Raw genomic sequence first — 144,179 nt, 5'->3', positions numbered from 1 at the left:
ACAAGAAGAGAAAGAAAAGATTTGAAACGACAGAACACAAAATTTCTGTAATTACCAGATGATTTTGATGAGGTTTTGGGTGACGGGGGTCCGTGGGATCTGGAGCCAATGGCCAAGAAAGAATTCTTGAAGACATCTTTGGTGCAAAAAGGTGATTTTATTAAAGCATGGGGACAGGACCCAAGGGCAGGAAGAGCTGCCCTGGGGTTGTGAAGAGTGACTGTTTTTATACTATGGAGTTGGGGAGGTAAGGGAAAAAGGAGGCTTCCAGAGGGATTTGGATGTGCTGAAGAGGACTCCTAAGATACCTGAGGCCTGGCTATTGTCAAGCTAAGGTTGTTTTTCCTCCAGGAAACCATTAAGATTAGGATGGTAGGGGGTTCCTGGAGAAATGTTGTACTCTGCATTTGCCTCAAGTATTTTTCAACGGGCTGCAGGTTATAAGGAAATGTAATCTTACCTGCCATTTCCTCCTTGCCTTTGTTCCCCACATCACTTTGGAGGGTGATGTTGGAGTACAAGAAATGGAGTCTATAGGTTTTTGGAGATTAGGCTATTGATAAGATTGCCTTTTTCTTCTAATATACTAAGATACTTGCAAACTGATGGAGACTCCTGTCCTGCATAACTGTGATCTCTTATCAGTTAACCATTTATTTTCTTTCTTTTCCTTTGTCCTCAGGCAGCCAGGAGTGCCTGAGGAATGTCACACATACCCCACCTGGGGGGGGGGGGGCGTGCTAGCTTGCACTTTGTCCTCAGCCCCCCCATGCTCCCTCACCAATTTTGTAACGATAATGTGTGTTTTCATGGGAAAAATTACCTCTTTGAAGACTTCTGGGAGATATTTTCACTGCATGTGGGATCAGAGACAAAGGTTTTATTTTCCAGTGTCAGTCTCAGACAACTGTAACCCCAAACCACCAGGAGCCATGTGCTTACCTCAGAGGGGGTCCTGCCTCCTGGTGCCTTCCCAGCTTCCAAGCAGCCAGTATTCGATGTGTTGAGCACAGTCCGTGAGAACCTCTCATGAAGGCCAGTAAACAGGCACCTTAGAGCTCAGAGGACAGCTCTTTCAGGGTCCCTCCAGAGCAATTGGCAGGTTTCCCAATGGGGTTAGCCGGCAGGAATATCAGATGCCTGGCAAAATGACTTCAAAAATAAGCATGGACCATGAGGGGGGCCTGGGTGGTTCAGTCAGTTAGGCATCTGACTCCTGATATCAGTTCAGGTCATGATCTCATGGTTCGTGAGATCGAGCCCTGCATCTGGCTCTGTGTTGAGTGTGGAGCATACTTGGGATTCTCTCTTTCTTTCTCTCTGCCCTGCTCCGTGTGTTACAGAAACTGGTCAGGATCACAGCAGAAGAACCAGCGGCACTCGGAGATACTGGAAGGCAGGAGGTTTATTTCACACGGGGTTGCGGTGGGGGGGGGGGGGGGGGGGCGGGGGCGCTCAGAGGAGATTTCTCTCCAGAGGTCTGAGTCCTGAGCTTAAAAGCAGAGGGGACAGTTTATAGTCTGTTTGAGCACAGCAAGCGGGGTGGGAAGAAAAACACAGGGAGTCTTCGGGCAGGGACTGGAATCCCCCATCAGTCCCATTGGCCATCTTATAACAGGTTTGTCCCTATTACATGCACTCTCTTTCTCTCTCTCTCTCTCTCTCAAAATAAATAAATAAACTTAAAAAAGAAAAGAAAAGAAAAAGAAGCATGGACTATGAAATTTTTTCTAAGGTTTAAACCCATTGATCTCTATTACTGTTCTGAGGGTTAAATAAAGAATAGGGTATAAAAATCCGTGGACTTTCATGTCCTCATCTGCTCAAAAGACAGATATGTTAGGGATGGGCAGAGGGTCTGTACACAGCGTCCAGGACTCATGCAGCTTGCTTGTCTCCCTGGAAGTTGATGGCCCGGCACAGCTGTTCCAATAGCAATAGCCCAACCCAGCTCAGAGCTCGAGGAACAGCACAGGCCTGCACACCACGAGCTGCACACCTCCCTTCGTTAACAGCTGGATTTAACTAGTCCTCTCTTCCTTACTTTTACAGCCAGCAGACCCTATGCCCAGCTTTCCCAGTTCCCTCCTAACTATCGTTCCATCCATACCGCTATACACGTGGACAAGAAAGTAACCTCAGAAAAGTGATCTGGAGAATGCAGTCTGTCCTTCATCCACAATGACTTCACACTCCTCACTTTCTAACATTTTTTTCACGTTTATTTATTTTCGAGAGACAGAGACAGAGACAGAGTGTGAGCGGGGGAGGAGCAGAGAGGGGGAGACACAGAATCCAAAGTAGGCTCCAGGCTCCAAGCTGCCAGCACAGAGCCCGAAGGGGGCTTAAACTCACAAACCGCAAGATCATGACCTGAGCCAAAGTCAGACACTTAACTGACTAAGCCACCCAGGCGCCCCCACAATCCTCACTTTCAAAGAGCAAATGCCCAGTGCAACATCTGGAGACCCTATACTGTTAAATCTGGGCCTTTGTCTACATGGACATGAAACTCTCTATGGGAAGTATGTTTTACAAAAAATGTACCTCCTTGTTTTTTTTTTTAGAGAGTCACACTTTTTAAAAGAAATCATTAAACTATAGTTAATGTACAATGTTATATTGATTTCAGATGTACAGCATCTTGATTCAACAATTCTGTACATTACCCAGGGCTCACCAGGATAAATATGGTCACCATCTGTCACCATACACCCTTACTAAAGTAGTACTGACTCTATTCCCTATGCTGTACTTTTCGTCTCAGTGACGTAGTTGTTTTATACCTGGAAGTCTGTACCTCTTTATCCCCTTTACCTATTTTGCTCATTCCCCATTCTTCACACCTCCCCTCTGACAACCATCAGTTTGTTCTCTGTGTTCAAGAGTCTGTTTGTTTAGGGTACCTGAGTGGCTCAGTCAGTTGAGTGTCCAACTCCTGATTTTGGCCTAGGTCGTGATCCCAGGGTCATGGGATTGAGCCCCTCATTGGGCTCTGTGCTGAGCATGAACCCTCTTAAGATTCTCTGTCTCTCCCTTTGCCCCTCTCCTCTGCTTTCACTCTAATAAAATTAAAAATTAAAAAAAAAGAGCCTGCTTATTTGTTTATTCATTTGTTTTGTTTTTTAGATTCCACATGTAAGTGAAATCAAATGGTATTTATCTTTCTCTGATTTATTTCACTTAGCATAATACCTTCCAGGTCCATCCTTGTTATTACAAATGGCAAGATCTCATTCTTTTCTGCGGCTGAGTAATATTCCATTTTGTATATGTATATCTTCTTTATCCATTCATCTATAATCGACCCTTGGTTAATTTAAGGGTTGAAATTACCAGCGAAGAGGTCAGCGAATTGCTTTTTGTGAATCTACACTAACTTCAAATTAAGCCTATTCTCAGAAGTACACAGACTTAGTAATTGGAAACACTTTCAAGCTCTTCTGCAATCATTACTGGCATAGGACTATTGAGTTCACAAGGAATCACATCTTTTAAAAGTCTGAAAAAGAGTATTAATTCTTTAATTATCAATAATTATATTCAGCTTCCTTTAAAGCAAAGATACTTAACTGAGAGAAGAGACATATACTGTAAGTTCAAGCCATCTTTACACTTGCTTTCTCTTACCTGGTTCAAGAAAGTGCCTCAAGTCAACGTATTCTTTGGATTGGAAAGAGAGGTTTTAGGACAAAGTATCACTTTATAAGTTGCATATGGAACATCAGCTCCCGCTCGACCTGAGTCCCAAGTGGCACATGCCCTTGAGGGCTATAATCACATCACCAAGTGATACCCACGGGGATACTTGCCTCACACAAACTGATAAAAACTCCATTCTGGGCAATTCTCAATCTACAGGCCATGAATTCACATTCCATGTATACTTGATACTACCAGTACCATATGGCTTTCTCTGGCCATTTTAGCCCACTGGCTCCCACAAGAAAAGAGTTTCCACAAACTTTCCCAAGGCAGGGGTTTCCAGCCCAGGCATCCAACCCTATCATCTGGAGCCACTGATTCTCCTTTCTGAGCCTCTTTTTCTAATCCTTAAAATTAGGGAGGTCTTTCTCACCACTAGGATTTTAGGATTCTTTTTTTGAGGCTCATGTAAGTCCCAACTTCATTATAAGGAAATGGAAAGAAACCAGGGTGGTTACCCAGTTCTCAAGTGCGTGGTAGAGTGAGAGGTACAGGTAGAAGGGAGGCAGCTGGTGCAGTGCCATCCCTACGCTTAAAAACCATTTTTGTTTGTTATTCCTTAGGACTGACACTTGAGAAAAAAGTTTTACTTCCTTTCAATCAATTTTCTATCTCCTCAGAGATCGGATTTTTTGCAAATATATGCCATAAATTTGACCTTCTCCCTAAACTTATTTAAAAAGTAAATTAAAGGGGCACCTGGGAGGCTCAGTCAGTTAAGCATCTGACTCTTGATTTCTGTTCAGGCCATGATCTCACAGTTTGTGAGTTCAAGCCTCTTGTCGGGTTCTGTGCTGACAGTACAGAGCTTGCTTGGGATTCTCTCTCTCTCTCTCTCTCTCTGACCCTCCCCCACTTGCTCTCTTTCTCTCTCAAATAAATAATATTTTATTATAATTTTAATAATTATTTTAATTATTTAAAATTTAATTTTAATTTAATAATTTTAAATAAACTTAAAAAAAGTAAATTAAAAAGAAAATCAAGAATAAGTATTCAGTAAGCATCTATTTTATAGTCATTGTTGCTGTGCCAGGGCTAAGAGGTATATAGCAACTCTCTTCCCAAGAGAGTTTATAAGGCAGTGACCAAAAATTATTTAGCAATGAAATAAAAAAGTAACTGGTTCATAACAATGTGAAGGAGCAACCTCAGGAAGGCACAGGGATGCTGCAGTGGGCTGTAAGCACTGCCCTTGAATCCCCCAGCCAAGCTGCACTCGAAGCCACCTGGCTTCAGGCCCTTTGTCATGTGCCCTCCGTCTGAGTTTCTCTGTATTTGGAAGGGCAGAGGCACCCCCCTTCCAGAGCCCCAGTTCCACCAACACATTGTGCCTGTCCACTGTCCCAAGCTGAGGGATTTATTCCCTCACCCCTCTCCACATTTTACATTTTGCATATGCCTTTATTATATAACTTAGCACTTACACTGTGAAGTAAACTTTCAGTTGTGTACCATTCATCTTTTTTACCACTAAACCACAGCTGCTACCACACACAGTAGATCTTCATAAGTGACGAATCGGGTTGGTTGTTCCAAGAGCTGTGATGAATGGAAGTGTTAGAGTCCCACCTGGGCGTTGAAGATTCAGGGTGAAATGTGGCTATTGACGGCCGTTGCAAAGGCATCGTGGTGCACAGGCCAGTGGGAGCAAAGGGAGGGAAAATAAAGCAGAGAGTCCCCAACGAAAAACAGATGAAAACTTAGAAGGAAGCCCATGGTAAAGGACCTTAACTAGGCAGCAGAGCCTCAGCTTGACTTGGTGGTTGTTGGGGAGCCCATTCCCCAGCAGGAGGAGGGCATGCAGACAAAACAACTTCTTGACACTTGCGTGGCCCAGGGCAGCCGTGATTCCTTCCCATAGGCTGAACGAGACCAGGAGACAGGGTCTGGGAAGGAAGAAGCAGAGGCAGGAATTGTGGGAGGCTCTTGACTATGAAGAAGTGACCGTCCTGCTCCGTTTAGTCTAAAGGCCTTTAACTAATGTTGAAATGTATCTTTCCATGACTAACTTAGTTTAAAAATTGGGAAGAATTTCTGTTGGTTCTGAGAGACCTGAGAATCCTTTACTCAAGGAGACTGTGAACTTTCCCTGTCTGCCTGTGGTTCCCTGGCAACACAGCAGAAACAGCAGCCAAGCTTGAATTGTGTTGGTTGTTACCCAGAGCAGCCAGAATTAGCTGTAGCCCAAGGGTAAGTACACGTTGTAGCCTTGGGGCGTAGCCAATGCTAACTTCAGAAGAGCAGCCACCATCAAGTACAGGGCCAATGGGATTCGGGGAAATGAGTGAGACAAAAGGTCAGGCACAGAAGCAAGAACACAAAGCAGGCCATACAGTCAAGACACATTCTGGGACAGATGATACAAATTAAACTAAAACCAGTTTGCAAAAATTGAATTTTTTTACTCCTGTAGCTGTGAAGTCCAGGAGTGATAAGGGGTTGTGGACAATGATGCAATGGGGACTTGGTCTCTCCTCCTTCCTGCTCTGCTCAGCTCACCGACAGCTCCTTTCCGGGGCCACATGGCTCACGTGCCCTTCCCTGAGTAATGCCAACAGAAAGGAGGCACTTTCCCTTCCCTATAATCCTGTCCCAAGTCAGGAGTTCAGTTTCATTGGCTCAAAGGGCCATGTGCCAGTCCCTGAAGTAATCACAGCAGCCAGGACATGTAATGTTTGGATGGTCAGGGCTAGGTCATGGCAGCTTCTGGAAAATGTGGAGAACAGATGGTTCGCCAAAGAAAATCAGGATGCTGTCATCCTAAGAAGAGTGACTGGCAGAAATAAGGGAAAGCCTACAACAAGAGAAATGGTTCCTACAGCAAATCCCTTTACCACTGGGTGCCAGCTCCTGACTTGAGCTGGGGCCAAAAGCTCACAGTCTGGAAAGGGTATCAGGGATTTCACAGAAGAAGGAGATAATAACTTTTCTTAAATGGTTTCTTCCAGACTCGGAGGTAGAGGAATAAACTATGTGGTCAACCTCCCTGATACTTGTCCCCTTCCTAGTCCCCTGATTTTCCCACCCTTGGCCATCTGTTAGATAGTCAGATTTCAACCAAGCTAATTATCCTTATGCTTGGCCAAATTAATTTACCATTTCTTCTAAGATTAACACCTAGAAATATGCCAAATACTCGAGAAATGGACAGTTAAAATTTCTCTGGTATCTTATACCCTGGTATCTTTGAAAACACAGAGTTAGGAATCAGCTTTTCTATCAGCGATGTTTCGCTATCAGATCCTAATACATAGTATATGCTAATACCATTTACTTTCAGAATTTTACACAAACCCATCACTTGGCCTGATGACACTCAATACTGGTTTATATGGTAGTTGAATGTTTTTTTTTAAATGTTCTTTGTATAATAAGAGATCTTTCTAACGGGTATATTTTCATGAATTGGTGGGTGGGGGAGAGGGGGGTGGAGAATTAGGTAAATAGCCTGGAAAGATTTATTCTTAGTGAACCCAGAGTCACTGAGATCCCATAATACCATTCAACTCCTAGAGCAGAAGCCACATTTTTCTCCCTTTTTTTCTGTTATTTTATAGTGGCCAAATAGCAAACAGGCACTCAGAGTTCACATGTAGAAGCAGAAACAACACACCTCTCAAATTAGTGGAAAGGGATTATTGGTTCCATGGTGGAGGTGCCTGTGAAGTGTAGTGCGGCATTGAGTTCTGGGCACCATGAGTCAAGAGGCCCAGTGAGAGGCACAGAAAAGTTGATGGTAAAGGAATTTAACACATTAAAGAGAAGACACAGGGAAGCATGATATTTGAAGTTCCATAATGTGGAAGAGGGATTATATCTATTCTAAATTCCCAAGGGTTAAATTAGGAGCAAGGGAGGGAACATTCAGGTGGGGATTTGGGCTCAGTCAAAACTGTCCAGAGGTAGCCTGTGTTGCCTTTGGGTGAAGACTTCGGGTCTTTGGGTAAGCGTAAGCACCAAACGATCTTGCTCTAAGATGCAAACATCTCTTCTTCTACTATGTGAAGCTAAGCTCCCTGTGTGGGGGGCCTTGTCCTTCTAAAGGACTTTGATCGGCCAATCAACTTCAACATCTAGTTCTTTATCAGCTCCTTCCCATCATGACTTAAGTGTCTCTGATCTTAAAAACAAGCCCAAACCCTGATATTTATCACATCTCCTTCAACTGCTGATCCTCCCCTTAGAACTTGCAGCCAAGCTTCTCCGATCCTTTGTCCAGATGCACTGTTTGCTTTGCCTTGAACACACTTCACAGACCAACCAGCCTGCCTTGTGTTTGTACCACTCCTCTGAAACCGACCATGCCAACGCCGTTGATGATGACTGTAAATCTGACAGACACACTTCAGTCTTCAAGTTGGGTGATCTCTCAGCAGCACTGAAATGTGACTGCCCTGCCCTCTGGAAACATCCATTTTCTTATTGCTTCCATGCTACACATTCCGGGCGTTCTAACCACCTCCGTGACTGCTACCCCACGGTCTCATTTGTCATCTATTCCTGCTGTGAAGCAGAGGCTCAAGAATCTGCATTTTCATGGGTGTCCCCAGCGATTCTGGCACCGGAGACTGGTGGACCACACTTAGAGAAACAGTGCCTTATGTGATGGTGTCCTGCTGGCCTCTTTCCTGACTCTACTTCCTCTTCCACAAGCTCCCCTGGATTTAACTACCACATAAAGTAATAATTTCCAAAGGACTCTCCCTTGGGCTCCTAAACTGTAGATATAACTTGCTTCTTAACATCTTCACTTAGACCTCAGGTTAGACATATCTGAAACTTACTCCTTATCTTCTCTCCCAGCTTCCTTTTCCTCCAGACTCTATGTCAGGCCATCCCCCAGGGAACAGAGCCAAGCAAAACCGAGTATGAAATGGATCCTGAAAGGAGGGGAATTGAGAATAATCAGTAGAACCTGCTATCTATCCAGTTGTTCATGCCAGAAACTTAGAAATAGCCTTTATAGAAGCTCATTACCAACTTCTGCTGACTCCAGCTCCTAACTGTGACACGAATCTTGCCATTTCTTCCCATCTCCATGCCTCCAGTCCTGTTCAAATCCCCAGCATTTCTCTCCCACGCTACACAGTTTCCTGTCTGGCATGCCTTTTTCAAGCCCTCCTATTGCCCTTTGGACAGAATCCGCATCTTTATCTTATTCCCCAAGCCCTCTTCTGACCCTCTCCCTCTCTACCCTATGGAAGAGGCCTTCCTCAGTTCTCAAATGCACATCCTTCTCCACTACAGGCTTCAGCGCTGGGTGTACTGTTTTTCCATCTGGAACGATCTTGTCTAAGTCCTTATCATCACTTGGGTCTCAGATTAAATGTTGGTTCCACTAGAAGACCTTTCTCAAACTCCAGGGCTCTGGGGATGTAGCCTCTTCATACTGGTTATTATTCACCTTCCTTGGTAAACGCTAAGCTCTTTGAGGCCACAGCTAGTGTTTGTATTCCCACCACACAGGACTTGTAGTGTGTAGATTCAAGTGTCAGAGGCCCTCTCAGGATCAGACACAGAAAAATATAAATGTTTATAATTGCCTAATGTGGCCTTAGGCAGGTGCACTTCTGTCCTGTGCTCCCAGTGTCTCTTTGAGTTGAGCCTGGCAGAGTGTAGGGTCTGTCTGGAGTCCTACTCCCTCACATGCACACACTGAACTCACTTATGGTGTGCTGGCTGGATCTCCCTCCCATCGTGCTTCTTCCCTTCTGCTTGTGGGAATTTTCTGTCACGGATGGTCCGGGTTCCATCTGAGCAACAACCATCTCTAGGCATGGCCAGTCTCTAAGCTGCGATTGGACAGTCTGTGCAATCGCACTGGATGATCTTTAGATGCCTTGACTAGATTCTGTGATGCTTCCTTCTTTGCTTCCTTCAGAACCCACATCTTTTCTGGTAAGGCACACATTTAACCAAGCTTTCCAAGTCACAGGAGTTTGGAAAATTCAGGATTTGTGTGTCCTGCCCACTGCGTCTGAAGTTCTGGAGCTGAACTGTTTCACCTGCTTCTGAACCAGTATATTCCCGTTAAATGTACAATCAAAATTGCATCTAGTTAGCCAGGCTTTAGAGGGAAGGGGTAGGGGGTGGGCAAAAGGGGTGAAGGGAAGTGGGAGGATTAAGCAAGCCACAGTCAATAGGATTGTGCTAGAGCTGTGTGGTGACACTTGTGGTGAGGGCAGTGTAACCCACAGACTTGGTGAGTCACCATGTTGTACATGGGAAATGACTGTGACATCTTGTGTTGACTATACTTCAGTTAAATGAACAAACAATAAATAGCCAGGCTTTAAACCCAGGACTCAGAAGAACATTGAAAAACCTGGGACATGCAAATCTTTCCCTCTAGATTTCCCTGCCAAGTCACCCCATGTCAGGATCCCTGTAACACTTGAAGAAAGAAACAAATGATGAGAAGTGCCTTGGAACAGAACCCAAAGTCCTGAGCTACTTGGAGCCCTCTGAAATGGTTGCTTGACCAGAGGAACCTTAAAGCAAAAAACCTTATCTTAAACCAACAACAAGTGTCAGCCATGTGCCCTCTCCATGAGGCTTTTTACATGATCCCGTGTTTATATCAAACAAAATGCGAATGCTGTCCTGTGGATGTGTCGAAGTAGGTGGCCTTGCCAAGGGCTTCAGAAGGACTGCCCGGTCAGGCTACGCAGAGTAAGTAGCTAGAGGCCTTCATGGTGCAAATGTGGTCCATCTGGCCTTGCTTTTGTTTGGCTTAAGGCCCTGAAAGCTGGGAGCCCCAGCTGCCTCCAGCCATCAGCAGGTATAAACACAGTACCCACAAGGGCTGGCGCTTGGCTCATGGATGATTGAGGATGAATAACGCACGAGTTGCCCCTAGGCTGTTTCTAAGGGCATCCAAGGGAGAAATTTGTTGCTATAAAGATAACCACTTGGAGAAACGCCACTGATAAACTCATTGAAATGGATGTGGGGGAATGCTTTTCAACGATAATTTTTAAAAAGCAGATTTGTTGGGGCGCCAAGGTGGCTCAGTCAGTTAAGCTTCAGCTCGGGTCATGGTCTCACGGTTTGTGTGTTCGAGCCTGGCGTCGGGGTCACTGCTGTCAGCACAGAGCCCCCTTCTGTAACACCTTCTCTCTGCTCCTTCTCCTCTTGCGTACTCTCTCTCTCTCTCAAAAATGAACAAGTCTTTAAAAATCTTGTATCAAATGTGCTTCTTAACATTCCTCTACCTAGTTACCTTAAAACATATAAAAAGTCAAATCTAAATCCTGATATTACTGAAGTTCTAGTTGCATATTCTTTTTTCCAGTTTTGTAGTTCACTGCAAAACAAGCATTTAAGAGGGATGAAATAACCCTTCAAGTAATCACAGCTCCCTCCAGGCTCCCCAGCATTGCTCCCGGGGAGGGGGGGGGCCCATTTGGCAGGAAAAGTTATGTTGAGCAGAAGAGGCTGGCGGGCTGTGCGTGATGAAGTTACAGGGATTCTCTCTCTTCAGCTGGTGGCTGCCTTCATTTGCAGCATAGATGTTACTCTGTTCATCGCTTGCTGTATTTTGATGTGCTTGTTTGCAGGACTAAATTATTGCCAGTCCTGCCAGAGCTCAAATTTATGAATAAAATTAGGTAATGCTTAAAAAATGGGCACAGTGTTGTGAACTTGAAAATTTTGTAGGATTTAGGTCAGTGGCTAAGGAATTTCTCTTCCTTTCAAGTGTCTGTCCATTTCCCTCTATGCCGCATTACCTCAGCCGGCTGCTCTGGTCCCACAGGCTGTCCCTCCGGTCACACTGCGTCTTCCCCTAGCACTGCTTCCCTCTTGGCCCTTCTGCACCCTGAGGCTGCACCATGCCCTCTGACTGCGGCAACCTGGGCCCACACTCCTGACACCTCTTCCCAGACAGGCAGGTGATTACTGAGCTTCCTCCTCCTGATACGGACCCCAGGCTGTGGGGAGGGGGGTATGCGATCCTGGGTGAGCTACCCAGCCTCTGGCCTCAGCGGTCTGTGTAGAAGCATACGTTAAAGGCTTTAATAACGCCCAAGTGGGACGATGCGAGTCAGATGCTTCGGTGCCGATGTCTTCCTCCTCTGTTTCCTCCTGCTGTCTACTCACAACCTCGGTGCTCTGCTGGCAGATGGAGTCACCACTGACCGGGACGCTCTCTTCCTCACTGTCATGCCCGGTGAACCTTGGCGTTGGAGAATTTTAATTCTTTCCTATCCATGGAGTCTGTCCCTTCCTCTCCAATCCCGTGGCTTTTGTTTGGATTTAGCCCCTTGCTGTCTCTTGTGGGAGCTGGATCCTTTAACGGGCCTATCTCCCTACTGACTTTACTTTCACCCCTCTGACTCCACCTCCACCCTGCTCCTGGAGTTATTTTTATTAATGGAATCTGACCCCGACACTCCTTGCCTCAACATGTTTCCACCAGCCCCCATCCCTGGAGGGCGGGGCCCTGAGCACCTGGGCAGGTCGGCCTCCTTCAGAGTCATGACACGTGGGTGCCAGGCTGTCTTCTCAAGCCAGGCTCTGCCCAGGACGCCCACCATTGGCCAAGAAAACACCACCTCTTCCTGACAGACACAGCTCAAAGGTAGTCCCCTCAACCCAGTCCACAAGTGAGTTTGCTTACTTTTTCATTTTTGTCTCCACTAGGGCCATTCTTATGACATATTTCCTTATGGTAGAAGCTGTTTAACCCAAAACCCATAGGAGCAAGTCACTGCATTAATGAAACCGATCGATGCCCAAGGTGAGCAGCGGGTCAGAGGCTCTAGGTGACTCTGACCCTCCCTCACACCAGCAAAGTGGGGCATTCATTCGCTGTCCCTCAGTGTGTGCCACCTATACTCACTAAGAAACAACACTAAGTAATAGCACATAAACTGAAGAAGTATGAATGGAGAAGTGAAAACAGGTTTTTTGTTTTATGGTAATTCCTTTGAATTTATTAAAGAATTAATAAAGCAAATTGCCAAATATTTGCTTAAGTCAGTATCACAAAATTCTGTAAGATTTTTTTAAATCACAAAAATAACAGAATATGCTGTTCTCAGATAGCTTTTCCTCAGAGTCCTTAAATTCTTTTTCATTTTTACTCTCACAAAAAAGTGGACAGCATAAATGATGTATTATGGGTGAGGTTTATTCCAGGAAAAACATGGAGAATTCCAGACAGCAAATGTTGTCCAAGGACAAGCTATGAGTTGAACGGAAAGTGAATGTACTTTAGTCTTTAAGTTAACGTTTTTATGGATTTCTGGTCAAATTAGTGGAACAGAGGGTGCTGATAGAAGTCCCCTACCAGAGTGCATGGACCTTACCTCACCTGTGTCTCATTGCCCAGCAGAGGACCTCGCACCAGGGGGTCACGTCATGTTTGCCAAATGAGGGAAGAACAAACTGAACCAGGCCTCAGGGCAAGAAAGAAAACCGACCTCCCGCTGCCTTGCACTGAAACCCAGCTTCTGTAGAAGAGAGAATTTCAGGAAGCCCACACACAGGGCAAACCCTACAACTGGGAGCTAAAGGTACTTCTGGGATCACCAGAGCACTTTCTGGGTCATCACTTAACACTGAACATTTTCCGAAATGGATTGGTTCACTTTTCTGGCTGAACGCACTTGACCCTCTGCATGATTCAGAAGGCACAGGAGCGTCTCGCTGTGATTTGGGACATGGCTCAGAATATCAGTTCTCATTGTTTGTAGCAAGTGTGGGGAATTACGATGAACCTGCACTGACCCCCAGGGGTCGCCAAGCTTGAAGCTCTTCTTCCTGACGCCTCCAATAACTCTCTGTGAGCAGCTTATTTTCAGGTCCTCTGCTTCTCTCTTAAAAGTCAAGTAAAGTTCTGAGTTGCTAACTTTTGATAAACTAGAATGTCCCTGTATTGTTTCATAGCTAAGTCACTAATTATTGGGCCTGGCTCCACTTACGGCTACCCCAGGGATATTTTCCAGGCTCATCAAGTTTGCATTGAGAGGCCCCAAACTGCCGCGTGAACTTGTTACTTTACAGGGCACTGTCAGCCTAGAGGCATCTCACGCTGCTCAGGGCTCGTGATGGGGAATCCTGAGTGCTTCCCAGACCACCTGTGGAGAAGACTAAATTACATTTCTAATGTCCAACTCATTACAGACTAATACTGCTATAAAACACAGGAAAAATCAATTACCAGAAACATAAAATTTAAAAATGCGTACACTACAGCAACTTCTTACTCAATACTTCTCCAGAGGCAAGGGACACTAAAGCAAGAATGAACTATTGGGACCTCATCAAAATAAAAAGCTTCTGCACAGCAAAGGAAACAATCAACAAAACTAAAAGACAACCAATGGAATGGGAGAAGATATTTGCAAATGACACATCAGAAAAAAGGTTAGTATGCAAAATCCATAAAGAACTTCTCAAACTCAACACCCAAAAAACAAATAATCCAGTGAAGAAATGGGCAAAAGACATGAATAGACACTTCTCCAAAGAAGACATCCAGATGGCCAACCGACACATGAGAAAATGCTCAACATCACTCATCATCAGGGAAATACAAATCAAAACCACAATGAGATATCACCTCACACCTGTCAGAATGGCTAACATTAACAACTCAGGCAACAACAGATGTTGGCGAGGATGCGGAGAAAGAGTATCTCTTTTGCATTATTGATGGGAATGCAAGCTGGTGCAGCCACTCTGGAAAACAGTATGGAGGTTCCTCAAAAAACTAAAAATAGAACTATCCTACAACCCAGAAATTGCACTACTAGGTATTTATCCAAGGGATACAGGTGGGCTGTTTCGAAGGGGCACTTGCACCCCAATGTTTATACTAGTGCTATCAATAGTAGCCAAAGTATGGAAAGAGCCCAAATGGATAAAGAAGATGTGGTATATATATACAATGGTAATATATTACTTGCCAGTCAAAAAGAATGAAATCTTGCCATTTGCAACTACGTGGATGGAACTGGAGGGTATTATGCTAAGTGAAATTAGTCAGTCAGAGAAAGACAAATATATGACTTCACTCATATGAGGACTTTAAGATCCAAAACAGATGAACATAAGGGAAGGGAAGCAAAAATAAGATAAAAACAGGGAGGGGGACAAAACATAAGAGACTCTTAAATATAGAGAACAAACAGAGGGTTGCTGGAGGGTTGTGGGAGGGGGGATGGGCTAAATGGGTAAGCAGCTTAAGGAATCTACTACTGAAATCATTGTTGCACCATGAGCTAACTAACTTGGATGTAAATTATAAAAAATAAATAAATTATAGAAAGTAAAAAAAAATGCTAGAAAAAAGGATTAATTTGTTAAGATAATATCTAAAAAAATGAAATAATAAAATAAAAATAATAAAATACATACAAAAGCAAGTCCTGGATTTTATTAGATTTAGGAGACATAAAATCATACTTTAATAAATATAACCAGAACATAGCATAGTACGGACAAATTACCACAAATGCACGAGTAGTTCACTGAACTGTACATGCTGGGACACATATAACTCTTCATCACTCTGCAGTCATAGCTACATGAAAACTTTTGAAAGCAGTTGCCCACATGCATGCTTTGAAAGCATTTCAAGTCTTGGAGGTAACAAGTGTTGGAGGCTACAAATGAAGCTGCTTCTTGCCTGGTGTATCTAATCTAAGCAGGAGAGATGAGAGACACTGTGTGCAGGGGTGATGTACAACCGACCAGTTTTCGTGCTTGGTCTTTAGAAGCTCAGAGAAACCGGTCTGACCGAGGTTTCTGGGGCATGCAGGTTGTTGATGGGTTGGAAGGAAAGATAAGACATCATTTTAGCAGGCTTAGGGTAACCCTGTTAACTTTCCTGGAGAGAAGCAAGCTGTACCCTCAACCTCTCATCAAGAATCGGTACTGTGTATTCTGTAAAGTCACAGTCACTGTTCTGTCAGACTGACAAATGTGTCCTAAGGTGCCACACCCATGTGGTAGACCTGCTGTGCAGGAGTGGCCGACAGCACCCACGCACATGCAAGCTCCACACCTCCAGGGCTGCCTCTGCCCACCCAGGACGGCAGGGAGCTCACACCTTGGGTTACCGGGAGTGCTACGCTGCTGTAAGGTTTCTGGAAGCTCTCTCGTCTGTCCGTGGGTGACCACCACACTTCGGGTAGTCCCTTGCTCCTGGGGAGTTAAGTCCCCTCCACCCCTGGAACTTATCTGGAGAGGGCTGGTAGGTCCTTCAATCTATGATTTTATTGGGTTTTGGACAGCACTGATGGGCATGCGTGTGTGTAAGTGTGTGCCCACATGAGCATGCGAGGTGTGTGCTTGTGTGTACAAGTGTGCACCCCATGAATGTGCGTGTATGTGTGGGATTGAGGTGGGGCACAGTAAGTTCTGTGTGCTGCCCTGTTTTGTGGTTGCCTTACAGTGAATCCCTGAAAAGATCTATTTGAACAGTAGTTTTCACACACACCCTTTCTTTAAGTTTTCAAGTTAAATCACCCACAGAAGTCACTGTGTAAAGCAGACAAGTCGAGCCTCTCAGTTTATAGGCATGGGGTGGGGAGGAGAGACCTGCCTCTTCCCTTGATCATTCAGCCTTTCACTGGGAAAACACTTCTATTAGAAGATGAATGGGGCACCTAGGTGATTCAGTCGGTTGAGGTTGAGCGTCTGACTTCGGCTCAGGTCATGATCTCGCGGTCCGTGAGTTCTAGCCCCGCGTCGGGCTCTGTGCTGACAGCTCAGAGCCTGGATCCTGCTTTGGATTCTGTGTCTCCCTCTCTCTCTGTCCCTCCCCCGCTCATGCTCCATCTCTCTGTCAAACATAAATAAACATTAAAAAAAAACTAAAAAAAAAAAAAAAAGAAGATGATGAAGACAGAAGGCGAGACCCACCCACACAGGAGGAGAGTGCTGGAGTTCCTTCCATGGAGATCCTGCCTGTCTCTGCCTGGTGCCCTGTTCTCCACTAGGCCCAGTGTCCACAGCCATGTTCAGAGCAGAACTTGAGTTATGCAGACCCACGTCAGGGTTCCTCCTGGAGAGTGATCCTGAAGTTGACCCAAGTGACAAATTCATTAGTATATAGGCCCAATGGCTAATACAAATGACTAAAAGCTCATTGGCACTTCCAAAGGAAGGGGATGAAGGAGCTGTCCATCTGGCATATTCAAGGCCAGGGGACTCTCAGCATCCAGAGAGCAGGGACACTTGTTCTGACTCTCTGGGGACTGTCCCCTTCTCCGGCAAGTGGATGACGGGAGCTCACAAAATTTTATGAAGGAAGGAGGGAAAGAGAAAAATAGGAAGGAGCAAAGGGTAAGAGAAATGTGCATCTGGAATTGTGCATTGTCATCTGCAGGTGGCACATCACCACCGATAGGCTATAAGACTCATCCAAAGACACATACTGACTAGGCTGTAAGACTCATCCAAAGACACATATGAAGGAGCACAGTCCAGCGAGAGTCTCTCACTTGCTTGTCCATTCACATCTCCAGCACGTGTGTACTGAACTTCTGTAACATGCCAGGATGGGGTTCTCTGACAAAACACAGTCCAGATGGGGGAACCACAGGCAAACAGGTAATTCAAAGATGTAAGATAAGCCCATGGGAGGGCCTAATTCCACAGGAGAGGCTTGGGGCAGCTTTCTCTGGGAGGGGGCCTGTGAGCTGATTCCTAAAGGAGTTAGCCAGACACATGAATGAGGGATGATTGGAGAAGTTTCCGAAGCAGAGAGCAGAGCATACAAAGCGCACATAGCTCTGTGTGGCTCACATCTAGACCCAAGGCAGGGCTGGGAGAGGTGGGGCTGACTCCAAGCCACCGTGCCCCCTTATACCACACTGTCTCCCAAGGAGCAAGCAAACCATGCACATTTTATTCTCTTCATAAATACAATAAGTAATGCAGGGTATTGCCTCTTTGATTAGGGTAGTTGGTCAAAGTAATATAATCACATTTGAGAAAATCTTGAAAACAAACTAAAGGGGAAAAATTCTTATCATTAATCTTACTACTAAGTATGGCTAACATAACCAATTGAATAAATTTCCTTATATTCCTTTTTATATGCATATTTTGTGCAAAAAGAAAAGTAATCATAGTATATGTACAATCTTGTAATTTGCTTTTACAGTAATCTTTATACCATAAGTATTTTTTTTTTAATTTTTTTAATGTTTGTTTATTTTTGAGAGAGACAGACAGACAGACCGACAGGCAGAGCATGATCAGGGAAGGGGCAGAGAGAGAGGGAGACCCAGAATCAGAAACAGGCTCCAGGCTCTGAGCTGTCAGCACAGAGCCCGATGCGGGGCCTGAACCCACGAACTGCATGATCATGACCTGAGCCAAAGTCGGACACTCAACCGACCGAGCCACCCAGGCGGCCCTGTAGCATAAGCATTTGTTCATGTTACCATACAGTCCTCACTGGTGCATTTTACATCTGAGAGCCAGCTACGGCTTGGCCTCCCTCATTCCTGGATGCAACATAAGGCCAGACACACAGCATTTAGACTGAACGTCAGGAGGATCTTCAATCCTCAACCAACTGGCTGAACACCTATCTCATGCCAAGCAAGTGCCAAGAAAGTTTCCAACAGTGCTGACATTCTGGCAGGGAGGCATACAATTGAGTTTAAAAACAACAAAACTGAACAAGATGATTACAATGCATGTTGCGTTAGCATCGTGAAGAAAACACCCAGGGTGATGAGACGGAGTGTCTCACTTAAGCCAATGGGCTATACTACTCTAAATTCAATAGTTTTGTCTGTGAACTGGAAATTATTTTTTCAGTTCCTGCTTCATAGGATTTTTCTCAAAAAAGATGATAACTTTTTTTGAATTTAAAAACCAAACAGAAAAATTAATATTGCTATGATTATGATTGGTGACATAGCTCATTTTTCTCTAAAATAATTGATAGTATCATGTTTAGACTAAAAATTCCACTTGAAATATTAATGGAAACTTATATTTATTACAGAAGTTGTGAGAAGGACCAGGCGGTGTGAGCTTTCCTACTGATTTATTACCAATAACAATAACAGCTTGTCTTCTTTTCCATATTAGAAGGAAAACATTCTTTCACTATTAAGCATGGTGGTTTTTCATCCTTTGGCAAGTTGGGAAAATTCTTTTCTATTCCTAGTGTATCTTGAACTTTTATCATGAGTAGATGTTGACTTATCAAATGCATTTTGAGCATCTATTGATATGATCATATAGTTTCTCTTTTTTGTCTGTAATATGATGATTACATTGTTTGGTACATTATTTTGATTATAATGCAGGAAGGTGATTTACATTGTTTGATTTTGGACTGTTGAACAAGCCTTGCATTCCTGAGATACACCTGATTTGGTCACTATGTATTAGCCCTTTTTAAATATGGATCCGATTTACTGAAATTTTGCTGAGGATTTTTCTGTCACTATTCATGAAGAATACTGGTCTGTAGTTTTATTTTCTTGTAATTTTTTTTCTGGTTTTGGCATCAGGATAACTCTGGTCACACAAAATGAGTTGGGAAGTTTTTTTATCCTCTTCTATTTTCAGGAAAAGATTGTATAGAGTTAGGTTTTTTTTTCTTTGAATATTTTCTAGAATTTACCAGTGAAACCATCTATGCCTGAAGTTTTCTCTGTTGGAAGGTTGTTAACTATAAATTTGTTAGTAATATGGAGCTATTCAGATCATCTGTTTCTTCTTGAATGAGAGTTGGTAGTTTGTATCTTTTAAGAAATTGTTCTATTTGATCTAAATTATCAATTTATGGGTGCAAAATTGTCTGTAGTAGTACTTTAAATTCCTTTTAATATTTTCAGGTTCTTTAGTGTTGTCTCTATTTAGTTCTGATAATAATAATAATATGTGTCTTCTCTCATCATGGGGTAGTCTGGCTAGAAGTTTATCAATTTTAGTGAACTTTTCAAAGTACAAGGTTTTGAGTTCATTAATTTTCTTTATTGTTTTCAATATTATCTATTTCTGTTTTTATATTTATTATTTCTTTCCTTTGTCTTCCTTTGTGTTTAATTTTCTCCTCTTTCTTTAGGTAGAGTTCCTTCTTTTTTTCCCCTAAGGAAAACATTTAACGCTAGAGTACTTGCCTCTAGCCATTGCTTTAGCTAAGTCCCACAAATTTTTATATGCCTCATTTTAGTTTTCATTCAATTCAAAATATGTTCTGATTTATCTTGATATTTACTTTTTTCTTTTTTTAAATTTTTTTAATGTTTATTTATTTTTGAGACAGAGGGAAACAGAGCATGAGTGGGGGAAGGGCAGAGATAGAGGGAGACACAGAATCTGAAACAGGCTCCAGGCTCTGAGCTGTCAGCACAGAGCCCGATGCGGGGCTTGAACCCACGAACCGTGAGATCATGACCTGAGCCGAAGTCAGACGCTCAACCAACTGAGCCACCCAGGCACCCCTTGATATTTGCTTATTGACCCATCTATAACCCAGAGATTTTTTTTTTTTTTGATTTCCAAATATTTGGAAAAATTTCAGCTATCTCTCTTTCATTGATTTCTTTTTTTTTTAATTTTTTTTTCAACGTTTATTATTCATTTTTGGGACAGAGAGAGACAGAGCATGAACGGGGGAGGGGCAGAGAGAGAGGGAGACACAGAATCGGAAACAGGCTCCAGGCTCTGGCCATCAGCCCAGAGCCTGACACGGGGCTCGAACTCCCGGACTGCGAGATCGTGACCTGGCTGAAGTCGGACGCTTAACCGACTGCGCCACCCGGGCGCCCCCTCTTTCATTGATTTCTAATTAAATTCCTTTATAATCAGATATCACACATTGTGGTCTCAATTCTTTTAACTTCAGTAAGAACTGCTTTATGATCCAGAGTGTGGTCTATCTTGATTAATGTTCCGTCTGCACTTGAGAAGATGCACTTGAAGTGTATATTCTGTTGTTAGGTCAAGTTGTTTGATAATGTTTGTCAGATGTGTGTATCTTTACTGATATATATCTTTTGTCTACTTGTTCCCTTGATTACTGAGAAAGGAGTATTGACATTTTCAAGTATAATTGTGGATTATATCTTACTTCTATTAATATTTGCTTTATGTATCTTCAAGCTCTATTGCTAGGTTCATGAACATTTAGAATTGTTGTGTCTTCTTGATGAATTGACCTTTTGTGTAATATCATTTTTATGCCTTTTATTTTTCCTAGTCCTGAAGTCTACTTTGTCTCTTGATGATATGGTCACTACTGACCAGCTCACTTCTGACTCGTGCTTGCATGGTATATCATGGGTTTCTTATAGACCGCATGTAGTTGGGTCTTCTTTACTTATCCAAATTGATAGTGTCTTTTAATTGATGTGTTTGGACCATTTACATTTAATATAAGGATTGAGATATTTGGACTTATATTAACCATTTTATTTTTTTTCTTCTTTGTTTTTCTGTTTCACCTTTCTTGATTTCTTTAGGGCAATTTGAGTATTAACAGTATTCCACCTTAATTTATCTAAATTTTTGCTCTTTGTATTATTTTTATCATGTTTTTTATGGTTTGTATTCATTTTTATAGTGTTAACTTAGATTAATTAATGCACCACTTTAAGTAAAACAGAAGCATCACAGTCTAAACGTCCTTTTACTTTCCTGCCTTTATGTTCTACTTTCCAAATATATTACATTTACATGCATTGACACCCCAAAAAGTTTTTTTAATAATTTTTGCTTTCAACAATTGTATGCTTTAAAGACCTTAAGAGGGGTGCCTGGGTGGCTCAGTCAGTTAAATGTCTGACTTCAGCTCAGGTCACAGTCTCATGGTTCGTGGGTCCAAGCCCCACATCAGGCTCTGCGCTGACAACTCAGAGCCTGGAACCTGCCTTGTATTCTGTGTCTCCCTCTCTCTCTGCCCCTCCCCTGCTTATGCTTTCTCTCTCTCTCTCTCTCTCTCTCTTTCTCTCTCTCAAAAATAAATAATAAACATTTAAAAAAGTAAATTAAAAAGACCTTAAGAAAAGAAAGATAGTCTATTATATTTACCCATATATTTACCACTTTTGTTCCTCTTCTTTCATTCTTCAAGTTCCATGTTTTCTTCTGTTACCATTTTCCTGCCACCTGAAGAAAGTCTTTCAGCATTTCTATACAGCATAAAAAAATATTTTCTTCTCCTTCATCTGAGAAATGTTTTCATTGCCCTCAGTCCTGAAGTATATTTTCACTGGATACAGAATTCTAGATTGACAGTGCTTCTTTCCAGCACTTTACAAATGTTTCATTGTCATCACCTCCATGCTTTCTGATGGGAAATTCAGTCACTCAAATTGCCATTCCTGTATATGTAAGATGTCATTTTTCTCAGCTGCTTTCAAGGTTTTTTTTAATCTTTGTTTATTAGCAATTTAATGATGGTACATCTGCATGCAATTTATTTGTCTGTTTATTTGTTTTTAGTTTGTCTTGGTTGAAGTTCACTAAACTTCTTCAGTCTGTAAATATGTCTTTCACCAAATCATCAAGTTTTCAGCCATATTATCCTCAAATGTTTTTTTTTTTCTTCATCAGTCTATTTTATTTTCAGGACACTCCAAGCACATAAAAATCATATTTTTTGGTATTGTCCAATGGATACCTCAGGCTGTCAAAATTTTTTCCTTATTATTCTCTCTGTCCTTCAGACAGATAAATTTCATTGATTCTTCTTCAAGTTCACTGTCTTTTTTGTTATCTCCATTCTGCTATTGAACCTATCCATTAAGGTGCTTTGCTATTATTTTCATTATTATTTTATTATTGTTGTTATTTTACATATTTTTCATTTCCAAAATACCCAATTTTTGTAATAGTTTCTACTTCTCTGCTGAGAATTTCTGTATGTCCATGATTTCAAAAGTGCTTACAGACCATGTTTACAATAGCTGTTTTAAAGTCTTTCCCAGGGGCGCCTGGGTGGCGCAGTCGGTTAAGCGTCCGACTTCAGCCAGGTCACGATCTCGCGGTCCGTGAGTTCAAGCCCCGCGTCGGGCTCTGGGCTGATGGCTCAGAGCCTGGAGCCTGTTTCCGATTCTGTGTCTCCCTCTCTCTCTGCTCCTCCCCCGTTCATGCTCTGTCTCTCTCTGTCCCAAAAATAAGTAAACGTTGAAAAAAAAAAATTAAAGTCTTTCCCATAATTCCAATATCTGAACCATCTCAAGGCTGGCATCTATTATCAATTCCCTTAAGAATTGGACATACTTTTTGGTTTGCAGTATTTTGAGGAATTTTGGATGGTATACTTAGCATTTAGTTTATTAAATTGTGAGGGTGCTGTTAAAATCCTCTAGGGGTCCCTGGGTGGATCAGTCGGTTAAGCGTCCAACTTTGGCCCAGGTCATGATCTCGTGGTTTGTGGGCTCAAGCCCCATGTCGGGCTCTGTGCTGACAGCTCAGAGCCTGGAGCCTGCTTCAGATTCAATGTCTCCCTCTCTCTACCCCTCCCCCACTCGCACTCTGTTTCTCTCTCAAAAATAAATGAACATTAAAAAAAATTTTTTTTAGGGGCGCCTGGGTGGCGCAGTCGGTTAAGCGTCCGACTTCAGCCAGGTCACGATCTCGCAGTCCTCGAGTTCGAGCCCCGCGTCAGGCTCTGGGCTGATGGCTCAGAGCCTGGAGCCTGTTTCCGATTCTGTGTCTCCCTCTCTCTCTGCCCCTCCTCCGTTCATGCTCTGTCTCTCTCTGTCCCAAAAATAAATAAACGTTGAAAAAAAAAAAAAAGAATATATTAAAAAAAAATTTTTTTAAACCCTCTAGAGAACACTGATATTTTGTTCTATCAGGCAATCAACCTGGTTAGGTTCAAACTAAAATTTTGTCCCACCTTATATAGGTAGTAATTACAATAGCAATTCATTTTTCAAAGTTTTTGTTATGCTCATTTGGTTATGCATATAACAATTTTTGATGTATATAGTATTTTCACTTTTTTCAGTTCCAAGTATTTTTTTATTTTTTGCCTTTTTTTGAACAATAGTTATTTAAAATAGATTTATTTTACCTGCTGTAACAGGTATTTTGAGAAATATACAAAAGAAGAGAAAATAGTCTCCATAAAACTATCCCTTATTTCAATAATTATCAGCCAATCTTATATAGGGCCAATTTTGTTTTATCTATCTTCCCATACATTCTATTGGATGATTATGAAACATATTCCAGTCACTAAATAATTTCATTCATAATTATTTAATCATGTTTCTTTTATAAGAAATCTTTTAAAAATTTAGCCACAATTACATATTACACACTAAAAATTAAAATAACTCATTAAAGCCAACAAATATCCAGTTAGTCCAGAAGTGTATTTTTAATTTCTAAACACAAAGAAATTTTATAGTTATGTTTTTTCCTTCTTTTATTCTAACTTAACAGTGCTGTAATCAGAAAGATATTTCATCTGATTTCAATTCTTCAAAATCTACTCAGTACTCTATGGCATGCCAATTTTTGTTCCATGTGTATTTGATAAAAATATGTATTGTGCTGTTTGGGGGATTAGTTTCCCCCCACACATATACTAAGCAGACCGAATTTATCTGACATTTTTAGATTGCTTATTCTATCAGGTACTGAGAGAAGTGCATGAAATTCTCCCATTGTTGTTGCAGGGCTTTTGGGGTTTTGTTGTTGTATTTTAGTTTTGCCTACTTTTTTCTTTATATATTTTAACACTGTTATTTGGAGTATACATAATTAGCATTAGTAGAGCTTCCAGTAAATTGTACTTTTTATCTTAACGTCTGCATTGATATATAGCTTCATAATCTTTTTATTTATGTTTGCATAGTGATTTGTTTCCTATCCTTTTACTTTCAGTTTTATCTTTATATTTTATGTGTATCTCTTAGAAGCAGCATATAAATTTGGGGGTTAATCTTTGTCCTATTATTAAGTATCTGTTTCATTTACATGTAACGTAATTGTTGATATATTTCAGCTGAAATCTGTCACCTCATTAATTGCTTTCTATTTGTCTCATATGTTCTACATTCGTCTTTTTCTCTATTCACATCCCATTTGGTTGACTTTTTGTTCTTTCCTTTTTTTCTTCTATTAGCTTGGTAGTTACATATTCTATTACTATTCTCTTTTTAGTTATACTTGAGACTACTACATGCATGTTTTACTAGAAAATTCAAATTTAAATTAGTGTTTTATCTCTTTCTTAAAATTTCAAGGGACTTAGAACATGCTTTACCTCATTTGCCACCCCAAAAATCATGCTACTTATATTATATATTTTTTATTTTTATTAAATTTTTAATGTTTATTTATTTTTGAGAGAGATAGAGAGAGAGAGAGAGAGAGGCAGAATGGGAGTGGGAGAGGGTCAGAGACAGAGGGAGACAGAATCCAAAGCTCCAGGCTCTGAGCTGTCAGCACAGAGCCCAACACAGGGCTTGAACACACAAATCAGGAGATCATGAACTGAGCCGAAGTCAAATGCTTAACCAACTGAGCCACCCAGGTGCCCCATATTATATATATTTTAAATGTTTTCAGACATTATTGTTGTTATCATTGTTATTATTTTATACAATCCATGTTCACTCAGAATTACCACACATATTCACTGTTTTCATTGTTCTTTATTCCTCCCTGAATTTCTGAGATTCTATCATCCAGTATCACTGTCCTTCTTAAATATTTTAAGCAGACTTTACGTATTTCCTTTAGAGAATTCGTGCTTCGTATGACAAAGTTTCTGTTTTGCTTGTCAAAAATATTTTAATTTTTTTTTAAAGTTTATTTATTTATTTTTGAGAGAGACAGAGTATGAGCGGGGTAGGGACAGAAAGGGACGAAGACAGACTCTGAAGCAGGCTTCAGGCCCCAAGCTGGGGGTTCACTTGGCAATTTCTGCCCCTTCAACTCCTGGAGCCCCTTGTAAAAAATCTCGATCTCAGTTTTAATTAAAGAGTATGCTTATCACCCTTTTGGCAGTTAATAACATTTGGCCGTGTGACATCTCTTACATGATTGCCTTAGACTACTGTTTGACACGTTAGAGTAGTGTACCTGCAGGATACGACAATTGATTCTGTTATCCACACTTAAAACATGCTTTTGGTAACGTATCTGTCCTACGGACTCACGACACCCTGCATGCCCCTATAACACACCCTGTATATGGACTTGCAACACTCTGTACACATGTGTAGCACATCTCTTCTGTGGGCTCACAACACCTCATTATCCTATTGCCATATCCACCATCACCCCAAACTCTAAGCCACTTGAGGACACTCATTAAAAGATACTGATAAATGCTTGTCAAATGAAAGAATATGGGTATTTGATGTCTTCTGCTAAATTTTTTAGCCCTTGAGGAAATTCAATATATTTCCCACACCTCCAGATAGCCCATTACGCACCATAAGCCCCTAATAATTATATGCACATTGAATAAATAAAAAGTGAATGTAGATATGAAAAGATGGGGGAAAATATAGATCAAAACATTACAGAAACAATCCCTGAAAGATAATTTGGAAACTTAATTCTGTTTATGACTACCAAGTTTCCTGCAGTAAAGATTAATTATTTCCGTGATTAGAAAAAAAAGAGAATTTAAAAGCACCACGCTGACGAACTCATCAGGTGGAAGCGGCGTCAGAATATGGAATGACCCCAGGTTGGGGGACGACAGAGCCGTGAACACACCAGACACGTGAACACAGGCTGCCTGGGCAAGCGAGGGCTCCGGGACAGTAGTGCACCCTATGAATGGCAGTGACTACTTGTGTTGGGGCTGATGACTGGTCTTCGGAAATGAAGTCCTTTCGTCTACTAAGAATTCCTGTGTCACCAGGGGAACTGAGATTTTACTGAGACAAAATGATTTCTGCAATTACTAATGAGGCAACATCAACACATACTAGTGGCATTTCACTAACAAGATTCTATCCCATGAAGCTACTCAAACTGCCAGCTGTGAGCTCTTGTCACTGGGTCTCTGGCAGTAGTTTCACACTGCCTTTGTACGTGAGGGACACAGAAATTATTCACACTGCCTTTGTACGTGAGGGACACAGAAATTATTCACACTGCCTTTGTACGTGAGGGACACAGAAATTATTCACACTGCCTTTGTACGTGAGGGACAACAGCCTTTGCATCCAGGGCCCTCAGATGGTTAAGTGCGCACTGGGTCCAAGATGCAAAAGTAGGGAGGAAACACAAGAAGTGGCAGTGACCTGCTTTGAAATCGGGCCCATGACTGATGGGAATAAACGAAGGTTCTTAGATGGAAAATCTGCACATGTTAAGAAACTAGACTTCCTTCTGTCTGGAAAATAAAGTCATAAATCTTGTTTGCGTTTGTCAGTCCAGCCACAGGCAGTTCAGAACCATTTTCTCTGGCTTGCTGTGGAGGAGCTTCTGGCGTAGAGGAGGGTTTGGGGATGATGGTGTTTTCCAGGGACTCCTCAGGAAGAGCGGAAGTGCCAAGGCTCAGACCTCTTGTTGTACTATCAAGGCCCAAAGAGGCAAAAGTGACTTGCTGATGATCCCCCAGGTGTAAGGTGCCAGCGAGGTCCCTCTGTAGAGGTCTGTAGAACGACGCAGGTGGACAGACAGCATTGCACGCAGGCAGCCAGGAACAACATGTGCCCTTTAGCCTTGCAAGATGAGACGTTTGCTGTTCAGTGGAGGCTGTGGTGAACATAAGTGGGCTGGTTAGTAAGAGAGGCCCACCAAGATCAAGGTGAACACTGAAAAACACATTAGCAGGGTTAGCCTCCTCTGTCCCTAAGAACTTTTACCATTAGCTTTATTTATTTGTTTGTCTGTTTGCGTCCTCGTTTCACTCACTCCTTTGGGTTAAACCCTTGGAGGCTGAATTAAAAAGCCTGAAGTAGGAGGTCACTTGCGTGGCCTGACACTTTAAATTGTGACCACCCATTAATAGCTTAATGCTTAATCCTGATTGAAGCTTGCCCTGTGGTGGAATCTGGGGGAACAGGACAGGGCTCCGGGGAGGGGGGGGAGCCAAAGGGGGCGGGGGAGGTCAGTGCAGGGAAGAACAGACTGGCCCACAGGGAAATGCTGAGCAAAGTGGCAAGAAAGCAGGTGGAGACAAAGAGCCTTTAGGGGAACAGAGCAGTGCCAGGAGCAGAAACACCACCACCACCAGGACCAGCTAACCCCTACTGAGTGCTCACACTGCCTGGACCCGTTCTAGATTTTCTGTGTGTTTCGTCTCATTTGATCTTCATAATAGCCTGTGTCGATGAGACTATTATTATCTTCATTTTGCTGCTAAAGACCTCATCTGCCTTCTAAAGGTTACGAAGCCCAAGCAAAGTGTCGCACAGGGACCAATACAGTGTTGGGATAAACTCGGTTTATGCTCTGAGTCAGAAACTATGTTCTGCTCTCAAAGCAATGCAAACTCAGTGATTTTCCCTGTTGCCAATTCTGTACATTATAGTCTCCCAGAGAAAAATCTTTATAAATGACTCAGTGACATCGCATGTGATAGCCAACGCCAAAAGGAGGGCCAGGTGAAGGAGTTTATTTGGCACAGCACAAATCCAGGCTTAGCATCAGATCCTCGGTTTCATTTAGTAGATGTTCCCCCAAAGTTTGTCCCAGGTCGTGACAATAAATCTCCCGGGGCCAATGGCCACATTCCTGCACAGTCTAGCCGCCCAAACATCTTGTGGTTGTTGGCCTGAAAGATGTGAATTCAGAACAGTTGTTTCTACTTCTTGGTCTTTTCCCCTTGGCCCCTCTCCCTGCAGGACAAATCGCAAGGAGAGCTCTGTTCTACATACAGCTTGCGTTTGGAGTCTGAACTGAGTTTGAGCTGCAAGCTCAAATGGAAAAAAAAAATAATTTATATTCAAAATCCCTCTCTCTACTGGAAATACATGAAACTTGAGCTTGGGAGCACGCCTTCACTGAGTCTTAACAGTTTACCTTGTACTAAATAGAAGGGGATCTGAAAGGATGAGGACACCAAAGGGGAGAAAAAAGGCAGACTAATCCCCTCAGTAAAAGAGCCATTCAGGAAAGGATTTCATCTGGACCAAGATCTCTTTTTACACCAGGAGTTAGGAGATATTGTCTGAAATACCAGAGTGATTGCCTCCACTTCATCATGGTTTTAAAACCAGATTTGTGACCAAAGAAAAAGTGCTAAAGGGAAAAAAATTTTTATTTTTATTTTAAAATGTAACTTGGAAACAATTCTGGTGTGCCTGGGTGGCTCAGTCTAAGTGCCGGCTTCAGTATAGGTCATGCTCTCACAGTTCATGAGTTCGAGCTCGCGTCAGGCTCTGTGCTGACAGCTCAGAGCCTGGAGCCTGCTTCGGATTCTGTGTCTCCCTCTCTCTGCTCCTCCCCCACTCACACTCTCTAAAAATTTAGAAAGAAAGAAAGAAGAAAGAAAGAAAGAAAGAAAGAAGAAAGAAGAAAGAAAGAAGAATCCTGACATTCTGAATGCCTGTGGGTGGGAAGCACCATTGTGTCGGGGCTTAAGCCACTCACCTCTCCAGGGCATGCCTGCCTTAAGGGATTCCAAGTCTCTACCTGGAACTCTGGTGGAGCGTTACTGCCCCCGGGGCTCCAAGGGCATGTGGGACCTGGAGGCTGACTGCTTTGGCATCCTATCCCCTGGGCAAAACCCTTCTGAGGCAAGTTCTGTATCACCCCCAGAGACCCTGAGCCTCAGCCTTCCACATGGGCAATCTGCTTGTTAACGACCCTTCCCTTCCCTGTCTCTTGTCTGGGCTGTCCTACCAGCACTTCAGGGCCACCTCCCAGTCAGACCCCTTGCGCAGTGTTAGCTGCATAGGTGTGCGATGTGGAAATTTCCTCCTGATGGAGCCAAGAACAATGCTACTGAGAAATGGTGCCTGCTATTTTCAAGGAGTATTTTGATCAGCTCTCAGTTTTGTAGCATTTTCACTGTCTCTTGAAGTCATGTGAAGTGTCTAAAATATACAAGAAAATCCACCAACTGGCTAAAAAGAATCCAAGAAGTCAAATGTTCGAGATCTTAGTCTTTCCTCAAATGGATTCAGCATATACCTCATCTGCTTCTGCTCATAAAAGGCTGTCAGGAATTGGAAATATTGAAAGAGATATTTTTCATTCAAAAGAAAGTGTGAAGCAGCCAAACTGCAGTAATAAGATCGTAGTGACCTTTGACCTGTGTTTAATAGACTTCCCTAATCCCCTAAATCTATCCTTCATTTATTCCCTTTCCTGAAATTAAGGAGTTTGCTACTACCTGGTCCATCCATTTGGGTGTCTATAAAATCAATGGCTCTTTCTTAAAATAGTCTTTTTCTTCCAGAAAGAAAGAAAAGGAGGAAGGGAGGGAGGGAGGGAGGGTGAGAGAGGAAGGAAGGAAGGAAGGAAGGAAGGAAGGAAGGAAGGAAAAGAAAAGAAAAGAAAGAAAAAGAAAGAAAGAAAAAGGAAGGGAGGGGAAGGGAGGGGAGGGGAGGGGAGAGGAGGAGGAACGAAAACAGGTCTATGATATTTGTAGCAGGTTGGGCCGGGCCTTGTCTCTAGATGAACAAATGACATGTTTTCTCAAGTATAACAATGGTCCCTGGATAACTGAGGTTTTCTTCTCTGATGGCCAGACAAGGACTTGACTGTGGTGTCATGGGATTCTCTCTTCCGGAGGACACACGAGACCAGGGCCTGGCAGGGAGGTGCCCAGGCTTGGCCCTTGCCGGGCAGCTCCCTCCATAGTTAGTCTGCTCCATGTTTATCTCAAAGTGGCTGAATTAACCTTTGGGCGGCCAGGGTCAGCTCCTCTCTGGGCACCCAGCCACACTCCAATCTGTTAGAGGGCAGAGGCTCAACTGGTTCCTGCTAGATTGCCGGCTCCTGCCCTTCTGAATCCCAGAAGAAAGACATCTTTAAAACAAGGAGGGAACATAAGGTAGACATTAAAGTTATGGTCCCTGAAATTAGGTGACTGCGACTCTGTATCAGGCTCTATCACCTAATATCTCAGTTTCTCACTCTCTTCTCAGTTTCCTTGTCGCTGAAACAGAAATACTAATGACATTTGCGCAATAGGGTTTAATGGGGTTTCATAAGGTATCTGTGCACAGTGCCTGACTTTCTGGCTCCCGCCCAGGGCCCGAGGGAGGTGGCCTGGAACAGGCAGCAGGTGGCTGGGGAGGACTCACAGAGGTGCCGCCCTGCTCTGCACTTGCCCAGAGCTGGTGAGCTGGACTCAAAAGTTGCCCTGAACTACAGCTTTGAGCACCCCATGCTGCCCCTCCCTTCTTGCCGGGAGCAGAATTGGTAATTCTGCAGTGTCCTGGGTCGAGTCCTCAAATCCTTTCATCACAGCCTTCTGAGAAGCCGCACCCAGCCAGTCACAGATGGCGACAGCGGCGGGGATGAAATCTTGGAGTCATGACTGTCCTCCAGGCCCTCATGCCCCATGGTCAGGGGAGCAGGGAGCATAGGTCAGGGAACTCTGTCTCGAAGCCACCAGCCCAGGTGTGCCCTGCAGCAAACACCTCACCCACCGGCTAGCCAGTGTCCCCACGGGGTGTCCTCCCTCGGCCCCTGTGGCTGATCACCTGGGGACGCCGCTGAGGAATTCCCCGGGGAACCGTGGACAGGTGGCGGCATTATGGAGTCCACCAATCTCATATAACCCAACTGCAGCCACCCACACTCGGTGCCTCGGAGCAAGAAAACAAATCGGCGTCCCCGAAACTGCCGGCCTCCTATGGGTGGTGTGGGAAAACCAACACAAGGGAAATGTAATATCCTGTCTTCATTTTGCTTTTTCGGTACCTCTTCCAGATTCCGCACATTCTATTTTTAATCCTCTCAACCATACTTGACAAGCTGGAAGGACAGTACACTCCATAAAGAAAATTAAAGCAGGATGTGACCTGTTTGAAGGATGAAACATTTTAAGTAATCAGCTAAAGTGCTCTCAATTATAAGAAGGGACATTTTCAGGAGAAATGTGGGCTGATTTGTGGGCTAACAAATCTTCCTTTTCTGCAGTTGCAATGTGTCCAAGTTGATGCATTTAGCTGTTACATTGACTCATAAAGGCATTTCACTTAAAGCTCAAAACTTTTTTCATTTACTACCCACCTACCTATCTAGTTACTCATTCTGTGTAATGGGCTAGCCGAGCTGCTAGAGCAGAGCATGGTTTTCCTGCAGTCATCGGATCTTTGTCTCCCCTGCAGACCGCAAGCCCTCGAGCCCAGCAGCAAGTCTGGTTCTCAGTGATGTCTTTCATACATACTGGGTGCTAACTAAATACTTGCTGACTAGTGAAGAGTCAGTTGGATAATCAGGTTTTCTGTCTTGTGTGGTCCTCTGAAGACAGGCTGGCAAGTGATGGAATGTTGCAGATTAATTCACAGCAAGTATGGCCATATGGGAGGCCCCAACTGGCACCACTGCCAGGGGGCAACAGAAATGTGAGTCATGGCCTGAACTTGACGAGTTTACAACTCAGCTGAGAGGTGGCACAGCCATAAACAAACAGACAGCTACATATATCAACATGGGATTAAATATCAAAATGAGTGGCACAGCCCTGTCACAGTATCTGTTCTGGACGGCCAGGCCCTGCCACGGTCTCTGTACTGCACGGCCAGGCCCTGCCACGGTCTCTATACTGCATGGCCAGGTGCTGCCATTGTCTCCGTACTGCACGGCCAGGCCCTGCCACTGTCTCTGGGCTGCACAGCCAGGCCCTGCCATTGTCTCTATACTGCACGGCCAGGCCCTGCCACGGTCTCTATACTGCACGGCTAGGCCTTGCCATTGTCTCTATACTGCACGGCCAGGCCCTGCCACGGTCTCTATACTGCACGGCCAGGCCCTGCCATTGTCTCCGTGCTGCACGGCCAGGCCCTGCCAGTGTTCTCCTCATTGCCTCACTGTGGCCTTGACACAACCGTGTTGAGTGGTGAGACGGGACAATGACGGGGAGGAGGCCACGGAGCCCCTGGCTTCTGGAAATGTTCCGGCTCTGGGTCCACTGGTGTGCCCATATGTAAAACACACATCAACCGGAGAAAGGAAAGAGGGAAAGGTGCTTCAGAGAACAGACATGTGCACCATTTAGTTGAATCCAGAAACGTGTGTATGCCTGGCACAGAGACTTGCTGGCACCTGGCAGTACGAGCTGGAGAAGACAGAGAGACAGACGCGGTTCTTGGAAAATGTGCCGCCAGGAAGGCTTGTCTTTGTCTTCTCCTGTCCATTTGTGTAGGAAATTTCTCATCTAAGATCCTTAAACTCAAAACTTGTCACAAATGGAATAGTTAAGTACCTGGAAGATGAGTCTTCTGACACTTTTATTCTTTGCCTCTCTTCCAGCTGGAAGTGGGACATCCCAAAATCTTAAGAGAATCTCAGCACTAAAATGAGGGATAAAATGCACCCATCTTCTCGATGAGGCGTGCTGTGTGTGCAAGCACAAGCACACATGTTTTTCCTTAAAGACTCTGTTAGCCCCCCGAGGTGCCAGCCCCTGAGAGGCAGAGACCCACCTCCGGTGACTCACATTTCCCACACCTGGCTTGGTGCACGGCACAGATGTACTAACAAATGTGTAAGTATTTATAAAGCCTAATATAGCTAGAAACTATGAGAAAAAACAGACCAAGAAAATGTGTTTCTACAGGTATATATTGTTCCATTAAAAACTTCAAAAATAACTTTTGTTTTTGTTTATAAAGTAATTGTTTAGGAACTTTAACAAAAATAAACAGAAATATAAGAAAATGCAAAAGACTCAGATTAGAGCCCTGCATTTTTATTTTATTTTTTTAATTTTTTTTTCAACGTTTATTTATTTTTGGGACAGAGAGAGACAGAGCATGAACAGGGGAGGGGCAGAGAGAGAGGGAGACACAGAATCGGAAGCAGGCTCCAGGCTCTGAGCCGTCAGCCCAGAGCCCGACGCGGGGCTCGAACTCCCGGACTGCGAGATCGTGACCTGGCTGAAGTCGGACGCTTAACCGACTGCGCCACCCAGGCGCCCCGAGCCTTGCATTTTAGTATGCAAAAATGACCATCACAACATTAGCTCAGTCGAGACTAAAACCACAGCAAAGTTTTAAAGTCAGAGTTGACAAATTGATCCTCAGAACCTCTATCTCCCTCTTCCATGGCTCATTCCCCAATTTTTCTGCACGGCCCTCCCCTACTGTCCGATGTAAAGCTCCGGCTCCCCACCCAGTTTCTGTATTTAAATGTTGACCAAAGCCTTGGGCTAGAAGCCGAAACCCTGCCCGAGAAGCTCCAGGCAGCAGCCTTGGAGTCTGAAAGGACTGAGGGATGGTGCGTGAGTAGGGTCCTGGGTGGTTCTTGCTATGTCCTCTTTTAGTTTATGGTTAAGAAATGGCTTATCTGATCATCTTTCTAACTAATGATACAAGAATCAACTAGGTCCAGTTAAGTCATCAAAATAGCCCAAGTAGCTGGATCCACGGTTTGAGGACCATCAATATGCACCCGTCTGACACCCAAAAGATGCTCTTTGGACCCTGGTAGCCTCACACAGGCCCACTCAGGCAGGGCTTGTCTGGGCCTCGAGTCTCTATTATACAGAGTCTACCTGGTAGCAGGACTGGCCCCACCAAACCAAAATGCCCAGTTAAGGACCCCTCTAGGCCGTGTGAGCTGGCTTCTTCCCCCTCTGGAAATTAAGACAATCAGTCCAACCTTCTTTAACCAAGGGCACAACAACGTGCTGACCTGGGCACGCACGCAGCGAGGTAGGCAGGCACAGAATGTCCTGACACAGAGACGGGGGCTCCCAGGCTGCCCGGGCCTGCACACAGCAGTTCAGATAGCACTACAGACGGTTTTTAAAATTTTTGATAGCGAAGCACAAATGTGACAAGCATCTCCATAATGCATCTTGATGCCGACAGAAAAGTAAAACACAAATATATTTTAAACAACTCGAATAGAGATTTAAAACGCCCCTGTCCCTAGACCTTAGCTATGCAGCATCTTTCCAGCCAGCCCCTCCTGAGTCCCTCGGAGTCCAGAAGCAGTTTTCATTCCTCGCTTTCTATGCAGGACTACTGGGCCTCACCTGCCTCGCCTTAGCCATTAGCAGGGTGCTCCACAGGAGCAAATGTCCCACCCCCCTGCTGAAGCCTACTCTTTGAGGCCACCTTAACCACCGTTTGTGAAAAATGTTCTCACTTCTCAGCTTTCTAAAGGTACCAAATGCCTAGCATTGCTTGGTTCTTCAGCCACACCTTCGTGAATACCAGGTAACACCATCTACGTGCAAAGACACCCCACTGGCGTGACTTTTCAGTTCCTGTGTCTTTTGTTTTAATTTAATATCTGCTCTGCTAATTTTTTATGGTTTTCTGTAAACTTGACTCAGAGTTTCTAAACTTCTTGGAACTTGGCCGCCAGAAAGTCAGATAACCAAGCTCCACACCCAGTGAAAATGGAGGTGACCGACCTGAGTGAGGCCCCAGCCCTGAAGAGCAGAGTCATTTGCCAGCTTTCCTGCCAGCGACATAGGCCATGCAGTGATCTCCTAGCAAGGTCATCTTTGGAGAAGTGAATGGTCACGCCGATACTTTTCTCTCTCAGATGAAGAACTCACGCTGGTTTGCAGGTTATAGGTCAAAATTGCACAGTGAGGGTAAGACCAGACACAGTAACAGGCTATTTTCACTGCTTCCAGGTGTGAAAACAGTTCTGAACTTTTGTCTTCTACAGATGCATAATAAAATAAATTATAAGAAAGGAAATTAGGTGCTCCTGGGTGGCTCAGTCAGTTAAGCGTCCGACTCCGGGTCAGGTCATGATCTCACGGTTCATGGGTTCCAGCCCCACGTCGGGTTCTGTGCTGACGGCTCGAAGCCTGGAGCCTGCTTCGGATTCTGTGTCTCCCTCTCTCTCTCTGCCCCTCCCCTGCTCACGTGTCTCTCTCTGTCTCTCTGTCTCTCTCTCTCTCAAAAATAAATAAACACTTACAAAAAAAAAAAGGAAATTATTTCCAGCTTTGACAGCAGAGTAAGTAAAAAGCCTCATTTTGGGGGTGCTTGGGTGCTCAGTCAGTTGAGTGTCAGATTCCTGATTTCAGCTGAGGTTATGATCCCAGGGTCATGGATGGAGCCCCATGTTCAGCTCTGCGCTAAGCATGGAGCCTTCTTAAGATTCTCTCTCTCTCCCTCTTCCCCTCTCCCCTGCTCGCTCTCTCTCTAAAAATAAAAAAAAAAATTAAGATTAAAAAAAAGTTAAAGCCTCATTTTGTTCTTTTAAAGACTACAATAAATATGAAAATGCAGCTAACTCTAATTTTTAAATATCAATTTTGCTTGCTTTGAGAGTGTTAGAAGTAGTCAGAATAGTCTGCTAGCCTGTTCACTATCTCATTTTACAAATGAGAAGACATGTGTCCCGAGAGGCAAAATGAATGCAGGCTCATGCGGCAGGACTTGGGCAAAACCTAGATTCCCAAGTCTCTTCTCCTCAGCTATCACGAGTTAAAAATAATAGCTGGGCACTTAAGTCAGAGAGGGGATTTTTCCTTAGCTGCCATTACGTGATGTCTGGGGCAGCGTCACGCCAGGTAGCGCAGTGGTAAGCAGCACCCTGGAGCACTCTGCTCAGCACAGAACTGCTGCACTGGTTCCTGGCCCTTTCACCCCCCTCCCAAAGTGCCTGTGGTATCACAGAAGGACTAGAAAGTGTGGGGAAGACTAAAGGGCAGAGATTATGCAACAACATTGTAATAAAAGGACAAGGACAAAACCGTTTGATATTTTCATTAATAACTCTGGTTTTGTGTATAAAAGGGTTAGCGAATGGGAACAACTGAGTGTAGAAAAGCCGTCACTTTCATGTGGCGCGTCCACTACTCCTGGGAGGACATTATCAAATATTTTAGGGCCACTTGAGTGATTAATTATCCTTCCCCGTTTATTTTAGAGGCAAACCTTTAAACTAAGTCCCATTTCCGAATTTACTTCTTAATTCTCATTTCTGCTGAATATGTGGTTAAAAAGAGGAGATCTTTATTTTGTTTTCCTTCGAGCTTGTTCACTTTCTTCTCTTCTCTCTACAAAGCAGAAACAAGCCATTTTGAAAGGCAACACAGTCTTCCAGATCCTGACTTTTTCTACCGGTGCACAGCTCTCCGTGCATGTGACTTCTCTCCACATCGTGCTCAGGGCCGCCTTCGTAAAAGACACGTCAGATGGGCCTCAAGACCTCTGAGAACCCTCACTCAGCCCACACCGTCGTCACCTTCACGTACACCACTCACTTTCTTCACAGGACCAGGTCTTGTCCTCCCGAGCTTATTGTTGACAGTTTTGTCAGGGACGTTCTTTGTGGCAAAGAATTGTTCTGTGCCTGGCCTCACGGCACTCAGAGTCCAGGTGCCGGCAACCAGAAGCCCTTCTCCGGGTCCCACACAGCCAGGCAGGGGCAGCACCACCCAGAGACAGCCAGTGGTCTAAGGCACATTTCGCTCCAGCCACTCAGTTCACGACCGTGGGGGCCAGTGGGAAGCAGAGCCTGCCTGGTCTCACAGGGCAGACACCTGAGTGGTGAGGAGGTGAGTGCTGGGGGTAGGGGAGGCATCCAGAGCAAGTTTTCCCTGGAAGGATATCATGCACCCAAAGGGCTTGCCCTGTGCCCTGGACTCACCATCCAGGGTAGAAATAGCATTAAATCCTTGCTGGCGGCTTTGGTCCCCTAGTACAGAAATGCATGCAAGTCAGGCATCTAAAGCACTAAATGCTGTTTGTGAGGTTTTGAAAAAGCCAGGGAAGAGATGAAGCACTGGGAGATTCTGGCGTAAACTGGAGGCAACTGCCTTGTTTGAAAGTGACCTGGGAGAAGTATGAGCAGAAAAGGACGAGACAAGGAGGGGCCGTGCTTGAGTTCTTGGGCTCTGCCCTCTGTGCTCACAGCAGCCAGTAGGAAAGAGGCAGCTGCTTTGGGGCTGTAACTACACCATTACAGGGGTAATTTCTGTCAAGAGGCAAGAGGAACGTAGAACAGGATTGCAGAGCGTGGGTTGTAGAAGCCAAGTAGAGTTAGAAGGTGTGTTGACATGTTTGCTCTGTTTTCCCCCTTCTCTTTTGCTGCAAATAATGTACGGCCTGTACTAGTTCCAAGGATTCTAGACCAAATGGAGTGAGTGAAGCAGGTGTAAAAGGCACCAGTCAGTTGAGGTCGCTCTGCTCTCCAAGCTGTTAATTTTCAGCCTTTTGGTTTGAATTTATCAGCTCTGTAAAGTTAGCCTGCTATGTAAAATATTAAATTATACCTACTGAGGCTTTCTTGATTTTAAAAAGTACAGAAAATCTCATCATTGATTTATCCTTTAATTTGCTCATCAGTTAATCAGTTGACTCATTCTCCCTGAACTCAATCAAATGTTGAGTAAATATTGGAGTCCATCTGATGTGTACTCTGGAAAATACTTTGAAGAGTAATCTGGTACATTTATAAAAATATTCTACATTCCACTCTACCTCTGGCTTGCATTAAAAAAGAAAAAGTAGCTTTGAAAGGGCGGGCCTACGCCTGCCGACTCCATCTTGTTCTGTGTCCTTCACCTTGACCACACCTCCTCCCCTTGAGTAACCCCCCCCTCACCTGCCTAACAGGACTCGGACCCTTCCCCAGCCAATCGGCTGAGACCATAGCCATTACCTCACCAACTGCCCCTAGGCCCCAATAAAACCTTTGTCCTTTTGAAACTCGCTCTCTCTCCCCGGTATCTCACCGCTGTGTCGGTGCAGGTAGGGGATTGAGCTCGAGCTAGCTCGAATAAAGGCTCTTTTGCTTTTGCATCGGACTCGGCTCCCTAGTGGTCTTTGGGGATCACGAATTCTGGGCATAACAGCTTTCCATAGACTTCCAATTTCTTTGTTTTTAATTTATTTTTTAATGTTTATTTTATTTTTGAGACAAAGAGAGACAGAACATGAACAGGGGAGAGGCAGAGAAAGACACAGAATCAGAAGCAGCTCCAGGCTCTGAGCTGTCAGCACACAGCCTGACACGGGGATCGAACTCCTCAAATGCGAGATGGTGACCTGAGTTGAAGTCGGATGCTCAACCCACTGAGCCCCACCCCACCCCCGCGCCCCCTGACTTCTAATTTCTAATCCGGCATGCGAGAGACTTGCAAGGCATCACTCCTGTCTTCTCAAGGAGAAAACGCTGCGGAAACTGAAAATCAAAAACTTACCTTAGATTCGTCACAAAATTGAGGTCAGAGCACGGACCACTGCTCCCAGGACTGGAGAGACAGGCTGATGCAGAGAATCACAGCTTTTGGGAGCAGAATCCCAGCAGCAGAAACCTTTGCAGGAACCAGAGCTGGGGTAGGAGACCCTAGCCTGCAGTTGATTAACAGATATAGTCATTAAGGACAAATTCGTGTGTTAAAACCTGTAGGAGGACCCAGGCCTAAGGGGCCTCACACTTTTGTGACTTTACCTCCAGGAATGGACCAGGTTCTCACAGTGAATATCAGAGAAAAATCCCTTCTTGCTTCCAGCAGGGGAGAAGAAAAGAACCCATTTCCAAATACACAAGAGGACTCTGTTCGTAGTAAGGCTTGCCTCAGGGGAAACTAGTTAACCCCCTCCTAACCTGCTGTGGTTCTACCAGAGCCTAGACCACCCAGAGAAAAGAGAAATACTCAACTGCAGCCCACTCTAACCATTCTGTCACACTTAAGGGGAAGAAAAACTGAGAAGTACTAGTGGAGTTCATGGTCTGGGGGCCCAGGCTCCGCAAAAGACTAAGACCCAATCCTAGGACTACAGAAGCCCTCCCTTCCCCCACCTCACACCGCACATCAGTAGGGTTCATGTATAACAATAGGGAAAGACACTGAATTCAAACTGCACACCTCAGACCTTATTTAAGAAGTCTCTAAGAAGCCCGACAGCAAGGGAGGAAATAACAAGGACACCAGAGGGAATTTTAGCGGTTAATATTCACAGCTACAGCAAACCATAAACACAGCCTAACTCCTAGCCAGATAAACATAAAAAGTAATACTAGAGGCCTGTTTACCTCAGCTCCTTTAACCCGGCACAACATGTTCAACTTTGAACAAAAAATCACAAGGCCTACTAAAAGACAAAAATCACAGTCTGAAGGGGCAAAGCAATCATTAGAAACAGACTCAGATATGGCAGAAATGTTGCAATTATTAGACCTAGAAATTAAAACAAGTATGATTAATACATTAAGAACTCTACGGGGAAGAGTGAACAACATGGAAGAACACATAGATAATGTAAGCAGAGAGGAGAAATTCTAAGAATAAGTCAAAAGGAAATGCTTGTTGGGCGCCTGGGGGGCTCAGTCAGGTAAACCTCCAACTTGCACTCAGGTCATGAGTTCATGGTTCGTGGGTTCGAGACCCACGTCGGGGTCTGTGCTGACAGCTCAGAGCCTGGAGCCTGCTTCTGATTCTGTGTCTCCCTCTCTCTCAGCCCCTCCCCTACTCATACTCTGTCTCTCTCTCTCTCTCTCAAAAATAAATAAGCATTTAAAAAGTTTAAAAAAAGGATATGCTAGAATATTAAACACTATCACCAGAAATGAACACAAGTGATGGGTTCATAGAATGCATGTAGACTGGGCATGACTGAGGACAGAATCAATGAACTGGAAGAAATGTCCATAGAGACTTCCAGAACTGTAATATAATGAGGGGGAAAAATGAAAAAAATGGAACAAAATATCCAATAACTGTGGCACAATTCCAGGAGCTGTAACATACACGTAATGGGGAAAAGAAGAAAAGGAAAAAGAGAAATAAATGGAAGAAATATTTGAAACAATAATGACTGAGAATTTTCCAAAATTAATGGTGGGAACTGAAGATTCAGGAAGTTCAGAGAATATCAAGCAGAATAAGTACCAAAAAATCTACACCTAGACATAACATATTCAAACTGCAGAAAATTAAGAAAAGAGAAAATCTTGAAATAAACCAGAGGAAGGGGAAAAAACACACCTTACATATAGAGGAGTTTAAAAAAATTGAACTCAACTTCTCTTCAGAAAAACTGCAAACAAGAAAAAAAGGAGTGAAATGTTTTGGAGCACTGATGAAAAACCTAACATAAAGTTTTATATCCATGAAAATTAACCTTCACAAGTGAAAGAGAAATAAAGACTTTCTCAGACAAATGTGACTGAGGGAATTTATTGCATGTAGCCTTGCCTTGCTGGAAATATGAAAAGAAATTCTTCAGAAAAAAAGAAAAATGATGTAGGTTAGAAACTTGGATCTCCATAAAGAAGATTGGTAGAGAAGGAATAACTTAAGGTTTTGGGGGGTTTTTTTATTTCTAATTGATCTAACAGATAACAAAGTTTTCAAAATACTGATGGAATAGTGCATTTTGTTATAGCTTATTGACACATAAAATGAATGACAAATTGTAAAGGACAGAAGGATTTACTGGGAATACTCTGTTATAAGGTACTTGTTCTGCCTATAAAGTGGTACAATGTGGGGTTTTTTTCACTTTGTGAAGAAAAATTTACTCAAGAGGACACTTTCATATATTAACAGATTCCCCAAAAGACATATTAAAATCTCGAAGAGCTGGAACAAGAGGAAGGCTTGAGAGATTGTCTTGTCCAACTTCCTTATTTCACAGATGGGGACTCTTAAGCCCTAAGAGGAAGCAACGCCAGTCCCCAGCTGGGACGCAAACCCAGAGCTGCTGACTTCAGTGTTTTTTCTCTTCCTGTTCTTTGACTGTCTTGTCACTACATCTCTACAGGGATGTGTCCTCTTTCATGATATAGTGTTATTTGAAAGTGGACTTGAATCCAATTAATCAAAATTTGTGGGATACAGGAAAAACAGTGCTTAAAGGGAAATTTATAGCATTAAATGCATACATTAGAGAAAAAGAAAGATAAAAAATCAGTAATCTAAGCTTTCACTTTAGGAAATGGGGGGGGGAGACAAATTAAATCCAAAAATAAAAAAAATAAAGAATTACAGCAAAATCAATGAAATGGAAAACAATAAGAAAGTCAAGAAACCAAAACTGGTTCTTTACAAAGATTAGTAAAATAAATAAACTTCTAGGCAAGTTATCTAAGAATAAAAAAGAGAAAACTCAAATTATTAGTATCAGAAATGAAAAAGGGTTCATCACTGTTGATCCTGTGGACATTAAAAGGATAATAAAGGAATATTAGGAACAACTCTATGCCCCAAAGTTTAATACCTTAGGTAAGATGAATTAATTCCTTGAAAGACACAATCTACCAAAGCTCACACAAAGAGAAATAGAAAATCTGAATAAGCCTATATCTATTAAACTGAATTAAAATAAACATTTAATAACCTTTCCAAACAGAAAGTACTGGCCCAGATGGGTTCACTGGTGAATTTTATCTAACATTTAAGGGAGAAAACATAAAAATTTTCTACAATCTCTCCCAGATGATAGAAGTAGAGGGACTACTCTGAAATCACTCTATGAGGCCAGCATTACCCTAACACCCAAACTGGACCAGAGCATTGTGAGTAGAGAAAACTATAGACCAATATCTCTCATGGTCACAGATACAAAAATATTCAACAAAATATTAACAAACTAAATCCAACAATTTATAAAAATAATCACACAGCACAAACTTGTGGGATTTATTCCAGGTATGCAAAACTAGTTCAACATTTGAAAATCAATTAATGTAATGTATTACATCAACAAGCTACAAAAGAAAAATTATATAATTGCATGAAGTAGATATGGAAATAGCATTTGACAAAACCCAACACTTATGCATGATAAAAACTCTCAGTGAAGCAGGAATTGAAGGGACCTTCCTCAATTTAAAAAAGAACATCCACCCAAATAGCCAAAACAATCCTAAAAAAGAAAAGAAAAGCTGGAGGCATCATGATTCCAGACTTCAAGCTATATTACAAAGCTGTTATCATCAAGACAGGATGGTACTATCATGAAAACAAACACATAGATCAATGCAACAGAATGAAAAACCCAGAAATGTATCCACAACTATATGGTCAACTAATCTTCGACAAAGCAGAAAAGAATATCCAATGGAAAAAAGACAGTGTCTTCAACAAGTGGTGCTGGGAAAACTGGACAGCGACATGCAGAATGAAAATGGACCACTTTTTTACACCATACACAAAAATAAATTCTGACTGGATGAAAGGCCTAAATGTGAGACAGGAAACCATCAAAATCTTGGGGGAGAACACAGGCAACAACCCCTTTGACCTGGACCGCAGCAATTTCTTACTAGACACATTGCTAGAGGCAAGGGAAACAAAGGCAAACATGAACTATTAGGATACATCAACATAAAAATATATATCAACCTCATCAACATAAAAAACTTCTGCATGGCAAAGGAAACAACGAAACTAAAAGGTAACATATAGAACAGGAGAAGATACTTGCAAATGACGCATCGAATAAAGGGTTAGTATCCAAAATCTATAAAGAACTTATCAAACTCAACACCCAAAAAACAAATAATCCAATTAAGAAATGGGCAGGAAACATGAATAGACATTTTCCCAAAGAAGACATCCAGACAGGAGCACCTGGGTGGCTCAGTCAGTTAAGTGTCCGACTTTGGCTTGGGTCATGATCTCATGGTTCATGGGTTTGAGCCTTGCGTCGGGCTCTGTGCTGACAGCTCACAGCCTGGAGCCTGCTTTGGATTCTGGGTCTCCTTCTCACTCTGCTCCTCCCCCACTCACACTCTGTCTCTCTCTCTCTCAAAAATAAATAAACATTAAAAATTTATAAAAAAAGAAGACATCCAGACAGCTAACAGACACATGAAGAAATGTTCAGCATCACTCATCATCAGGAAAATACAAATCAAAACCACAATGACATACCCCCTCACACGTGTCAGAATGGCTAAAATTAACAACACAGAAACCAACAGATGTTGGCAAGGATGCAGAGAAAGGGAAATCCTCTTACACTGTTGGTGGGAATGCAAACTGGTGCAGCCACTCTGGAAAACAGTGTGCAGGTTCCTCAAAAAGTTAAAAATAGAATTACCCTACGACCCAGCAATTGTACTACTAGGTACTTGCCAAAAGGCTACAAAAATACAAATTTGAAGGAATATATGCACCTCGATGTTTATAGCAGGATATGGTTCATATCAACCATAGCCAAACTATGAAGAGAGCCCATGCTCATTGACTAATGAATGGATAAGGAAGCTGTAGTGTGTGTGTGTGTGTGTGTGTGTGTGCGTGTATGCCATCAAAAAGAATGAAATCTTGCCATTTGCAACAACATGGATGGAACTAGAGTATATTATGTTAAGTGAAATAAGTCAGTCAGTCAGACTCTTAATGATAGAAAACAAATTAGGGTTGATGGAGGGAGATAAGTGGAGGATCGGCTAAATGGGCGATGAGTATTAAGGAGAGCACTTGTTATGAGGAGCACTGGGTGCTATACGTAAGCAACAAATCACTAAATTCTATCCCTGAAACCAATATTACATTATATGCTAACTGTTAAAATTTAAATAAAAATTTGAAAAAGAAAAAAATGGTAATAAAAAAGGGAAAATAAGGTAAAATCAAAAAGAACATCCAGAGGAGGGGGGGACTCCTACAGTTAATATCATACTTAATGGTGAGAGACTAGATACTTCCCTAAAATCAGGAAGGCATGAATGTCCCATCTCACCATTCCTATTCAACATCATACTGGAAGTTCTAGCTAATGCAATAAGACAAGAAAAAGAAATAAAAGGTACACAGATTGGGATTGAAGAAATAAAACCATTTTTGTTCACAAATGATATCGTTGTCTATGTTGAAAATCCCAAAGAATCAACACAAAAATACTTCTTACAACCAATTAGTGACTACAGCCAAGTTGCAGGATACAAAGTTAATATACAAAGGTCAACTTCTTTCTTACAGAGCAGTAATGAACAATTGGAATATAACTTACCATTTATATTAGCACCAATAAAAACCCTGAAATACTTAGCTATAAATCAAACAAAATGTGTACAAGATCTGTATGAGGAAAAGTACAAAATTCTGATTAATGAAATCAAAGGAGAACTAAGTAAATGGAGAGATAGTCCAGGTTCATGGATAAAAAGACTCCATATTGTCAACAGGTCAGTTCTTCCCCAATTAATCTGTAGATTCAACACAATCTCAGTCAAAATCCCAAAAGTTATTTTGTGGGTATGGACAAATTGATTCTAACATTTATATGGTGGCAAAAGATCCAGAATAGCCAACACAGAATTGAAAAAGAAACAAGTCAGGGGACTAACAATACTAGACTTCAAGGCTTACTATAAAGCTATAGTTATCAAGACAGTGTTAAACTAATATGTTAAAAGACAAAACCAATTAAAAGAGTAGACAAATAGATCAGTTGAATAGAATGGAGGGCCCAGAAACAGACCAAGCAAATACAGTCAACTAGTCTTCGACAAAGGAGGAAACGCAGTTCATAAAGAAAGGATAGTCTTTTCATCAATAGTACTGGAACAACTCATTCACATCCAAAAAAAAAAAAAAAAAAGACTCTAGACACATATTTTACACCTTTCACAAAAATTAAGTCAAAATAAATCACAGACCTAAATGTAAAAGGCAAAAATATAAAACTCCTAAAAGTTAACACAGGAGAAACTACAGATGACCTTGAGTTTAGTGATGACTTTTTATATACAACACCAAAGCATAATCCAAGAAACAAAAAAATTGGTAAGTGGGACTTTATTAAAATTAAAGAATTTTTCTCTGTGAAGGAAATACTAAGAAACTGAGAAGACAAATCACAGACTGGGAGAACATGTTTGCAAACCACCTATCTGATAAAGGACTAGAATAAAAAAGGTACAAAATTTTTTTTTAACTCAACGATAAGAAAACAACACAATTTTTTTAATTGGCAAAAGATCTGAAAACAGACACTTCACCAAGAAGATATACAGATGGCAAATAAGCATATGAAAACATGCTCTTCATTATATGTCATCAGGGAAATACAAAGTAAAACAATAAGATACCATTACGCCCCTCTTAGAGTGGCCAAAATCTGGAACACTGATAATGCCAAATGCTGGCAACAGAAACTCTCCTTCATCGCTGGTGGGAGTGCAAAGTGGTGCAGCCACTTTGGAAGAGTTTGGCAGTTTCTTACAAAGCTAAACACACTCTTACCATATTATCCAACAATTCCACCTGTAGGTATTTACCTGAATGAGTTGAAAACTTATGTCTACACAAAAAAACCCACTCATGAATATGTATAGCAGCTTTATTCATAATTGCTAAAATTGGAAGCAACCAAGATGTCCTTCAGTAGGTGATGGACAAATGTGCAGCCAGACAATCGAATGCTATTCCATGCTAAAAAAAAAAAAAAAATGAGCTACCAAGTCTAAAAGAAAAAAAATGGAGGAACCATAAATGCATGTTGTCATGTGAAAGAAGCCAATCTAAAAAGACTATGCACTGTGTAATTCCACTATGTGACATTCTCCAAAAGGCAAAACTATGGAAACAGTAGACTTCACACCTTAGTTAATAATAACACTGGCTAATCAATTTTAATGGTGTGACACAATAGACAAGATGTTAATAAAGAGAAAACTGGGGCACCCAGCTGGCTCAGTCATGTGACTCAATCTTGGGGTCATGAGTTTGAGCCCCACATTGAGTGTATTATGACAACCTTGGAGGAGGCAATTACAGAGGTGGGAATTCCGATGATTTTGGAAATTGTAACCAGCAACTTTCTAACAAGTCAAATGAAGAGTGGAAACTTTGGTGGCAGCAGGAATATGGGGGGACCATATGGTAGAGAACGCTATGGTCCTGGAGGCAGTGGAGGAAGTGGGAGTTATGAAGGGAGAAGCCAATACTGAGCTTCTCCCTATTTGCATGGGCTTCTCTGTATAAATTGGAGAGAATGAGAGCCCAGAGGTAACAGAACAGCTTCAGGTATTGAAATAACAATGTTAAGGAAACTCTTATGTCAGTCATGCATAAACAATGCAGTGATGTGGAATGTGAAGGGGATGTCAGAATTGTGTCCTTTCTACTCAGTTTTACTGTGAACATGTAACTGCAACCACACCTTTCCAGATGCATCTTACACACCACCACCATGCTTCCTTTATTCTGGGGGGAGGGGGTAGGAGGGCAAGGAACAGGCCCCTCTCCGGTGTTTCTGAAGGCTGCTGGTCCAGGCTCAGCTCAGGGCTGTGTGAAAGAACATCAAAGGCGACTCAGCCAGTTGTGTCAGAATTTAAACTCAAAGGCCAAAAAAGTACGATCAATTACCCCACATTTCGAAGTGAGGTGCTAGACCATCAGCAGAAGAGTTGCCAAGGGAATGACCCCAAAGACTCTGCTCCAAGTTGAGTGGGAGAAGAAGGCCAGGAAGGCAGGACTTTTAGAGGACAGCCCCCACTGACACCGCCCTTCCCCATAAGGGAGCGAGGGGACACCTCCCCTCCCTCAGACCAAGTATAGCACCTCAAGCTCCATCTGGGAGCTTGGCCTGCGTCCTCTGAAGGAAGCAGGAGTCACTCTGACCCCCAGGGAGTCTGAAGGTGAGGCCACATCTGGCAGACTGCCCCATTTGGCAAAACAAAGGGTGTGTTTTTATTCTCCTTAGCCAGCTGTCAACTCCCATGGAATATCTTGAAACTCTTCCTTTCAGGCAGACAGACTGGAGAGGAAAGAAAACCCCAGTAGAAGGGAAGCCTGTGGGAGCTGCAGGCATCCTGAGAGGCATCCTTCACGTAGAAAGGGCTACAGCTGAGGGGTCTCCAGCATTACTGGATCAGGGGAGTCCTGAGGAACTCAAAAAGCAACCCGTGCTGTGCCAGTAAGTAGGGCTGTCTGACTCTTCCCACCCTCCCTCTGGCCTGGAGGATGCCCAGGCTACAGTGGTAAAGTCGTGTGGAGGCTCCTACCCCACCATGCCGTGCACAGGACTGGGCTGGGAGAGAGACCTTTTATTTTTATTTTTATTTTTATTTTTAATCCAAGTTAGTTATTATATAGTGTAATAATGAGTTCAGGAATAGAATTTAGTGATTCATCACTTACATGCAACAACACCCAGTGCTCATCTCAACAAGTGCCCTCCTTAGTGCCCATCGCCCATTTAGCCCATCCCCCCCACCCAACACCCCGCCAGCAACCCTCAGTCTGTGTTCTGTATTTAAGAGTCTCCTATGATGTGTCTCCCTCTCTGTTTTTATCTTGTTTTTTCTTCCCTTCCCCTATGTTCATCTGTTTTGTTTCTTAGATTCCATACATGAGTGAAATCATATGATATTTGTCTTTCTCTGACTTACTTCGCTTAGCATAATACACTCTAGTTCCATCCATGTTGTTGCAAATGGCAGGATTTCATCCTTTCTCATTGCCAAGTAGTATTCCACTGTATATATAAACCACTTCTTATTTATCCATTCATCTGTTGATGGATATTTGGGCTCTTTCCATACTTTGGCTATTGTCAATACTGCTGCTATAAACATTGGGGTGCATGTCCCCCTCCGAATCAACTTTTTTTTATCCTTTGGATAAATACCTAGTAGTGCTATTGCTGGGTCATAGGTAGTTCTATTTTTAACTTTTTGAGGAACCTCCATACTGTTTTCCAGAATGGCTGCACCAGTTTGCATTCCCACCAGCAGGCAAAGGGTTCCTCTTTCTCTGCATCCTCACTAACATCTATTGTTGCCTGAGTTGTTAATTTTAGCCACTCTGACAAGTGTAAAGTGGTACCTCATTGAAGTTTTGATTTGTATTTCCCAGATGATGAGTGATGTTGAGCATCTTTTCATGTGTCTGTTAACCACCTGGATGTCTTCTTTGGAAAAGTGTCTATTCATGTCTTTTACCGATTTCTTCACTGGATTGTTTGGGTTTTTGGGTGTTGAGTTTGATAAGTTCTTCATAGATTTTGGATACTAACCCTTTATCTGATATATCATTTGTAAATCTCTTTTCCCATTCTGTAGGCTGCCTTTTACTTTTGCTGATTGTTTCCTTCACCGTGCAGAAGTTTTTAACTTGATGAGGTCCCAATAGTTCATGTTTACTTTTGTTTCCCTTGCCTCTGGAGACATGTCAAGTAAAAAGTTGTTGCGGCTGAGGTCAAAGAGGTTGTTGCCTGGTTTCTCCTCTAGGATTTTCATGGTTTCCTGTCTCACATTTAGGTCTTTCATCCATTTTGAGTTTATTTTTGTGTATGGTTTAACAAAGTGGTCCAGGTTCATTTTTCTACATGCCACTGTCCAGTTTTACTCAACACCATTTGCTGAAGAGACTGTCTTTATTCCATTGGATATTCTTTCCTGCTTTGTCAAAGATTAGTTGGCCATGCATTTGTAGGTCCATTTCTGGGTTCTCTATTCCGTTCCATTGACCTAAGCGTCTGTTTTTGTGCCAGTAACATACTGTCTTGATGATTACACCTTTGTAATACAGCTTGAGGTCCAGAATTGTGATGCCTCCAGCTTTGGTTTTCTTTATCAGAATTACTTTGGCTATTCAGGGTCTTTTCTGGTTCCATACAAATTTTAGAATTGTTTTTTCTAGCTCTGTGAAGAATGTTGGTGTTATTTTGATAGGGACTGCTGGGAGAGAGACCTTTTAAATTAAGCAGTTGAGAGTTGTTATCCCACAGCACCGGGACTTTACTATCTGGAAAAGAGATCCTCACCAGAAAAGGACCTAGGGCTGCCAGGGTCTCACAAGGCTGCAGGCGTAAAGGGAATTTACTCTAAATGAACCTACCTCACTGGATAGGTCAGCTTTGGCTGAACATAGGAAGGGCCGGAAATGGCACGGGCAGACTTGCAGCCCAGATGCCACTAACCCAGCCTGGGGCTGAAGCCTGGGTTGTATCTGTCCATCCAGGCAGCCAGAGCCAGGAGTGGGGCCAAGGGGGACACACCCCCAAGGCAGCACTTCACATCCATATACGTTTAAAAACGTTTGCATAGGCTCTGCATGGCTCATATTTGATTTTTATCTTTGTCATCATCTTGAGAAATAGGCCACACACGTGTCAGGAATTCTACTCCACAGCTTGGGAAAATAATGCAATCTTATGTGGCACAATGCACTGAGCATCGGCTCTGTGCCCCAGGGTACCCTGAGGTACATAGGGCATAAGGAGCCATGCTGCTCGGTGCCTATAGGACTGGAAAACCACAGGAGACCCATGGGGTGCAAGGCCAGGGTCTAGGCCCAGAAGGGCATGCCTGTGACCGCCTTCTGATCCCCCTAGACACACAGTTGTGAGCGGGCAAATGACTAAAAGTGTTCTCCAACACCCCAGGCTTTTTTTAGGGGGCAAGAGGAAGTACATGTTTTCTTGAAATCTAGCATCCAGGCTTTTAAAAGTCACACAAATTGGGATACAGCAAATGGCGAATTTCCTCATAGGTACAAGTTAACAATGGCCTTGGGGGGTGTGGGAGTGACCTCCACCCAAGCAGATATGGTGCCCAGAATTACTCGTCTCGGCAGAGGAACCAGAAGGACTTCAGAGTCATGTGTATTCAAAGCTTACTTTCCTCTTTTGGTATTTCGTTGTGAGCGATTTCACTCCCTTCTGACCAGGAAGATCTGAGGCTTCCCCTCACTGAATCGATAGGTTTCTGGGCTTCTAATCTGCTCAAGCTTCCACCATGAAAGATTTGGTTCTCTCCACTCAGAGCTGAGCCTGGAAAACCCAGGGGAGCCACAGGCGAAACAGTGCCAGAAAATGTGTGCTGTGTGGGCAAGGGAGTGCTGGCAGAAGAGGTGTCCAGGCAGCAGGTGGGGAGGGCAGCTGAAATGTGTCCTACAGTTCCCACCCCCTCCTGGGTGCCCTCTCCACTGGCAAGTGCAGGTGCCGAGGGCAGGTGTGGTCAGAAGACCTGGGGGAGCAGGAGGCAGAGGTAGGGCCCTTGTGACCAGAGCCCAGGATAGGGACCAACACTTCTGCAAGGCATCAGCACAACACAGTCAGTAAGTCCAGTGCCAGAGGCCCAGAAAACTAGGCCAATGCTGCACCGCATCAGGCCCCCACGTAGTAACTCCTCTCCCAGCTCTGAGAACACATAGGCCCTTCTTCAAGGAAAGTGGGAAAATTCCTGGGAGAGTGCGCATTTATCCAAAAGGGACAGCACCACCCATCCCACCATCAGGGGGAATTCTGAACAAGGTAAGAACAGTCAGAACTAAAGAGCAGTTGGCTGTGCGTGCCATCTGCAGGGTGTATAATTGTGGCTCTCATACAGTATGGATTTTGCTCCCCATCGGGTTGATTATCTGTCAGGTTCTCAAGCCTCCCAAATTGGCCACACTTCATGATTTCTCCGATGCTGGCAGCACCTTCATTGTTCCTTGTGCTTCTGCCCAAGGTCTTTATCTGAGATGCTTTCCACTCTCCAGTCTTGGTCTCCCTCCTGTAACCATTCCTCTGAACGGTCACACTTAAGTGGCCACTCCTCCAAGCCCCTCCCGCAAGAAGCCAACTCCTCCTTCTCCCATTAGCCTGTATCTCATTGTCATCCCACTTCCTTCACGTCAGATGAACTCAGACATGGGAAGACACCTTGTGTCTTGCCCTGAACCCGATGTAGTAATGTTTAGAGTGTAGGCCCTCAACAACAAAACATATATGCATGCATTAATGATCTTGGTTCTTACAGCCACACTCTGAGGTGGAAGGCAGGTACCCTTATTCTCATTTACAAATGGACATATAGCTCAAAGTTCATTGCCTTGCTCAGGGTTGAATAGTGAGTAAAAGAAATGTTTGTCAAACTGGACCCAGGATCAATAAGCTTCTAGACCCCAAACTGCACACGTAGAACATCCAGATCTTGGCCTCTCCTACTGTTCCCAGCAGGACAGATGATAGACAGACAGACAGATAGATAGACGATAGACAGATGGCTGATAGGTATTAATGGACACATGCGGGGAGGGGGAGGAGTGGTCAGAGGACACAAATGATAAAAAGCTAATGAGGTAAAACTTGAATAGCTGAATCTAAATAAATGATGACAGCTCAGGGCCTGGAGCCTGCTTGGGATTCTGTGTCTCCCTCCTTCTCTGCCCCTCCCCTGCTCGCACTCTGTCTCTCCCTCTCTCTCAAAAATAACCATTAAAAATAATTTTTAAAAAAATTTTAACGTTTATTTATTATTGAGAGACACAGAGAGACAGAACATGAGCAGGGGAAGGGCGAGAGACAGGGAGACACAGAATCTGAAGCAGGCTCCAGGCTCCGAGCTGTCAGCACAGAGCCCGACTTGGGGCTCAAACCCACGAACCATCAGATCGTGACCTGAGCCGAAGTCTGATGCTCAACTGACTGAGCACCCAGGTGCCCCCAAAATAATTTTTTAAAGGGTGTTCTTTGAACTTTTCTTATTCTAACCTCTGTGTAAGTTTGAAATTATTTTCAAAGGAAAAGTCAAAACCACAACAAAATTATCTGTTTCATTCTTCATTGCTAGCTACCCAGCAACTAGCTGTAATGCTAAAATAATCCATTGGGAAGTTTAAAGCGGACGCGATGCCTCAGGAAATGCTCATTTCTGTCTCAGGCCTCTGCACCTGCCGGCCCCTCTGGCTTTCACCGCTGGACGCAGGCAGGACCTGCCACCAGGGGGAAATCTGCCCAAACCCAAACGCACTCTGATTTTCCTCTTAATTTCCAGTTGCCCCAACCGACCCCCACCCCTAGCCTCCTCCCCCGGCTTCGAAGGTAGCACACGCACCCTAACTGGGTTTCTGGACACTTTCCTGGGCGTCTTTTCGCTTATTATTTAACAAGGAGGACACAAGTGGGCGCAAACCCATCTCGGTTCACACCTGGAGCCTGTTCCCAAAGGGGGTCACTCCCCAGTGGCTCTTCCCCTGACCTCTCCACTTGGGGTCGGGCGGGCACTGCGAGCGTCCGGCCCCCCGCCGCCATCTCCTCTCCGCTTTCCCAGCGGCTGAAGGCGCGAGCGGGGGCAGGGGGGTGGGGCGGTGAGCGGGAGGAGGGGGCGCGGGGCGGGGCCGCGGGCGCGGGGGGCGGAGCCGCGGGGCGCGGGGAGCAGCCGGGGCCGGCGGGGAAGCAGGCGGCCGCCCCACGGCAGCTGCAGGGCGCGCGGCGCTCGGACCGCGGGAGCCGGGGGTGCGCGCCCGCGGCTCGGCCCATGAGGGCGTCGGGGGCGCGGGGATGAGGGCGCCCGCGCTGCTGCCGCCCGCGTTGCTGACCTGCTGCGGCTGGCTGCTCGCCCCGGTGAGTGAGCCCCGCGACCCGGGTCCGCGCCCTGGCTCCCCGGCTGCGCTGCCCTCCCGCGTCCAGGAGGTGGAGGGTGGGGGGTGGGAGCTGGGCCGGAGACCTCCGCCCGCCCGCCCGCGCGCGCCCCGCCCCGGGTCTGGGGGAGCTGCGGACCCTTCCCCGCGGCTCAGGGAGACGCGTCTGTAGCCCCGGGTTCGCGGGGCGCGGGACCCAGCTTCCTCCAGGGCGCTGGTCCCGGCGGAGCTGCTTCGGCCGCGTCTTCCCGAGGCGCGTGGCGCCCCGAGCGGGGTCAGGGGACCGGGCTGCGGCCACCTGCACGGCCTTCCCCCGCCGGAGGGAAGTGAGGAGTCCCCCACCTCCCGTAGTTGCTCCGGGGTGTCACCGAGGGACACGCTGTGGCTAAAGAAAGTTTCCTCTCGGAAAAATACCCTTTTCGTCGCTACGAGAGCACAGCAGGAAATGATGCCCTGCAGAGCAGTTTGTTAAATGACTGTATTAGTGGGACATTCCTGTCATTTGAAGACCTTTTAAACAAAATTGTCAGCCTTGTGTCTTGCTTCCCCCGTAGAGCGAGGCCGTCGTGGCCGGTTGAGTGCGTATTGCAGCCGGTCCCGGCCCCACCGAGCCCCAGCCCCTCCTGAGGAGGTGAGGCCGAGGGCGGGGCTATGTAGGGAGGTGGTGATCGCACCGCTTAGGGGGGCCAGAGAACCTACTAACTCCCCTGTCTGGTGCTAAGGCTTAGCAGGCCTCTCCTCCCTCAGAGGAAGGCGGTTGGACAAGACCTTTGTTAGTGATTTTAATGCTTTGAAAGAGCCAGCGAGTTAGAAGTACCAGGAGTTATTCTGGCTGATGCAGCTTTCATTTCTAAGATGCCCCAAAGTGAGTCCTTGCTCTGCGTGTTCCAAGAATGTCAGAAACCACAGTGTCTTTTTATACCTTGACAAACATGTTTTAAGTCAACATAACTTTCCTAATTCTGAAATGTAAACCACTGACTTGTTCAGATAGGAAGGTACAATCTGTCTGAAACCAGGAGTTTCTACAGTTTGGTGGTTGTCCGGAAATGGGCTGCAGGGAGGCGCTTGGTGTCTTTCTTAAAATGAGGGTAGATGTGGCGAAAGTATCAACGTTTCCCTCTTAATTCTGTTCAGAAACTGGATTTCTGGTTAGAGTTCTAGCTGACCTCTTTGATAGTAGGATAATTAAGTAGAGATGGCCATTGTATACTACCCAGAGCATGACTCTCTTAGAGTAAAAATAAAATTTTGGTCAGACACGGGAGGGGGTATGCAGCCTGCTGTGTGAGCACTTGGGGTGGGGGAATAAAAACAGAGAACATTGGATTTTCATGAAAGCAAATCAGAGAATATTTTCTTCTAAGGCTGAAATGTGTCGTTTTGTCTTTTCACCGTTAATGGGCAATATTAACTACACCTTTGGTTCCTGCGACCCGTTGGGAGGGGAAGTCAACCACCTCTTGTTTGGTGGCAACCACAGTGACGCAGCCCTTCCCACACTTCGTCTCCCTGCTTACCCCTCTGATCGTCCTGAAAATCTCCTTCGCACCAATTCCAAAGTTTCAGACGCGACCTGCAGTCTCTACAAATAATGTTATCCTATTAGAGCTCTGTTGAGATGCAGAGGCTGTGGTCCTTAGGTGAGGCGTGTAGGCGTCTGGGCTAGCGTGTGGGCATTGAGAATGGTCTGTGAGGAGATATGTACATCCTTTAATTAAATCAAGGACCACGAAATGGAGGGCTCCAATACTGAAAGATGATTAGGATCAAAGAGCTTTATTACTGCCAGATTAGTACCAACATCATACAGTGTATGATGTTAGTAAGCTGTTTTCCTGCTCAGTAAAAAAAATATTTTATTAGATTTTATGTTTGTTTTAGAATTCCTTCACAAAGTGAATTTGTTTTCATAACCATGCCAGAAATATGAAGGTGACTGCTTTTAAATGAGTGTTATTTGGGGAGCACTTTGGAACCGAAGGGTGTTTTATTTTATTTTGTAGAACTGTTGTTTGACTTTCCTCTTCTGGTGGAATTTTTAGTCACTTCCATTTTTTTAAACCTTGACCAGGTGAACAGTGTTCACCCAGAATGTCGATTTCATCTGGAAATACAGGAGGAAGAGACAAAATGTGCAGAGCTTCTAAGAACTCAAACAGAAAAATACAAAGGTAAGGTAGTCACGGGGTGAGTGTGATGGTCCTAGCTAGATAACCTGACGGGCAGATAGCTGATGCCTCACTCTAAACATTGAGGTTTTAAGGTCACCTGCGTCTTCACGAAAAGGTCTGTTTCCACTGTTTTCTAATGAATGCTGGTAAAACTCCTATGAATATTAGGGGCGGCAGAATCCTTCACACAATAAACCTTTTGAAAGAAAGCCATAATCCTTAATAGTAACGGTATCCATCGTTTAACATAATAGCAACAGTTACTGAAATAATTTCATGGGCATTGTTATGCTTTGCAAAAGCAACTCCCATTTCTACGGAATGAGTATCTGATTTCTTTCCTTTAAAAACTGTAGTCACATCACAGATTCTTTTTGTCAAATTAAGAATGGTGGAGGAGCGCATGGGTGGCTCTATCAGTTAAGCATCCGACTCTTGATTTTGGCTCAGGTCATGATGTCATGGTTCATGGAATCAAGTCCTGTGTTGTGCTCCTTGGTGAATGCTGAGTGGGGAGTCTGCTTGGGATTTCTCTGTCTTCCTGTCTCTTTGCCTCTCCCCTACACACACACACACACACACACACACACACACACACACTGACTCTCTCTCTCTCTCTCTCTCTCAAAATAAATAAATAAATAAACAGTAAAAAAAAAAAAAAAAAACCCCACCAAATATATTTAAAAAAAAAGAATTGTGGAAATGTCAGAAATCAAACAAGAAAATGAGACTTGTGTTTTCCCAAAGACGCTATTGTGTCTATCCCCTATTGTGAATACCGTGAATTTGCTCCTTTTATTTTCTCCAGGTCAAAGGACACATGCTGGGACCACATACATTCCAGTTAGACACACTCCAGGTCTATAAACTCAGAAAGGTGCTGTGACAACACCCAAATTATAACAGTAGCAAAAACCTTTTGTCCTTCAACTTTCTTTTTCTCTGTCCATTTTCAAATTAAAATCAAAGTAAGACTATGTCATGTGTTCAAATAGTTTAGTGTCCTGCAGAGGGACTTCAGACCAGAGTTACAGACACGGGCTTTGTTCTAAACCAGCACTGCCCAGAAGAAATAGAATATGAACCACATAGGGAATTTTTAATATTCTAGTTGCCACATTAAAATAAGTTTTAAAAATGTGAGATTAATTTTAATATACTTTATCCTAATACTTGTATCCAAGTCATTATCATTTTAACTAGTAATCAATATAAAATACTGATGAGAAATTTTACATTTTTCGTATACTAAGTCTTAGAAACCCAGCCTGTATATCCAAATACATCCAAATCATTATCATTTCAACTTGTAATCAATAGAAAATATTGATGAGAAATCTACATTTTTTGTATACCAAGTCTTAGAACGCCAGCATTTATTTTGCTCTACAGTTTGGACCCGCCACCTTTCGGGTACTCACCACAGCCAGTGGCTCCCATGCTGGACAGCATGGCACCAGACCTCTACTAACATAGACATCCTGTGCTCTTTCTGGTCCCTTCTGGAGCCTCCGCTTGCTTGGCTGAAAAATGAGGTCTGTGACCCCAGGACTCCTCCAGCCTTAAAGATCTGTGATTTTGGTAATGCACACATGGTCCTGAGGCCACATCTTCCAAATGGTCTGGTAGAGCTCTGACCAGAGAAGGGCGAATGAAGCAGCTCAGCCCCACAGCAAATGTGGACCAGGCGTCACTCCTGTGCAGAACTCTGTGCTGACCACGAGCCAGGTGTGAGGACAGAGGAGACACTGGTTCGGCCAGCCAGAACCTCAAGATGAAACAGTCGTCATGGCCACTGAGGTCTGTTCCCGGTGGTGAAAATTAAGAGATTTAAGACAAATAAATGCTGAGAAGAGACAGACTTAAGAATTGTCTGGTGAGTGGCCAGTGGACCCAGGGCCCTGCAGCTCCGTCCACACTGCCTCCCGCATGAAGGGGGATGGAATGCTGTCTGCTGCATCCTCGGTAGGTGACCCCGGGCTGTCCACAGACTCCTGGAGAGTGGGAACTTTACCCCCCTCACGCCATTATTGCACAGTCAAGTTGTTGACGTGTTCTGAGGCTGCCCACAAATGGCGTTCACTCACTGGCGTTAATTTTTCTCCTGGAGCATGAACAGACCTGCTTCTTCATGTGAGTTCTTCCACTCTTCAAAGGGCATTCATTCACAGGCTCCATGGGGCCGAACACGTCCAATTCCTGCAGACTCCCCAGGCCCTCTGCCATCCGCTGTGGGTATGCACAGACACTCCCGAAATGCGGGAGGGAAGATTGCCTTGACATGGCTGGCACATGCCCACAGGTTGCACTCGATTTCATGACTGTTGATAGATTGTTTGCAGACAACACACCTGTCCCTCGCGTGCATCTGGGGTCTACTTCCCTCCCCTTGCTTCTCTCACAACTGATGTTTTAGGGAAAAGCTCCTAGAATGCTTAGTGTGGCTTGTTTGTCACTCTTGATTTCCCACATTCATCAAGAACATTTTGTTAACAAATAGAAAACTGGCACTGTTTCAGTGGGCAGCAAGGAACACTTAACATTTAAAAACTAGAATATGGCTCATGACTTCCCTTCTGAGGAATCCCATCCCAGTTGGCCAGGGGCTGGCTGGATAACGGACAAAGCAGGACAGAAGGGGCATCTGTAAGTTTGTGCCAGTGACTCACCTCATGGATGCTGTGTGGCGGGAAACGAGACTAGTTCAGGGAAGTTAGGTTTTCTGCCATTATGAAATAGGATGTTACGATCCACAATCAGGGTTTTTTTAATATATGAAAGATTCTTTATCCCTAGTTGTCTCACATAGATGGGGTGTGGAATTCATTAGTTCAAAACAATGTCCTTTTAGTTTTATTCTGTTCCAAAGGCACGGGTCTGACCCCTAGTCCCTGGCCAGCCCTTCATGAGTCTCAAGGGTTGGCCTAAGAGAGAGCTGGTGGCCGTGTGGCAGGGCAGGGGCAACATGGGACGGTGGGGATGTTGGGAACTGTGGATGGCAGGTCCTCCTTACGACCCTCAGTTGTTACCGTAAGGAAATGCAGGTGCCAGCCTGCCCAGTTCCCGTGTTCAGAGAACACGGAAATGCAAACTTATACATAAAATATTCCAATTTCTTAAGAGTTTGCAACTAGTTCTTTTAAAAAGTTTGGCAGGAGACAAGCAAACCCCCTCTGGGGCAGACAGACACTGCCTGAAAGCTGTCAGATTCTTGCATGTGACGGTACGAAGACGGGTCAGGACGTTTCCAACGTTCATTAGGGTCTCCTTCACACGCCCTTCCTGCCTTGGTCTTCAGGGTCTCAGAGGTGATCTGTCTGTGACCCACACCAGATGGCTGGACGGCAGTATCTAAGTAAGGGCAGAGTCTTTGAAAATCACTAAGTTCACCTTGACATCAGCTGGAGCAGAGAGAACATGGTAGTTTTAGATAGAGGCCGTCACACATCTTCCTTGTGTGGAGTGGTGGAGAAAAACGTCCCTCAGTTTTCTTGCAATGACAAAGTGTGAGTCCTTAGACATTTTCTTAAATTGAAAATTTTTATTATTACTGTTAGCTCTATAGCAAAAATATCTGCGTGTGACCCATTTCACCTTTGGGTCTGCAGGAAGAGCCCGCTAACAGGCCAGCTGCCCTTCAGGAGACAGGTGGCATTGTGGCAGTCCTTTAGGCCTGGCCACCCGTCAGCTTTTGTAAAGAGAGACAATTTGTGTTCTAAACTCCTTTTTTTCTTACTTTTTGAAATATGCAGAGCTCAAGTGCCAGGGTTATAGGTAGTAATAAGTCACCAGAATAAAGACACTGTACATGAAGTAAGCCAGGAGCAGAACGAAGGCATTCTGATCGGATGAAAGTGTATGTTTGCTCACTTTCGGCAAAAGTAAAAGTGAGAGGAGACATTAAGGGTCCGTAGTATCTACTTTTAAATTTGTAGGATTCAGAAATTGGTGTGAAAACAGAAACAAAGAAAACCAGCTTTCAGTTATAGTAAGGTGATTCGTATAAATCTGACAAGGAATTCTTTTTATTACATGCTGAATCTAAAACAAACACAAACACATAAATCCAGACAAAATAAACAATTTCATTCTAAACCCCTTTAAAGGGTTCACTTTATAAGGAAGAAAAGCTTAGGAAGTATTTAGAGCTTTGCCACTTAATGTTAATTCATCGACAAGACTAACTTAATGCTCCTGATAGACGTATGAGGCCTTCCGAGGCCACAGGTGCCTAAAAATACAGCTAAAATCCGGCAGTGCTCCCTAGCGGTGGCCCGGGCTGACCTGTGTGGGGAGGGCATGAGTCCACTCCTGCAGGCTTTGCCTGTGCACAGATCGGACAGGAACTTCCGTGGGACTTTGTATTATTCCTGCCTAGACCTGGAGGGGTGTGGACTGTGTCTGAGAGGAGCAGAGGTGGCGCCTGGGTTTTCCTGGCAGCTCCACCCCCTGAGCTGGACCATGAAGGTGCCGGGCTGAAATGGCCGTGATGGCAAATGTTAGCTTAGGACCAGGGCCATGGGAAGCGCTCCACTAGAAGACTTACTTTTCTCTGACTTTTTTAAACAAAGGGTGCTTACTACGTTAATTTTGATCGATGTGTCAAGAGCTGTGAGGGGTTTGGAGTCCCCATACTTGCAAGCTAACCAGTTGGGCCGCCACGGTTTCACAGATGCCTGCGGGCCTGGGACCCTGGGTCAGAGACAGACTTGACTGCTCCCAGCAAACAAGCAGCTGGGGTGTCATGTTCACATACTCCCTTTCCCCAGATCCCACAGGACTGACGCGGTGCCCGCGGGCGGTTTGTGTCACAGCTGAGGAGCCCTCAGTGTCACGGGAGGCTGCTGGCCCTCCCGCCCAGCCTTTGCTCCAGAGAAAGATGCTCTCTCATTTACTGGGGTCAGCCCAGAGGGAGGCACTGTGCCTGTCCGTCAAACCTGTTTCACAGACATTCTCAAAAAGACAGTTGGGACAAAGCTGTCAGCGCTCGTCCCAGGACAGCGGCTTCTCAGTAGGCTTGAATGTCCTTCTTCTTCTCCACAGCATGACTGTTGTGACCACGGCTCGCTGTCCCCCCACACTGTCCTCAAGGGGGAGAGGGCATTTCATCCCCATCACGGCCCAAGGTCTTACACAGTACTTGGCATTTAAAAAGATACTGAATAAGCTTTTGCTGAACAAATTAATGAAAATTTTCACATTAAAAATTAAGTGATATATGCACATGAAAAAATACCATTCAAAAACGTGTCTAATGGCTAATGTTCCCCACTCCAAACCTCCAGCACCCCTCCCTTACCTCCTAAAGACCGTGCGCACACAGTGTGCAATGTGTCCCCGTTTCCCTTTTGTACAGACGTAAGCCAGGCACCACGTACCCATACACTCCGGTCTGTGCTCGGTCTTTCTTTTTGTTTTCAACTTCAGCAATGTATTTGGTCACGGCTGTGTATTTAAATATTCTATTAAGAGATGCATAGTGTTCTAACATACTATTCATCCGTCTGTCCCAGGCTCCTGGGCTTTTAGGGAGCTTACAAGCTGTGCTCTAATGCCTGCATTTGTTCATGTGAATAAAATACTTCACCAGCGTTTGACGGTGGCCTTCAAGCCACTGATCATGAAATTGAAACCTTCTCCTCATGTGACTGAATAACTTGTTAACAGCTTTCTTATTTCTGTGATGGTTTTGTCACAGAAAATGTAAGTGATTACATCCCATTTTATGTCTCATCTCTTCCTTGCACCTTTTTATCACAAAGGGAACTAAACCCTTTCAGAAAATCAAGTGAGGAAGCTGTCTCTTCTGCAGACTCTTCCTGGATCTCCACCTGTCCGAGGCACCTGTTTCTGGCCAGCATGGCCCGTGCACAGAGAGCCCTGCTGTCACATGCTCCATCTGCTTTGTGGTTGTCTTTCTCCCTGCAGAGCACGAGCCCTTGAAGAGCAAGCTCCATATTCGTGGCTTTCTGTCCCTGGTCCTTACAGACACGCGAGCAGATGCGTAAACAGAGTACCCACCATCTTCTATTCATGTGGGTCTGAAGGGAGGCATTCTGGAAGTTCACGGCACGGCCAAGGAGAATGCAGCTGCCCTTCTGATGTCCGTGTGGTGCCAGAGGCCCGCTTCTTCCCCCTCCCCTCCCCACTGACATGGTGGGCTCTTTTTCTAGTCCAAATATCTCTTTGGGCTGATAGATTAAATAGCCTGATCTGTTTTTTCCCATTGAACTGGGTCTTTTTTTTTTTCTTGACTAGATTTCTCGTAATTCTAAACTCCTTAGAATCAGCTAGTAGCCTTGGTTATATAAATAATCAATAATCATTTATTGAATTTTCTGCAAGTAATGATTCTAAGTTTACTTTTTACAGGAAAAAAATCTCACTGAGAAAGATTCTACCTTGAATTAAATTTTTATGTTTAGACTCACAACAGGAATCGTAAACAAGAAATCGGTTTCTCGTAAGTGAGATACCTGCACACCTAGAAGCCACGGTGATCGCTGATCTTATTTGGAAGAAGAAGCCTATAACCTGAGGTTAAATCCCAGGAAGGGACTTCGAAGTGGGCTCACACTGCACTGATTCAGACCAGGGTCACTTCTGTCCTCCCTTCTAAGACCGGCCCAAGTCCCTTGGTGCTGGTGACCCCAAGGCTCAGCTCAGCGGCTCAACAATGGCCTTCACTGCTTCTGCCTCTTTGCTTCGTGTGTTCCCCTCTAAGCCCAAATTTCTTCCTTCCCCCAGATTCTCACAGGACCAGTGGCATGTTCTCCTGCTCTTCTGGTTGGTGGGAATTGGGCTGTAAAGCTGGGTTTCTTCTCCAGATGACCCTGGCAGCACAAGTTCTGATTCGACTGACGTTCTGTTGTTTCCCGTTTGCGCACCCATCACGTGCGGTGTGTACAGGTGGGAGTTTCTGCAGCCTGCTGTCTCTGGGGTCTTTTGCCCTGGCATGAGAGCCCTGTGGAGGCCCCCAGCCCCCCCCGCACCTGTGCTCTGTGCACACACGTCAGACAGAGCCACGGTTTCTGCCTGGCGCTGGCTGTCCTGGCACGGGGCCAGTGCTGCCATTGGAGGATGGAAGGTAACGAGTATCACTATGGCATGACCCCCTCAGATCCTTGGTGGATTTTCTCCTGCACGGTTTTGATTGTTGGGCAGCCCTTCCTGACAAGGACTTGGAGATTTGAAGGTGTTCAGTTGCGAGGCTTTGTAGGGTTTTCTGGGTCAAGCACCAATTCTGGGGAGCTGCTTTGAAATGCCCTGTGGCCAAGCCTCTGGTTTTGAGCGGCTGCCTTGTATCATGGCATGAGTGAAAATGAGGCTGTCTTGTCATTTGCAGACACATTGGCTGAGTCTGTCTTTCATTAATTTTTTCAGCATGTTTTTATTGAGTGTATACCAGGAAGGAAGGCATGAAGCGAAATTGGATGGAACATGATCACCCCCTCTCGGAACCCCAAATCACGTCCCCAGCGGCATGGGGTGAGCAGGGATAACAGGGCTTTGAGTCAAAAGGCAGTAGGATTTCTGAGGGGAAACCAGACAATGTAGGCATACAATAACATCAGTTTACTTGGAACCAGAAACTGACAGTGATAGAAAAATGATTAAGGACTTACATCGTCTTTACTCAGAGATAAGACAGAGTGAGGGTGGGTGGGAACACTTCCAAGAAAAATTGATGCTTTTTGATAATAAGCTAATCAGTGGCCAGTATTTTGTGAAGTTACTACACACACTTTATGCATAGCAGTCCTCCTGTTCAGTGACGTCATGTGTCCTGTGTCAGACCTGGGATGGATTCACTCCCACATGGCGGCTCCCAGACACCCTGCCACCAGGCCAAGCCCTTTTGCATCTCGGTATTGCTTCTGTCATGACAGTGAGCACACGCCCTCTTGTACTGCAGGCGTCCCTTCTCCGGGTTCCTCAGCCTCTTGGCACAAAGGCTTCTGCTGGAGGGACCCTTCCTTTCTGGCATGGATTGATCTGAGAAGCACAGGCTGTGCGAATTCCACCAGTGTGCAGGGCAGAGGGAGGCACCAGGCATGCTGTGTCCCTGAGAGGCTGGGCCCTGTCTCAGGACGAAGGAGGCAGGTGTGCACACGGCAGATGTCAGGGCAGCCCTCCATCCTGATCTGGATCAAGGCACGTCGAAGTATAGAAACGCGAAAGAACATTCAGAGAGTCTCGTCCAAAGTTGGTGGCAGACAGAGCCCAGGTCCCTGGCCTCCTAGTCAAATGCTGTTTTTACAAAGCCATGTTTGGTATCTTAGCGAGAACATGCTTTAGAAAAGGATTTTCCTTCCTCTTTAGTGTCTGCTTCAAAGAGACAGGAGATTCCTTTGACACTACACGATCTATTAGCCGAGACTGTGCCTAAGTCTCTTGAGTGCTCACTTTAACTGTCAGCATGTTCAGCTGAAGCTACCTCTTTGCATAAGGGATTCCATCATTTGTGAAATCAGCATTTCCTTTTCTCTGGCCTACAGTGATGGTTTTTTTGAAGTTTCGGGACAGGACCTTAATTGGTACCTTGTGCCTTTGGCCTTAGTTTCCTCATCACACCCCTGGTGGGGTCCCTCAGTCCTCTGCTCTTCTGTGTGGACATAGGCCTGTCTCCGGCTGCTGTGGTCTTTCTGCAGGTGGAGACCGGGAGGTCCGGGATGACAGATCCATGGCCCAGAGCATTCCCAGACGTCTGCACCCCCCTGGGATGGCATGCTTACTGTGACTCAGTCAGCAGTGCTCTGGCAGCCCAAGAGCTACTTCCGAAGACTCCCTCCCTCCTATCCCAGGGAGATATTAACACAGCTTTTTAAATCTGTGACTTCTTCACAGCTCCCTCCTTTCCTGCGGAGAGAGGACAGAGGCCTGTTTGGGAGGGCAGTGGGGGTGCAGCCAGGATGCCTGGTGGGGCCCTGCCCACGTAGCCCCAATGACAAGGGCAGCACGTCCTTCCTACTGCCCCTTCCCCAGCACTTCGGCTCTGTCCTGTGAGCCCCAGGGCTCAGTACCCTGAGACACTAAAAGATCCACGCAAGCCCGTCTGCCTGCTCCTCAGGAGTTCAGAGGAGGGAGTGTTTCCACTGGGGGGCCGGGTGCTGGCTGTGTTCTCAAGCTCCGAGATGCAGGGCTTGGACCAACAGTGAAGGGGAGAGGCACGTGTTGGGAGTGCAGGGCGTCAGCCCGGGGAAGGGCTAGGAACAGGGAAAGGAAAACGGAGTTGACCCCCAGCCTGGATTGCTGAGAATAAAGAGCCTACCGAGGGATTCTGGAAAGTGAGCTGTGCCTCAGGTAGGCTCTTGGGGCAGACGCTTCTGAGGGGAGTCGTTAGGGTGGCCCTGGGAGCGGAGCAGCCTGCCAAGTGAGTAACATCCCAGGCGGGACATGAAGGTGTCCGCTGTAGGGGAGGAGGGGAAGAGCCGTTGCCACAGATGGTGCAGCCAGCAGCCCAACTGCAGAGAGATGGCGACCGGGGAGGCCCTGGGGGCTGGACGGTGTGAGTCAGCTGCCCTCCAGAAGTGCAAAAGGAGCCGGAGACGGAGCTGAGGGCCGAGGAAGAGGTGCCTTGGGGTGGGGACCACTGAGTCCACATGGGAGCCAAAGAGAGAGGCAGAGGCAGAGGGCCGCTGAGCGGGTGGGACTGTGTTTGGCAGAAGGCCTTGCGTGCAGACGCGAGCTCAAGGGCAGAGCTGAAGGAAGAGGCGGGCAGGGAGGACAGGGTGAGGTATCAGGGGCCCCACACTCCCGGGGGGATGGGGCTGAGGAGGTCACCAGACCTGGACCCGGGGCACTGACTGGCAGACACTCGTGGGGACCCTGGCGGCCGTGTCGTACCGGCCCTCTTAACGGCTGCACTTCCCACAGCGGCCGGTCCCAGAGGGAGCTGGAGGCACCCTTGGCTTGGAGGAGCAGGGCCGGGCGTGTCTGTGCTTGGGCTGGTTCTCACACCCAGGGTCACACTCCGCTGTGCGCCTGCTGTGCTGTGTGTGAGGACGATTTGTCACGCTCCTCATAACACCGTTAGATCTATGTCCTGGAACGATCCTGGGAAGTCACCCAAGTCCCGATCATAAATCTGTGGAGGATTACCCTGGGAATAACATGGCAGGAGGCCCAGCATATTAGCCTCTCAGCAGAGCAGTGCCCTGCCCCGCCTGGAGTTCACATGGTCCCGACTTGTCGAAGACATTGGGAGCAAGGCTTTGGAGAAGTTTTGACATTTAAGGAAACAGAGGCTGCTTGTAAACGGCGATAACAGCAAACACTTCAGTGAGTGAAAGGCACAAGCTGGTTGACACGATTTAGCACACGCATCAGTTTCCCTAAACCGACACCATTTTAGGGCCTTACACAGGCTTCTGAAGGCGGCCTGAGAGGGTGTGGGTGCTGCTCTGGCCTTTGAGGTGTTGGCGGCCCATCCCTGGGCAGCGGTGCTGACCGGAGGGTCCCACCCACAGGCATCAGATTCACTCAGGCTCAACTTGGAGGACATTCTGATGTTTGGGATTTATTGGATTTGGCATATTTTTAAATTAAAAAAAATTTTTTTTTTAATTTATTTTTGAGGGAGGGAGAGAGAGAGACAGAGCATGAGCTGAGGAGGGGCAGAGAGAGAGAGAGAGGGAGACACAGAATCTGAGGCAGGCTCCAGGCTCTGAACTGTCAACACAGAGCCTGATGCGGGGCTTGAACCCATGAACCGTGAGATCATGACCTGAGATAAAGTCGGACACTTAACCACCTGAGCCACCCAGGCGCCCCAAATTTGGCATATTTTTTTTTTTTTTAATTTTTTTTTTCAACGTTTATTTTTATTTTTGGGACAGAGAGAGACAGAGCATGAACGGGGGAGGGTCAGTGAGAGAGGGAGACACAGAATCGGAAGCAGGCTCCAGGCTCTGAGCTGTCAGCACAGAGCCCGACGCGGGGCTCGAACTCACGGACCGCGAGATCGTGACCTGGCTGAAGTCGGGCGCTTAACCGACTGCGCCACCCAGGCGCCCCTGGCATATTTTTAAAACACGTGAGTTCAAACTTGATCTCTTTTTTGAAAAATCCTTTTGTTTGGTTAACAGCCTTGGTTAATTCTGGGTTTTGAGTCTTGGTTTAATGTGAGTTTGAGTCCCAGAATATGACTCTCACTAATGGAATCCACCTGCACCACCAACCCCAAAATAAAACTTTCCTGCTTCCAGATGCAAAGTTTCAAAGCGATCTATTATCAAAGTGCCATCCAGCGGCAACGTCGTAGCAAATGGTATTTCCAGACCTTAGTTGTAGTTCACCTCCAGGCTACTGAGAAGGGCATTACTTCATTCGGCACCCTAATTAGACAGAATATTGGGGTATCCTGGCATTGTCTGTAAAATATTCCTTGTAGCACCTTAAATGTCTCTGGAGTCCAGGTCGGCTGTGGGACCTGGGTTTTCTAATGTGTAAAATCGAGGTGTCTCACAAGTGACCTACGGAAGCAGTATGGCCCCAGGGCCTCATCCAGTCCTGCTTAGCTGTTTCTTTCAGGGACCTAAGGCTTAGGGACCTGCTTTGTGGACTCGTGCACAAGCCCCAGGAATGATGAAGCACCAGTCCCCAGGTGATGTCTCTGTGGTATATTCTCCTGCTGTATCTTGGTCAAGGCCCTCCTGGCAGAGGTAACTCGTGATAGTGCAGCCTTGGGAACATAGTAGCTGCTCACTAAACACGGGTTGAAGAAATGAATACTTGTTACTGCAGATGATAAGAGGGCGTGGCTCATGTCAGCTACAAGCCTGTTACATCACGAAGAAAGTGCAGGCTGTTGGTTGGACAGTGTGTTGTTTCGTTTCTGCCTCCACGGACAACAGACAGCTAGGTTGTCACCATGCCCCAAGCTTGTTCTATCAACTTGTCTTCCAGACCCTTCCGGGAACATGCTTCTGGCGTGTGCTTGTCTTTCACCTACACTGATGGTCTGTGAATGTCCAGAGCACATTCATTAGTCCTGGAGAGTTACTGCATTGGCTACGTCCCCTCAAAAGGCCCCTTTCTGCTGTGCTGCCAGTAAGCATTATTTTCATCATTCCTGATTGCAACATTGTAAAAACATTTTTTAATGTTTATTCACTTTTGAAAGAGACAGAGCATGAGCAGGGGAGGGGCAGAGAGAGAGGAGACACAGAATCCGAAGCAGGCTCCAGGCTCCAAGCCGTCAGCATAGAGCCCAACGCAGGACTTGAACCCGTGAACCGTAAGATCATGACCCGAGCCAAAGTCGGACACCTAACCGACTGAGCCACCCAGGCGCCCCATGATTGCAGCGTTTTTAAAGCAGCATTTAGCACCATACCCAGCTTAGCAAATGCATGGATGTATCTTGCCGTATCTTACTGGTAAATATTTTAAGAACAAATGATGTAAATATGCATCCTTAGAACAACAGAAAGAAGGAATCCTTCATCTAGTAAGATTTGATCATCACTTTTCAGGCTCAGATTAACTAGGGTTCTACAGGATTTAGCATAATAGGATATTTGTTAATTGGCCCCCGAACTGGCAACATGCAAAGATGTATACAAGGAGGAAACCAGAAACCGAGGGAAGGACTGGTGGGAAAATTTAGGAGTAGGAAGTGTGTTTTGGAGCCTCTAGACGCAGTGGCAGGTTTACCGGTGATTCTGTCCACTATCCACAGGGCTGGGAATCTGGACCTGCTGGGCATCTCCAGGCAGCTTCCTTTGGACTTTGTCAGCCACACTGGGGAGCCTTGTTTACAGTAAATGCTGAGACGAGCCCAGCACGAAGTGTTCTCTGCTTCTGGCAGTGCTGGAGGGAGGACTGCCGTGTCTCTACCTCATGCACCCTGAGCTCAGGCCACAGAGACCCTGGGGTCCTTCCTGTGCGTGTGCTCAGCTCAGGCTCCTGGGAAGCCCTGCCTTGAGTGTCGGGGAAGTGGTCTCTGTGTGTATGGGGGTGGTCTCTGAGCAGAGAGTCAAAGCTGGGTAGGGAGGAGAGTGTTAAGTTGTTGCCATTTCTGCCCATTGAAGACTCCAGAAGCAGAATTAGGTCTGAGAGCAGAAATTACAAGTAGCCCAGTTTTGACTGCAGGACATGGGACAAATCTTACAGTGACCTGAGGCCCTGAGGTGGGAGGGTTACTTGATGATGTGCTGACCGCCACTGGGAGAAATTAGAGGGTCCAGAGCTGCCCGTTGGGGCTACATCTGGTCCTTTGAATCCTGGGTGCCCACCAGTATGTGGCGTCTAGAGTGAGGGGAGAATGCTGGTCGCAGAGTCTTCCTGGCTCTGGGGCTCTCGGAGACTTGTGTGTGTGTTCACCTGTTCGTGAGCACCTAGCAGGAAAGGAAAAGCTCGTGTCCCCTCAGTGAGCCTGGTGCAGCACGGCCCTGGGGCCAGCTCTGTGGGGCCAGCAGGCAGGGGCTGGGCAGCAGTCGGCTTGTCCGGGGATTCAGGTCAGAACAAATGGCTGTGTTCACAGACAAAGCACTGTGTACAAAAGGTTTCTTCCAACTAAATTGGTGAGTCATTCCATTGAACTTTCAGTTCTTTAAATTGATAATAGGCATGGAGGGGGGCTGGAAATGGGAAACAGATCAATGACTTTGATGACCAAAAGGAAGAGACCATTACATAAGAATTTTAGGGCTCAGAGGATCTGTGGAAAGCTCCTAGGTGGCTGCCAAGCCATGCCTGTCGGGACTGAGAACACAGTTCACACGGCCCAGGCATTCCTGGTGGCAGGCCGCATGGTGAGGCCGCATGTGCTGTGGGGCTCTCGTCTCAGCTTTTGTCTGGTTCATCCTTGTCCTACAGGAACAGAGTGCAAAGCGGGACTCTGTCTTCAGTCAATAACAATTAGTGAGCCCACTGAAAGCAAAAGGGAGTAGCTGCTTTGGAGATGTTTTCAGGGCCTATGGGATGAGTCCCCATGAGGGCACAGGCCACTGCCTCATCCCTGAATTCGTCCTTGTCCTCTGCCCAGGAGCCAGCCTGCAGGGACCAGGGGCTGTGGCTGAGAGACAGAAGCCCTGTCCGACTGCACAGGGAAGGAGGGGGTGGAGGTTTCCACCAAGAGAGGCTCTCAGCCTTCCAGACACACTGGGCACATCTGCCCCTTGCCCGCCCAGCCCTCGCTGCCCCTGCCACACCACAGGCCACTGGCTGCCCATATCTGATCAGGAAACCAGACTGTGCCTCAGCCCACAGTCATCAGAAACTCGAGGGGCACAGCCTGCATTTCCCACTGGGCAGGCACGAAGGGACGGCACCCTCTCAGATCAGGTCTGGCACAGGCATATCAGCGCACGGTTTAACAAACATGAGAATTGTGAGTTTCCCTGCATGCTGCACGCTAGACTGTTAGGAGAGGAACGTGGGCACAGTGTCTCCCTTCTCCTCTTTCGTGGGCTCATCTGACGTGGAAACATGCTTCCAGTGGGTGTAGAATGCACACCTGGAAAAATATGTAGAATTTTAAAGACATATTTCAATGAGGTGCTTTTACTGTGACCTTAAGTACTGAGAAGTTCTCAGTGGACAGATGCTGGGGCAGTGGGATTTGATGAGGGCTTGGATGTGTTCCCAGTGGGTCTCATGACCTGAGACAGTCTCGCAGCCTCTTGAGGTAGGACCTCCCCACCGCACTGCAGTGTTTCCCAGATGAGCTGTGAGTCTCTTCCCGACAACAAAATTTTGCGTCTTTTAGAATGATTGTCCCACTGACCCTCTGAACAGTCACGTTTCCTACTTTCTTTTTGTCCCTGGCAAAGCATTGGTACTTATTTTGAGGGACCGATGAGGGCAATGACAAATGGAGTGAGAGGTGACATTTGTTTTTAAAGTGCTTTTTCCTATTCAGAGATGTCCAGTGATTAATCTGGCCTGAGTCACCCCAGACCAAAATACAGGCCACAGGGGCTGCAGGGGAGCGGCCCCCCAGGGCAGCCCCTGCAGAGGCCCCACACCCCCGGGCAGAGCCGCCTGCCTGGCACTTCCAGGGACTGCTTCATGGGCTGCTGCCCCCAAGACTGGGCCCCCTGGCTGTCTACACCCCACCCTGCTTAAGTCCCTGACACACAGAGGCTGTGTGGGCCAGGGGTTCAGGCTCTTGTGCCTGCCTCTTCCTCTGTGCCATATACACCAGTGGCCTTTTGGGGTTTTGGTGACACAATGAGTTCACGTGTCCAGAGTGTTGAGGGCAGTGTCTCGCCCACAGGAGGTGTTCTCTCGGTCAGCTCTGCCACCATCACCACTAACACTGTGGCCCCGTCTGTTTCTCTTAGTGGCCACATCTAGGGGCTGGTTGTCGGGCTCAACTCCTAGGTTTGTGGAGGTGCAGAGGAGGGGCGGGCACTTCAGCACCCTTAGGAGCGCGTGAGGCGCTGTCCCTGCCTGGTGAGCACCCTCTTGCCTGTAGCCTCTAAATTTTCTGCCCGGGGCGCTGTCGGGGATCACTTCCACTTTGCAGAGGGGGAAACTGAGGTTTAGAAAAGTTAAGCATGTGCTCGTGGTCAGAACCAGATGTGCTGTTTTTCTAGTCTTTCTTGAGCAAGGTTTAAAAACTAAAAAGTAAGTGAAAACTCAGCATCTGTCATGAAAGCCCTTGGATTTGATGGTGTGTTTCCACTGCGGGCTGAGGATCCCAGACGGAGGCCTTTCCCCTTTGCCCCTCCTGCCTCTGTTATTAAGTACTTTTCAGTGTCTCCCCCCACCCCCATCTTCTCATGCACATGAACTCTCAAGCCACCCGCACGACAGAGACAGGGACCAGGACAGAGGACCCGTCTCTGTCTCACTGCATCAAAACCATTTCTTCTGCGTGTTCACGCAGATGGACTCAGCTGACAGCGTTTCATATACAGCTTCTGGAAGCCAGTAAAATGGTTCCTAGCAGAGTATGCCTCCACAGCCAACCCACTGAAATTCCTCTTCTGGGACTTTGCTCAGGATTGTGGCAGTGGGGACGGCAGAGAAGTCCACCTGCAGAAACTGCCCCTGGAGAGGCGCGGGGCTCCCACCTGGCGAATGCCCAGTTAACAGGGAAGAAGAAAGGCTCCTTGGTCAGCAGCCGTTGTGCCCACCGAGGGAGCTCTGGGCAGGCCTCCCAAGCTTCCCTGCAATGTCTGATTCCGGAAGAAGCTTTGCTGCTCGTGACTTTAAACTTACATTGAGTTTTTGAATGCCGGAAGTTATTGGTAATGTTTACTCTTAAATGTGGAGGGAGGAGGGGCGCCTGGGTGGCGCAGTCGGTTAAGCGTCCGACTTCAGCCAGGTCACGATCTCGCGGTCCGTGAGTTCGAGCCCCGCGTCAGGCTCTGGGCTGATGGCTCGGAGCCTGGAGCCTGTTTCCGATTCTGTGTCTCCCTCTCTCTCTGCCCCTCCCCCGTTCATGCTCTGTCTCTCTCTGTCCCAAAAAAATAAATAAAAGTTGAAAAAAAAAATTTTAAAAAAAATGTGGAGGGAGGCATACTGCCACCCAGTGCCCAGCCAGAAACAGTTTTCTCTTTCTCTCCTCTCCCCACTCACCTGTTCCTGCGGCCCACCCCTCACTCTGTCTAGAGCCCGGAGACTCAGAGGACAAGGCCTCCCGATGCAGGTCTCCCAGCCTCTCCTCCACAGGCAGGGCTGCAGCCACTGAGTACCCCCCCACCCCACCCCCGTCACTACTCACTGCTTCCTGGTGCATGCTGGAAAATGGGCCTCTATCACTCTTTGAATGTGGGACCCTCACAGTCCATCTCTAAGAGCCGGGCCCACCAGGGTTTCCTAAGCTTCTCTCTCTGGGAGTTGGTATTTGTAAGGGACAGGATTCTCTCATGGTCGAAAGGTAGATGGGTCGGGGCATGGCTGCCGCCCACAGTGCCCCAGGAACCTCACACAGAGAGGGAAGTATCCGTGTGTGTGGCCGTGGTCACAGCCTCGTCTGAAACATAAATCCTGATGTTTGCTGCAGGAGCACTGACAGGCATCCCTCTGTGCACATGTGCAGGTGCGAAGGGACTTGTCTGCAGCGGGTGGGTCACAGCTGTGTGGACGAAGCACAGCCTCACAGGCCTCCTTCCTACAGAAAGTGTGACATGACAGGAGTGAGATTCACGTTGTGCTTTCCCCAAAAATCCGTTGGTGTTTATGTCATTGAGATAATGAGAAAAAAAATCCAGAAGTCAAAGCAACACAGGCACTGTCATCTGTGAGAGTTATGACTTGCCTGGAAATATTTTAGAAAATTTGGTAGAAGGATTAGTTTCCTCTTAATCATGGCAGATTCCTCCCCACGTGGTGAGACTCTGCCCTCTGACGAGATGATCTCAAGAAGGTTGAGCTACAGGTGCCTCCTTAGAGTTCGGTTCTCTGTGCCCGTGTTTCCAGCACATCCACGTGAACGTGTTCTAACAGCAGCCTTTCCTGAACGCTGTTCACCAATGTCCTGTGTGTACCCCATTGACAATGCTATGAGGTTTAAGAAAAGTCTGCAGGCCGCACACGTGGAGGGTCAGTTTTTCCAAGCTGCTGAGTCTAGAGTGCAGTTTACGTTGGGCACCTGTACTGGCTCTTCCCTTGAAATTGGCAAGTTCGCCCCAGGCAACTTGGCCAGGCTCCTGGCGAGGGCTCTCCCTGCCCACCTGTTACCCCCCTGCAGCCTCTGGGACACTTTGCAACATACAAGTGCCCCCTAAAGCTGTCACTCACCCTACTGCTCCATGAAATAGCATGCAAGCTGATGGAGAGCCACAGAAGCACTTGTCTCTGAGAAAACTAGCGTGTGCGCTCTGGGAAGACTAGGAAAAGCGAGGTGCCGAAGAGTGGTAGAGTTGGAGGTGAGAATGACAGCTGGGGTCAGCTTTGGAAATCTAGTCTGGAAGGAGTCTGTCGGCCCATGTCCAGACTTTCAAAGTGGGAATCCTAGACAGACTTCAGGGTATGTGTACTCAGGAGAGACTCTGCAAAGCCCAGTAGGCAGGCCCATGCTCAAAGGAAAGGCTTTGGCTATATGTTCCAAGTGTAAGTAATAAACATACACTTTTGTGTTTTATTTTTCCTTTATTAAAGCTTATTTATCTTTGAGGGACAGAGAGAGACAGAGCGCTAGCAGGGAAGGGGCAGAGGGAGAGGGAGACACAGAATCTGAAGCAGGCTCCAGGCTCTGAGCTGTCAGCACAGAGCCCGAAGTGGGGCTCAAACTCCCAAACCTCAAGATCGTGACCTGAACCAAAGTCGGAGGCTTAATCGACTGAGTCACCCAGCACCCCTGTGTTTTAGGTGTTTTTTTCCCTAGCTTTTCAGTTCAGCAAGCTACTAACCATCACTTAAATGAGAGGGCTTCTTCCACATCTCTTTGGTGGGTTTTGAAAGACAGAAAATATCTGTGTGATAAGTGGAAAATACATTTTTTACCAAAAAGTCTCACATATTTCTTCATAGAATATTTCAGATAATGTGCGTGGGCACTCTTGGCTGATAAACCACCACAGGGAGACAGTCTCACCTGTCCGGACTGACTTACCTTCAGCACTAGAGTACGGATACAGCAATGACGGGCTCCATTTTCTCTCTTCGCTTTAAGCTTCTTGATAGTTTGGAAGAGTGGCTTTTAGGGTTTGGTGGCTTCCTTTAACTAGAGCTCCGAGAGAACTTCCTGTGAAGACAGCCGTGTTTTCCACCTGAGCTGTGATGTCACAGCCACAAACCGCGCCTGGCGCTGAGCTCCAGTTTGAAATCAGCTACTGCGACTGAGGAACTGAATTTTTATTGTATTTAGTCTTGACTAATTTAGATTTAAATTTAAATGGTCACACGTGGCAAGGGGTTGCCATACTGGAAAGTGCAGCTCTGGGACTTCTCAGTTTTATAGCAATGTACCCTCTGGGTTCATTTTCTTTTAATTATTGTTTTAGCTAAAACTGCTGGCTTTTGTTAAATAACAATGGTGATAGCAAGTTTCCAGCCAGGTTCCTGACTTTGCTTGCACACTGTGTTTAACCATCTCTAATAATACTTTCTAATTTAAACAAACGGTCTTTGTCCTAGTAAAGTGTCCTATATTATTTTCTTATTTGGAGTTTTTGACCATCAGGAATGGTTGCTAACTTCTGTCGGGTAACCTTTCAGAGTCTATTTGATATGCACAGGCTTTTCCTCCTTTCAGAGGGACTCGACTTTTTCGTCATCATCTTAAATACCAAGGGCTGCTACGAGTGCATGACAACAGTAAGCTCCCCGTACAGGCCTGACTGACTGCCTCCCCTGGCCGCTGTGTCTTAGACAATCCACACTGCTCATCATTGTGCAGACTAGTCTCTGCTCCCAAATGTAATGTCTTCGTTCATACTGTTCTTTTATTGGGAATGGCCCCGCCTGTCACACTTCCGTCCCTCCTCCAATCTGTCCTCCAGTGGTCACGTCGCAATTGTCGGTTTGCATTATTATGATCACAGCTGACCACGTAACAGTCAATATTTCCTTTCTTGTCTAACTTTATGCTTTTCCTGGAGCAATAAGTGCCTGGCTTTTCTATTCCTTCATTTTCTATGTATCTATTGGTAATTAGGCATCAAACTTTGTACCAGAACAACAAAATACTCTCAAGACAATTGGATAACGTGAGGTTATCATAAAGTGCCATTTCTTCCTTAGAGCCCTCTCCTCCTGGGCCCCCCACCTTCCTGCCCCAGTTGGCCTGGCTGGTCTGGGGCCTCCCGTGGGCCTGTTCCAGTTAGGTGGCAAAAGTCAGCCTCCACAAACAACTGATGGGGGAAGGAAGGATGGAAGTCTCAATGCTCAGAAGTCACACTTGACGTGATCCTCTCGAATTCAGTCACCCCGCGCCCGGCGTCCTGCGTCCGGGGCCCCTCCAAGGCGCAAACACCGCCTTCCTCTTGCTTCTCGCCCTGCTGTGGGTGCTGCCTCATTACTTAGCACATGTATGCTTTTGATCTTCAAAGTTTATCGACATCTCTGGGTGCAGCCCTTTCACACTTGTGGGTGTCATTGCTGTGAGATTGGGAAGCAGGAGAGAGAAGCCATGGACGCGTCACTGGCGGTCTCCGGCCCTCAGACTCCCCACAAGTGTGGATGCCTCATCACCAGCCTGCCGTCCTCCTGCGCCCCGGCCCCAGGGCCGGGCAGATGACTCTCCCCGCTCACTGTAGGTGGGAAGGCCACCACAGCCTCTGAGTCCTGCACTGCCCGCTACACGTGGGTCCAGTAAATGCACAAATAAAGGGACGGCTTGCCAGCGATCGAAGGGATTGACCCATCAGACTCTAGGTACTTAACTCAAATCTTACTATAATGGGAAAAGTGACTGAAATGAACCCGTGGATTTATTATGTCTCCATTAAGATTTCATTATTTAAGCAGAAATTTGTCATTTCTGTGGTGAGGACGGTTGAACCTTCACAATGACCAACGGCCAGTGGTCTGACCAATGGTCAGAACACACTGCTTTCCCGACGGTGGAGAGGCTGTGCCACTGCTGTGTTTCCCTGGAGACCTGGACACCTCACTTTCCCCCTCGTTGGAGCTCTGTTGGGAACCCCGGCCCTGACCTGCCTCATCCAAGGCTCAGCAAGCTCCTGCTCTCCTGTGCTGGCGTCCGGAGGTGTCATGTGTGGTGTCACTGCAGGGCCGCTCCCTGCCCTGGTCTGTTCAGCCCGGGCACAACGTGGAGTAGCTAGTGACTCATTTGTACTTGATGACTTATTCTGAATATTTCTTTAAGAACAATATTTTCCTCACATGTGTAAGGACGTTAATATAGTATGAATGTATTACTCATTTAATCATTGGTATCTAATTTTTAGAATGAATATATTTTCATTTTTATTTTATTTTTTAAAATTAAAAAAAAAATTTTTAATGTCTTTACTTATTTTTGAGACAGAGAGAGACAGATCATGAGCAGGGGAGGGGCAGAGAGAGAGGGAGAGACAGAATCCCAAGCAGGCTCCATGCTGTCAGCACAGAGCCCGACGCGGGCCTCAAACTCACAGAGGAGTGAGATCATGACCTGAGCTGAAGTAGGATGCTCAACCGACTGAGCCACCCAGGCGCCCCATTTTTATTTTAAAAACTTCTAGAAAGTATTTTCATCTGCAAAACTTGATTTATACCCAACTTATCAGAGGCATCTGCATTCTTGAGCTAAAACACTCCTGTGTTCGAACCAAGAATGTAAATACTTCATTGGTGTTTTTGTACAGTTCCTGTGCAGGACTGGATGGCATGTCAGAACTGTTGTTTGTTTGTTTTTACCTAGGCTAGCACCTCCAATATTGAAGTTAATACAGTATCAGTACCTGGGACTTGTAGTAAAAAGCCTTGGGTTCAAATGTGGATTGTCATGGTTTGTGTGACGTTGAGAGGTCATTGCCTTTCACCTTGGATGATTGGCATGTTTGTATCCTTGCACAGGGTGTGGTGGTTGCTAAGACCGTGTAAGAGATCTGGAGAATGGCTTAAGCCATAACATTATACAAATTAGGTTATTTGATAACTGCATGAGGGTAACCTAAGATTTCATCACATAGATGTCATCTTGACTATTAAAATCAAGTAAATCTTGGGGCACCTGGGTGGCTCAGTCAGTGAAGCGTCCAACTTCGGCTCAGGTCATGATCTCAAGGTTCATGAGTTCGAGCCCCGTGTCGGGCTCTGTGCTGACAGCTCGGAGCCTGGAGCCTGTTTCAGATTCTGTGTCTCCCTCTCTCTCTGACCCTCCCCCATTCATGCTCTGTCTCCCTCTGTCTCAAAAATAATAAACGTTAAAAAAATTTTTTTAAATCAAGTAAATCTTATCAAATATTTAAATGTGCAAATTATCCTTGAAGTCAGATTCCCTAAAAGCGGAAGTATGCCTTCATCCAGGGGACCCTAAGCCTTCAAGAGTACCCATAGTATACCACTGGGGGAAGCACCTCAGCAGGAGAGAAGTAACGATTCTATTAAAGTTCATCAGTGCACATTGCACATTGGATTACTCAAATACTTTCTACCACACATCTGGTGATTTCTCCAAACCTGATTAAAACGAACACAGACGCTAACTATATTCTCAGCAATTCTGTTGGTGCAAACTTGTTTCACAAAAAGGTAATTTGCAAGATAGTTACCTAAGTAAGGGACTATCTACTTGCAAAGCCTTTGAACAGATGTGCTCCTGCTGACCTAGGCATCCCCCAAGCAGCCTCGCGTATGCTTGCGTTGCACTGGTTAGTCCTTCTTACACTGTCTCTCTCCTCCTAGCCTGCACTGGCGTCTGGGACAACATTACGTGCTGGCGCCCTGCGGACGTAGGCGAGACTGTCACAGTGCCCTGTCCTACAGTGTTCAGCAATTTTTACAGCAAACCAGGTACTGTCTGTCAGCGTTGTGTCTAAACCCCCGCAGAGGCTATGGACTGGCTTCTCCATGGAAGGCAGCAAGAAGCAGGCTCCTTGGTCTCCTTTACTGAGTCAGGGAACGGCTGTGCCGTCATCTACTGAGCTGGTTTGAGGAGCAGGAGGATGAGAAGCTTCTTGCCAGGTCAGCCACCTCAAGGGAAACGGCAGGGGAGAGCAGGCCCGAGACAAGCATGGACGAGTGAGCCTGATACGGGAGCGCCTCAAAGGGGGCGGGCGGCAATGCAGACGAGGAGCCACTGGCTTCAGGCGCCGAGGAAAACATCCGTGCAGTCCTGTGCCTCCCTGCCACTCGTGGGTGTCCGTGAGCCATCAGAGAGCGTCCTCCGGATGCTTTGAGGCGCCCTGATGCTCAGGGACAGTGGCCAGGCTTTCCTCGAGCCCAGAAGCAGTCTCTCGTCCACAGGAAACATCTTGCTCATTGGACCGAGCTCAGCTCCCAGCTCCCACTTTCCGAACCCGCTCCATGCGGTCAGAAGACCCGCTGTCTCTCTGTCTCCAGGGTCCGGAGGGGCTGGCAGGGCTGGGGTGCCACCGTTCCTGCGCCTTTGCTCTCCGCACGCTGCCACAACATCTCTTGGCTTGATCCCAGGAAGGTGGTTGTGCTGTGCTGTGCTGTGGTTTTTGTTTTCTCTTGTAAAGGATCCAGACTTTTATAACATGAAGAAATCTATCCGGAAGAATAGAAAAGAGGAGATACATCTGGAAATCAGAAAGGCAGGATACTTTCAAGCACTGTAGAGAACTTATTTTCATCTTGAGCAAGCGTTACAGGGGAAAAACTCTTGAGAAGTAGAATTGTTGAACCACTTCAAGCAGAAATTTGTGGCACAGGTTGGGATGGAGGAAAAGAAAGGTTTCCTTTTATCCCTGTGACTTGCAAGGTGAGACTCTTCCTGAGTTAGTCAGTGAAGCAGTTTGAGGGGACTTGGGGTCATACCTGCATAAGCAACATTGGTCATCTTCAAGTCAGAAAAACTAAATTATTTTAGAAAATCTAAACTCTAAAAAATATCCTATCTAATCAATACCATTTGTACTGAATGGTTTGGACTATAAATATTCTCCCGGAAATCTCAAATGAATTGGCTTAGACTTAGGCTTCCCCTAGTAGATGGTAGGTTCTAAATGCCTCCAGGGGGCAGCCGGGGGTTGCACACTGGAGAGCACAAGAGCTCTGATTCTGGGCCACCTGTTGTGAGCGCCTCACCTCTGCCAGAGGGGAGCCACCTGGGGCACCCAGCCCAGGTCAGGCTAGAACCTGGCTCTGCTATGAGTCATTGTGCTGCTATGGAGCATGAAGACTCCGTGTCTGCCTTGGGTTAAATGCTTGATGCTCTTTTTTATATCCAAACAGGGAGCGTGACGCTGCCTTGCTGCTGTGGGGAGATCTCTACTACTAGGGAGTTCTCCTGAGTCTGTATAAAACAGCGAGGTGATCTGAAAAGTATATGCATCCCCTTATTTAACTGGTCACAAAACACGTGAACCATGAGGCACTTACACAGACTGTCGACAAATTGTGGTCCACATGGAGTGCAGTCTCTAGGAGTGTTGGACAGAGTGTGGGCCTTAGAGAAACGTGAACATAATCCGGAGCTGGGGGCTGAGTAGGTCTGAGGCTGGGGCCGACAGGCATTGGATGGCAATGGGCGGAGGCCCCAAATAGGAAATTTGGCAGGGATAAAGTGTGGTCTTGAAATACAGTTAAGAACCAGTAGGGCTTGAAACTGTATGTTACTTCCCAGTTAGCAGAAAGCACTTAGAATGTGATAGTTGCTCCCACAGTGACCTGTGGGGACAGCCAGATCATAGAGTGACTTGTGACTGTTTCAGCCCATGGACCCAGATGCTCAAGAGGCAGATCTGTGCTTTCATGAAAATTGTTTTCTCTTCTGAGTTCTCCTACCTCCAGTAGCGGGAAATTGGGTGGGCTCTCTAGATGATGTCATGGCAACCAGCACCTTGCTGTCTGCTGTCCTCATGCTGCATGAGCTCCAGGGTCCGTGGGAGGCCCCTCTGAGCTGTGCTAGGATATGGGGTGCAAATCCACTCCCACAGGCCAGCAGAGTGACAGGAAAGCTGTGGGGACTCAGTTTAGCACCGAGGATGAATCTTTAAAAGGGACAGCGGCAAACCATCAAGTGAAGGAGGGAGGCAGGCTCATAGACTAAGGTTTGTTCTGAAGAGTTGACCCCTTAGGGCATGGTGGTTCCTGCTCACTTAGCGCTTCTCCAGGGCAGGGAGACAGTGGGTGTGACTGCATCGGAGGGAAAGCCCAAACAGATGGACAACAAAATGGTCCAGAGCACAGGCCCTGCAGCCAAGCAGACTGGCTCTGAGTTCTGGCTCTGCCAACTTGTCCCGGGGGCACAAGAGTGAGTCCCGAAATTAGCTAGGCCTTGGGGTTGTGGTCAGACCTTACCCTGAGGGCTGTGGAGCCTAACGCAGTGCCTGCAACACAGAGCTCACAATTGGGAGCTGCTCTCACATCAGACTGGGTCGTCTGGAGGGCAGGGACCCCCACGCCCCAATAGGCACAGTGCTCCCCGTGCAGGCAAACTCACCCTCCCTGCCTCTGCAGACGACCAAGGACCCTCACAGACTTACACCCAATGAGCTCATAATCAGCTTTGGGGAGCACGCGAGAGTGACACTTGTCACTGCTCTGCTCAGGGCGCCAGGCATGGCTGCTAAACTTGGGGCTACAGCAGGAAGAGTTCACAAAGACTGGGAGGTCCTCACAAAGTGGTGGGGGTTCCCACTGAGCAGATGGTCCCCACAGAGTCAGGGTGGGGAAGAGGTCCACTCACAGAGGAGGGAGAAGGAGGTCCAGGCTCCTGAGTCATAAAGCTGTGGCTTCCCCTCTTTTCCTATATGTTCCCACTCTCACCTCCCTGGACTTTCTCTCACCTCCCTGGACTTTCTCTCTTCTCCCCAGGCCCCCTCCCACCTCCAGGCCCCTCGCTCACCTCCCCAGGCCCCTTCCCACCTCCCGGCCCCTCACTCACCCCCCCAGGACCCCCCCACCTCCCAGCCCCTCACTCACCCCCCCAGGCCCCCTCCTACCTCCCGGCCCCTTGCTCACCTCCCCAGGCTCCCTCCCACCTCCGGGCCCCTCTCTCACCTCCCTGGTCTCTCTCTCACCTCCCAGCCCCTCACTCACCCCCCCAGGCCCCCTCCTACCTCCCAGCCCCTTGCTCACCTCCCCAGGCTCCCTCCCACCTCCGGACCCCTCTCTCACCTCCCTGGTCTCTCTCTCACCTCCCAGCCCCTCACTCACCCCCCCCAGGCCCCCTCCTACCTCCTGGCCCCTCGCTCACCTCCCCAGGCTCCCTCCCACCTCTGGACCCCTCTCTCACCTCCCTGGTCTCTCTCTCACCTCCCAGCCCCTCGCTTACCCCCCCAGGCCCCCTCCCACCTCCCGGCCCCTCTCTCACCTCCCTGGTCTCCCTCCCACCTCCCGGTCCCTCGCTTACCCCCCCAGGCCCCCTCCCACCTCCCGGCCCCTCTCTCACCTCCCTGGTCTCCCTCCCACCTCCCGGTCCCTCCCTTCCCCCCCCCCCCCAGGCCTCCTCCCACCTCCCGGCCCCTCTCTCACCTCCCTGGTCTCCCTCCCACCTCCCAGCCCCTCACTCACCCCCCCCAGGCCCCCTCCTACCTCCCGGCCCCTCGCTTACCCCCCCAGGCCCCCTCCCACCTCCCGTCCCCTCTCTCACCTCCCTGGTCTCCCTCCCACCTCCCGGCCCCTCGCTCACCCCCCTCCAGGCCCCCTCCCACCTCCCAGGCCCCTCTCTACACATTGCTGCCTCAAGCATTTCCTGGAAGCATGCCTTCTGCCTCTGCCTCCAGGTGTCTTCCAGGCAAAATGGAGAACCTGTGTGGGATCTTGACATTTCAGTGTCTTCTTTAGTGTTTGCTGTGTATTAATGAGGAATGACTGGCTCAGTGCCCACTCCTGGCCGCATCCGCAGAGCTCAGGCACAGGTCCCAAGAGCTGGGCAATGAGGGCCAGACAGCAGGTGTGCTGTGCAGACGAGGAGACCACTGCCTGGGATTGGAACAGGGCCCCTCACCTGTCGGCTCAGGTCCCCTACCTGTGACGTAGGACCACTAAAGGGCGCCCATGTAGTCTCAGGGTTAAATGGGGGCCTGGGCACCAAGCCTGGCATACAGCAGGAGCTCAGCGAGCCATATGCAGCCACAGCCACTCCCACTGATGTTCTGATTCCTGACTCTGGGCAGATCTTTATCTCCTGTGGGCCCGTCTCCCTATCTATAAAATAGGGCAGTGGGGCCTCATCTCTCAGGACTCTGTCTTGCCTCCACTCCCTACTATGGTCCCTGCCCTCCAGCCGCCCCCTAGACTCCCCTGGGACACCCTCTGGAGCTGGAGCAGGAGGAGGGTTGGGGGCCTGGAGTCAGAAAAATGCACGGGACGGTGGTGTTGGAGAGCGACCGGGCAGCATGAGCCCCGGTGATGCTGCCGGGGGCTTTGCTGAGACCCCCTCCCCGCTTGCCAGCAGGTCAGGGCCTGGGCCCTCCCACCTGCCTCCACACGGCATGCCAGGAATCGCTTACACATATTATCACCTCCATGTGAACGCGCTTTGCTTTCGATTTTGTCTCATTAATAGATCAAAGCGGGTGAACACGTAGGCTGCCCTGGGGTTGACAAAATAAGGAGTTTTTGAGTTTGAAAACCTATCTCTGCGGCTCAGTCGTTACAGAACCTCGGGCGTGTGACGGAACCCTCAGAATCTCATTTTCTCAGGTGAAACGGGAGCAGTTATGCCCACCAAGTCTGCCTTACAGTCTTGGCTCGTGTGAGTGGAAAGATTTGCTGGGGCTGTGAGTCACAGAGGACCCTCTGGGGGGTCAGCTGCTGGTAGGGATCACCGAGGCAGGAAGGGCCTCCCGGGCTCCAGCCTCCCAAAGCCCACCCAGTGAGCCCCAGCCCCGCCTGCCCCCATCACAGGCCACCAGTGCCCAGCCCTGATTTCACTCATCACCACTCAATGACTGCGGTCACCTGCTGAGGACACTTTCATTTCAGTAGCCTGAGGGAACATTGCATCCCTGAGTTTAACATACACGTTTACATTAATTAGGAACAAAAAAATGGTACTATAAGATCAAAACTGCCTTTACCTTATGTGATTTAAATCTTACACCCACAGTCTCTTCCTCCAACATCAGTGGTCAGTGGTGCCTGCCCGTGCTCCCTGGTCACTGTGCCCGGGGCAGCGGAGTGAGGGTGGACTGGGATAGCGGGCTCCGGAATGGTCCGTCACTGGGCAGAACACAAGTTGTCCACTGTGCTCCGTAATGATAACACCAGACATTGCAGCCATCACCGGCATAGCTACGGGCACCACCACTGTGCTTCGCGACACAGAAGCTCTCCCTTGAGCCACCGAGGCCCTGCACAACCCAGGTTTCATGGGTGGGAAGCCCGGGCAGGTGAATGCACATACCTCCAAGCACTGCCTACGCTGTCGCTGCTAAGGCCGCTGTCGTGGACCCACAGACCTGACACCTGAACTTTACCTTCTAGGAAACATAAGCAAAAACTGCACAAGTGATGGGTGGTCAGAGATGTTTCCAGATTTCATAGATGCGTGTGGCTATAATGACCCTGAGGACGAGAGCAAGGTAAGGGCCCCTGCATGGTTCCCTGCACATTTCAGCCCCTTTTCCAGAAGTGCACACGAAACAGCGTCCATTGGCTACCCTGCGAGAATTGTGCAGGTTTCCTTTCCTCTACTTCTTAACGGCCCTATTTCAGTTCTGCGCCAGGCACTTGGAGTCATTTCTTGTTCTGCCGTTGTGGAGGCGGAAAGCCTGGCTCTCTTCGCCTACCTTCAGTGTGTCTGAGCGGCACTGCCCGCCTGAAGTGAGCTTTAACGAGCATCCGTTCCCCCCATTGGTTTGAGGCTTTGCCACAATGTGGGCTGTCAAGCAGCCCCGCGGTAGTTTTGTGACCCCGAGCCAGCAGCAGGGGACGGAACTGGGCATAGAGGGTGTTTGCAAACCGAGAGGGAGCATGTCATGGCCAAGTGCCCAAGTCGCGCTGGGGGCTGCGCTGGGGGCCGGCATGGTGTACGGGGGCCGTGGCGGTGTGCTCAAGATGACCCCTTTCTGAGAATGCGATCACTTAAATGATGTGTCAAATCAAGTCCTCTCAACTCTGCTCGGGGTCCTGTCTGTGGGCTCAGCCCACAGCCCCAGGGCTGGCGTCACCGTTCTTTCCGGAACCCTCACTCTGCAACGTTGTACCACTGTAGTCTTACTCTGTGTACCACCAGGAAACCAGATCGCTGTCCTGCCGCTTGGGCTACATTCACTCACCCCTGACGCCATACGGACAGGTGAACGCCTCCTTACCCTGAAGTCGTGCTGTGTTTCCGCAGACGTCTGCTGTGTAGGAACATACTTGAGGCCCTTTGAAAGAGCCTGAGGGCCTACCTAGCTACTCGTGCACCTCCCGCCAACCCTGGGCCCTGCCATCCGGCCGCTGGTGAGACTGGTACTGATGTCACCGTCAGATACGATTTCCTGCGGGATCATCTTTCACGCCCCTTTTTTATAGAGGGGCTGTCTTTGCTCTACTCACTAAGGTTTATGGTTTAAAGCCAGTCTTCCCCACCAAATCATTAAATTCTAGAAGAGGAAGTAGCTTCCATTTTAGCCGATTTCTCACTAATTGGACACCTGGCCAGTAGTCAGTGAGGGAGGAGTGCTAGAAGAGTGGACACTGTTGAGCCGTACTGGGAGCCGGGTCAGTTACCAGTACTGTCTCACGCGGTCTTTTCCCATTGAGGTGTTAGTGACAAACATCGTACATACTTAAGGTCCGGGCGCACCTCGTTTTGCTGCACGTGGCGGATACTGTGCTTTCACAAGTTGAAGGCTGTGGCAAACCTGTGTCGAGTAAGTCTCTGGGGGCCATTTTTCCAGCACCGTTTGCTTACGTCGTCTCTCTGTGTCACATTTTGCTAATTCTGACAATATTTCAAGCCTTTTCATTATTATTATATTTGTTATGGTGATCTGTGATCAGTGATTATGACTCACTGAAAGCTCAGATGATGATTAACATTTTTTAACAGTAAAGTATTTTTTAACTGAGGTGTGTGCATTATTTCCTTGGACATAATGCCGTTGTACATTTAAGAAACTACACTGTGGTGTAAACATAACTTTTATCAGCACTGGGAGACCGAACAACTCATTTGACTCCCTTTATTGCAGTATTTGCTTTACTGTGGTGGTCTGGAACTAAACCCACTGTATCCCCAAGGCATGTCTGTACATGGTACGTGTGATGTTTTGATGTGTATATGTACATATACATTGTAAAATGAATACCTCAATCGAGCCAATTATCCATCACCTCACATATTTACCTTCTTTTTTGGTGAGACACAGAAGTCATTCATCCTATAACTGAAAGTTTGTGTGCTTTGACTAACCTGCCCAAATTTCCCCCACCTCTTATCTAGTCTTCATGACAGACCGCCTTCCAGAAAAAAACTGAGGCTCAGAGAAAACAGGACACGGTCAGAGGCCCCAGCTCTGTTTCTCTCGTGCACAATCACTGAAATTTGACTTTTTGCGTCAAATGTATTTCACTCCCCCTTGGCACGCAGTCACCTTTGTGGCACCTGTGTTCTCTCTGGCCAGCAGGAGCCGCTTGGCGACCTGTGTGCACCCGGGACACAGGGAACTGCACCAGTGCACTCCGTCCCGCACGTGCCAAGACATGCGAGCAGTGGTGTCCACCCTCAGCCGGGCTTGTGAACAGAGAGGGTGGACACAGAGCATCTCAGGACGTCACTAAAATGTAACGTATTCAGAAAAAATTTAAGTTTATTTATTCTGAGAGAGAGCAAGTTGGGGAGGAGGGGAGAGAGAGAGAGAGACAGAGAGAGACAGAGAGACAGAGAGAGAAGGAATCCCAAACAGGCTCCACGCTGTCAGCACAGAGCCCTATGTGGGGCTCTCACCCACAAACCGTGAGATCATGACCTGAGCCGAAATCAAGTCAGATGCTCAACCACCTGAGCCACCCAGGCGCCCCACGTATTCCGAATTTAACGCCACGGAACACCCTGTCAGTTCTTCCTTCTCGCCTGCTTCCCATCTGTCCTCTGCCTCCAGGTGAGAGCCGCCGTGCGCATCCTGGGGTCTAATCACCTTCGACTTTGCACATTGTGGGGGGCTGTGCTACACGCCAGAGTGATGCTCAACCTTGGACATATTTCATATTGTTCTTTTTATATTTACTGGATTTTGCAAGAAGTCCCAGTGAGATGTCGGCCTCTCATGAGTGAGTTCCCTGTCGGGCAGGAAACGTGAGGTGCTAGAAAGCCCTGAACATGGTGGCCGACAGCTGTGGCAGCCATTTGGCTTAAGCTGCCCCAGCTGGAAGATGGGGGGACCGGTGCCATGTTCCTGGCTGCTGATAGAGCGTAGTCCTAAGTCGCTGACCTGTTCATGTTGGATCTAAATTGAGAACATGCTTTCACAGGCAGATACGTGTGGATTTCCGGTTCCAGACTAGTCCCCAACTGCTGTTTAGCTATTTAATATGACCAACCCGGGAGACGGTCTTGTTGGCTTTCTAAGAATAAAACTTGAACTGGTACAGAATTTACCCCCAGTGTCAGGATGGTTTCTGTAGCAAGAAGAGTTCACAGGGCCTGTTCTGCAGACCCTGAATTCTGACCAGGAACGGAGACTGCCCCACTTCACGATGAGCAGGGCTCCGGGAGCACTGTCACGTGTCACCTGCCTCCCAGGTGACCCTGGTGGACGGCTGTCAGGCCATTTCAGGGGCAAGACAACAGGTCCCAACGACCAGGAAAGTCTTGGATCTCTGTGGCCAGGGGGGTGGGGGCTCTGACACCCAAGTTCGACCACCCACACCTCTCGTGCCACTGTGTGCAGGCGTCCCAGACTCCTGTGTGGGGTGGAAGCAGAATGTCCCAAGACATCCCGAGCAGCATTTATTCCGAGCCAGGTGTAGGTCCCGATAAGAGGATGGGCCTGTCCTCATTCATCCATTCGACAAACAAGCATTTCTTGGGAACCACAAGTTTCTGAGTCTGTCCTCAGTTACCATGAACCCAGCCTGGTTGTACTGGAGCCGCGGGTGGGCAGGAGCTGGGAACTAACCGACATCCGAGGCAATACTAGCAACCTCCCAACTCAAAGCCGGCAGCTCCTCCTTCTCTACATTTCCCTCGGGTCACACTTCCCAGGGAAACTGATGGAAAACTCTTCTGGGTCCGCTTGGTCCTTGGAAAAGCCTGGAACTGAATCCTGCCTGCATGAAGCACAGAGCATCCCTACTTTTCTGATGCTTGTCCATCCAGTTTGAAAAGCTATTTTTCTTCTTAATTAAACATTTTGGAGATTCTACAAATATCACGAACGCATATTCCCTACTAATGGATTAGAAAGTCAAAATATTTTAACGTGTACAAGAGAAGAAAATGATGGCACAAAACCACAGTGAATAATTTTTCTCCCTGATTGCAGTTTCCGCTGTCCAAATACCTTGAATACTTGCTTGTTTAAGGAATCCTGTCAAAGATGGAAAGCATGTGGCGTGGCAGCGGCACAGAGGGCCTGGTGGGTCAGAGCCCAGCTGGGCCTCCTCGGGCACTGGGGGGCCGGGGGACAGCTTTGCCGTGAGCCTAATGAACTCCACTTCTGATGTCACTCCTCGGCTCATCAGTGGCTCAGTCGCCTCCCGGTTTTATGATTCTGATTGGATTTCCTGCTCTCACACAGCAGCTCTGCTCTGGGTGTTGTGTGTGCAATCTTTGTTGACTTCAAAATTAATTAAGTTCAAGAAAAAAGGTAGCCTCCACCAAAGCCACAGACTTGCCTGCAATGGCAAAGGAATCACCAAATAAAATGAAGTCGGGAAGGGGGAGTCCCATGGAGAAAGAGAGTGTCCAAAGACCCCAGAGGGTCCGAAGACATGGAAGAGAAAAGTGTCAAAGACCCTCTCAGACAATGGCAGGAACGATGCTGCTGAAGCTGCTTCTCACTTTGGACCAAGGGGGCCCACGAGTCGCGAGGGGGGTTGGCAATGGTCTGGGCCTCGGTTTTCTGGTCTTCACAGTGAAATCATGAAGCTGGCCAGGCTTGGCTCAGACTCCCTCTGTCACCAGGTCCCTGGTTTCCATATGGCAGTCTTCCTAGTCTATGTCCCCCTCCCACCAGAACCACCTTCGGGTGTGTGCCTTGGCGTAGGAGCATTTTCCTCTTGGGCCTTTTATCTTTGGGTCTTTGCATAAAGGGCTTCATCGCATTACGGGATTTAAGGAGCACCCCCAGGGACCCACAGGGGTCACACCAGCAGCTGCCCTGTGTCCTTCCCCATGCCCCAGCCCATGGAATGTTATGGGGAAAAGTGGGTCAGGTATAGACCACAGGACCCTCTCAGCTGCCCCCCACCCTTTTATGGGGCACATGGGTTCCGCACCCATGGGAGCTGAGGGTCTCCTGTCCTGGCATCACGTTCTCAGCCTCAGGCGGGACTTCCAGTAAGCGTCATTGCACCTGGAGTCATGTGTCTGGTCATCCAACCCTCCGGGCCATCCCCCACCCTGGGGCTCTCCTGACCAGCGCAGCTCCCTGCCACAGCACATTGTCCAGATCCCAATCTCTTGGCTTTTTTCCTGTGATGAAGGCTGTCTTGAGGCCCCAGGTTGGGGACACTCCTTCAGCCAGGCTCCCTGCGTTAGTGTCTTCCTTGCTGCCCATTGTCTGTACCTCTCTGATCTCCCAGGACTGCTGAGAGCTGGTGAAACATGGAAACACCTAGAAATTAGCACCCACAAGTCTCTGTGGGGCCAGGGTACCTCCTTTCCCTGAGTATCAGGAGTCTTCCTGATGAATCTTGAAGGACCCAGGGCTGCAGCTGACCCGGGGCTTTAGTCACCACGCAGGACTCTGCCCTCCAGCTGTGCAGGCCATCCCGCCAAAGGACAGCAGCCCTAGCAACACACTGGCGTCCTTTGAGCAGTGGACACCCAAAGCAGTGTACTCCATGTGTCTCCTGTGTTATATATTTGCTAACATAGTTCTTCAATAAAGAGCACTTCAGCTAAATTTAGCCAAGAGAACTGTCTGGCATCTCAGCCTCCCATGCATCAAGTGGACACATTTCTTCCATATTATGCCATATTCCTAAAAATATTGTTGCACTCTCCTCTCAGCTTTCAGACACACCAGTAACTCTTTCTGCCTAACCGCCAGTGTGGCCTCCCTGAGGTTTCCCACCCAACAACAAGGGTCGCGGCCACTCGGGTGTCTGTGGTGCTCCCAGGTCAGCTGCACTTGGGCCTCTCGCTGGGTCCTCAGAAGGACCTGTAGGAGCACGCTGCTAGCCCACTGCTTGGGAGGAGTCTCCCGGGGGTGTGCTGAGCAGCTGTCCACTGGACAGGGAGCCAGAGCTGGAGCCGACACGGCAAAGTGTGCACCTCCAGGTGGCAGACTTGAGGGTGCCGCCTGACCAAGATCTGGGGCCCCTACACCGGTGTTTGCTTCCCTTACAGTGGGCCGTTTAATGCAGCTTCTGAACCAGCTCCGAGGGCTGTGTCTGCCTCGGTTCACATCGGACGGCAGGAGGGAGCTTCCCACTGTGAGTCCAGCTGAGGTGGACCGCTCGTCAGCAGTGGGTGACACTGGGATCCTGGACAGCGAGGCCGGCGCTGGGAAGACCGGGCTCAGAGATTCAGACAGGACCCAGAGGGGCCGCGGGGCAGGAGGACCGGGTCAGAATGCCATAACCAGAGCACACAACACCCCGCTGCCCACGGGGAGGAGCCTGAGCTCGCGTGAGACCGCTGCCCAGGTCCAGGCAGAAATCTGACCATGAGCAGAAACGTGATTCACAAGATTCATGGGACAGACACAGTTATTAGCTATCTTTATTCTAGTTCTAACTGAACCTGTAACAATAATGTGTAATGCTTGCCCAATAAAGAAATGAGTCTTTCCCAGGCCAAAGGAGAAACAGGATGAGAAGTTAAGAAGGGATATAAAGAAAACCTGTCGTTGGGAAGGAGACCCAGGGAGTCTCACAGGGTTGGGAAGGCTCAGTCACGAGCCCAGGGCCCTGCCCTGATGAGCGGAGGCCTCTGTTTCTCGTAGAACAGTGGCGGGGATGGGGTGTGTCCACGGAGCTGGGCTGAAGAGCTGGTAGAAGGGTGGGCGGCACCAGGCTGGTCTCGGCCCGGAACGGTGCTCCGGGAAGGTCTGACCTCCCTGATGCTCCCTTTTCACTGGGCTTGTCTGTGAGCAGCCTGCCTGGGGGAACAGGCATTTGGGGCTCAGGCATCTGGGAGTCTGCAAGCCTGGGGTGCTGGCTGCCCCTGCCGGGCCCTTAGGTGGGGACCGGAGGGAAGGCCCTGGTCCTCTGGCTGGTTGGGGAACAGCCAGATTACTCACTGGACGGTCCGACTAGTTTCTTCATTTGATGTACACATGTCAGGACCAAGTGGAATAACTGAAGAAAGGATGGAAACCAGTAGTGTTTGTTTTACTGCTTACTACAGAGCTCCGTTAAAGAGCCAGCAAAAGAAAGACGAAGTTTTGACAAAGTTCACCTACTGATGGTCAGTCACTTGGATGTACTTGGAGGAGGTCGTGGCTGGACACTCGGGGAGCCAGAGGCCCAGTTGACAAAGGGCAGAAACTCCTGGCAGCGGGGAGTCGTTGTAATAGCCGTGTTCTTCCTTTCAAAAGTCTTTGTTCCATTTTCTACTTTCTCAGAAGTAAACATATATTACTTTTGTATTCAAATAAATCTAATTTTAGTCCAAAGCCAAAATAAAACACTTACATTTATGCCAAGTTTGTCAGATCATTTCTCAGTTACATTTGCTTTTTAACCCTGGACTTTGTCGGGACAATGAGGATGCCTGACGGTCCCGTTGTCTCTGTCGAGCCTGTGGTATGACCTGGAAGTAGTTTACATGTTCAAATGGTGCGGGGAACCCACACGTCGCCAGCCCGATTCTCCAGGCAGCGTCTTGCCCCATCTGCTCTGCTGTGTCCCGGCGAGCTGTGGGTGCGTGCCCGTTGCCGCGGATAGCGGGTTGCACACACACGCCTTTTACCACTTAAAACGTGAGGGCAAGTTTTTTAAAGTGAGGATGTTCTCTGATAGAACCTCAACACTGTTCTCCAATTTAGGAAATTCAATGTTATCTTATCTGCCATCGAGGCACCATTTCAGTCAGTGCCCAGTACAAGGTCATGTGTTGCACTGGGCTATCATGACTCTTCAGTGTTTTTCAATCTGGAACATTCCTCAGTCTTTCTCTTTCATATAGGCCTATGATGTTGTAAATGCCTGTCTGTTGGGGTTTGTCTGATGTTTCTCATAGTGACTTTCGGGTCTCAGTGGGATAAAATGCCCCCAAAATATCTATGGCTGTTTGCCTCAGAAATGTCCTATTTGGATTTAAAAGAAAATTGTTTTTTCCTCTCAGCCCTCCACACCAACATAGGAATGTTCCATGCAGTTACTTAAAGTAAAGGGCGGAATTGCATGCTGAGTGGTGTGGCAGCCCCTTGGGACACGACCACCTCCCCACCGAGCCTCTCCTCTTTAAAATGTCAACACACAGCCATGCGTGAAGAAGCTGAAAAATCACATTTCCAATATCGCCGCAGGCCCCAAGCTAAATAACAGTGCAGAGTTTCTCTGGAAGATCAGCCTTTATTTCGGAGTAGGAGTCATCGGACAATCTTTGACTTCACCCGCTCCTCCATGAGGCATTTGAGCTCTCCAGAGGCATTTTCCAGATGTGTGCTCCTTCCTCAGAAGAGCCGGTGACCTCACAGAGGAGAGGAAGGCATGAGATGCCAGGACAGACACCTGCTGGTCACACACACGTCTCCTGGGTCATCAGCACTGAGCTCTCGTGTGCCCTCGTATGCCCTCTGACCTTGGAGCCCAACTCCTTCCTGGAGTGAGGACCTGTCCCTGCTGCCCAGATGTCTCTGATGTCTGCAGACAGGATCAGTGCCCACCTCTCCTCGACTCTGAAAGTGGGGCATCAAGGACTGGAGAAGGTCCCAAGTCACAGCTCAGGGCTCTCCCACTCCCTCTGTTCAGCCTCCAGTTGTGCCTCTGACCACCCAGAATCTCCCACAGGGATTCTCTGGCTTGGGGCCCCTGCCTTGCCCCTCCCTTCCACGGCAATGCCAGTCGGGGCTGGATGGGGAAGAGGAGACCACTCTCCAGCGTGTTCTGACCTTTTCTGTGAACACAGAACATGCACAAAGGAAGTTTGAGAACTATTTCTTCAACTGAACAAGGACTTGCGTCATTGCATTAATAACTTTTAACATCTCTTTCATTATAAAAATAGTTCTCATTATAAAATCAAACCACATAACATAAATCACTTACTAAGAGCAGTTACTAAGCTCTACATGGACTATCTCATTTAATCCCCAGACAAGCCAGGACACACAGCACTGCGGTCACTTTCTGATTGGGCGGCGGTGGGGGGGGGAAGCAGAGCAGAAGGGAACGAGCCTGCAGTGTCGTGTGTTTATGGGACGTAAGCCTGAGCCGGAGAACGTGCCTGCCACCCCGTGCACCGTGGGTGTGGGTCTCAGCTCCACGGGGAGCATGGGCGGTGCCCTTGTGTGGAGCGTCTCTCCGTGAGCTTACTTGCCGTCTAGACATGTCCTTGGGTGAGCTGTCTGTCAAGGTGTTTGGCCCGTTTTGTTTAAATGGGGTTGTTTATTTTCTCCCTGTTGAGTTTTGGGAGTTCTTTGTTTGGAGTGACAGTCCTTTGTCAGCCTGTGCCTGCCTTCTTGCTCTCGGACGTGGGCTTTTGTAGAGCAGGAGTTTAGCTTTAATGAAGCCCAGGGTACCAACTCTTTCTCCCGCGGACCATGCCTGTGGTGCTGTGGCTCCGAAGGATCATCACACCCGGGCATCTCCATTCTTTCAGACATCTTCCAGGACTTGCCCAGTCTTACATTTCACATTTCAGTCTGTGATCTATGCGTGTTAATTTTTGAGCAGGTGTGAGATCTGAGTGTCTGTTCCTGTTTTGCGTGCAGACGTCCAGCCGTTCCCGTGGCATGCGGCAAAGAGACTGTCCTTCCTCCACTCAACTCTGCTCCTTTGTCACATTTCAGTGCCCGCTTATGTGGGTCTCTGTCCCAGCTCCCTTTTGTTCCACAGACACATTTGCCTGACCTCCTCTGCACCAGGCCCGCTGGATTACCGCAGCTGAACCGGTGGGTCATAAGTCTCGTGACTGTGCCTGGCAGTGACTCCCTGTGACCGTCTGTCTGTCTAGTCCTGGGGCAGCACTTCGTCCTGTGTCCTCCGCCCCGGCAGATCCATGACGAGTGGTTGATTTGTCACGTCGTTCAGACTTTTACCATTATCAGGGTGAGGTGGCAACATCCAAGCTCCTTCAAGCAGCTAATTCCTCTTGAAGAAAAAAAATCGGGACAGAAGGGTAACTGGTCTCTCCCAGACGGATGACGCCGTGGGGCTCGGGCTCCAGTCTCACCTCTGCAGCTTGAGGGCCCTGTGTCCTTAAACTGGCTTCTCCCCTCCTGGGGTTCAGGTTCCTCATTAGTGTAATGGGAACATGACGATAACAGTCCGCTTCCTTCCCAAGGTTGCTGGGAGAAGTGAATGAACTTTGGGCTACGTTTTGGATTATAGAAGCTGCAGCACTGTCTGAATATTGTTCAGCCTCCCAAGCAGAATGGCTTGTAGTAGAATAGGCGGGTCTTACACGATATTTTGCCGATAACCAGCGGGAAGAAAACTTCAACTTGGTACATTTTACAACACGCGATCCTGGGCTTCATCCTGCATCTTGAGACAAGGTGTAAGTCTCGGGCAGGGGCTTTGGTGTTCTGCCTTTCAGTCAGGAAATAAATGGAACCTTGGACCACACTCCCCCTGAAAATAGGTGGTTTCATGCCCAGAAGCCACCCCAAGGCGAAAGCCCCTGGACCTGCTGGCACATCCGGGGTGTCCTGCAGAGTGAAGCAAGCACCGCCCTCAACCCCTGCCTGCGGCCACCTGGGGGGAATGGAATGTGCGAGTCCTGGAGTCAGGGAGAAGCAGAGTGAGCGTCACCAGTGCTGTCGCTTGGGGACCGGACATCCCTGCTCCTCCTGCCCAGCGTCCCCCCAGCTTGCCCTTCCCTCCAGCCTGGACCTGCACCATTGTCCTTCCCCACCCAAGGTCCCGCCTCCCACCACCTAATTCTTGCTCCTGCTCAAGCCTCGGCCACGCAGCCTGAATTCGGAGTTAGAAAGGCAGGTTAGCAGCGACTCATTCATGTTTCAGGCGTGTGTTGGTCTTGTTTATCAACAGGACTTTGTGTACCTTAAGGACAGGAGCCGTGTGGGCCCCATCCTGAGACACACGCTCTCTATCTGAGAGCTGTTTCTTCTGCCGCTGGTGCAGAGGGGTACTTGCTGATGGGCAGGTTAATCTTCACTAAGAGGGTTCTGGGAGACCATTGCTTTCCAGACAGTGATGCGTGTGATGAAGGCATCAGTAAGTTCAGAAGAAAACACAGCCGAGTGTCCGTCTCTTGAGTTTGCTGAAGGGAGAGGTGAGAGGTGGGTGCAGCTCTTACCAGAAAGCTTCTGAGACGGCTGAGTCACGAGTCTCTGGTCTAGCCAAGGGGCTTCCAATGCCTTTGATTAAAGTGCACAATTGGAAATCCATTTCACACTGCAACCCAGCACAAACATTCACAAAACCACACTTTCTCTGCTACTCTTCGTCAAACGTTGGTCACTGCCCACTAAATGGATCACATAACCTACTAACGGGTTATAAATAGGGTGACTGCATCATATGTCAGCCAAACCTGGCCCTTCGAGAGAGAAAGGAGGAGCTATTAATAATTACTCCAGGATACCAGATGCAAGCCAGGCCTGGCCCCGGGGCAAATCGGAGTGGGTGGTCACCCTCGTGATGACTCACTGTTTGGAAAACACTGGCTGGGCTTCTGCGTTTTGAGAAGGGCCCTGTCTGCCCTTGTAGCACCAGCACACGTGCATTCGTGGAAAATTAGAAGAAGACATAGAAATCACCTTGTCCACCACAGCTGCTGTGGGAGCAGCCCCGGTGACAGGCTGACGGGGAAAGGCCAACCCGGCCCCTGGCTGGGACGTCACTGCCTCCCAGGCAGGACCGCCAGCCGAAAGCTGAGCATAGATCCTGCCTGTGCGACTCGGAAGTGACTCAGAGCGGAGGGTCCCGTCACCACCACTGCCCACCACACGCTCCTCCAGAGCCTCTGGCTTCTCGGAAGTATTGAGACAGGAAAGTATTCCTGGACTGTCTTGTCTCACTTCCCAATGTTGTGATGATGATGCTGATGAAAACCTTTTCCAAGTAAATCAGCCCTAAATATGTGATCATAACACGTGGCTCTACATCCGCAGGGGACCTGGGATTATCCTGGCACTCATGCAGGAGGGCGTGAAACATGGCCGCTGGTCGCTCGGCCTGCAGGGCGTCCCCGTGCCGCGGCACTCAGTGCCCGAAGTATCTGCAGCCCTTTCTGTGTCAGAGAACACTGCGACGTCATTTATGGGCTCCCTCCGCCGGCCAGGCTCTTCCCACCAGGCCCCTTGTGTCCACACCCGGGAGCTGTCTGTGGGGAAACAAGACCATGTTAAAAAGACCAAAGCAAACATGAAAGCGAGTGTTTGTGAAAGTGAAATCACAGGTTCTGAAGCATCGGACGTTGAGGTCTTCAGTCGGGATCTCTTCAGATGGAGATGCTTCCTTGTCGGCCACTGGTGCACAGGGACGGCGAGCCGGGGCCCTGCTCCCTCGCCTCCATCATCATCCTGGCACACCCACCTCAGGTCCCCTGAGCCCCGGCTCTCGGGCTGCCTCAGGGCAGGACGGCACTGGCAGCTAAGAACGGGACATCCGTTACGTCCACTCACTGGAGGGAAAAACAAAGCCAGTTCGCCCACTTGATTGACCCGTGGTGGCTAAATCCACAGTCAGACGGCACGGCCAGAACGTATCACTTCACCTGCATGCGGAAATGGAGGCACATTTCTCTCCCATCAGTGCCCATCGACAGAGGTCTTCAGGGAGCAGAGCTGTGGCCAAACGGCCCTGACCCCTCCTTAGTCTTGGGAAAATCTGAAAGAAGTGCAAGAATCAGAATCTGAGAGATGTGTGAAGTCCCGGAGAGACATAACTTTGATCTGGAAGAAGCGCGTGTCCACTAGGCAAGGAGAGGGCGGCCACATCAGAGGCCCATGCAGCTCCGGTCTCCTGTGGGCACTGAAGCCACTCTGATTTAGTCACTTCACACTTATCTGTTCGCTGTGCTTAATGAGCTCTGTGTTCACCCCGATGTAACCCCCAGATGCTCCTGTGAAAACCCTCAGGGAAGGCCCAGAGGTCAGGCAGTTCCACGGTCAAGCTCCCCACTCCAGTGCTAAGTCACCGAGTCTTTGAGAAAAAGGGCGTGGTGCTGTCCTTCCCACTTCCCATGGAAGGACCAAGACTTGGGGGTCAGCACCAGGCGACCAAACCCACCCCTCCCACGCCACTTATTCACTGCCCTAGAGCTGCAGTTCCCTTTCTGCTCGGCAGAGACAGTCACCCCGGCCTGTTTCCCTGCAGTCTCAAGATCGGATGACATGGTAACGAGAGATTTGAAAACCATAAAGGCTTTGCACCTCGGGTTCCCAGGGGCCCACTGCAGGCTGTGTCGGAAAGGGGACAGGAGTTGTGCCTGTTCTCACGGAGCTCCAGCCACTGCAGCGTAACCTCATGAGGGCAGGAGAGGACCAGGGAGGGTGGCTTCCCAGAGGAGGGGCCCCTCACAAAAACTGCTGAGGGCGGGTAGGAGAATAAAGATGGAAATGCAGGGACACAGCGTGTGGCTGGCACTTGCTCCCAGCTCCTTGTAGGGGGCGCAAGGTTGAGGAGGGCCAGTAGGGACCTCGTTACGGCTTCGCTCACAAGCAGCCTCTGTGTGGGGTTTGGAGCAGAGACAGGGAAGGTCGCACTTACATTTCACCCCTGTCTGCAGTGTAGACCAGAGGTTCCAGAAGCAGAGCTGCATCAGATTCACCTGGAGGACCGCACCTTCCGGGGTTCTGATTCTGGGGCAGGTGGGGACAGGTGGGTCACAGAGTTTGCATCTCAACAAGTTCCTGGGTGCTGCTGTCTCTGCTCGTCTGGGGGTCACACTGGGAGAACCATTGGTATCACAGTTCTCAGACCCAGATGCACACTAAAGTCACCTGGGAGCCTAGGCCCCACCAAGACCAGCAAGGGGGCGCCAGGAAGTTCTCACTTGCATCCAAGCTTGAAAACGGCTGGTGTGGAAGCTTGCTCTGTGGGCCACAGGACCACTGCCACGGGGTAGACAGAATACAGAGGGTGTGTGCCGCATGGATGGGAAGGAAGCAAGCTCAGAGTCAGACTGCCCCTCCCCTGCGTGGTAGGGGTTGCTGACTGCTTGAAAGTGTGTGTGACAGACCGCACACAGAGACAACCCTGAATTGCTGTGCTGACGTCGGGAAATGGGGTGGGCATCAGGAGGGCCAGATTTAAGGCCAAGTGCTGCAGAAGAGGGGTGTGTTCGTGCATTAGTTTTCAAGCATGCTGAATGTGAGACGCCTAGAAATGCATAGGTAGAAAGTTCTAGAAGGCCAGAGGACAGAATGCCTGGAAGTGCCAGAGAAGTCAGGCCTAGACGTTCCGGTTTCTGAGTCAGCACTGCATGTAGCCGCTGAGACCCTGCAGAGAGAGTGTGTGGAGGGGGGAGAGCAGGAGCCACATGGGGACCCATCAACACTTTGGAGAAGGAGGAGAGGGACAAGGAGGGAATGATGCTAGGAGTCCAGCAAGGGCTGGTGGACAGAGGCCCATCCATCCCGAGGGGAGGTAGATGTGCCACAAAGGGCAGGGCGTGAAGCTGAGACACGGAGCGGAGCGCGGGCCGCTCAGGGAGGCGTAGCCGGGGAGAGCACAGTTATGGGAGACTTTTCCCTCTGCAGACATAAGTGAAATTAGTCTGTAAGTTTTGTTTATTTTTATTGTTTGTTTTAGTATATTGTCTGGATTTGACACCAGACTTATGATAGTTTCATAAATAAAATGTTGTGCTTTTCTTTTGTTATTATGCTCTGGAACAATTTTTGCATCCCAGGGACAATTTGGCTTAGACAATATGGAAGGACTCACCTGTTAAAGCCGCTGGGTCCAGTGTCACTTTTACAGATTGTATGTCATCAACTTTTTAAAAAGGTCTTCATTGGTTATTGATATTTTTAGGTTTTCCTTAAACCTGTTGTGATCATTTTTACGCTTCCAGAGTATTATCCATTTTCTTAAAATCTTGACTTTGTTAGCACAGAGTTTAGTACTTTAATTAAAACATGTGAGTGTGTGTATAAAATACAATTTAGATATTTGTTTCTCATTATTTTTCCCCTTTAGATACTTGGCAACTGCATATCTCATCTTGGCCTATACAGAAAAAAAACCACTCTGTGGTGTTATAAGTCTGACCATTTCCTAACTTATGTCAACGATTTATAGAGTCCTCGCTGTTCTAGGCTTTTCATACTTACGTCAGATAAACACTCGAAAACTTGTGTCCTCGTGGGCTTGTTTCCTGGGGAGCCCCGGCCTACTGATTCTGACTTGTGTTTCTATCATTACTGCCTTCTTGTCTTACTTGGCTCATTCCGTTGTTTTTCTGGCTTCTTTCGTTGATGCTTTATCTTCTTATTTATTAACAACGACATTTAAGGCCGTAATTATGCCTCTGATTATAATTTTGACACATTTGTTATGAAATGCTCCCATTCAAAATTTTTCAAATGAATTACTGTTTTTCTAGTTCTAATTTTATTCTTTAAAAGTGTATTTAAGGGGTGCCTGGGTGGCTCAGTCGGTTAAGCGTCCCACTTCAGCTCAGGTCGTGATCTTACCGCTTGTGAGTTCGAACCCTGCATCGGGCTCCCTGCTGTCAGCGCAGATCCTGCTTCGGATCCTCTGTTTCCCTCTCTCTCTGCCCCTTCCCTGCTCATGCTCTCTTTCTCTCTCTCTCTCTCTCTCTCTCAAAAATAAACAAACAAAAAATCAAAAAAGGTGTATTTAAGAAAAAAGTTGGATATTCATTAGTTGCATTGCTCTTTTCAGTTTTACGATCATACATAGCATGTCCCATGGGCTTTAAAAACAAGATTTTATAGATCTGATTATTTGTGTCTGTTCTATTTACCTATGTTCTCTACTCTGACAGTGCAGTCACTCATTCATCCCACAAATACTTAATGATTCTCTGCAATGTGCAGGGCAATATAACTGTGCCTTTTGTTCCTGTTTTTTATACACAGTGAATTCCAACTTATCAAAACACTTGGGGGCTCATATGACTCTTCATTTGTCTTATCTGGATCCAGAGTAAAAGGATAAAGCCTTTCCATCTGTTCTCTTGTGAACGCTCTTTCTAATATTTAAGGTTTCCTTCTTGTTGGCTGAACTCCCTTGGTGGGCAAGGGGGAGTCCAGGGCCCTGGGTCAAAGTTGGGTGTGAGAATGGGTCTGGACATCACTCTAAGAGCAGCTGGGAATCATGCAGAATGTAAGTCAGTATTCATGACGAGATGGACCGAGGATCATGGAGCCTCTCGGAAACAAGCATTTACTCAGAAGGCCCCAAATGGGGATGTGCGGTCTCTCAGGGGCTGAGGCAGAGGGTCTAACTTGGGACCCCCAGGGAAGAAAGCTGGTTTGGGAGGTAGGACCTGGGAAGACCCTGGAACCTGGGGACAAAAGCACCTGTGTAGACCCTCTGTGCGGTTCTTGAAACCACTTAGCTGGTTTTAGCCACTTCTAGTGAAAATAAATTTAAACTTACATCAAAGATGGAAAACTCCACACAGTCCTTCAGGGTTCATGTTCTAAACATTAATTTTTATTCTTCAGTTCTGTCCACATAGGTGGTGTTACAGGAGTTTGGGTGCACCCAGAAGAAACCCCAAAAGTTGTCATCCTGCAGACACCCCCGATTTTCTTGTGATTTGCCTCATTCTCTTAAAAGTCGGCTGTGTGAAAGTTTCCTGTCTGCTAAGCACTGCACGCTGCATGTAATCACGGTTCTCAGTTGTTGCTACATGGCTGTTCTGTGCTTTGTTCTGTGAGACTTCCCCAGTGCTGCCTTCCACTGAGGTCTCTAGCTCGCCCTGGGGTCTGCTCTACTTTGCAAAGGCCTTAGCAGAGGCAATTTGCAAATGACCAAATTAACCCTTCTTAAGTGATTGAAAACATAAGATGGGGAAAATCTAAACCAGCTTTAAGCAAAGTAATATAAATTGAAATGTGTATATTCCTCTTTTTTTTTTCTTATTCCTTTTTTTTTTTTTTTTAGTGAACACATAAAAATGTCTTAATTCATACCTATCTCAATGTCCAGCTCATGCATTGTGTCCTGTTCCTCGTGGGTGGGGCCCTTCTCTCACTCATCCTGTACCCATAGCACCTTGCTCAGTGTCTGGTTCCAATTAAGTGCTCAGTAATGGGTTGAGCAGAATGAATTAAATTAACCAGTAATACCACAAGTTCAGCAAGAAATAAAAATCTTACATAAGAAATTGGGGGTAAAAACTTCCCACTACAAATCACCCAAAAATACTAAGTAAGGTATAACAATGCTGCTTTAAAATGCACAGCTGAGATTTCAAGAAAGTAAAAAAAAAAAAAAAAATCTCAATAAAAGAGCCGAGAACAGGTGCCAGGCAACAGGGGCGGCTGGTTCCCAGGGCAACTGCTGGGTCATCATGAAGAGCTGGGATGAACGGCTTCCCAGTGCAGATGGTGGTGGGCGGCTGGAGTGGAGAGCTAGACCAAAAATCAGACCACGGAGGTGACAAAGAAAATTTTCTTACCCGCATTTGCTTTCCAGGAGGAAAATCTAAAAATCTGTCACCACAGGTGTGTCCCCCCGAAAGCTGGGTTTTCCCATTTGTGTCTTCTGCCTGGTACAGAAACCCTAAGCTGGGACATTCACGTAAAGTGTCCTGAACTGGACGCAGCGGGGGTGCCCGGCTCCGGTACACAGGTGCTTCTGGAAGGAAGCATCTTCACCCAGGCCTCAAGTGCCCACAGATCAAGTCCGAGGACAAGCTTGTCTCCCCAGTGCACAAACTACACAAAGAAGGAGCCACTGTGTGTGCAAGTCTGCAGGTACCAAAGTGAGGCTACATCCTCAAAGCTTCAGATAATGAAGTGAGCAGGCATGAGTGCATCTGAAATGTTTTTGAAAAAGTGGAAATTAAAAATATAAACCTGAAACAAGATGCTGTAGCCAGACCTTATCTGGGAAAAAATCGACCTAAAAATAAAAGTCAGGAAGATATATTACATAGGAGCTCAGAGGCAGGCTCTGCAGTGAGGAGTGTGGGCACCAGGGACGCAGCACCGGATGCGGTAGGGAGAGGGAACCACTCGGGAGGACAGCTGGTCAGTCTGACGGCAGGCCTGGCAGGAGAACATGCCATGGCTAACAGCCCGGGTGATGCACCAGTTCTCCAATGCGGAGAGCAGGATCACCCCAAATACAGAGAGAAGGCCACGGCCAGGCAATGGTGCCGATGCCAGAAAATGCCAGAGACCAAGAACAGACGGCCCCCTGCATGGACAAGAGCAGCAGGACAGACAGCAGGTGCCTTCCAAGGGCCTGGAGAAGATGACCGTCCACTCAGACCGTGCTGAAGCTGAACTTCCACCCAAAAATGAAAGGGAAGGAGACATCTCAGAAAAACAAACCAACAGGATCCACAACCAGCAAACCCTCATTAAAAATGCCCAAGGAATGTGCTTCAGGGGAGACTATGAAGCCAGAAAGAAGAACTGAGAATCAAGAAATAATGTCAGCATAAATAGATAGATGATAGATAGATATAGATAGATAGATAGATAGATAGATAAGGAAGCCTAGCAAAGACTTGACTATTTAAAGCAACAGTAGGGACGTCTGGGGGGCTCAGTTGGTTAAGCGTCTGACTTTGGCTCAGGTCATGATCTCACAGCTCGTGGGTTCGTGTCCTGCATTGGGCTCTGTGCTGACAGCTCAGAGCCTGGAACCTGTTTCAGATTCTGTGTCTCCTCTCTCTCTGCCCCTCCCCTGCTCACGCTCTGTCTCTCTCTCTGTCAAAAATAAAATTAAAAACATAAAAAAAAATTTTAAGCAATGGTAAAATTAGGCAGAAGGCACTAAAAAACAAGGTAAAGTAAATACCGGACAGCAAATAACACAGTTGACGGGGAGACAAAAGTTACATGCAGCACGTGCACAGAATAAAACTAAAACATCAGAGCAATAGCACGAGGTACAGATCACATGCACACACCCTGTGAGGGCATCACGGGGGTCAGCACCCCAGCATAAGCAAAGTGGTTACCTGGGGCATCCCCGGGGTCTGACTCAATTGTCGTCCTGGTTTTGGTGACTGTTGGTAGGTATATTATAGATGTATTATATGTATATAACATATAACGTATATTATAGATATGTAGATGTATTATATTAATATGTCTGTAACATATTACATGTTATGTATATATTAGATATTATATGATATGTATACATTATATTGTTTTCTATGCTTTTGGTAGGTTTAAAATATTGCATTTTCCGTTATTTAATGTGAACTCTGACCACAAAACAAAATCCCCAGTCCTATTTATAATCCCTCACTCAGTACAGAGAATAGAAAATGGACAAAGACTTAAAATTAGAGTTTTCAAACACACTTTCAGAATGCCAGCATGCCCTCGCCTCTCTTCTTGAGCTAAAAAGAATGCCAACAGTGTCATCACAGGTGCAGACTCCTTAAAGTTTAAAACGGGGATCTTGGTTTGCATCTTAAGGTTCAACAAGGAAAAATCCTCCTGATATCAGATAATACATTTGCTTCCAAGGTCGAACTTCAAGCTAACCTTGATTGCCTGAACTATTTGAGAGTCTAGACTAATTTATTTCATTTTCTCGTTAAATCTTAACTAGAAACTCATTTTTCCAAATATTATAGTTTACTTCTGAAATATGTCATTACTCAGTATTGAGACTCCAATAACAAGGGTAACAGAGGGAAAACCCTTGTTGAAGTCATCACCTTGATGTTAAGAACAACACAGGGGATGGGTGGTGGGTGCAGGCCAGCCTACAGGGGTCTGCTGGCCTGCGGTGGTGGCCGAGCCCCGTGAAGCTGCAGGAGCAAAGGCCTCATCGGGCCACCCCTGCTGCCCCAGCCTGCACCCGAGTTAGCTCAATGACCCCAGGGTGAGAGCTCTGCTCAGTGTGTCCCTGGTGGGCACAACCCCTCTCCACAGTTTAGAACTAAGCTGGTGTGAACCAGGCTATGGAGAAATCAGGGCCAGTGCAGAATGTCCCGTGGTCCCCACTCCCAGGGCCCAGGGCAGTGTAAACCCAGTTAGGTCAGAACACATTTGCAAAACCAGCCAGTTCCTGTGGTTGCTGGGGCTCTCTCACAGGAAGCACCCCTCCAAACCCCTCTGGTCTCAGCAGCAGAACAGTGATCAGACAGTGAAGCTGGGAACCCCTTCAGGTCAGTCTTCTCCTTGCTCCATACAAAGTCATCCACGATGAATTTTAAGGAAAAAGGTGGGCATTTAAAGAGGTGAATAAAATGTCTGGGTTCAGAATGGAGATGGGCTTGGGCACCCGAGTGGCTCAGTCGGGTAAGCATATGACTTCGGCTCAGGTCAGGATCTCATGGTTCGTGGATTCAAGCCCCGCGTCAGGCTCTGCTAACAGCTCGGAGCCTGGAACTTGCTTCAGATTCTGTCTCCCTCTCCCTCTGCCCCTCCTCCGCTCGGATTCTATCTCTGTCTCTCAAAAATGAATAAGCGTTAAGAAGAATGGAGGTGGGCTGTGAAGTGACACTGTCTCTCATGTGCCCGGCCATCAGCAGCCAAGAGCCCTGCATGAAAGGAAGCATGTGGCCGGCTGTGGGAACCTATGCCTTGTCCACTGCTGGCCACCAAAAGCTCACATGTGTGTTTTTCTTTCTTTGCAGATTGCGTTTTACGTTCTGGTGAAAGCCATTTACACGCTGGGCTACAGTGTCTCCCTGATTTCCCTGACAACCGGAAGCATAATTCTTTGCCTCTTCAGGTAAGTATCAGAAATGAGCAGTTCTGCAGTCTGAGACCAGAAATTGTCCATTTAAGCCGTCTAGGCCCATCAGAGGAGGACAGAAGGTCACTGCCTCCAAGCCCTCTCTCTGTGTGTTAAATCAATAAAACTCCCTCGGGGAATGCTTGTGTGAAATATGATGCTAATATTTACATTTTTATTTAACTATTCTGCATTTCTTATATAAAGAGATAATACTGCCTTTAGACAAGAATTCAGTTCAACTGCTGTTTACTGAATGTTAGCCATTGTGCAAATCTTTTGAAAATACAGAAGCAATGTGATCTCGCCCTTGCTACTCAGAAAGCAGCTACGTTTGGGGCATCAGTGCTTTATTAAGAGACACTACACTGTGGTCAAGAATATGAAAGCAAGGGTCAGACTGCCTGGGTTCAAATCCTGGGTCAGTCTCTTAGTAGCTGTGTGACCTTGGACAAATTACTTAACCTGTCTATGACCTGTAAAGTGTGGGTGCTAGTGAAGCTCTGTGGCATGCAGTCAGCACTCTAAATTTTGCGTTATTCCCCTGCTGGTTAGAGGGGAGGTTAGAGTTCCCCCCGACCTGAACCGCTGGTAGGTCTTTTCAGTAACTAACAACATACACTGTATACAGCTGGTTGGTCAGAGTTAGAGGCTTTGGTTTCAGAACAGAAGCTTCTGGCTTGAAAAGCTTGAGTATCACTAGCACTAAATAAACTGGATGATATCCCACTTATTTTAACAAGGATTTAATCTTATTTATCTTCACACAGATTAGTTCAAACGTTGGCCAGTATTCAGATAAAATCAAAGATAAAACAAATGGAATATTTTAGAAACTAACAGACAGCCCATTAGGAGATCCATACTTGGAAGTAAACAAGTGAAAACTGATGAAGAACGCAGCTGAGAATCCCTTCAAATGTAATAAAGTTGTTTATTTTTTTCAGGGATCTCAAACATATCTAGAGGGTAGTAATTCTCAGAAAGAGTACGTCAGTACCTTTAATCCAGAACCGTGTGGGGTAGTCACCATCATATTCTAGTTCTGAAAAGAAAAGGAACAACTCTGGTGCAACATTGATATCTGTTCTATCTTTCGTATTTTATTATGTATTTTTAAATCTTCAAATGGTTAAAGATTAAAGAAAAAGAAAGGAAAAATGTAGGGAGGTAAGCTGGTGACTCGATAAGAGTAACTTGAACTAGAAGAATTTCAGCTTATGTTTAAAGAGTTCCCATCTTGAACAATCCGTATCCGTGGCATTGGCGATTTCTCTCAGGTTTGTGATACATGACATACTGAATTAGCCAGCCTAATGGCATTTTGGAAGTTTTGCAAATGTGGATGTGGGTCCTTAAGAGAATCTCAGATGGCATCATGAGTATCAAACAGTCTTTTATACATGGACCTCGTTAGTCACCCACTGGTGACACTTGGTTAGGAAAGGACATGTCTGCTTCGGTGTCATTCTGCTGCTGGTTCGGAGTGTCACGGCCGCCAGGAAAAGTGTCCAGAGCTGATGTGCAAGCCCTCAGGTCCGCCTCCACCTTGGGCCACAGAGGCGCTTACGCTGCTGCCTCCATCTGTCAGCTGCGCTTATGTGTCCCATGCCACAAGTGTCGATTTCAAACTCCTGACTGTAAAACTAACTCCATTTCCAACCCAGTAATGCCACTCAGGAAACAGAATTACTTACAGTCGTGGAACACTTGCTGTTCATAGTGGCCTCATAGCTAAGAAAGCATGAAGTAACCATGTTCTTCTTTTACAAACACAGAAACGGCATGACGTATCTCCTACGCCAAGTCCAAAGTGCAGCATAGACTTGAATAACAAACACACGACCTAGTTTTGCGTGGGATTCGCTGGGTGGTCGTCGCAGCCGCCATCTTTGAGTACGTGTGAGGTCCAGGCACTTGACAAAGCAGCTCCAATCCCACGAGCCCGGGAGTAACCGCGCCGGTTGCTAACACAGACCACACCACACACTCTACGGGTGTTTATTAACTCAGTCCTTACGTTAGCTCAGGCAGGGAAGTGCTGCTGTCCCCGTCCTACCCACGAGAGGAGGGCAGCCCGCAGAGGTGCCGAGCACCCAGCTTGCAGAACTGGACAGATGCGCCACCGCCCGCCCCTCCCTCCACCCTCGGGAGTTGTTGGGGTTCCGTTCTAGCCGCCGAGCCTGAGCGGGCTCCAGCGCGGCTTCTCTGGAGGCCACGGTCTCCGCTCCACCCTTCATCCAGTGCAGATCCCTACTCGGAAGTGAAATGTTACACTGAGCGCTGAGGGATAAAGGACTCAGCTAAGAAACTCAGCAAATGTGATTTATTTGGATTTAGTGTGTGTTCATCTCTGAGTGACAGCGATAAACCCCCCACTGCACTCAGGGGAATGTCATGGGTGAGAGAGAGTGAGAAGGAGAAAAAAAGAAGAGGAGAGGAGAGGGGAAGGGAAGGGGAGGGAAGGAGAGAAGGGGAGGGGAGGGGAAGGGAAGGGGAGGGGAGGGGAAGGGAAGGGGAGGGGAGGGGAGGGGGAGGGAAGGGAAGGGAAGGGAAGGGAGAATGGTGGTTTGAGAGATGAGTGAATGCAGCCAGCCTGAGGGGCAGTGGGCACAGGACAGCGTGGGGCAAAGAGGCCGCTTTCCAGGAGAGCTGTTCCCGCGAGGAACAGACTTTCACACGCATTGCCTATTTCCTTCAATTTGTTGGATATTTTTATTAATTTTCCCCTTTAAGGTTGTTATACATTCTGTTCTTCTTCTAGGCATCACCCCAAAATTGCAACACGCATCCTTGTCTCCTAGGAGTTAACCTCCAATTGCTATTTTTACCACTTCCCCATCAATTCGAGACTTTACAACATTTTAATTCCACTTACCCCCACCCATGCCTTTTGTGTTTTGTGCTGTATTTAATCCGACGTCTATTTTAAGGCCATAGGTCATTATAGTTGCCGTCATTTAGAGTCAGTATCTATTTAGAGACGTCTTCATCTTCCCCGAGTTCCTTCCTGTATTTCGTGTCTCCACCTGGGGTCCTTCCCCTTCTGCCTGACGACCCCCTTCGGTATCTGTCAGCACAGGCCTGCCAGCAATGACTCCTCCTGGTTTTTGATTGCCTGAGATCACCTTAATTTTGCCTTCATTTGAGAATATTTTCAAGAGTGTTGAATTCCTTATCGGCAGCTATTTTCTGTCATCACATTAAACATGAGCCTCGTTTTTCTTTTTAAAGTCAGCTGCCAGTCTCACTGCTGCTGCACTGAAGGGATGCGTCGTTTTCCCCAGACGCCTCGAGGGTTTTGTTTGGTCTCGGGTTTTCAGCAGCTGCACCATCATGGGACTTAATGCGGTTTCCTTGGTATTTCTCCTTCTCGGGGTTAATAACATTCCTTTAATCTGTTACTGGGTTTTACTAGTTTCCCAAAATTCTTACCTAGTATTCTTTAAATATTGCTTCTTCCTTTTTTGTCTCCTGTTTCTTCCCAAACCGTACTGTCATGGGTTCAGGGTTTTCACCATTTTCCCTTATATTTCCACAGAAAAAGCACTTTTTCTGTGATTTCCCTCATTTTGTCTCTGCTTTAATCTATGCTTACTCCACTGATATGTTTTCTAATTCAGAGTATTCTCATGTACTACGTCTGATCTAACATCAGACTCAGCTATTTGTTCATTTCAGGGTTCTTTCTGAGTTTTCAGTGTTCCGTTTGATTGTTATAATCAATTCCGTTCTTTAATACAATTCTCTACCTCTTCATCAGTTTTCTTGACTATGTAAATCTGAGCAAGGCAGTGCATGTCGTAAAATGCCAGTATCTGAATCTCCTTCTATTCCCTGGGGTTTTTGTTGCATTTGATCATTAGCTCCTGTTCCCGGCACGCCTTGTAATTCATTTTTGAAATTACAAATAATTAAATTGTAGAGGCTTTGGGTGATATCTTGCTACAGAGAGGATTTAATTTTTCTAGCAAGATGGGCAGATCACCCTGAGCCACTCGGGGGTTGAGCTGATTTGAGACCATGTCTCAAGCTTTGGGAAGTCTGTTGTTTCTGGTTTGTCATAGTTCCTAGACCATAGCTCTTCCCGGGTTTCTAATTAAAGCCCAGGAGCGCCTCTGTTCCTGCAGACCCTGAATCCCAGTAGCCGTTGCTCAGTGCGTGAGATCGCTAACATTTCTTCCCAGCCTTACTTCCTTAGCCACTGCTTTGGCCTCATCCCTCGGCCTCTCACCCAGCACGGCACACCTTGTGTGGGTAGCTGCCTCACATGAGGAGACCCGAGGCGGAGGGAGGACGTAGGGTGCATCTCGGTGTCTCCCTTCTCGCCTGGGTCTTGGTCCTCTAGGTCCTGGCCACTCTGACCACAATCCTGAGTCCTCAGGTGGCTTTCTGAAATCACACTGACCCCTTGGGGGGAGGTGGTCAGATAAGCTGCTTCTTTCCAGCCTCTCATGCAAGACTTCTGCGGTGTGTTTTCTAATGTCCTTCAAAAATGGCACCTTTACTTAACCCTAAAGACCTAGTAGTGATGTGGGAGTGCGCTTGTGTGAAGCTTGCTTCCTGAGGGCTCTGAATTAAAAGTCCACGTCAAATCAAATGCCCAAATAAGTGTTCTCCAGAGCAGAATTTAAGTGGTACAAGGGAATTAGAAACAAAATGTTCCAAGCACTTTTTAGAGAAGCAAGGTATCATTAAAGTTGAGTTCCAAGGCAGATCACGGCTATGGGCCTCCCAGGAAATTGGCTGTGAGGAGGTGGGGTCTTGGCGGCTGGAAGTGGGCACACGCCATTGCAGGCTCCGGACTCAGCACCGTTTGCTTTACAGTGTTATCGTGAAATCCTATTTCACAACCCCAGCCTGAGGAGCTCATCAGAAATAAAGGAAAAGCTTGATGTAGAAAATAGTTACCATAATGCAAAACTGAAAACATCCCAAATATACAGTAAGGAACAGTAACTTCCATACAAAAAGAAGAAAACCTTAAGATTAAAGCCACATAGGTAATTGTTAATGTGTTCACAACATCTGAGTTGATTATCTAACCCTCCCCCCACCCCATCCCTGCCTCCCACCCCTCATCCCTGCCTCCCCGACCCCTCATCCCTGCCTCCCCCACCCCTCATCCCTGCCTCCCCCACCCCTCATCCCTGCCTCTCCCACCCCTCATCCCTGCCTCTCCCACCCCTCATCCCTGCCTCCCCCACCCCTCATCCCTGCCTCTCCCACCCCTCATCCCTGCCTCCCCGACCCCTCATCCCTGCCTCTCCCACCCCTCATCCCTGCCTCCCCGACCCCTCATCCCTGCCTCCCCCACCCCTCATCCCTGCCTCCCCCACCCCTCATCCCTGCCTCCCCCACCCCTCATCCCTGCCTCCCCCACCACAGGAAGCTGCATTGTACCCGGAACTACATCCACCTGAACCTGTTCCTCTCCTTCATCCTAAGAGCCGTCTCAGTGTTGGTCAAGGACGATATTCTGTACTCCAGCTCAGGCACGCTGCACTGCCCTGACCAGCCATCCTCCTGGGTAAGGCTGTCCCTGTGAGCAGGATCCTGTCACTGAGGGGAGGGTGGCCTTTGTGAACGGCCCCAGAGCCCTTTGCCTCCTTACTGCCCCACCCCTTTGTCTCTGTCCTCAGCTCGCACTGTGATGAAGTCCCATAGCCAGCACACAGGGGTCTCTGAGGCACTGGTGAAGGCAAGGGGCCAGGCCCGAGAAGCGCAGGGGCCTGGCCAAGAGGCTGGGGCTCAGGGCAGGTCCAGGTGGGCAGTGGAGACAAAGGCACACTCATCTTTGTCTCACCTGCAATGACAAAGGCACCTGCAATGTCCCAGGCACCTCCAAGGGCTGGAGGTCACGGACCTTGAGCACTGAAGCCCAGGCAGAGGCAGAACAACACAAGGGCACTGCCTCCAGTGATCAGCAGCCGCTCTGGGCTAGAAAACCTGATGCAGATGCACAACGCCATTATTTTCACCCCAGATCTCCCAGATTATGAGCATAGATGCTTCCATGGGTTGCTGGGAGGAAGTCGCCTGTGTGGTGAATGAACTCCTTCCTGCAGCACTTGCTGGGAGCCCAGTGCGCATCTGTGAGTATGCCTGGGCCCAGCTCTTTGATACAAGGGAGGCCGTGCCAGTGATTTCTAGAGATGCACACCACTGGTGCCGCTCTTCGCCCCTGGCTGTGTTCGTGGTGGGTGTTGGCGGGCCTTTAGTGCTTGGTGCATTTACTGTGCCCTCCGATACGCAAGTCCCTCCACTAAGTTTCCTCTGCGGCCGCACAATGCAGTGTCCTCAGGGCCTTGGGCTCCGGTGCCTCAGTCTGGATTTGACCGCAGGCTCTGAGGCTGGCCCCTGTCTTCCTAAGGAGCCAGCATGCCGGACTCATCTGCGTGGCACTGTGGCTCTGGACTGAACAGACTGGAATTAGTTGTAAGACAGTGAAGCCTTTTGTAACATCACAGAACATCAGCTGTTTCCGAGGCTGCGGGTGAAAGTATTTCTGGGGATAATCAGCTCATAACACACTTGGACTGAGTTAATAAAAGGAGTTTGCTGTAATAATAAAATTAACACAAGATCCTTCACCTAGCAAACTCCCACCCCTGAGGGGACATCAGGGCCCCTGGGGCTCACGCCCCACCATGGAATCTCCCACGTAGGTGACAAGGGGTGAGCCCCAAAGCCAGTCCGGGCTCTCCTCTTGCTGAGAAACCTCCACTCTCTTCTCTGGGGGGGCCTCAAAGCTCTGCTGGAAGAAGCCCTCCTTCCTCTGCTTCTTATTAAAGGACTGGGCCCTGGCGGGGCATCCAGCCCGGGGCCGTGCTCCCAGACACATAGACAAGACCTGGTGGGCTCCTGAGGGGCAGGGGAGTGACGGGGACCGGAGGGAGTGAGTGCCCTGCCATCGCCCGCCGCACCCCGCCTGCCCCTACACTGGGAATCACAGACCCCTCCGCCGTTCCCAACACTGGGGGCCTCGCCCAGCCGTTTCTCGAGAGTCTTAGAGGGCAGGGCTCTTTGCACGGACACTGAGGGTGAGTGCCCAGCGACCTTCCAGAGAGCAATTTGTGAATGAGGACACAGGCTGAGGGAAGCCCAGCAGCTGGGTGGACTCGATGGGGCTGCAGGCAGGGCTCAAGCCACAGGTGCACAGCACGCTCTGGCATTAAAGATCCCCCGAGGATCCAGGTGTGAGGCCTGAAGTGTGAGAAGGAGGGAGCGGGGACGGGGTGCCCCTGCCCAGTCCCCAGCTGCACCCCTCCAGCACGGTGCCACTGAGCTGTGTGCCAACAGAGGAAAGAAGGCAGGAGAGAAGGAGGACCGCGTCTTCCTTCCTATTGTGCCCAGAGAATTGGAGGTTTTGCGTGAGTCAGAGATGCAGTCAGCCCGCAGCATGAGGCACAGAAAAAACATCTTTTCTTACAGTTGCATTTGTGTGGACATTTTTGTTCTCAGCTGGGTTTGATCAAATCAACGTTATGCTCCCAGGACGAACACAGGGCACATCTCCTCCACATAGGTCCAGGAGTCTGTTTCTCAAGACATTGGCAGGACCGGGAACCCGACAGAGTCTGTTTCCTTCCAAGAGAAGGCTTCTCTCTCCACCGGCCCCTCTCTCTACACACCCTGGACGTAACAGTGACCCCTGGGCTCAGTGTGTCTCCTCCTGGCTGCCGAGGGGGCTGGCACAGGCAGTCTATTCGCACTGAGACCAGAACAGATGGCATGTGTAGTTGACAAGGATTCTCAAAAACCCACCCTCGGGCTTTCCAAGGTGCTCCCTGAGAGCCTGAGTGCAGCCTGCCCCAGGGAGGGCTTGGGTCGGGACGTACGTGGCAACTATGAGCTCTGCAATGAAGCCATAACATCTGAACAGGGATGCACCCAGCCCAGAGCTAAGTTCTGACCTGGCCACTGCCTGCTGCCCCAGGGGGGGCTGAGGCTAGGATGGGAGGCACAGACTCAGGCTGGAGGCTGAGCGTCTGCACATCATGGAGGCTCCTGGGCCCCCCGAGTGGCTGTGCCAGTCCACGGCCCAGGTCAGAATGGCAGGGGTCAGGAGAAAGGGAGTGAGTGAGAGTATGCACACGCGCATGCATGCAAACGTATACATGCATGCTCACAGAGGTACACACCTGCATGAACACAGGTACTGGTGCGCAGACACACGTGCACACGCACAGTCACAAGCATGGGTGCACCCACAGGGGGACTCACACACACAGGAACACACATGTACCTTCAGACTTTATTCCGTCCGTGTTCGGATCTATGCTTGAAAGGACTGCTGGTCTGGGCTTTGCGTGGTGCGGTGGGAGCCCCACATCCTCTAGTGTGGCACTGCTGTGACACCGGACATGTGTGAAGCTGCACAAGGGGGCATCACCACAGGCACACAGCTCTGTCGCTTGCCGTGCCAGGCCCACATATGCACCAAGGGCCACGTTCACCCCGTAGCCCTCTGCTTCATGGTGTTTTCACACATTTAAATAGCCTCTTTTTTTGTTGTTTTTAACCGACTACAGATGCCATAAGTCTCCCAGGGACTAGGGACACACCTTACATTTCTGCACGGTGAGGTGTGTTACTCACTCTTACCTTTGACAACCTGGAGGTGGGTTCAGCTTTTCCTGTTCTCTCCAGGGAGTCAGGCCTCGAGGCCAAGTGTCTTGTGTTCTATCATAAAGCCAAACAGGGGGCAGTGCCCCACCTCCAGTTCCCTACCACCGCCCAGCTCCGCACACACGGCCTCCTTCTCTGCACGGCTTTGCCTGGCGATTGTCTGGCCTCTGGAAAGGCAGAGTCTAGTCTAGAGACAGTGAACAACCAGGTGGGTGCCTGGACGCTGACCCTCAGCAGGAGCCCCCGGCTTGCTCCCCTTGACTCCAGCCATGCACACTTGTGGGAGGCTCCGGGACCAGGGGACGGGCCTTGGCCCATGCACCTGTGTGTGTGTGTGTGAGTGTGTGTGTGTGTGTGCCGTCCGGGCTGCAGCGGGTCCCGGAGGCGCTCCTGCCACGCTGTCTGCCCTGAGGGATGCAGTTTGAAACCACCACTCAGGAAGGGGAGGTCAGCAGAGAGCTTGTCACTGCAGACCTCCTGTCCATACACTGTGCTGATGGTCAAGAAACAAATGAGAAGAAAGGCAGAGACGGCGTTTTCGCTGTTTTACCAAGACAATGGAGTCAAGTTAAACAGGCTTTTCCTGCGTCTCTCTTCCTCAAGCGGCAGGACACCATGGCAACCCTCCAAGTCCCCTGGTGTGTCACATCGAATGGTGGCACAATAGTGTAGCATGTGGACGTGACCTTATTTCATCGTCCCACCAGTTACAAGCACCACAAACGTCAGTGCACACGTGTCTTCATGCACCATGTTCTTCCCTCAGAAGGAAGTCACGAGGGACCGCGGACCAGAGGGCACGTGTATTTAAAAACTGTAACAAACATTGCCGCTTGGCTTTCCCAGAGGTCAATGACGTGCAGCTTTTCAGAGCTTTGCCGTCTGGTGGGCGCGGAACACGCACTTCTGTGGCACGAAGTCACAAGTTCACTTCGGTTATTTTCCCTGCTCCCGTACTTGCGTCCCCACATGCGCCTCTCCGCTCACAGCACCCGGGTCATGACATTCTGCGGGTGGTTTCCACGTGCCAGCCCTGCTCCCGGCCCTGTGGGCATCTGGCCCTCAGCCTCAACTAGCCGCAACTACTCTCCGTGCAGCACCTTACAAAGATAAGCTGAGCCTTGCCCTACTTAGGAAAGAGAGACCGGAACAGGGTCAGGGTGGGAATACTGGAGAGAGTGCAGGGGCACCTTCAGTGGGCCACCTGGTTAACGCTCCCATCAGCCCCGGGCACCTGCTGGGAAGGGCTACCGTGAGTTTCCTGTAAGCACATCAACCCCCAAATACACAGGTCAGCATGTCAGTATATCCACATACGCACACGTGTATCTACCTCACATGTGTGTGTCCACCTGCATATATGTATACAGAACATCCGCGTGTCTCGGTATATCCACATGTATGTGAGCATATCCACATCTATAGAGGTATGCTCACGCATATATCAAATATACCCACACATACATATAAGCACGTGTAAGTATGCGTGCATCTCCATCACACCTGGACACATATGTATTCGGGAGGGGAGGCAGCAGAGATATAGAAGAATAGAAATGAAGTCCTGATCATTTTAGTACACTTGAACAAACTTACTGACTAAAAGCCTCAATTTCATATTTGCTCAAGAGGCTAAAACACCCGTACGTTCATGTGAAGGTCTGAGAGGTTAAAATACATTTATTTTATATGCTGTGTGGTTGTTCCCAGTGAAAACTCTTTCAAAATGCCTGGGGACATGAGGGCTTGCTGGATTCCCTTGTTTTGCCCTTTACTTTTCTGTCTCCTCTCAAGTGGGTGGTGAGGCCGAGCGGGGCAGGTAGGTGAGCAGTGGGTGGGGGGGCAGGGGGCACAGGCAGGTGTGCTCACCACCACAGTCCCACAGCTCGCTGCCTTCAGAGGCGTCTGTGGACATCTGCCTCCTGCCCGTGTTTCTCTTCCAGTAAGTTCTGGGTCCCAGGGTTGTGGATGCCAGGGGCCTCACTCTAACACTGCTGTGCTGGTGTCCTCAGCTCGTCACACAAACGTGTGCCTGCTTGTGCCCTGGAGCACCTCTGCCCACCGTGAGCTGTCTTATCATGGCCTGAACATGTTCTCTTGCTCTGTCCGTGACTTTCCAGGTCGGCTGCAAGCTGAGCCTGGTGCTTTTCCAGTACTGCATCATGGCGAACTTCTACTGGCTGCTGGTGGAGGGGCTGTACCTGCACACCCTCCTGGTGGCCATATTTTCCCCCGGCCGACGCTTCGTGGCCTATCTCCTAATCGGATGGGGTAAGGACTGTCCTCCCCGTGTGTGCCCGACACCCTGTCTCCCACCCTGCAACACTCCAGGCCTCTGCTCCTGCCCCTCTCATCTATAAACGCAGACCTCTCAGTTCAGAAAACCCTTTCCTGCCCCTGTACGATGCACTTCAGGTCCTATCAGGAGGGGCTTTTCTCGGGTGACTAGGTTCCTGGAGACAACACCTGCATATTTCTGGGAATCAGGAACCTGGTTTAAAGCTATTCTAAGCTCCCACTCCTGGGGCTCCCCCAGTGGTGGGAAAGTCAGAAAGAAGGGCCTTGGAGGAGAAAGCCCTCTACCAGGAGGTCCCAATGACATGCCAGGTAGCAGGAGCCTCCACTAGTCAGGACTGGAAGGGCTGTGAAGTCACGAGACACCCACGTTCACAACGAGGGTCACCTCTTGCGATCGTTGCCACACTCCAGCCCACAGTAACCACACTCACGACGCACCATGACGCATCCCACCCAGAGAAGCTCCAGCTTTCAAACACATGTGTATCATCACTGCTTTGTATGGCATGAGCATAAACTTCAGTGTGCTTCTGAAGCGTTTCCGCTTGATCTTTCTGTCAGAAAGCCCTTGTCTTGCCGACTCTGGTGAAGGAGGGCGCACAGCTGCTAACTAGCGCGGGGTTGGGGGGAATCCGGTGTCTTTCTGCAGGCATCCCCACCATCTGCACAGGTGCATGGACCGCGGCCAGGCTCTCCTTAGAAGACACAGGGTGAGTGCTGTGTTCATACCTCTGCCCTTAAAATGAGATTGAGCTATGCTGGCTACTTGCTGGCATCGTTACGTCTTTGGAAACTAGAAAGAAGCTTATTATCTGCTTGGAAGGCAGGTTTGCATTTGCAGTGGCAGCCACGCAGAGAGTAACGCGGCCATCATTTGAACATCCCCCGTGGGGAAGACCTTGACCTTCGCAAGGGAGGAATTGTTTGGGGCGGGAGCGTTTGGAGAAGATGCGTGTGAGGGATGGGAACTGAACCAGGTCCTGCGCGAAGCTGGGGTTGGGATAACGCAGGCAGAGAGGGGAGGAGCATCAGGTAGGAGAAGCAGTGTTCACAAAAGGGAACCAAGCAAAACGCAGGCGCTGTTTGCCCGGAGCCAAGTATGGAGAGGTGACCACTTGAAGACCAGGTTGAAATGGCCAGCGGGAGTGCAACTCTCTGAGATAGTTGTTCTCTAAAATGCAGCCTGAGCAGGGCCCAGAGCTCCTCTGTTTCACATACACAGTGAGCTGGAGCATGGCCCCACACTCAGGTGCCACCGGTTCCCCCCATGAATGTTGTGCCTCATAAAGGGCTCTCAGGGTTTACCACTTATCTACTCCTGGTAACAAACCGCCCTGAAACTCAGTGGCTTACATAATCACGGTTTACATGGTGTGTTTCTGTGCACATGGCATTCTTCTGGCCTCCGCCCGGCTTGCTCACACACCACGGGCACCTGCCGGGTTGGCCGAGAGCTGGCGAGTCTGAGGCAGCACCAGCCGGAAGGCTCCTTTCTGTCCTGCAGGTTCCAAGGGCTCCACATCCTACTGCCAAAACCAGCTAAGATTCAGAGGCATGGATTGGTCTCTGCCCTTGCTGGGAGGGGCTGCAGAGCCCCACTGTGGGGGTGTGGGTGACAGATGGACTAATGGAGACACTTGCAAGCACCCCATCCTAGTTCCTACCGGGGACCACCCTTACGCTGAAGACCGAGAATGGAGACACCCTGCTAGACAGACACTCCTAGCTGTGCCTGCCTCAGTTGTTCCAGAGGCATTTTGACCCTTCATTCAAGATACAAATACAGGGGCGCCTGGGGGGCTTGAGTTGAGCATCTGACTTCGGCTCAGGTCATGATCTCGCATTTGGGGAGCTCGAGCCCCACGTTGGGCTCTGTGCCAACAGCTCAGAGCCTGGAACCCGTTTCAGATTCTGTGTCTCCCTCTCTCTGTCACCCCTCCAATCATTATTTCTCTCTCTCTCTCTCTCAAAAATAAACAAACTTAAGAAAGATACAAATACAAAACATTTGGGAGGTGAGAGGAAATTAATTTTCGGGAGAGAAACTTCCCTTTTCTGATGTTGGCTGGCGTGAACACGAGCTACGCGTCAGGGGCGAGGCCACAGGCAGTGCACCGACCCTTGTGTGCTTGGTTTGTGGATGAGTCAGAGGTAACATGATTTTCCTTCTCTCTTTTCAATAGTTGCTGGGATACCAATGAACACAGTGTTCCCTGGTGGGTTATACGAACACCAATTTTAATATCTATTATAGTAAGTAATTCCAGTATCGAAACATGAGTTATCCCTTGGGTTGCACATTTGGGCAGAGAAGGAGCCCCTTTCCCTATACTGAATATAAATAGCCCTGTTCTACTCGGTCTTGGAGAACCGCACACAAGCGTCCCGGCCCCTTCTCGCAGTCGCAGAGGTGGACTCGTCCCCCTTCAGGATGAGATCTCAGTGAGGGCGGGGGCAGCGGAGAGAGCTGCGCGTTCCCCTGTGGGGAAGGAGACCTGTGGGAGTCACAGTCATCAGGTCACAATGTTAGGGCTCACTTGCTTTTCCCTTTAACATCTCACATCTCAAATTCACTTGTGAGACACGAGGCAGTCAAGAGACAAGGCTGCAACTTTGGGGGAGACTCGGGCTGGGCAGGGCTCCTGAGCTTCTGCGACAGGTGCCTGGAGCTCTGTCCCAGGCGAGGAGACGACCCAGGGGAGCTGACACATCCTGGCCACACCCACCTCACATACAACATGTTGTCTCTATTTGTGCAGGTCAATTTTGTCCTTTTTGTTAGTATTATACGGATTTTACTCCAGAAGTTGACGTCCCCAGACGTCGGCGGCAATGACCAGTCACAGTATAGGTGAGTATGTGTGTGGGTCCAAGGGCTGAGCTGCCTGGAAACCGAGAGTGGGGAGGACGGGCATGTATGGAGAGCAGAGACACTAGGGTCCTGGGTCTGTGCACCAAGAAACGGCCCAGGTTCTCCCCCTTCAGGGGCAGGACTGTGCTCGTGGCTAATTCAGCAGTGTCTTCTCTAAGGAGGGGGGGGGGTGGTTGCCATGGTGCCATGGTTATTATTCAGGGCAAGCCTCCGTCTTTCATTTCAGCATGGATATCCTCTAGTGAGCTTGCTTACCGAAGCATTTGCCCACTTTTCTGTTTTGTAATCTGTCTGTTCTCCTTGGCCACACATTATTTGTGTTTTATCTTAATTCTTCCTCCCCATCAGACCACGCGGTTCACGCTGGCAGCTGATGCCAGGCTTGTGCCTCATAGTAACTCACGTTTCTTGGCTGAGTAATTACATGAAGATGGTAATCATCTTGGGGAAGAGAGCAGAGGCTAAGTAACTCACCCACAGTCATCCAGCTAATTAATGAGGACCTGAAGACTATAAAAGAACTTAAAGATTCTATAAATTTCTATCAAGAATTTATAAAGACAAAGTAAAGCCCGCATCTCTGTTATAAAGTGGACACTGGCGTGGAGTGGTTGGTCCAGCCCGTGGGAGCCTCAGGATCAGGTAGACCAGGTTTGGAATCTCAGCCACCCAGAGCTGTGTGACCTGGGCAGGTTATCTGACTAGTGGCCGGGGGTGGCCCCACACAGCTGTCTCCTTCCTCTCCACCCTTTAGGCAACAGGAGTGGACCTAGAAGCCAGGCAGGCAGCATCTCTCATGGTCAGAGGCCCGGTGCTGGGTTTACATACCAGCCAGAGGCCTTGGGGATGTGACTCCACTGCTCTCTGCCTCAGTTTCCTCATCTGTAAAGTGGAAATAATAGTAATTGTCACTAAGGTATGAAGATTAACTGAGTTAATATTTTAAAGACATTTAGTCCCCGGCACTAGTAAGTATTGTGGGGAAGTCTGGTAAACAGATACATCTGCTTGTGCCCCGGGGCACGTGAAATCCAAGGAACCGCTTTCTCTGCCCGGCCTGTCAGAGGAGGCTGCATAAAAGGCCAGACCTAGAGATGGGATCCCACATCGAACCACAAAGGATAAACCTGGAGGTCCTGGAGCCCACCCACACTTGCAGCTCAGGGCTGGGACTGTTCTCGGTTGCCCTGGAAACTGAAATTTTGATTTGGGGACAGTCTGGTCTAGCTCCCATGCTGACCTTTTCTGCGGGTTCTTTGGGAGTGTTCATTAGGTAGGTCATAGAGATACTTGCTTGTATTTTAGAAACAAAAATAAGTAGGGAGATAGAATCTGTTCTTTTTCCAGGATAGCAAAAAAGGCAGAGCATGTCTGTGACGCTGACCTCTGGTTGTATCTTGATGTCTCTTCTCTGTAACTATTGTTATAACAGTAGCAGTAACAGAACAGGACCAGCCTCGCTAGCAGTCCCTCTAGAGACAAGCATCATAGCAAGCTGCCGAGGTGCATGGTACAGGAGGGCGTTCAGACAGGCTCCCGTCTCACAGTGAACTGAAGGACACAGGCCCCCCCACAGCCCCGCCTTCTGTCCACAGGCTAATGCTGAACCGAGGTGTTAAGGGCAGCAACCTTGTAAGGTTAGACGTCTGGGGCTGGGAAGGGGCAATGCTCGCTGATGGGCCGTCCTCTGCGACGAGGCCTAGGTCATACCCCGGGCTTCTGGGGTTTGTGCAGATTGCATGAAATAAGAGACACCCTGCTTTTTGTAAATGCCACAGGATGTGGTATTTTGTTGAGAGGGAAATCAGAAGAGATGGAAACTTCCAGAACTTACATCCCAGGCTCTAGGTGCTAGCTTTGAAGCATGTGCCTCAAAAATAGGTAAAGAAATTCATGACTTTTTCTAAGCATTGGGTAAGGTCAACGAACTAGAGAAGGTCGGGGGAGGGGGGGGCCTCCCCCCTCATCTCCCTCAGCATGAGGCTGCAGGGTGTTCATTAGGGCGTCTTGGCCTGCACGCACATCACCAGGTGGCCTGACTGGCCTGGCGCCAAGGCCCTCATTCTTGACCAGCCCCGACTTGACCCCAATGCTCCTGACACAGACCTTGTTGGAGTTGCAAGGGTCAAATTTGGCCACACACTGGAACCAGCTAGAACTGCCAGGGCCAGTGCTGCCCACAGAGACCTGATTTAACAGGAGTGAGGAGGCTGGACTGAGCTGTTTGAATCCCTGCATGATGGTCACGGGCAGTGGTGAGAGTTCCCGGCTCAGAGCAGCGGCTCTCAAAGCAGGGTTCCCAGTCAGCAGCCGTGGCGCCTCTGGGAATCTGATAGAAATGCAGATTCTCAGATGACACCCCGGACCTCAGAGCCGGCAGCCCGAAGGTGGAGCTGGCCCTCCAGGTGGCTCTGGTGCGGCTGAGGCTCCAGAAGCGCTGGCTTGGAGACAGAGACTGTGTTTGCTCAGGGGACGGGGACGGGGACACAGACAACAGGTGCAGCTGTGGGGAGGGCAGAGGCGAGCCCAGTACATGATGCAGTGAGCAGAAGATCTGCTTTCTGACCTGACCGGGGAGGGCGGGAATGTGACGGACAGAGGGTCTGCACGTGCAACACAGAACGCGTGGGACCCAGAGCGTGGGTCGCCGCCCTGCTGCCACACGTTGCGCTCAGCTGCACCCCTGCTGAGTCTGCTCTTCTGATCCCAGAGTAAAACTCTGCCCTTCAGGTGCTGGTGATGGGCCCCGACCCCGGGGCACTAAGGCCCCTCAGGCCGACGTCGCAGTTGGCCAACTCGTCGGGACATCGTCTCAGAACTTGCCCGGGCATGCTCGTTTTCCTCCCCACGTTGGCACACCCTGACCGTGGCGGGGGCGGGGGTGTCGCTTAAATCCGTGAGATACGAGGCCCAGACGGGGGAGGCCCTGGCCGTGGGCCTGCGTGCACATGACGGCACAGGCCTGAGCTCGGCGCCCTTCTCTTCGGTGCAGGAGGCTGACCAAGTCCACTCTGCTGCTCATCCCCCTGTTTGGAGTGCACTATATGGTGTTTGCCGTGTTTCCTATTGGCATCTCCTCCAAATACCAGATACTGTTTGAACTGTGCATCGGATCGTTTCAGGTACACCTGGGAAGGGACCGTGCCCTCCCCCCAGCTTGGCGAGTGGCCTCTGACGACCCTTTCTCATTTTCAGGGCCTGGTGGTGGCGGTTCTCTACTGTTTTCTCAACAGTGAAGTACGTGCCCTGTCACAGCAGGTGACATTCAGCTTGTGCGGGATTTCCTCATATGCCCCCCCCCACCTGAACGAGGGTCCGGGTCTGCTGTCGGGCAGCCCCAGTGCCCCAGATGGCCACGGCCGCCTCCTTCTCTCCACACCAGCAGTGCCGGTCGCCCTGGCCTCCCCCGGCCCTGCTCGGGAAGGCTGGGTGGTTGGGAGGGACCCTGCCACTCTGCACGGTCACCATCTTGCTCCTTGACCCTGGACATGGGGCCGAGTGGGGAGGGAGGGACACAGATGAGAATCCTGCTCCCTGAGTTCACAGCCCACATCTCATCAGAACGTCCATGCGTGAGCCCCTCTGAGCCCTGCTCTGCCCGCTGAATGCCATTTCCCACGTCCTTCCTGTCCTGCAGCTCTGTGTACCTGCTCACCACATCCCTCTCCCTTCCATCAGTTCAAACACCCTTCACCTCTGTCACTGGGCTCCCGAGTACCGACTCCCCACCCGATGTCAGGAAAACCCCCGGTTCCTTCTGTTTTGTCACCTGTCTTCCTGGAGCTCGTTGTTGGGGTGGCGCCTTCTGTCGGGGCCGACCCGGCCCGGGGGGCCTCTCTCGAGGGCACCCGAGTTTACGTTTCCAAGCTCACACCCCGTGTGACCCCCACTTCCTCATTTGCCTTGCCCCCACCGCAGGTGCAGAGTGAGCTGAAGAGGAAGTGGCGGGGCTGGTGTCCAAGCCAGCCCTGCGGCCGGGACCACAGGTTCCACGGCTCGTCCGTCTCGAGGAACGGCTCGGAGAGTGCCCTGCAGCTCCACCGGGGCTCCTGTGCCCCGTCCTTCCTGCAGACAGAGACCTCGGTCATCTAGCGTGCCACCACGCTGCAGACTCCCCAGAGCCCTCGGGCCTCCCCTGGAGCCAGCACCGTAGAGAAATCCTCCATAACATGATGGGGCTGGCCTCTGCTCACCCATCACGGGACTGGGTTACATTGTAACTGGGTCTTAAATCCAGTTAGTGTTAAACTCCAGCAGGTAGGTCATTTTGCTCGTAATGTCGTCTGGCCAAATAGACCCATTTTCAAAGAGAACAGGGAGACAGAGACGGCCCCTGACCAGAACTCGGGTCCAGCTGTAATGGGAAGAAATCAAGGGGGTTTTCTCACCTCGATGCCAGTTCTGGGCAGGAGGCAGTGGCCTGACCTGGGGGCTGGGCCCTCCCTCTGCATGACCCCCACCACTGGCCGGTCCCCACTTGGCAGCCCTCTTGTCTGCAGGACTCATGCACAGAAGCCCTTTGAGGATTTCCGTGAGACTCCGGCCAGTCCAGGTGGAACCTGCCCCTGCTGGGCGCCCCTGCTGGGCGCCCCTGCTTTTCCCCTCCTGCCCCAAGGCCTCCTCTCCCTGCTTGTCCACCAGGACAGCCGGCCTGGCCCAAGGAAAGTGCAGAGACAGCTGTCAGATGATAGCAGGAGGGGTGGCACATCACCCCTCAAGGGCACCTGCGCCCTGTGAGGGGCCCTCAACCACTGAAACACACTCTTCCTGAGGCCACTTCAGGCCTCTTCCCCCAAGAGCAGTGAGAAGGCTGGGCTTGTGGGATCTGGCCATCGGGGCGACAGAGACACTAGACATTTTATTTAGTGGGAGCAGAAACTTATTCTCCTCTTAATGAAAATCATCTTACAGTCATTTCTGTTTAAATGGAGAATTAGTCTAACAAAATATAAAAATGTGTCGAGCGCTTCTGTCCAGAATTGACAAGCAGCAGTCCTAGCTTCCAGTTCCCTTGATGTCTACAGACTTGGAGAGAGGTCTGGGTGGCTGAGCAACCACAGAGGGAGCAGGAAGGCGCGAGCAGACTGAGGCCACACTGTCCCGGCCCTAACCCTGCACACCCAATAGACGGGCGTTCTGCCCAAACCCCGTCCGGCTGCTGCACTCGGTTCCTCAACCCTCTGTATGATACCGCTGCCCCCCCAAAATGGGGCCACTAAGTCTTCTTCCTGAGGCACCACAGACCGAGGCCACAGGGCCAACGGCCTCGATGGCCGGTGCCAGGGAGTGGGGTGGGGCAGACGGGGGCGGGCCAGAGTGGAAGCCGCTAGTCTTGGGTCCCGCAGCTCAAGTTGGTGTGCGTAAAAGGCCTGGACAGACAGGGACGCAGAGCGGCTGTGTTCAGAGGCCACCTGGAGCCAGGGCCCCCACCTCAGATGATTTACTGTAACCGGGTCCACGTGACCAGCGGAGAGCCAGACCCAGGCTTATGTGGGGCCGCAGACTGTGCTCCTGTGTTAGACATGCACTGGCCATCCAGGGACCTTCTCCTCAGCCGGCATGGCCAAGGCCCAGTGAGGCGTCGACCGGTCTGTCTTGCCTGGGAACGGGAAGGGGGACGGGAAATTGAATATTTACTAACAGCAGGAGCTGGTGGTCTAAGAATCAACATGTGTCATCTTAAATGTTGTCAGTGTGTATGGAACACCCACAAGTCACATGTGGAAACTTCAATAAAACCCCATTTCCTATCTGTAGGCTGGTAGACTCACTCTGCAAGTCCTGTGGTCCTCGGGTCTCACACTGATGAGAGGTTGCACTTTTTAGCTGAGCACCATCACCTTCAGGGGAAATCCACACGTAAAGCGGAGCTCTGATAGAGGAGGGAAAGGAGAAGGCATTGGCACCTCCACGGCCGCTGGAAACAGCCACCCTTCCCCAAAGCACTTAGGCCGCCTTCCAGGACATCCTCCTTAGAGCATCCTGGTCCATGGTCATCATGACTTAGAGTGGCCCCAGCAGCCCTGGGGGTGAGGGCCCCGCACACACACAGGAACCCGAGAACCTGCTGACTGGGGGCAGGGCCGACACACGTGTGCACGCACGTGTGCGCGTGTCTGCACGCTGACCCCAAGCCTCATGTATGTCACAGGCAAATAAAACCTAGCTCTGGCACACTCCCTGCTCACCCAGACACCTCCCTTCAGGAGGACTGCCACACACTGCTAGAACTCAGACCTGCAGGAGGCCAGACTAGAAGCAGGTGAGACGGACCAGCTTGGGCGAGTTTCCTGCGAGCAGAGCAAGAGGACGGGAAGGAGAGGCGGCTCGGTGCCAGGTGCCAGGCCGAGCCCCAGGCCGACGGGTATCTGTCTGTTGTGAGCTATTGGTGGATGGAAGGGTCCAGTCGCTGAGGGGAAGGACACCTGGGGAGAGGGCGGGGCTGAGTGTGCTTGGGGGCCGCCCTGAGGAAGACCCCACCTCTCCAACGAAGGCACCGTGTGCGCGCTCCTTTCTAACCACGAAAGGCAGTTTTCAAGTGGCCTTTTTTCAGGCTACAGAAATTAAACGGAGGAGTGATGGAGGTTCAAATATTATGGGCAAATGTCACCTATAATGTGAAAAATCTCTGAATTCCGTCTCCCATCTGCCCCTCCCGCTTCTGGAGGTAAATATTATGAGTCATTGATATAGTTCCCAGTATTGTCCTCTGTTTATGCAAACCTCTGTCTCCCGCTCTCCTTTTCTTCTTGGTCGTCGTGGAAATAAGGTCATATTCTTGTGTAGAAGCTTCTGCAACTTTCTTCTTTGGTTAGGACACGTTGTGTGGATCTTGCCTGTGAACCTACAGTCGGGCCTTGTTTTTAACAACCGCATGCTGTTCCATGGCACGGGGTGTATTGGTTTGTCCCATCCACGCCCGCCGATGGACGTTTGGAGGTTTGGCGAGTGCTTGGACGTTTGCCCTCGTGTTCCCACCACAAAAGCTCCCGGAAGAGGAAATGCCGGGCGCAGGCGCACAGTCAGCTCCGGGCAGCTGCAGTCCCTCTCGCCAAGGCTGCGGTCCTCACCCACGAACCCCAGCATCACGACATTTCCTCTCTTCCTGGCCCCCAATCTGCCTGCCTTGAGGCACGAGGGTTGTGAGCACTTCTTTGCTCCTGATTTAAGGCAGAGCCTCAGCCTGGCCCATTGACGTTGCGGTCAGATGGCCAGCTCCTTTTCCCTCCTGGTGGCCACCCCACCTCAACACAGGTCTGCTGAAATTTTACAGATTAACTTCTTTAGTCCTGGGAAACGGGGACGAGACACAGCAGAGGCCTTGGGAGATTTGCGTCACAACTGCCAGGTACTTGAAGAGGCACCGCTTGGCTTGTGGACCTTGCAAAAAGATGTAGGGCATCTTTTATACAGAAAAGTGTTCTTTGGAAGATGGGAAGAAAGATGCCTGCTTCCTTCATCCTCTCTAAAGGTTTCACAGGGAAAGTGGAGCGGGCAGAGGTGGTCGGCAGGTGATCTCCTCACTCATGGAAACAGCCCACCTCTGCCTGCCCAGGGGTGTCCCAGACGGAGCCCTGAGTGGCAGGTTGGAGCGTGAACACTGACCCCCAGAGCTAGCACAGGACCTTGTAAGATTCAGGATCATACATATCCTCTCATGTACTGAAGGTTGCAGGTAATGAAGCCAAAGAAACAGTCCACAAACTCAGTACACCTTAGAAACACGGCTTTTATGGCTTAACTAATTGTGAATCTGGAATATGCGAACTTTGTTATTTTCAAATCATAACATAAATAGAGTCCTTTCAGACTTGAAAACACACTACACTAAAGCCCGCTACCAGGGGACTCACGCTTCTGCAGAGTTTTACCTAGTGTGGGTAGATTATGGTCTCCCAAATCGATTCACCTGCAGTGGAAACCCTGATCTGTTATTAGCCCTATGGAAGCTGGACGTGTGGAAGGCACAATCTCCATAAACTTAACTCCAGTTTTGCATGTTTGCACGAAGCACACACACTGTGCGGACGGGATGCATTTCCATGCTGCCTCCCTGTTGCCTCTGGACAGGGTTTTGGCTGGCTTCCCGCATCCTTCTCTTCCCTCCTTCCAAAGAGAGCTGCTCCTTGTCAGACAGCCTCTGGGGCTTTGAGATGGGGAACTGCAGGCAGAGAAGAAGGCCCAGAGAGGCCTCCGTCTGGGCAGGGTTGGCGGACACAGCCCAGGAGCAGCTCCAAGCCGAGAGCAAGAACTGAGGGAAAAGGAGACCAGGAATGGTGTCCACAGCCCAGGAATGGTGTCCGTGCTGTAAGAAAACACGTGAACTACTCAAAATTCCTTTAGATGCATGGACTTTGTGCTTTTTTTTTAAGTATATTTATTTTGAGAGAGAGTGAGAACCAACTGGGGTGGGGCAAGGAGGCAGAGGGAGGGAGAGAGAGAGAAAATCCAGCTCTGTGCTGTCAGCACAGAGCCCAATGTGGGGCTCACAAACCGTGAGATCACGACCTGAGCTGAAATCAAGAGTGGGACACTTAACGGAGCCACCAGGCGCCCCGGACTTTGTGCTTTTGATCCCATAGAACACTTCCCTGCGAGTGAAACCGCGGCTCACGGACCGATGAGCACATCGGGTCTGCGTTGTGCCTAGTTACCCACATGTCCGTTGTCTGTCGGTGCATCTGAGCCTGTGACTGCTCACGGCCTTGCAGAAGACAGCACCTGCAGTTCAGCAAGGGAAAGAAGGGTTTTGAGGAAGAAACAGGCCCTAAATGCGGTGAGAGGGGATATGTGGAACGGACAGAGGAAACGTAGGGCCGACATCGCTAATGCTTGCGGAAGGGCTCTACTCAGCTCTGCGGAGGAAGGCAGGCGGACGGGCAATCACCAGACGCTCACAGTGGGTGAAATGGGCGCTCCTTGGAAGCCCGGGAGATTTCCAAGGCTTTTGAGCTGGGGAATGACATGGCTGAGGCAGTGTTTCGGGAGGTGAATTGGCGGGGGGGGGGGGGGGGGGGGGGGGGGGAGAGAAGGGTCCTGTATGGACATCCGTGCCCTGGCCTGTGCAGGATGGGGAGGAGGGCAGGGGCCAGTGAGGCAAAGAGACGGGGAACCACACCCTTGGCAGGGCGGTTTAGCCAAGAGGTGGCGCCGGGACGGCAGAGGAGTCCCCGGACGCCCATACGGCAGTGACCCACCCTGCTGACAAGAGACCGCGTGTTCATGTCGTTGCTCTGGCACTTTCAGAATAAAATGAATGCGTTTAAAAGATTCGTCTGGGGGCACTCGGGTGGCTCAGTCGGTTAAGTGTCTGACTCTTGATTTCGGCTCAGGTCTGACCTCACGGGTCATGGGTTCAAGCCCCACGTCGGGCTCTGCACTGAAGGCTTGGGGTTCTCTCTCCCTCTGCCCCTCCCCCCTCCCCTCTCGCTTTCTGTCCCCCCCTCTCTCTCGAAAATGGAAAATAAAAATAAAAAGATATTAGTTGGCTTATGGAACTAACAGCCTTTGGTTTTTCCTGCCCTGTGGAAGTTTTTCTTAGGAAGCAGGGTGTCCGGGGCCTGGGTGGTGGGGCGCCTCCTCCTCTGTCTGCCGTGCTCACATAGGTGCATCTCAGACCCACTCACACCAGAAGGGACATGAGGGAAAGACAACCGACACCGGAGCACCTCACATGAGTTCGGACAACCCCAAACCAAACTGATTCTACATGCTCTTTTCACTGACCTGTGAAACCAGAAAGAAATCTATGCATAAAATCTACTCGACTGGGTCCAGGCGAGAGCAAAGAGAGAGCGTCCAGCATGAATCTGAGTCGCACCCGGCGAGCTGCTCTCGGCTACACGTGCCCTCCGCTTTAACAGACGGTCGCTCCACACTGAGACCCCAGCGTGACCACCTGCCCCCCCACACACACTCTGCTGTCAACGGGCTCCCAGGAGCAGTGTGATTTTAAGTGAGTCACACCCCAGAATCCTATTTGGGGATTAGCCAAGAGGTGACACCAGGATGGCAGGGGCCGTGAGGGGAGGGGTCCGTCGTGAGAATTACCCTCCAGGGTCAGCAGACAGGATTGCCGGCCAAGGTCTGGAACGGCGAATCAAGACAGAGGTGGCAAAGCCCCATGGGAGGGAGGAGAGCTTGGGCGGGACAGTCACGCCCCAAACACGAGGCAGGCTGGGTCCCGAACCGCCTCAGAGCACCGTGAGGGTGGCGGTGTGGCACTGTGCCCCCTGTGCCGCAGGCACCGCTGAGAAAACCCGTGAGGCTGGGCCCAGGTGTGCCTCACGGACCCTGTCATCGGGGCCCCCCGGCGACCCCACGAGGAGGGAAGGCGAGTCCTGGGTCCACATCTCTCAGCACATTTGTCCGGCCGGCCTGCTCGCCCACAGTGGCTGCTGTGGGGGCCGAAGCAGGTTACCGGGGATGGCAGGAAACCACCCCACATCGTCGTAGTGCCCCCAGACTCTGGTCAGCACCACACACTGATGACGTCCCTGCCACCGGGGGACGGCGTCCACCCTTCGGTCAGCACAGCCCAGATAGGCGCTTTGCTCGGGCCTCGAGGTGAACGTGCCCCCAGAGCTGGCACCACAGCAGCCCCGCTCTCAGCCCCCACTGCGAGCCTGCTGGCCGTCCGGCTTGTTTGGGGGTGAGAGCCGATAAAGCGATCCATAAAAACACCAGTCCTGTAAAGGGGCCGGGGGAGGGGGAGTGCCTGGCTAAGCATCCGACTCAATTTCAGCTCAGGTCACGATCTCAGGGTTTGTGGGATCGAGCCCCACGTCAGGCTCCGCGCTGACAGCAAGGAGCCTGCTTGGGACTCTCTCTGTCCCTCTATCTCTGCCCCTCCCCCACTTGCACAATTCTCTCTCTCTCTCTCTCTCTCTCTCTCTCCCTCCCTGTCTCAAAAAACCCACCAGTCCTGTGGCCATCCAGCCAGTGTCGCACTGGCCCGTCACACTAAGGTCTCCCTGGGCTCCCCATGCAGTTCCCTCCTGTTTGTGGCCCTGGCCAGGGTGGATTCCCTGCATGCAGGACGGTTCTTTGGATGTGAGCACCCGGCAGAGGAAATTAGAAAGGGGCACGGGCTTCAGCTTCCTGGGGGTCTGTGCTGGGACCTTCAGGCAGAGTTGAAATACACATGATGCTCCTGGCCCACAGCGTCAGCGCTGCCCTGGAGAGGCCGCGGCGTTTGTAGTGGTTTGGGTTAAGCTCCTGACTAATCTGGGCCTCCTGGCCACCCTCCCGCCTATTTTGAGGACCGTCACACTCCCACTCGTGTGGCCCCTCCACCAACCCCTTGCCCACGTGGACAAAACTCATGAGGACACATGACTGGGCTGGCCGGCCAGAGACAGTGGGAGCCTGAGGCCGAGGACGCGTCACGGCAGTGTGTGGGTCTGGGTCAGCGGGGACGCTCAGGAACCCTCGGTGAGCAGCGCAGCAGGCTCCGGGCAGCCCGCCTTCGGGGAGGGTGGTGGGCAGACCGGCTGGAGAGCTCACTGGGGGCGGCTGCAGAAGGGAGCCCCTCAGCTCCAGGAAGCTTTCCACCAGACGCCCGGGGAGGGCTTGTGGAGAGGAGGTAAGAGAGACAATCAACTCCAGAGCCCCCGGGGCCTGGGGGGACGTGGGGAAGCATCTCTGAGAAACTTTTTGAAAATATATGTAACTGCAGGTTGAAGGAATGATTGTTTGCAAAGGCAACGAGAGAAGCGAGATGCTCGACTCTCCTCTGAATAGAGTTCCTGACAGTCCATCCAAGCCCCAGCCCCCTTTCCTTCCCCTTTGGATGTGGGGAGGGTCCGGTCGATGTTTGCCGCCCCAGCCCCTGTTCTGGCGTCAGCGCCCTGGTTGAGAGACGGCTGGTGCCCCATCCGGTGACAAAGCCGAGAGGTGTCCTCCCGTGGGATCGGCCACACCGCCCTGCAGCCCCTCTGTCCTTCCCTACTCTTCCAGAAAGGCCCTGAGGCCTAGTCAGTTTCAGCCAGTGTTTCAGCACTCCTGCAGGGTGCACGCTCCAGAGAACAGGAGTCATTCCGGAGGCAGAAAGGGGACAGTTGGACCAGGAGCCCTGGGACTTTCTCACGTAAATGAGAGGGGAACCTAACAGGCACTGGAGCCCGTTTGCTCTCCAAGGGGCTCCTGCAGCCTTCCTGGCTCTCAGCCCTCCCCCAGGCCCACCTCTGTCCAGGGGCAGCTGATCAGAGAGGGGTTCAGTGAGCGCTTTCCAGCGGACAGGATCCCAGGGGCTCCAGCCGTTCCCGGGACGGGTGAGGCGGCACGTGCCAGCTTGTCGGAGGCCCTACAACTGCATGGACGAGGGGTCCCCGTGAGCAGCACAGCCCGGGGGTTAACAAGCAGACCCTGGGTCCAGAGGACCCACGTGTGAGCCCTGAACTCGCTCCACCTGCTGGACCTGTGGCCGGTTCAGGACTTCTGAGAGGATGCGGTTGTTAACTGGGGAAAGCCCTGGAATCGGTCCTAATCCTAGTAAGAGCTGAGGGTTAGCTGTTGCTACTTCTTAACAGAAGGGAGGTCCAGCTCCCTGTAAAGAGCTTATAAGTAACTAAGAAAAATACCGACACTTAGAAAATGGGACTTATGGAAATGTTCCTTCCAGCTAGTGAGTTCGTCTCTCGGGGTTTTCCTAATCAAATATTCAGAGTTGTGCACAGGGATTCACGTACAAGGACCGTCATCGTGAGGGACCTTGGATGACGTGGTACAGGACTGTCATCGTGATGTTATTTACAGTATCAATGTCAGAGAATTGGAAGCAATAAAAATGTTTGATCGAGAAAGGGTGGTGAAGTCAGTTGTGGTTTAGACTCCGAACGGAGACTCTGACGTGGGAGAGGTCACTGCAAGGAGCACGAGGGCCGCGTGCCAATCCTTCCGAGAAGCGCATGGAGTCAGCCACATACAGGCCGGGCACCCTGAACAAGATCAACATTACGGGAAAGAGCTACGTGTGGGCCGGAGGAACAAGTAAGCACCCTGTGTAATCGGAGGGGCATTTACTGCCTGAGGCAGCTCTCGGGTCCGACCTGAAATGCGCACCCGTGTGCGTGCCTGTAGTAACCACCTGCCGGGCACACCGTGAGCAATGCAACACAAATTAGTGAGCCTACTATGCGCCTAGCAAGGGTATTAAAGGACGAAACGTGGCCACTCGGTGATCAAATGTACTGGAGAAGGAGGAGGCCACCTCACGTAACACGGTCTCGGCCACAGCGCACACGACGGCGCATCTTCAGGTACGCGGCGCGTCTTCCTGAGCTCCAAACCCAGATCTCCACCTGCGTGTCCCACATCCCCTGACACGCCGTCCCACTCTCAGCAGCCTCCCACATCAGAATGACAAGGAGTCAACTCGACAGGAAGACAAAGTCCTAGATGTGCAGGCACCTTATGAGCCTCAAGACACGTGAAGCAAGACGGACAAAATTAAGAGAGGAAATAGATAAACCCACCATCATAGCTGGAGAGTTAAACACACCTCTCTGTCTGGAATTGACAGGAAAAGGTTATAAAAAATCAGTAAAGATGCAGACAAATGTGAATAATATTAACCAAAAATATCAACCAAATTGGCCTAATCAACGCACACAGAGTACTTCACCCAGCAACTGCAGAATGTATATTTTTTCAAATACTCATGGAACCTTGACCAAAATACACCATACGTTAAGCCATAAAGCAAGTCTTAACAAATTTCAAATGAGCGAGACCATACATAGTAGGTCCTCTGATCACAATGGAATTAAACTAGAAATCAGTAACAAAAAGAACAAGGAAATATCCAACAGTAAGTTAAGCAACTCATGTCTGAATAGATCAAAGAAGGAATCATAAAAAAAACGATACGATATTTTGAACCAAATGAAAACAAAAGCATAGTGCATCAAAATCTGTAGCATACAACTAAAACAACCCTTGGAGGAAATTTCAGAACTTAAACTCTAGACATTAGGAAAGAAAATCAGAGAAGTCAATGAACGACCTTGCTTCCACTTTGCGAGAACACAACAGCCTCTTCCGCAGTCACTCCTCTGCCCTGACAAGCCGGAAGCCCTGGCGTCTTCCAGAATTCTTCCTTATCCAGCCCCCCACCGTGGCCGATACACCCAGGCGTCTTCCTGCTACGGCCCGCCTTCTCCCTCTCTCATGCTGCTCCGCGGTCCCCTCTTTGTAGCCTCACTATCCGCGAGGGGCCACAGCAGCAGCCTCCTAACTGGTCTCTCAGCCAGACTGGCCCGCCGCTACCTGTGCCCCAAAGCAGCCACGGAAACCGCTCCCTGGCGTGTCCCGCCGCGGCGTGGGGCCCAGAGCCCCGTCGCCTTCGGTAGCCCTCCACCACCATAAACGTGGGAGTGTCGCAAAAGCCTCACACACGTCCTCTGCTCCCCCCACGCGGACGGGCCGGCGACCCCCGCCACAGCCGCTCTGGCCCCGGCCGGAATGCCCTCCTCCGCCGCACCACCGGCAGACGGCCAGTCTCTCTCCAAGTGGGATCAGCCTCCGGGAAGTCTTGCGTCACGTTTCCCGGTTTGCCGTTACCCCCCCTCTGTGCTGCTCGTCCTCTGACTTCTGCAAACCTCCCGCACCCCTGGTGATAAGGCTCACTGGGGAGGTCCCAGGCTCCCTTTTCCGCTGGACTCTGAGGTCCTGAGACAGGAATGAGGTCTCGGTCACCCTGCCTCCTCATCCCTGAGACAAGTCACTGCAGAAAGCGGGTTCCCATCAACTGGCCCCATAACGATTGGCGGATGATGGCTGAGGAGAGCAAGCTGCCTCCAAAAGTATGTAGGGATCTGGCCCACGTTACAAGGCAGCGCCTCACGGACGTATCCCTTGGGACTTTTAAATCCATGAGGTGGATGTTTCAGAACAAACTGGCCAACAGGCTCCTGCGGGTTTTATTTCCAATCAGGTGCATCGTGCATGGACACTTTCCCCTGCGGGGAGCGAGAAAACAGCTACTTAGTAACAGACTTCCTAAAGACTAGCCTCAAGAGACCTTTCCAGGAAATACAGATCCCAGTAAATTTTAAACCGGCTCTTCACAAATGTTTCAAGGTGCTCGTTCTGCACGTGCACGGAGGAGGCACCTGTACCTGAAGACCAGCCGCCCAGGTGCCCCTGGGGCCTCGGGATGCGGCCTCAGCACCTGGGACTTCACAGGCTGCACAGCTGTGCCTGGTGACAGGACATCTAGGGAAATCGAAGCCGGAGGAGAGGCCAAAGCCCTTGGGGGATTTGTGCAATTACCCGTCCTTCTTCAAATTACCCGTGGAGAAGGGGCACGGTGACCTCCGGTATGCATCGCTTAGGAATGCGGACCGCAGATTTATTAACATTCACATATGTCCTTAAGAAGAAAAATTGGGTTTTTTTCTGAAGGGTTCGAGATTTTTATTAAAAGTTTCCATGAGGATAGCCCCCAAGGTCGGGGGGGCGGGTAGCGGGCTTTGGCCGGTCTGGGCAGCTCATGCTAGATCAGGTCAAGATTATATAGGCCTTGGGCTTACTTCCTTGGAAATACATTTGAAAATATTCAGTTTTACAAGGAACAAAAATTAATTTAAAATACAGTGACTCATTTTTTCAAGCATGTCACTTTGGTTCCTATCTGCCTCAGCACAAGATACTTGTTGCTACGGCAACCGGTACGGAATGAAAACTAATCAGGCCAGAAATTTCAGAGTTCTTCCTCAGAGCAAAAGTTCCTGGTTTTGTTGGGATGGGATCTTTTCCGTAAGAGCGTCCTGTTCTCAAATGGCAGGTGGATCTGGTTTGGAGCCAAAGTCGAATAAGGCGCCTATTTCGCAGCCACACTGTCTGAGCATCTGGCTTCCCTCCAGCCACCCCTGGGGAAGAGCCGCTAGAGCTCGGGCTGGACCAGGGACCCGCAGGCGGCGTGGAGCCGGCTGGAGTCGGCCGTCGGGTCCTCGCAGATGTCCCGCTGACCGGGCGGCTCAGCTCTGCTGCTGCCTGTGGCCGTAAATGGCAAAGCCAGGCCCCGCCAGCCCCCGGGAGGGGCAAGTCCAGAGCATACAGGTGTGGAGGGAAACGAACAGCGCTGCCCCTGGGGTCCCGGAGGGGGAGGAGGTCCACGGGTGCTCATGCGCACCCCACCAGCCAGGCGCCGACGGTGCCTCGCCTAAACAGGGGGCCGTCGATGTTCCTCTCGAGGAAAACAAAACCAGAGTTCACTTTTAAAACCAAAAAAGAAAAAATAAGCATGTACAGTGCTCCGCGTCACACACGAATATGAATCTCAGATGGATAAGGGGTTAATACACGAAAAATCAAAACCAAAAAAGATCAAAAGAAGATACAGGTAAATTTCTCTATCATTGGTTGAGAAAGTCCTTTCTAATGTCAGAGAAAATCGCTGCATTTTATCGCACAAAAGTTCTTACATTTTACCACATTTTAAAGTTCTGCATATAAAAAAACCAATACACTAAATCAAAAGGCAAATAATAATATAGAAAAATATTTGTAGGAACTGAAAAGCAGTGAGTATTCCTAAGGTCCAGTCCATAAGCAAACTGCTCAGACACCATGAATAAGTAGCCAAGCGACAAAGTATAAAGAAAAATGCCTAATAAATATGTGAAAATTGTTCAACCTCACAAGGAAGTAAAGTGATGAATTTTTATTTCCCAATACTTACAATAATTTCTAAAATAAATAAGTATATTCGACATAGAATGCTACCGATAGGACAAAATTGGTCCAAAATTTCAAGAAAGCATTTCAGTAAACACAGCAATAACTTTACAAATGTTGTAAACTTCGACCAAATAGTTTTATTTCTTAAGAATCTAGGGGCACCTGGGTGGCTCTGTTGGTTAAGCATCCAACCTCGGGTCATGATCTCGCGGTTTCTGAGTTCAAGCCCCATGTTGGGCTCTGTGCCGACAGCTCAGAGCCTGGAGCTGCTTTGGATTCTGTGTCTCCCTCTCTCTCTGCCCTTTCCCCACTCACGCTCTGTATCTCTTTCTCTCTCTCTCAAAAAAAAATGAATAAACGTTAAAAAAAATTTTTTTAACTCTATCCTAAGCAAATTAACCCAGTTTGAAGCACATATTTATGTACAAAATGCACACATGGCAATGGCAGGAACTGTGCCCACAGACTGGAACTAGGAGAAAGGGCTAAACCCAATGTGCCCATTTACTGGGATATCATGTGACCAAGGATGTCTGTGAACTTTTAATGATTAAAAAATAATGCTTAGGAAGTTAAATTTTTTTAAAAAAGCACTTAAATTGTATATAGAATCCTTCATTCATATAAAACACATTAAAAACACTAAAAACAAATACACAAAATATTAAGGTGGCTATTCCTGGAGGCACTGTTAATTCAAGCTCAGAAACTCATGCTTCTTTGCGTTTAGCTAACATGTATGAAATGCCTTGTATTTACCAGGCAGTGTTCTTAGGACACTGGGAACTCAGAAGTGGACAGAACAGAGCACCTGCCTCCAAGGCACCTGCTTCCCAGTCAGGGGAGATGGCTGGTAGGAGACAAATCAGGACAGGCTGCAGCAGGTGCCATCCACATTCAGTGTACAAATCAGGGGCACAAGAACGGGTCTAGGAAGGGGTGGAGGTACCCGGGCACTGATATTGTGATGAGAAGGAGAAAATACAACAGACACAATGGAAACAAAACTTCCAAAAGTCTGGGTCACAGGGGCACCTGGGTGGCTCATCAGTTGAGCAGCTGACTTCAGCTCAGGTCATGATCACACAGTTCGTGGGTTCGAGCCCTGCATCGGGCTCTGTACTGACAGCTCAGAGCCTGGATCCTGCTTCGGATTCTGTGTCTCCCTCTCTCTCTGCCCCTCCCCTGCTCGTGCTCTGCCTCTCTCTCAAAAATAAATAAAACATTATAGTGAAAGTCTGGGTTACAGGCACGTCCTTATCACGTAAAGTACACTGCCATTCGCAATGGGGCAATGTTGCAACGAATTTAGCTCCTCTAGACTACAGCACCGCCTACCCTGCCTGAGGTGTGGCTTGGACGATGAGAGATGATGAATATAAAACACTTAGAACAATTTACTATTCAAAACACGCACTTGATAAGTTATAGCCACCATCACACTTTTAAGTGGAAATGAAATCTTACCATTTTGATCAAAATAATTTGCTTCTTATGAAGTTATTCCCGACCAAGAGCTTAATTTCAGGCTTTGGCTTTAACACACAACTGCACGATTACTCTTGTGGCGATTCGTCTTTGGTGTCGTCTCCTGGAACAAGCACCTGCCAAGAACTGGCCTTGCTTGTAGGACTCCGCCTGGCTTCAGGACGCTCCCTTCCTCCCCGCACAGAACGTGAGGTTTACTCCTCTTCATGAGCCACACAGAGTGAAGGACCACTGGGGGAGGAAAGGACAAGCTCTCGACTGACTTGGGTAATAAAAAAAAAGTATTTACCTTGGCTCTTTATTTATGTTTTACATTAACTTTCATGTAATATTTTATGTTCGTGGCTTTAAATGAAGAGGAAAGCTTCTTTAATTAACGATATATTAATTTTGAAAAAGATCAAAGTGCCAAATAAATTGTATATTTTATTTTCTTTTTCTTTGAAAGAGAGAGAGCGCGAGCCCATGCACATGTGTGCATGAGCAGGGAAGGGGCAAAGGGAGAGAGAGAGAGAATCTCAAGCAGGCTCCGCACTCAGTGTGGAGCCCAGTGTGGGCCTTGACCCCACGATCCTGGGGCCATGACCTGAGCCAAAATCAAGAGTCAGATGCTCAACTGCCTGAGCCACCTAGGCACCCCAAATGTATTTTCTTATGAGTAAATCTTCTTAGTACAATTCAGATCTCCACAACTGGATTTTGTGATAATTCAGATCGACTATATAAAAAGTATGTCTCATAGTAGTGATTAAACTTCAAATACTCCTCTAAAATACCTGAACCTTTCATCTAATTAAAAAAAAAAAAAAACTTCTACAGAAGTGGGTAGAAGCAGGGAGGACGGCGGGTGGAGGCCGGGAGGACAGCGGGTGGAAGCCGGGAGGATGATGGGTGGAAGCAGGGAGGACGGGGGGTGGAAACAGGGAGGATGGCGGGTGGACGCAGGGAGGGTGGCGGGTGGAGGCCGGGAGGACGGCAGGTGGAGGCAGGGAGGACGGTGGGTGGAAGCAGGGAGGACAGCGGGTGGAGGCAAGGAGGACGGTGGGTAGAAGCAGGGAGGACAATGGAAGTAGGGAGGACGGCGGGTGGAGGCAGGGAGGACGGCGGGTGGAGGCAGGGAGGACGGTGTGTCCTTTGAGAAAAAAGCCTTTCGTCAGTGTTTTTGTGCACCTGACGGCGTGCCACTGCTGTGACGTGGGGCCTCCTGGCTCCTAGATCTGAAGGGCCCCAGAGTCGGTCCATCCTGAGCACCAGGGAGCCAGGGACACACGCTCATTGAAGTGGCACTGGCCCCTGAGCCTCTGAGGGAAGTTTCCCACAACGGGTGCCCTGGCGCCTCGTTTCCCACAGGCACAAACTGGGGGTTTTGGTGACACCAACTCCCAGTCCTCCTCAGCTCGGGCATCCAAAGGGCTTCACAGGGGGACTTCTGAGCATAGCCCCCTTCCGTCCGGCAGGCATACAGGCCTCTCTATTTTTCAGGGGGAGGGCTCCCTCCCATTCTTCATAAAGCTGATCGGAGCCTGGAGCGCTGATGACAGTGACATCGTTAGGAGGGCGGTGCACCCCAACCCGGGGAGGGACACTGGCACACCAGGCTGGGCTTGGCTTCATGCCTCGCTTGACCCACTTCATCTTCCGACAACAAGAGGCTGCAGCCAACGTCTCACGATGGGAAAGGCTGGGAAAACATTTCTGAGTGGAGACTTAATTAATTGCTGCTTTGTTTCTCTACTTAAGCATCTAATGATTATTAATCTTTGTTGAAAAAATAATGTAAATCTAGCTCCTCAGCCGTCACTTCAGAGCGTGAGAGGGGATGGTTTGGGCTCCGTGTGCCTCTTTACCAGAAAGCAGAGAACAGCACTTAGAGGTCAGAGTGCCCCCGGAGTCTGGCGGCTCCGACGTTAGCTGCTGTGTCCAAGGGCCCCTCCAACGCGCTGCTAGAGGACACGACACGGCTTACCAACCCGCGTGTGAACACAGTGACAGAGGACAGAGAGAAGTGTTCAGTCCCCACCGAGGGGCTGGGGCTCGGCTCCACCCCTGTGAACACTCCAGGCTTTGCAACGGGAGAGCGGACATTGAGGGAACACACCAGTGCCGGGGGCCGGCACCCATCCTGGCCTCCTGGGAAAAGGTAGCGGTCTCTACAGGCCTGTAAATCAAAAAATAAACTGTCCTTGGGGAAACGCAGCCCTGTTGGGGCATCTCCAGTGCAAGGTTTGTCTGCTTTGGTTTGCGTTTTCCTCAAAGACCCCTTACAACCAAACAAGGAGCAGATCTTGAGGATGTGGTTCTCTCCAGATCATTCTAGAAGGAAATGTGGCTCATGAGTGGCTGAGGCACCACCAAGACCGCTGGGTTCCCAGGCCTTCTCCCCGGCCTGTTCCTTCCCCGGGACAGCACAGTCCCCTCCCAGGACTCGAGTTCCTGCCAGCAAAGTCACGCTTCGAGACAATTCAAAAACTCCACAACTTGGGTGAAAAACTAGAGCTGGACGATGCTTTTTCAAGCTTTCTTTATAAAGGAAGGTTCTTGCCCAGAGTTCAGTTTATAGGTCTAAAGCCCGTTTCTAAAAGAAAAAGAGGGAAAAGGGGAATGAAAAAAGAAACAAATAAGGAAAGAAGAGAGGAAGGAGAGAGAAAGAATGTCTGGCATCTTCATTAAAAAAAAAAAAAAAAAACAACTCTTATTCATTACTTGGTTTACTCATAAAATAATTGTGTTTGGTTGGTCAACCCACCCAAAATACAAGTTCCATGAGAGCAGGACTTTTTCTTTGCCCTGGAATTTATAAGAGTGCCTGACACACAGGAGACACTCCATTAATATTTTTTGAATTAATTATACACGTAAAGATTTGAAGCAAAAGAAGCATTTGAAGATTCGAGTAGAAAATATTTTTCCCTAAGTTTGGAGAAAAAAGAAAATGGTTAAATCCTGAGGAAGAAGGGAGATGATTTTTCTGATGCTTCTGTATGTTTTCCTCATGAATTTACACCTCTCTCTGTCTGGCCTTCCCATTCACCCTTGCCCCAACTCAGAAAGGGTCAGCATCCTTCTGATTCATGCTTCCTTTCCAAGGTCATGGGCGAAGACATTTCTAGCAGTACCTGCCTTTGTAAGAAACCGAAATCCCCGATGAAGGCAGCCAGCCATAACCTATTGGATTGCGAGCATCTTGTTCCGCGAGTGTTCCACAAGACGAGCAGACATTTCAAATAAATTTTAACTTGATAAACAAGTGATGTCTTGCAATACGAGTCGTACATGATGCCAAACGTCACATGATCACAATTAAGCCAATGGCTCTCTCTCTCTCTCTCTCTCTCTCTCTGGGGGGTTGTGGGTGATCGTCTCCCATGCTCGCATGCTCGGTCTCAGGCCATGGTGTTTGGCAGAAATCAGTGATTGTTCAGAACACCGGAAGGTGCCCACAACTGGCACTAGTATATTTTTTGTCACTGCCAAGCACCTATGGACAGTCCTTTGCTTCATTCTAGGTCAGGCCGCCTACAGATATAGACCCTTTCTTCTGCTGCCTCATTGCCAGTTACATTAAATGCAGTCTCTGACAAGAGTTTATCAACACTGTACTGTAGTCAACATCTGTTAGTGATAGTGAAAGTCGTCCTACACAGTAACCCTCCTCTCTCTGGTCTCCCTCACAGCAGCCACGAAGGCTTTCAAATGTAAGTGCAGGTTAATTTGTTTATTTTTCTTTACATTTTGTATTTTCTTTATTGATTTGTATTTACCATAATATTGTAATTATTTTTATATGAATATTTTGGGGGTTGGAACAAATCATCTGAGTTTCCGTTACTTCTTATGGGGCAATTTGCTTTGATATACAAGTGCTTTGGATCACAAGCATGTTTCCAGAACGAACTTTGCACACAAACCAAGGTTTTACTGTACACGGCATCCCCAGAAAAATGACATGTAGGTAGGGGGTTGGGGGCACAGTTTCAGAGACCATGAATGCCCAGAAATGCCCAGAAGCCCATTTGGGGAAACAAAGGTAGGAATCTGTGCTCCAGCAGAGTCTGTGAGTAAATGGACCCTCCAAACATCGGGCCCAGCAACACCCTGACAAGCTCTGCTCTGTCTCCTTCTACTGAGCCTTCAGAAGTTGACAGGCCGGCAGAGGTGCGTATTTGGCAGGAGAGTCAGAAGAGCTTCTGTGGTAAATAAGGGAGAAGGCCGCAGATGGTTTCTAGAGCAAGAGACCCATACGATCCTACCCAAGGAAGAGTCGGGCTGACAGCCAGGACCCCAGATTGGTGAGCCCAACCTGCCTGTGCCGAACTCCACCTACTGACACAGACATGACTTTCTAAGCAGAATTGTAATGAAAATTTCAGAGGACAAATTGAGGAGGACTGCTCAGGTTCTATTATCTAAAAGTAAATATCTTTCCCTAATTTACTTTTCACTTTGAGTTAGGTTTTCAGGCCAAAAACCACTTACCAACTTATCACCATAAAGTTTAGTACGTCCACAATAACATCATCAGGGATATAGTAGCAAGAAAACTGTCTGCCAAGAATAGAAAGGGACCTGCATTGACTCTACCATGGAGGGTCCTAAGGGACTGCCAAATTAACCCCTTGTTCACCACGGAGCTCTAGACACAGGGAGGCTTGCCCACCAGCCTGAGGACTCACTGCAGAGCACAGCTCCCCTCCTGTCCGCTCAGCAGGCCGAGGGCGGACGAGAGGCATTAGGTCTGCTGGTTGGGGCGGCTGGGCTGGGGTTCAGGCCTTGCTTCCTATCTCAGGAAAGCCGGGCCCCAGAAGTAGGCGACTTCTATTCTGTTAGAGGATTGCTTGAGTCCTTTTCCTAGGGTTTTCGGTGTTGATTTTTGGATTAGTGTGCCCTATTCTAAGGATTATAAATCATTTGTTGATCACACAGAATTAACTAATTATAAAACAATTTGCTAAGGTGGGTTTTGGCCTGCATTGATAGTTATGAGATCACTCAACACCGACGTAGCGGAACATTTTCCGGAACAACTCATTTCATAAAGTTGACATCAGAAATTCCGCCCCCCTCTCACAGGGCTGGCTTCTCTGGGTCCACAGAGGGCAGTTTTTCCGAAAAGGTGTCTGTCTTGCTTCTGCAGGGCCAAAGTCATGTCTACAGCACTGGAGGCGTGTCATTTGGCTCAGGGCCTGGATCCATCACAACTTGAACACAGGATGCCAAGGCTGGAGGGGTGGAGGTGGCTCAGCCTGAAGCCGAGTCTTCAGATTTCCTCTCTGCAGATAGACGTAGCACCACAGAGGTCCAGCTTTGGGCTGTTTAAATCATCTGAAAACCGTCTGAAACGTGAATCCTCTGGTCATAGCTGCAGAAAACACAAATCAACCAACAGACGTAACCCTTTCAGGTTACTTACCTGCCGTGTTTACTGTCTATGGGGTGGGGGTGGGGGGGCGGTATCTCAAGGAATCAGCTCATGCAATTTTGGGGCCAAAAAGCCCAAAACCCACAGGCCAGGCCAGCAGACTGGACACTAAGGCAAGATATCTGTTCCACAGTCCTGAGGGAGATCTTCTTTAGGGAAACCTTGGTGTTGGCTTTAAGGTCTTTCTAGTGATTAGAGAGGCCCCACCCACGCCACTGAGAATAATTTCCTCGACTTCACGTCGCTAATGGGAGATGTCGACCCAGTTTATAAAACACCTTTTCCTTGTGTCTTCCTGCCTACGACACAGATGTGAGGACCCGAGCAGTCACTTGTGATCATGGGGGAAATGTGACAACCTTGCATGGATTCGGCCCCGGCATCAGCAAATCGCCAGGCCGGGGCCCGCAGCCACCTTCTCCCAGACCTCTTTCCATAGGGAATAAGTACACCTGCCCAGGTAAGTAAACTGAAAGGACTTTACTTATCATATTCTGTCACTTGGAGCCAAAGCATTCCTACTGATCGATTGGACCCAATGGAGAAGAATCCATCCATTTATGAGGTAGGAGATACCTTAGTGGCAGGCGATAAACACCTGCTCAGGGTCTGATTAATGAATTTATTGAAAGCACAAGGAGATTAGGGCAGAAAGAGCTTCAACAGTCACCGACCTTGTGTGACAGGAGCTCACGTGTCATCTGGTGTTGAGGAGAGCTCGGGAGCCCCACAGCAGCCAGGGGATCGGCAGGCAAGTCTAGAACTGTCGCACTCTGACCCCATCGTCTCTGCTTCCCTTCCTGCCGGGTCGCTCTTCCTGCTCTGCCGCCTGACGGACCACCCCCCCTCATCTCCGATGTTGGCTACCATCGACATCTAGCTCCAGGTCTCAACTTCTGGGACTCTGCCGTCTACAAATTCCATAAGTGACAAGCTCTGTTGGAGTTGGCCAGTCATCACCAGACGTACTGGTATTTGTCGAAGATAAGAATCACCTGGGTTCCCGGGACCCATCCTAGACTGACTGCCTCACATGGAGGGACACAGATAGGAGTCCACATCGTTGACAAGCTATCCCAGTGTTTCTCATGCACTCGGTACGAGAACCCTGCCTTCTCACGTGCTCCTGCCTCCTACAGGCTAGGTCACAGGCCGCTGACCAGGGGAGGAGAGCGTGAACTTCACCCAGAAACGAGGCATACCTCCAAGAGCCATAATCTGGGTGCCTTCTATACCTCGTTTGTTGATCATTCTTCTCATGAAAGAATGTTTGGTCAAATGCTTCTTCTAAAAAATGTTCCTGGCCTTTGGGGACTTCTTTATTATTCCAGGATGGGGGAGTTCAGAACAGAGACATGTTTCTCATAATCTTGGACAAGGAAGTAGCTAGGAAAAGCAAAGATTCTTTGCCAGAATGCAAAGGTTCACTGGGGGGGGGGGGAGATGATAAAATGAGAGAACTTATTGTCTCTTAAAAATTCCCTGTTTCCCCACAGCAACCAGATGAGCCATGGGATTTGCTAGCTGAGGGTTGGGGGATGGGGAGCTTGCATAAAGCTTAGAACCAAAGCCAACTAGGGTTCTAAATCACTTTTTAAAATCTCCTCTCAGATGTTGCGTCTTAAAACCCCAGGCTTCTTATTCACGAGCAGGCTTCTTAAGAGAGAACAGCTTTCTTGAGCTGCAAAAAGAGCCTAGATGATCCAAAGCTCTCAGCTTACATTACAAATCATCGCATGAAGAATAATTAGAACGGCATGAGACAATTTTCCATCCCAAACCAAGATGAAGGTCTGATGTGGGAAGAGCGTTAGCTGCCGGCAGGGCATCAGGACGGCCCGCGGAAGACCACCGAGCAGAAGCGATGGGGAAGCAGCGAGCAGGGTTTGCACGTCCACACTGGCCTCCTCCCAGCCACGGGGCTCCCACCCCAGCTCGCCGGCCACCCCCTCTCTGGAGTCAGTGATCCAACAGAGCCTTGCAAATGGAAGGCCTCCATCTGGATCAGTTACATGGATAAGTGCACCAATACCAGACCATTAACAGGTGCATTGCTCCTCACTGGCCCCGTACAGGGTGAGGCCCGGAGACTGTAGGCTCCGTGGGATGAGGGGCCACGTGTACACCGTCCACTGTTCACGGTGCTCCACAAGAACTGTGACATCAACAGTGACACTCGCCGAGGGCATCTACATAACAGGAAATACACTCATCACCTCAGTCTGTGCTGCACGTGCTACTATTACCCCATGTTACAGGCAGAGACACCAAGGCTCAGAGAGGACAGGCAACTCACCCGAAGTGCCCAGGCAGCAAGTGGCAGAGCAGGGCGCTGAACCCAGAGGTGGCTGTCCTGGCCATCTCCCTGTGAGTAAGAGAATGGGTTTATAGTAGAGAGCGAGAGCACAGTGGCCTGAGCGGGCATGGGGTCAAAGTGTAGCTTCACCTGAGAAGCAGCTACTGGGGTCAAAGGGCTCTGCTGGGAGGCAGGGGCACCTGACCATGCCAGCACAATGACCTGTCACCTCCCCCCCCCCGCCCCCTGCTTTCCTCCCAGAAGACACAGGAGCTCAGCTGTGCCCACCACGGGCCCAGGCCATAGGCTCACAGCCAGGTGAGGCCTCCCCTTGGCGGGCGGGGGTGGGGAGACAGATGTTTGGTGAAAGTCCAGCTGTACCACCTGGGAGACACGGGCTCAGTTAGGTGCCAAGAGCGGAGGGCTGCCACAGCCTCCAGGGGGCAGAACTCAAAACAAAATAACAACAGTATCAGGATGACCGGGTCGTGGCAATCGATGCAAAGTACACACATGATGCAAAGTACACACATGATCAGAAACATCAAATGGTGCGAATCACATCTCCTCTACAGGTTCCCCAAGCAGACACTCTCAAGCCTCATCCCAGGTTTTCTGATACTTGACACATTTCCGGAGGACAGTCTTAAAAATGGGACTTCCCAATA

At 48.6% G+C, this 144,179-nt stretch overlaps 1 protein-coding gene across 1 annotated transcript; it reads left to right on the top strand.

The window, feature by feature from the left end:
* Positions 1 to 52,926: 52,926 nt before the first annotated feature.
* Positions 52,927 to 123,381, top strand: VIPR2 (vasoactive intestinal peptide receptor 2). Its single transcript, XM_030308925.1, has 13 exons — positions 52,927 to 53,006; positions 55,098 to 55,197; positions 77,452 to 77,559; positions 83,164 to 83,261; positions 103,724 to 103,821; positions 109,213 to 109,354; positions 114,576 to 114,726; positions 115,403 to 115,463; positions 116,937 to 117,006; positions 117,513 to 117,604; positions 120,618 to 120,747; positions 120,821 to 120,862; positions 121,544 to 123,381. Exons 1-13 carry the CDS (start codon positions 52,944 to 52,946, stop codon positions 121,715 to 121,717), a joined length of 1,329 nt encoding a protein of 442 aa, XP_030164785.1. The 5' UTR covers positions 52,927 to 52,943; the 3' UTR covers positions 121,718 to 123,381.
* The last annotated feature ends 20,798 nt before the right edge of the window (positions 123,382 to 144,179 follow it).

Source organism: Lynx canadensis, chromosome A2 (genome assembly GCF_007474595.2).
Source record: "Lynx canadensis isolate LIC74 chromosome A2, mLynCan4.pri.v2, whole genome shotgun sequence".
NCBI lineage: Eukaryota > Metazoa > Chordata > Mammalia > Carnivora > Felidae > Lynx > Lynx canadensis.
Note: the sequence above shows the minus strand (reverse complement) of the source record. Positions and strands in the feature narration are given on the sequence as shown.

Excerpts from the sequence above, each read along its gene's own strand:
- VIPR2 (XM_030308925.1), top strand. The coding sequence starts at position 52,944 with ATGAGGGCGCCCGCGCTGCTGCCGCCCGCGTTGCTGACCTGCTGCGGC. Across the intron at positions 83,262-103,723 it reads ACCCTGAGGACGAGAGCAAG|ATTGCGTTTTACGTTCTGGT; the intron begins GTAAGGGCCCCT and ends CTTTCTTTGCAG. Across the intron at positions 114,727-115,402 it reads CTATCTCCTAATCGGATGGG|GCATCCCCACCATCTGCACA; the intron begins GTAAGGACTGTC and ends GTCTTTCTGCAG.